Raw genomic sequence first — 125,377 nt, 5'->3', positions numbered from 1 at the left:
GCCAGAAACCTGGGAGTCCTCCTGGACTCCTCCTTCCTTATGCCCCCATCCGACATCCAATCAACATGATGCCCTAAGTCCAAATCTAAACCTCTCTCCACTGCTTCCACTTGTCCCCAGCCCCCAACCCCGTCATCTGTCTCTGGATTATCATAACAACCTCATAATTATTCTCTCCGTCGTCAGTCTTGCTCCCTATAATCTATACTGACTCAGCAGCCAAGAGGGACTTGGGTAAAATGCAAGTCATCTCACCTCATCACCTGGTTCCCTTAGGATAAAGCCTAAACTTCCCAGGGGTTTACCAGGGCTTTGAACATCTGAACCTTACCTTGCCCCAAAACTCATAGCTCCAATAATCTACTTTATTCTCTATCATCTCTGAGCTTTTGTTCTAAACTTTGTTTGCATCCCTCCCTCTATAGCTTCCTCTTCCTATTTCTCCCAAACCCCTCCTATTCATCCTCCAGGTCTCAGCCTAAACAGAGAAGCATTTCCTGATCCCCAAGCCTGCTACCCCTGTGACCCCTCACACAATCCCACATTTCTCCTATTATTGCACTTACCATGCCACGCTAGACTTTAAACCTCCTATGGTAGGCAGAATAATGGCTCCCCAAAGATGTCTCAATCCCTAGAACCTATGAATATGTTTCCTTACAAGGCAAAAGGCATTTTGCTGATGTGATTAAGTTAAGGATTTTTAAATGGGGAGATTATCTTGGATTTTTGAGGTGGACCTTACATATAAATAGGAAAAGAGACGGGAGAGTCTGAATCAGAAAAGGAGATACGATAAAGGAAGCAGAGCTCAGAGCGATGTAGGGCCATGAGCCAAGGGGCAGCCTCTAGAAGCTGCAAATGGCACAGAAACAGATTTTCCCCTAGAGCTCCCAGAAGGAATGCAGCCCTGGTGATGCCTTGATTTTAGCTTAGTGAGGACCATTTTGGACTGCTGATCTTCAGAAGTATACTATAAAAATATTTATGTTGTTTTAAGCCACTAAGTTTGTGGCAATTTCCTGTAACAGCAATAGCAAACAAACACATCCTCTGTGCAGATTTTGTTCCCTCTATATCACTGGCACCTAGAACGGTGACTGGCTCATGGTATGTACTCAATAACATGTGGCAGATGTTATTTTGGGGAATATTATCCTCTTTATTTTTCTCCTAGCTTTCTGCTCTCCCTCTTCCTACTCTAGCAGCTAGTCCCTGGGTTCTTTTCCTCAAGAAATAGGTATGACAAGAAGAAATGGCCAGCTGGTCCTGCTTTTGAATTTTTATGTATTTTTATATTTGTATTTGCCAAAAAGTCATGAAGGGAATGACTCTAAGAAGAAATTACCAAGATTTAAAAGAAGGAGGGATTTCTCTTGAAGACCAGAAAAACATTCCTTGAGGGAGGAGGAGGTGGAAAAAGAAAATGCGGCTTGAGAAGGGAGAAGGCAAGCCCCCAGGAGGGGGTGGCTGAGTGATGTGTCTTAGGTAGTCAGGGTGGAGGAGGACCCTAGGCAGCCCAGCTGAATATCTAGTGCCCTCCCAGCCCGGAGGGGCCAGGCAGACAGGAGAAGCGTCTCAGGGGGTACCTACACACACAGATTCCTGGAACAGCAGAAAGACCATCTTCCATGCTTTGGCAGTGAGTCCCCCTGAAACATAGACTAGAACTTTTAACGTTGACCAAGATTAGCCCTCAGTGATGTGGGAATTTGACGTATAGGAATTAAGTTCCATTCTAAGAAAATAAAGTTATATTGCGTATGCTCTTGAATGGTGGGTTGAAATTCAAACCCACCACATGCATCCATCAAATGAATGAACCACTCCATGGCTTGATGTCTGTGCTTCTTGCTTTCACATATCTGCAAAAGTCAACTCTGTTATGGCTTAAGTAACTATCCTGCCACACTGCAAAACTCTTTCTTAGCTGTCAAAGAAAATATATTTTAATATCCCATACCACAGCAAGTGATTTAAGCCTATTTTTTGATTTTTGAAATGAAAATTTGGATCTCTAAGCCTAATATTTTTCGTGTGTTCATTCATTAGTTCAATGCATTCAGATAGCAAGATTATATAGTATAGTGCTTAAGACCAAACACTCTGCTGGGTGTAAATCGTTGCTCTTTCTCTTGCTAGCTGTGTAACCCTGAGCAAGTCACTTAACCTCTTTACAAGAAGCCTATGAACTAGGCTAACACACGGGCTTCTTGTCAAGATTATTTGAGCTAATATATGTAGAATACTTCTGTTTGCATGAGCTGCCTAATTTACTTGTGTTGAACCTTTTAAAAAAATCTGATATATGCATAATGATTGAACTAATGTCGCGTGCTGTAATTGGAGATAAAGAGAGACGATAGCTCGATATGAAAAGCACTCTGCTGGTGGGTCAGGCTAGTTGTTTTTAGCCTGTGCAGGCTCTGTTCCAGACACCGGGAATGTCAATGAACAAAACAAAAAATTCTGCTCTTATGGCGCTTACATTGCATTGGAGGAAATAGAAAAAACATTAACAACTAACCCAAATGAATATTTACTAGGTCAGGTGAAGAACAGCAAATCAGGGTAAAGGGGATAGGTGTTCCATTTTGAATAGGGTCGTTATTTGGAAAGAGATCTGAGGGAGGTGAGGGAAGAGAGTGTTCCAGGCAAAACAGCCAAGTGCAGAGGCCTGGGATGGGGCATCATCATGTACTTGAGGACCGGTAAGGAGGCCAGTTTGTTGGGGCCAAGTGGGCAAGTAATGGATGAGAAGTTTCAGGAGCTAGATCATGGAGGGAGCTTGCAGGGAATTGTAAAGATTTTTGTTTGCATTCTGGCCGGGAAGCCATTGGAGAGTTTTGAGCAGAAGAGTAACATGATCTGACTTAAAAATTAAAAGGATCGTGACCCAGCAATTCCGATCCAAGGTATATACCAAAAATATTGGAAACAGGTGTTCAAACAAAAACTGGTAGGAGAATGTTCACAGCAGCACTGTTCACGGTAGTCAGAGGGTGGAAACAACCAAATGTCCATCAACTAATCAATGGATAAACAAAATGTGGTCTATCCAGAAAATATAATACTATTCAACTATAAAAAAGAACACATGGTATAACATGGGTGAGACGTGAAAACATGCTAAGTGAAAGAAGTCGGGCAAAAAAGGTCACATATTGTATGAGTCCATTTAAACGAAATGTCCAGCATGGGCAAATACATAGAAAAAGAAAGCAGATTAACAGCTGCCAGGGGCGGGGGAAGGAGAGAATGGGGAGTGCCTGCCTACTAGGTACGGGTTTCCTTTGGGGATGATGAAATGTTTTAGAACTAGATAGAGGTGATGGTTGCACAACGTGGTAAATGCACTAAAAGCCACTGCATTGTGCACTTTTACATGTTTAATTTCATTTTATGTGAATTTTAACTCAATAAAAAAAATTTTTTTTAAAGATCCCTCAGACTTCTGTATGGGGAACAGACCGAAGTGGGGTAAGGATGAAGCTCTGTAAGGAGGCTCCTGCCACAGCCCAAAAGAGGTGCCTTGGACAGGCTGGTAGTGGTGGAGGTGGTGAGAAGTCGGCAGATTTGTATACACAACCTAAAAGGAGAGTTCCTCGGTGTCCCCTCTGAGGCTCGGTTCCCGTGGGACCCCACGGGCTTTGTCTGTGAGAGTTCCGGTATTTACCCTCAACACTGAGCAGAACTAGATCTAGGAAGCCTGGGTATTGCTCATCTCAAGGCAAGTCCTGGGCCCGAGGATGGCCACAGTGATGGGGTGCTGTGGGTCACAGAGACCTTTTGCCTGGGACAATATGCTGGAGTCCCATTACCCGTGATGAAGGATTACACTCCACTTAAGAGTGGATACCGTGTTAAATCTCTGTATAAACGGTTTTCTTCCGACCCATCAATAAACATTGCTTTGAGAGAGAGATTACCAAATGCACTGATGGGTCTTAATTGTCCAGAACAATGACTCAGCGCCACTTGGTCAAGATTTTCTTGACTTAGCAGCTGTCCGGAAAGTGACAAATTTATGATTTGAGAGCAGTTTCATTTTTCTGCCTGAATCACACAATAATTTGTGGGAATTAGCTACCTGATAAGATAAGGGGGTGAGGCTGGGGAGATGTGGAGGGGAGGGGAGAGGGCATTCAATTCCCCTCAGTGTTCCAGGGAGGGCTGTGGAATTTTCGGCGCAGCCCTGGACACACTGCAGGGACCATTAAAGGATTAACTGGCCCTGATGGGGCGGCCGTGCAGCGGTGAGGTTAGTAAATCACGGGAGGCCGGGTCAGTATCCTGGGAATTCATTCAAGTTGTATCCTCAGAGACACCAGCTATCATCCGGAGTCTTCAAGGAGAACACCAAAACCCGAAGCTGAACTCCGGGACTCGAAGGGCTGAGACTTCCAGGTCACAGGCAAAGGCATTGCTTTCTCTTTTTTGGCATAAACCCTCTCCAAAATCTTAAATCCCGCCTTCATTATCAGCACATTTTTGTGGGGGCAATCCATTGCAAGTTTACTTCTCTCCACCAAAATTGTATCAATTTTGCATTTATTTCCTTCAGAAAAAATTTTCTTTTCTGAAACACGAGGGCAAGTGTACTGGACAAAAGGAAGTTTTCTTCCGTGGCATTTGTCAACAGCAGAGGCTTAGGTTGTTGCCTTTCCTCTTTCTTTGTATGTGGTTTTTCTTTTTATCAGGCAGAGGTGGGAGGTGTCTTATTTCACTTAAATATGGAACTATTAAAAAAAAAACCACCCTAATTCATCTGGCGTTATGGAATATGGAGGTTCTTGACAAAGGCAATGAGTGGAAATAAAAAATGTATTTCAATTGCTTGTGTTTCACTCCCCAGATGCCCAGCAAAACGGCAGCAAATCTTTTCCCCTGACCCTTTTCAGGACATTTATTAATTATGCTGCCGAGTGAGACTCTGTTTGAGGAATCTGTCTGTGTGTCCTCATGGACTGATCTGAAAGATCAATTTGGCAGAAAGAGAGGATTTTGTGTTGCTGGTTTAAGGGCCCTAACGCGCCACTGCTGAAGGGGTGTTAACGGATGAGGTGGAAGCATTCTGCTCGATTCAATCAAGTAAACTGCTACCAAGCAAAGGTCCTGAGGGCGTCGGGCCTGGGGTGGGTGGCCTGACAAATGAACTGAGGAACAAGCCCACTGGGAGCAGGAGGCAAGTGTGTGGTTAAGAGTCCCATAGCTTGGATGAAGTCCTGACGCCGCCACTTTTAGTCTGTGACTATGGACAAGTCATCTGATATCTCTGAGCCTCAGTCTCTTCCTTAATAAAGTGAGTAATGGTACTTTCTATTTAGGGTGGTTTTGAGGATCAGGAGAGGTAATATTCATGAAGCGTCTTATACAGAGTAAGAACTATGTAGCTAGCTATTATTATCTTTGTTTGGGGGGCAAAGGATTGCTTCCTTTGCTGTGTCCAGGAAAAACACAGATCATGCCCAGGGATGCTTTCTGGTTCAGTGCTGGACTGTGCTTTGCTTGTGGTGACTTGCCTAATTTCACCTAGTGGAGGGGAAAGAACACTGGACTTGGGGTCAGAAAACTTGGTTTCAAGTGCCCTCTCTTCCACTAATGAGACGAGCGCACTTGGTGAAAATTCCTTAGTCTCTCCAAGCCTCAGTTTCCTAATTTGTCACGTGGGGACACTCACCTGGTGCTCTCTGATATATTGTGAGGTTCAAATTAGATAACTAATTCATGGGGCTGTACTGTGTAGGCTGGAAAGCACTCTAGGGAAGGAAGATGGTGGCAGTAATGAATGAGCCATTGGATAATAGGCTATTGATGCCATGGGCCATCCCAATATCCTCTGATGGCCTTGGTCTCAAGGAGGGACAGGGGATGGAAGATAGGAGGGGTCAGAATGATCTTAACTCCATAAATGCTTTCACTTTCTGGACGTGGGACAGAAGTGTCACCCTCGCCCGAGATGCCAGGTAGACCTTTGCAAGACCTAGGCCTTGTCTTGCAGCAGCTCTGCTGTATCACTAAAATCACATTGATAATAGCTAACTTAATCACCTCATTCTCCTGCCTCCCCTGGAAGAGCCATTCTGAAGTGTGGTGATTAACCCTGTCCGGCTTAAACTGAAGAGGCCTGGGCATGTGCACAGCAGATGGAGTGGCTCCAGTAAATGTAACTGGCCTCCATTCCCCAAGGCCAGGGGAAACGGAGCAGAAGCTGACCCACGCCTGCTCTCAGCAGCTCGTGGTTTTCGCGGTGGGAGGAAAGCAGCAAAGGCAGACCAGGACTTAATTCAGAGGAGGGCCCGGTCTCTCTTCTTTGCACGGCTGAGCTCCCTTTTATATACCGTGTGATATGCTAAGCTGAATGGTTTTGTAAAAACCCACGCTCAGAGCAATAAATGTTCCTGAATGCAAAGTGCCTTTTTCAGTACTTGTTTGTTTGTTTGTTTGGCCGCAGCATGTGGGATCTTATTTCCCCGGCCAGGGATCGACCCTCGCCCCTTGCACTGGAAGCACGGAGCCTTAACCACTGGACCACCAAAGTCCCCTTAATACTTTTATCTGTTCTACTCACCACCTTAGCAAGGAGCAGCTCCGGGTCAGATGGGAGGGAGGTCATGATTTAAAACACGAGATACCCAATTTCTCTGCATCGTCAAATACCCCCTAGATGTAAGCCTTCCCTGCGAATGGTGCCCAGGTTTGGAACTGTGGAAGCTGGGTTCATCGCTCCCTTGCCTGTGTCAGCTCTGCTTCTTTCTGATCAGGACTCATCGTGGGCTGTTACTGGCATCAGTCTCTAAGAACAGAGATCTTTGATCAAAATGCTTTGTGTTGTAGACCTCTGCCATGTAACCGAAAATCATCTGAGGAGACCATTCTGCATGCTTAATTTACTCTTTCCTCAATTTAAACAAATGCATTCAGAAAAGTACTTCCAAGTTATTCCATGGCTTTCCAACTGAACTCTTTTAAATCCAGCAACCTTATATCTAAATTGCCCTGAGAGAGACCTTCCACATGACCTTGTATTCAGCCCCTTCTATTCTGGTCCACACCACAGTCTCCAGTAAGTATTGGTTCTCAGTCAAGATCAGTTGCCCAGAAATGGTAAGTGTGCACTGTCTGATTCAGTCATGGGCATGATTCCTATTTTTGGAGGCTAAATTTTCAAGAAAATTACTATTACAAAAGTAATGTTTGCTATCTGAAATAATTCAAAATGAAGTATATGGAATAAACGGTAAAAGTAATCCTTTCCCTTGATCCCACTCGCCTCAGGTATGGAATGTTCATATATATATAACATTTAAGAGAAAAACGGAATCATGCTGTATATACTGTCTGCAATTTATTTATTTTTTCATTAAAAAATATCTTGGATATCTTTCCATGAGTGTAAATTTTAGAGCAGGAAACAGGGGCCCGTGGATCCCCCGGGGAATCCACGAATGGACTTCAGGAGTTCATGCACCCTGAAATTTTATGTGAATGCACATGCATTTTCCACAGTTCACGGCATCTTACATGTCTCAGAGCGTTCAGTCACCCCCAAATCGTATGAACAAAAACACCCCAATCCCATATTCAAGGCTTTTTTGGTACTGGCTGCTCTAAAATCACAGTTAAAACTTTTAGACATCATTGTTGAATTGCCATTGTGATATATTAGTCTAATGATGACTTTTATGAAATTGCTTTTAAATGCTAAGTATCTTCAAGCACAGAAACTCACTCTAACTCAGTAACTTGCTCAGTAGACCACATTGTACCTCTCTTTGCTCTGTAAATTTTGCAGCAGCCTTGGGCCAAAGGCAATAAAATCTGACCTGGACAAATCTGTGTAGTAACAACTGTGCTATTAATGGGGTCTCTGTGCTGGGAGGCTGCGTGATGTTCCATCCAAACAAAATGGAAAGTGAAAGGCGAGTGAAAGATGGTCCTTAAGTCAGGTAACCATTTCAGAAAAGAAATGGTGAAAGAACTTGAAGTCTAGGTTGCAAATCACTTTCTAATTCTTTGTTTTCTCTGAACGTAGCACAGGTTAATGCTTGTTAAAAATTCTCCTAGCAACTCTCCAACCCTGCTTCATCACAGCTGGAAATTATCTCGTTAATTTATGCTTCCTTGTGTATTATTTGTCTCCACTGGCACCTCCCCAGAATGTGATCTGTCTTGGTAGTTTCTGTTTCCTCAGTTGCCTAGGAAAGTGCCTGGCAAACAGAACTTAATCAAAGTCAGTTGAATGAATAAATAAATCAGTGAATGAATGCTGCCCTGCTACAATCAATGAGAACTGAACGCCTGGAAAGCGAGGTTGGGGTCCTTCACCCTTCCTAATTGTCAAGACACAGGCCCACATTCGCAGAGGAATAATGAAGAGAAAGATGCCCGTTCGCAAGTCACAACTCAGGCCTGCAGCAGCTCAGCCCTCAGCAAGCCATCAACTCCAGCTTTGAGGGGGTATGAAGGACAAACGTCCTTTCCATTCCCTGGCTATGGAATGGGAGAATGCTGCTTTTTTATTTTTAACCTCGTCTTCGTTCTAAGATGACACAATGCACCAGCGTGTACCATGCAATGATTTCTCCCTCCAACACAAGTGGAAGGGGTTGAGTGGAGACGCGAAGCAGCTGCTTTGCTTTTCACCGGCACCCTGACCCTGTTCAGACCCAAAACAGTCAGCAGCCTGTCCTCTGGGCCTGCCAGGCAGCCCAAAGCCAGGTAAGGAGCCAAGGCTCCCGGGGGGAGAAGTGGCTGCCGCCTCGCCCTCCACCACCCCCTCGCTAACACAGCCATGTCGTTTCTTGGACTCATAAATCCCAAGCCAGTATTTGATCCCACAAGGCAAGATTGCAGTTATCTGGGTGGATGGGCCTGTCACGGGGCCTGTAGACAAACCGCAGCCAGGCTGGGCCGCGCTGCATCATTAGTCACCAGGACAGAAGTTCTGCACCGGGTCAACCCCAGGGCCAGTCCAGCTCTGGCCTCGGACGGGGCCCCCAGAGGACAGCTCATTATTGTTCTCAGGAACTCAAAGTCAAGCCTTCCTGTTCTTTGGGAGGTGAGGGGGGAGGCAGGTGAGTAAATAAAACTCTCACATCTGTCGGCAGTGCTTTTCAAACACTAGTGTGCATAGGAATTACCCCAGAGAGTGTGTTATAAATGTAGATTGGCTGACTCCATCTCCAGAGATTCTGATTCAGTGGGTCTTCTTCTAAGATGACCCTTAAAATCTGCCATCACCACCTCAAGGCTGTCTGTGCTGCATCCCAAGCATTGGTTTCATGTTGTCTAGGCATTGCTCCCCTCCCTCCGCCCACCCACCCAAGCCCTGTGTGGGAGGCTGCAGAACAGTGAGAAGGGAGGGTTCTCTGGACTTCTGGCCCAGTGCAGTCCACGCCTCCTGCTGTAGCTCACCTGCTGCATGGGACTGGGACCAAGGAGCAAAGAGGGCCAAGCCCGGAGCCGCCTGGGCCTGACTCTGGGAAGCAGGTCAGCTTCTCAAATGATAACATTATGGACAGTAATAACATTGGTTACCATTAACTGAGCGCTTCTACATGCCAGGTACCGTGCCGAGCGGTTTCTGTGCGTTATCTCATAAGGCAACACCCTACATGAGAGGTGCCATGGTTCTGCCCATTTATCAGATGAGGTACTTTCCAACCTCAGCTCTATGACTACGGAGGCTGTTCTAAACCCTGTCTCTCCAGGTATGGGCCGAGGACCAGCAGCAATGGTATTTGCGATGGCTTTTAAAATATGTCCACAGAGGGGCTTCCCTGGTGGCGCAGTGGTTGAGAATCTGCCTGCTAATGCAGGGGACACGGGTTCGAGCCCTGGTCTGGGAAGATCCCACATGCTGCGGAGCAACTGGGCCCGTGAGCCACAACTACTGAGCCTGCGCGTCTGGAGCCTGTGCTCCGCAACAAAGAGAGGCCGCGATAGTGAGAGGCCCGCGCACCGCGATGAAGAGTGGCCCCTGCTTGCCACAACTAGAGAAAGCCCTCGCACAGAAACGAAGACCCAACACAGCCAAAAATAAATAAATAGATTAAAAAAAAAAAAAACAAATGTTCAGGTACAATTGATGTCTTTAAAAAAAAAAAAATGTCCACAGAGTCTTGAGTCTCTGCCTGTCAAGGGGTGGAGCTTAATTTCTCTCACCTTCAGTGTGGGCTGGAGTTAATGACTCACTTCTGATGAACAGAATACGCAGGAGTGATGGTATGTCACTGCTGGGATTACGTGTAAAGAGACTGTGGCTTCCGTCTTCAGGGAAGCCATGCCGCGAGCTGCCCTACGGAGAGGCCACGTGGTGAGGATCTGAAGGCTCCTGCCATCAGGGACTGACGTGCCTGAGCCTGGAAGCGGGGGATCCAGTCCCTTCAGAGCCTGCAGCCTGCCGCCGTTTCACAAGCTGGCTCTTCACTTCATAAGAAAGCCCAAGCCACAGTCATCCAGCTAAGCTGCTCCCAGATTCCTGACCCTCAGAAATTGTGTGGGATAATAAGTACTTGTTGTTTCACACTGCTCAGTTTCGGGGTAACTTGTTATGCAGCCATAGGTAACTAACATAGTATTGTCTGGGAGCCTTTGAGAAATGCAGACCTCAAGCGTCACCCCAGAGGTGCTGCATCAGAAGCTGCAGTTTAGCGAGACCCCACCCCAGATGATTCACACGCACCTTAAGTTAGAGAAGCACTGTTTTAAGCCACTCCATTCACAGTCAAGAATAGAGAGATGAATACATATCTATCTCCCAAGGCAAGTCTTTTAATCTAGCTCATCTTGTGTCTTTCTTCTTTTGCCCTTTTTCACTCCAGTAAGGAAAGCCAGCATCCTCTGCCCATCGCCCCGCCCGGGCAGCCAAGTCCCTTGCTCCGCGGAGCATCCTTCCCCTCTGCCCCAGACCCGGCATGTGACAAGTGCCTCCTTGCGTGACAATCTCAGTAACGGTTGATGGGAAACCGCCCAAGGGAGTACTTTAGATGGGAACCCCGGGAGAATCATGGAGGCCAGATAACACACGAATTGGGAAAAGTACCCGAGGGACGTGATGCCATAACATAAAAGTGTGAGTTTGATTCATTTCCTTGACACGGGGCCAGCTCGCCTCTAGGGGTCTCCTCCCTTTGGGGAGTTTTTGGTGACTTCAAAGGCCAAGTCAACATATCGGAGAGGGAGTAGGAAGAGGGTGGAAGGGGGTGTTTTGATTTCAAGTTATGAACAGAGGGTCACTGAGAGAACCCGTATTTGGGTGGTTGTTTCTTTCTTGTGTCTGTTGACAATGTGTGCCTGCTCTGGCTGTTGGGCACAGAGACTTCCTGGAGGCCTGAAGGCCAACTCAGGCCTTCAAACTGGGGAGGCAGCCTCCAAACTGGGTTGGGTGTCCCTCCTCTGTGCTTTGATAGCACCCTGGGCTGTCCTCCCTTATGCTGTTTATCCTCTGTCATCGCTGACTTACTTCTCTTCCCTCCTACACTGGAAGCTCTGGGAGGGGCCGTGTCTCCATTTATCAGAGTGTCTGGCACACAGTAAGTGCTCAATATTTATTTGTTGAACAAATACATGAATGAAGAGTCCCTGTGCCTAGAACAGTGCCTGGCCCTTGCTACGTGTTCAGTAAAGGGTTATGGAATGAATCAGCGTGTGCTGATCAGTGTCTGGAGAGGTGAGAAAGTGGTGGAGCTCTTGAAGGAAGACCCCGGAAATCCTGGGAAGCCCCTGGAAAGCTGCAGCTGCTCTGCCTGGGTCCCGCCCTCTCACACTGGAGCTGACTGTAGGCTTAGCTAGAGCCCGGCTTTCATCATGCTTGTTGCTCCTCTCACTTCTCTTGACTTGATAAATAGAACTGAACTTTCTGGTCTAAAAGGTGCTGCCTTATTGATTCAAAAGCTGGCAACAGTGACCCCAGCACAGAAACATTTCCTGGGGATCAAATAACCGGCTCCTCTCGGCACTCATCAATCTGCAGCCTGGCTACACGTCCACTTACTCTAGGACTTACTACCTGAACCCTAACCCTAAGTCCCCCAGGCCAGGGGATGGCCTGAATAATTTACTATCATCTTGATTTCCCAGGGTTGTAATTTAGAAGGGCTTGCTGTCTGAGGCAAAACAAAGCAATACCTTGGTTCACTCAAGGTTCTGAGTGGTGCTACTTTCATGGAATGAAAATAATAACCCCATATCAAAAATGCTTTTTTACACAGGGAACTCTGCTCAATATTATGCAACAATCTAAACGGGAAAATGTATAACTGAATCATTTTGCTGTACACCTGAAACTGTCACAACACTGTCAACCAACTATACTCCAATATAAAATAAAAAGTTAAAAAAAATGCTTTTTACACAAATTTTCTTATCTGGCTTGCATAAAAAGCTAGAGATAACCATTAATATCTCCAGTTCATAAATAAAGAAATAAGCTGATGGAAGTTGAACAGATTGTCCTCTAGTACAGATACAATGCTACTGCAGATGATAATAATAAATAAAATAGTAATGACAGTTATTTCTTTAGTGTTTATCGTGTGTCAGGCACTGTATTTAGTACTTTTTATAGATAATCTGATTAAATGGTCACACCAATCTTATAGATGATGCATGACTATTACTCTCATCTGACGCTTGGCAGTTACTGAACCTTAGAAAAGTTAAATAACTTGCCCAGGATTGTGAAGCAAGTCTGGTTCTCCTAGTTGCTACTCTGTAAACTCCATTAGGACAGGGACCACATCTACCTAACCCTCTACTGAGCCCTCATTGCCAGCACAGAGCTAGCAGGCAGCAGGGAGTAAGTGCCTAGTTCTTCTGTTTCCAAATCTGACGTTCTTTCTGATTTTCTGTTCTGTCTCAACCGTGAAGAAGGCAGGTCAGTGCCATGTGTCAGGAGGCCAGTCAGGCCCATTTCGTATCCATTGCCAAGGCTGTTTATACTCCGAGCCTCAGCTAGCTCACCATCATAGTGGTCCTGGTTACGGCTGCCGTGTATCGAGCAGATTGCACATGCAGCACTGTTTCAGGCGCTCTGTGGGCCTTGACTGGGTTCCCCACACTGCCCTGCAAGGGAGGCATTACTACTTCTGAGACAGGTCAGCTGGATTCAGAAAGTTGAAATAAGTGGCTAAGGTCACGTAGTACCTAAGTGGCAAACCTGAGATGGAAGCCACATGAATGCCAAAAGCAGACTCCACAGTGTCATCTCTCTCTCTTTCTAAAACAGCTCTATTGTGATACAAGAAACCACATAATTTGCCTATTTGACATTTAAGATCCACTGGCTTTTAGTATAGTCACAGAGTTGTGCAACGGTCATCACAATCAATTTTAGAACATTTTCACTACCCCCCAAAAGAAACCCCTTACCCTTTGGCTACTTCCTACGCCAACCCCACCATGCTCTCTCAGCCTTAGGCAATCACCAATCTACTTTCTGTCTCTATAGATTTGCCTATTCTGGACATTTTGTATAAATGGAATCATATAATATATGGTCCATTGTGACTGACTTCTTTCAGTTAGTCTAACGTTGTCAAGGTTCATCTAGGGTGTAGCAATATCAGTACTTCATTCCTTTTTATTGTCCCATAATATTCCATTGTATGGATATACCACATTTTATTTATCCATTCGTCAGTTGGTGGACATGTGGGTTGTTTCTGATGTTACCTCTCTTACCCACCCTATTTGCCTCCCAGGGATGTTCTGAAGACCAGATAAAAATTAGGAAAGCATTTTCTATTCTAAAGTGCTGTACAAGTAGGAGACACAAGTTCTTATTGAGCTGATGGAAACAAATGAGGGCAAGTTGGCTTATGTTTATTTGTTTCCAACGAAGCACAGCATATCCTGCAGCAGTAGTTGGAAGTTTAGTGAAGGACTGAGAACTGTTTGTGTTCTTATCACTGCTAGTGCCTCTTCAGCATGCCATTTTGTGATAATAGTTTCTATCTTGACTTTTATTTTTTGCTATAAAACAAATGATAGCAAGTGACTCTTTAAGGGAATGTTTTTTATTTGGAGTGATTCAAAAGTCTGGCATTTCACTTTTTATGGAAAACAGATCTATCTTCTGTCACTAAACTAGGGAATTGTTGACTGGAAATAATCTTACTAAACCAATTAAAAAAACTATTCGTGGATCTTTCTCATCAGCAGCTCAGCAATTCATATATCTTTCAGATATCAGAAGGGGCTAATCATGTGTGTGTTACTAAGGAATCCACTGTGTATATTTTGTAAACACACTTAGATGAACCCAAGAAGAAAACCAGGACAGTTAGGAAACTTGCATCCTCTTTTCTTCCTTATCCTGGGGTGAAATGAAACAGAAGTGGGAGATTATGTTCTTTTCCTCATCTTAATTGAGCAAACAAGGAATTGTTTCAACTAAGTCCTATAAAGATGGCATATGCCCACAAATATCCCTCGTATATAACACACTTTTGGCTTAGGTTTTTCGGCAGCCAGTCTGAAGGCAGTGTAAAAATGTCCCTGTAAAATCCTTCCTGTTTTCAGCTAGAGGCTGCTTCCACTATTTTCAAAGGGGCCTCTACACAATTCAACAGATTTATTGAGTGCTGACTGTGTCTGGCAAAGGACGTGGAGACAGACATATAGAGAGGTACCAGCCGGAGCATGAGAAAGGTGATCACCAAGACAGGAAGGAAGGACTAGAGTGGGGTGGAGGCGGGGGGGGGGGGGGGGGGAGGGGGAGAGAGAGAGAGAGAGAGAGAGAGAGTGGGAGAGAGGCTGTATTGGGATAGCAAGTAGAAGGGCCGAGATGAGATAGGCAGGAAATACTAACAGCTACTATTTTTGTTTATACATTTACTGTTTGCTAGATACTATGCCAAACACTTTACACATATTTCTTCATCCAACCAGCACAATTGAATAATGGTACCCACCACAAGTGGAACCACAAGTAGGTATCATTATTAACCCCCCTTTTAAGATGGGGACTTACTTGTCCAAGTCATACCCTTAGTGAGTGATGGAATTCAGGCCAGTTCCTAACCACTGCTCGAAACCACCTCTCAGTCAAACAGAAAGCAGCCTACTCAGGATGCTCCATATAAGAGAATACTTTTTTTTTTAAAGGAAAATGAAGTGTAATTTTCTCACTGCAAATTAGGCAATTTAGCTCTGAAATCCAAGTGTTGAATATGAAAAGATCAGAGTTTAACACTTTCACCATTTGAGCATTCTTGGGATGCACATGTTATTTTGGTGGCCCTGGGTAAGGCTGGGAAGAGGGTGACTTTTATCTGTGGTACTTCTAAACACCTCCCTTTCTCCAGTGTTCAGGGCTGCTAGCCTGTTCTCTACCACCTTTCAAATGACCCTGTGGTTGCCCATTACACCCAAGCTGTCCTGTGTCCCAGATCCGATATTTGTTTCCTGAGGTTATAGAGGCAGTAGGATCTAGAGCTGGAAAAGACTGAAAGACATTATCTGCTCTAACCCTCCCATTTGGCAGATGAGGAAAACTGAGGCCCAGAGAAGTGAATCACCCCAACTCACAGCTGGATAATATGTCTTTGATGAATTGTTCCTTCTTATGTATAACTGTTGCTGCTTTTTGGAGAAACATGAAAGGAGCCCACAGAATTCCCTAATGTCTGAGATCAAGACCACTGGTGGTTCTCAAGACGATTTAGGTGATGTTCAACAGCATTTCACTTCCTGTCAATCCTTCTGGTTCAGGTCAAGGAGATAATTTCCATTTGGCCCTGTGTTTAACACCTAACACTTGGTAACCTCTATAACAAAGAAAGAACAAAGCTCAGGCTCAGAGTCTCTGACAGGCAACTAGCCAGCAAGAGTCTAATAACCTTGTTTTGTTTTCACTGTAGTTATTACTATGCCGCTATTTATGGTGAATGATACTGACTTTCTCCTTACAGTACTGATACAACATTTCTCCTAAAATGTATCTATTTATGTTTTTAAAAATTGCTAAACTCTTTTTAAAAAAGATTTATTTATTATTTATTATTAATAAATTAAAAATTATTTATTTTTATTATTTATTTTTGGCTGCTTTGGGTCTTAGCTGCTGGCACAGGGGATCTTTGTTGAGGCATGCGGGATCTTTTGTTGCAGTGTGAGGGCTTCTCTCTAGTTGTGGCGCACAGGCTGCAGGGCACGTGGGCTCTGTAGTTTGTGGCACACAGGCTCTCTAGTTGAGGCACATGAGCTCAGTAGTTGTGGCGTGCGGGCTTAGTTGCCTCATGGCATGTGGGATCTTAGTTCCCTGACCAGGGATTGAACCCGCATCCCCTGCATTGTTAAGGCGGATTCTTTACCACTGGACCACCAGGAAAGTCCCCAAAATTCCTAAAATCTTAAGCAAATAATATTGCAGATGGTTCACAAATACAACAAAAATCTTCATAATGGTAAGCAAATGACTTAAAAGCAGGAGACATTGCTGTAAACCATTTGAGTGGCAAAGAGTCATGATTTGGGCCCCTATACAGGCCCCTGAGGTAGGCATATCTCAGATCACACTGCCTAGCTCCTTGCCTATTATGAGAAGGGGCATCTTTGCATGAGGATTAGGGATAAATTCATGTTGACAAATCACTTAGCCTCATCCATCGCCCGCCCCAGGATTCTAACATTCCCATGGTCTGGCTTCTCCCTGGTGTGCCCATTTGTTCCTCTTCCCCCTCGCTACCCACCTTTCCCTCTAATCCTGCAATGACCTTAAAGTTCCCCTCTCTTCTCACTGTAGACTCAGACACTAAAGATGCCAGATACCGCAAAGGAATTACTTCACACAGAAGAATGGTGACTCACTGTGGCCTCCCGGACCAGACTTCAGTGAATGAAAAAACGCTGTGTGGGGCAGTGGAACGATGCTGGTCTGGGGTCTCCTCACCCTGCCTCTCGGGAACTTGGTGGGCCTCCGTCTCTAGGCCTCAGTTTCCTCAGCTCTACAACAACTGCCCCGCCAACCCGGAGGACTCTGGGAGTTCAAATGGTTCTGTCCTTCATTGATCTCACCTCTTGGCTCACAGGGAAGGTGGGCTAAAGAAAGGAGGAGAGAGGAAACGGTGAGGGAACAGGGGTTTTCCTGATCCGTGAAATGGGAGAGAGACGTGTAGCCAGTTAGAGGTCCAAACTCATAGGGTTGTTGTGAGTATTAATTAATTAAGACAATGTCGGACTTTCCTGTGGGTCCCGTGGTTAAGACTCTGAGCTTCCAATGCAGGGGATGCGAGTTCTATCCCTGGTTGAGGAACTAAGATCCCACAAGCTGCGTGGCATGGCCAAAGAGAACAATAAATAAATAAATAGATTGTCTTAAAAAAAATAAAAGCTCAAATTAAAAAAAAAACAAAAAGACAATGTCTAAAAATGTCATACCACAATGCCCAGCACACAGTAGGTGCTCAAACGTGATGGCTAGTCTCATTGTCGTGGGACTGCTGAAGAGGTGAGCCACCTTCTAGACACAGTGGAGGAAGCTGAGAGGTGGCAGGCTTCTCCCAGGGTCCTTGAGTGGTGGAGTCATCCCTCAACCTGGACTGGCCTTTGTAGAGTCTAGATGGAGAATGGGCCCATCCCCTTCCCCTGGCTCTGACCAGGGACAGAGGGCACAGTCAGAAAATTAACACCAGGAAGAGAGTGAGGGGATTGGAGGCCCCTGTGTAGAGAAAAAAAAAAAAAGACAAGAAACCAGGCAAAGGTCAGGAAATCAATTTTTCTTTTCTCCTTACAGATCTATAAGTTTAGAGGCTTGTAAAGGTCAGTGTTGTTTTTTTAAAGTACCTCCAGGATTTACATCCTGAGTAACACTTGGTTTCCTCCACGGTAAACATGAAGATCCAATTAGTTTTCCCTATAATTCAAAGAGATCCGAGAAACAGGGACCTTTCCGGTTGGAGTCAGTTTGGCTATAAAGTTTCTTGCTACATTATTCTGAGGATGAACTTTAATCCATATCTTATCTCCTGTTTGAAAATGAACATCCCTTTTCTTCTTATCATAATGTTTCTGCTTTCTTTTTCACTTTTTTCCCCCTTTCCTTAGGAGCCTTGGCCATATTCCTTTTTGGCAATTAGAGTGGATTCTTCATACTTAGTTATGTGCTGCACTCAGTTACCTTAAGAATTTTTCTCCCTGACTTGACTCCAGAAGGCATTTTAAGGTCCTGTCAAAGCAGAATGTTGCTGGAACCTGAGCTTTCTGGGCCCCGATTCTAAGTCTTTTACAGTGACATGAAATGGTGATCACTGAATATTTCTCTTTTTTATGGCATCCTTGGTCAGGGATGAAATCACCGATGCAGCCGTTCCATGAACCCTGTTTACAAAGGCTGCTTCTCGGTCTCTGGGTTTCTCCCTTTCCCTCTGGGTTTACTAATCCATCCTGGTCTGTCCCAGGGGACTGCGGGGTGAGGTGGGCAATTGCCAAGTACAAACACCCCTCCCCCCTCCCAGGGTGGGCTTTCTCCTCATGCTGGGCTGGTGTGCTGGTGTGCTGCCATGAACAGGGCTAGTTCTGGATTCCTGGGGTAAGAGGATGGGGGTGTCCTTCACCTCCTTTCATGGAGAGTGAGAATCAGTGCTCCAGGCCCTTCTGAAAGGCAGGACTGAGCTTTGAGTAAGAGAGTCTGTGCGTGAGCTAAGGAGTTGTGCAGTTGGCAATCTGCGGGAATATTATTTTGTTCTCTTTTGACCGAAAGAAGAGGTGTGAGCTCCTCAGCAACAAGACAGTATCTTGTACAGAGATCATTTGGAAGATCTGGCGGGAGGCACTGGTCCTCTCCAGCACAATCCCCAGTCGACTGAGGATCCTGATAATCGTAATAATTAGCATCTACTGCGTGTTTACTATGAACAGGCCCCATCAGAGGCACGTTACATGTATTGTCTCATTTAATCTCAGAGCCTCCCTACAAGGCAGATACTATCATGGTCTCCGTTTTACATATACAGGAACCAAGGCACAAGCAGTTTAAGTAACTTGCTCAAAGCCCAACAGAGTTAAGTGGCAGAGCACATTACGTGTGGCAGTTCAACACATCGTTTTCTTCTCTATCTTTGATGAGAGAAGAAAAGGATGGTGGATGACCACGCACCTACCCAATATGGTTCATTTATGGAGAGGTGTTTTCGCTTTTGCCTCTTAAAAGATTGCCATTTGGCTTTCCTCTTTGCCTGTCGCCTAACAGCCTAGATAGGAAGTATATCAGATCAGAATGCATTCTGAAGTTGCAAAGAACAGAGAATGCAACCCAAACTGACCTTAATAAAGGAGATTTTTGCCCTCACGTAATGGCAAGTCCAAAACTACAGTGATCCAACACCTCAATAATGGTAGCATAGGCTTAGTTTCTTTCTGTATTTCTGTTTTGCCTTCTGAGGCATGTACTTCTTCCAAAGGCTAATTTACTTCATGGTGGCAAAATAGCATTCTTGGCTTCATATGTGAGCAGTTGAGAAGGTAAGAGAGCACTTCTTTTCCAGCATTCCAAGCAAGAATCCAAAGATTCACTCTGGTCGGACAACTTAAGTTGTAGCTAACCCTTGAATGGAATCCTCCATTCAGTTCCAGGGGAGTGGAATGTATTGACTGACTTAAGCCAACCAATGATCATCCCTATAAACAAGGGAAGAATCTGCTTCCACTGGCCACATGGGGTACAGAGAGAGGTTGGATACCCAAATAAACTCTGGGTACAGTCAAGAAGGGGAGAGCATATCAACAGAATGAGCACTGGGTAAATAATTCGTATCTTTGAATCATTCAAAGATGAAAGCATGCCTTTGGCTGAAAGTGATAGAATGCCCAATGGCTGAAACGTAGGAGATGATTGATCTCACTTTGCATGAAATGCGGAAGCAGGCCATTCCAGTGGGTGTAGTGGCTCAGTGATATTCCCAGTGACTTGGGCTTTTTCTCAGTTTCATGCTCAGTGTTTCAGCAATGGTCACAAATGGCTGCTAGAGCTCCTGGCATTACCTTCTCAAATGTGACCCAAACAGGAAGAAGCAGGAAGGATGCAAATAAAAAGGCTGTCTACCCATGCATCTTGTCTGTCACTGAGGTAAGAAAAATCTCTCCCCCAAATATCCCAGCCATCTCTCTCTTCATTCCAACTGGCCTGACCTGGATCATACGGCCATCGCTAGCTGCACAGGAGGCTGGGAAAGTGAATACCTGCCATTTTCAGTCTCTGTCATGGGAAGAGACTGGCAAGGAAAAGATGGACGGAGAATGGCCTTGGGTAATCATCTAGTAATGTCTTGTTTTGGTAATTTTGTGCAAATGAAGTGAAGGCCTGCCCTAAGATTTTACTAGTATCCATTACAGAGAATATTACCCAAATCTGGCTTAAGGTCTTTTCAGCAAAACTCAGACTCACAAGTAGTTAGCATTCATCCATACTATCTTCGAATACAAAGTTCAGTGTAGCATTAGGTATTCAAGTGTTGACATCAATGAGAGGTTTATCGGAAACACATTTAGCCATCAGCCTACTTTACATTGTCAGCAGTCAAGGAACACCTCACACCTAGTTAAAAATCAGACATCTAAAGTAGGCCTATAAAAATTGGAAATTCCAGTATAGACTGTTAATTAATCTGAAGTTTGCTTTTTCGAGATGGTGAAAACATTTCTCTACTAATTAACTGCCTAATCTTCAGGGCTATAAGCTCAGTCTCAAAGTACATTACAAATATCCTATCACTCAGTAAATTGCAGCTAGTATCAGCAAAATATTTTTGGCTTATTTGAGGACTGGCTCAACAAGGCCAAGAAAGTGACTCAATAGATTAGAGAAACGGTAGAGTGAAAGATGCTGAGAACAATCTGATTACACGCACATACATCCATTATGTTTTCAGTTTCGAACTATTCCAACTGTGGACATTTTTTTTCCTCCTAACTTCCTTTGAAAAATGACATGAACAAATTTTTCACTGCAGTTGGAAGCAGATTCTGTTAGAAGAAAGAGGCCAATACGCGGGGAAACTGTGACAAATGAATCTGCTAGAAGGAAAGAAAAACTTAAAACATTCAGAGAGCTGAGGATCCAGGAGTAATTGCAGTTTGGCTGGGTAGGGCCAATGTAGACTTACATTTAGTACTGACTCACAACCAACATTTCATGGTGCTTTAGCATTTATGAGGCATTTTTACTTACGCTGCCAATTGGCCCAGGCTCTAATAAATCTCCACCAGAGCATATTTGGTATGTACAATTATACTGGGATGTAATAGGTATTATTTTTGGCAGCCCAGCAGGTTATTCCTCATCTTCCCTTTCTGGCAGCTGACTCAGGCCTGGCCAATCATAGTATCCATTCACCTGAACCCATGGAGGACAAATCAGGGTCTTCCCCTGGGATTTTGACGTACAGCCAATAGAGTTACCTATCCACCTCATTAGCACCCCGTGCTGCAAAGCTGGGAAGTAAGACTGGAGCTGCAGAGGTGAATAATGGAGATGAAGAGAGCTTAGCAACTCTTTTGGACCTAGGATCAATCTTTGCCTGATGCCAGACCCCTTGGGATGTCCTAGTTAGGTGAGCCAAAAAATTCCATTTCTGGCTTAGCTAGTTTGGGTTGAGTGTCTGTCACTTTCATAGAAAGTCCTGATTGATGCCACCATTTAAACAATCTACAATCCATCTTTGCACGTTCAGCTTGAACTGAGGCTCTTTGACACAGTCTCCCCTGATGACTCTCCTCCTACCCTTCTTCTTTCCAGTAGCCACATCACTCACTGATTGTACCAGCTGGCACAGTGTCAAATGCAATCATAAAATTCTGTGATTTTTCAAATGTCTTTTTAGCTGTATTGTATGTAAAGTCTTATGGGAATGGATAATACAGTCCCCAATTAATAAACAAGAGAAGTTCTGAAAGGATTTTTGGAAGTTGTTTGGTTAGAACTTGAAATACATGTCTCCAGAGAAGTAATATAAGCAATGGTTAAATTCCCAGGCTAGCTCACAAAAGCCTATTTTATGAAAATGTGTGTACAATGGCAGAGAATCACAGAAGAATTGTGCAGAAAACTACTGCTTGGAAAAAAGTAGGTTTGATTTGAGAAAACAAGGAGGTAGAAACAGGCTTTTCTGGACTTTCTGGAGAAGCTTTAGAGTTGTGTTGGTCTTCTTTTTTGAAAATTAGTTTCGATTTTTACCAAACTTATATATTCACAGGGTTTAAAGAGTCAAACAGTTCTCCAAGATTTACCACAAAAAAATAGCAGTTTCCAAACCACTCCATCTCCTCGATTTTCTGTTTTATTTTGGAGGCAACTGCTTTTAAATCTTATAGTTGTTTATAGTTGTTTATTTTGGTATTTAACACATATGTCTAAGTCACTTCTTGAGTTTTCTTTTTTAGGCATTATCTGTCGATTTCCATTAAGGCATATAAGAGTTCAGTTTCCATCCTCACCTGCCCACCCTGGTACACAGCACTCATACCCTCATCTTCTTGATGCAGATCTAGCATAAACCTTTGGTTAGATCGATATTTAGTGTTCACATTATCACGACTAGATAACACGCAATTCACTGCTGAGTCATGTAGTACAAAAAAGTATGAAGATTACTTTTCTTTTGTATCACAACACTAAGTTTTCCTGGGATTAATAATTATCTTATTTTTTGTTTGTTTGCTTAAGTTGTTTTAAAATTTAAAAAAAATTTTAAATTAAAAAATTTTTAATTAAAGATTTAAAAAATTTTTTAAATTAAAAAAATTTTTTAACATTTTTAATTTTAAAAAGTTAAAAAAATTTTTAATTAAAAAAATTTTTCTTTTTTGGCTGCGTTGGGTCTTCATTGCTGTGTGCGAGCTTTCTCTCGTTGCGGCGAGGGGCGCTACTCCTCGTTGCGGTGAGCAGGCTTCTCATTTCAGTGGCTTCTTTTGTTGTGGAGCACAGGCTCTAGGCACACGGGCTGCAGTAGTTGTGGTGCACTGGCTCAGCAATTGTGGTTCATGGGCTTAGTTGCTCCGCGGCATGTGGGATCTTCCCGGACCAGGGCCCAAACCCGTGTCCGCTGCATTGGCAGGTGGATTCTTAACCACTGCGCCTCCAGGGAAGTCCCTGCTTAAGTTTTTATGTAATTATTAATTTAGCTTCAAATTCTCTCCCAGTTAGCTGTATATCTTCTCAGTAAGTTCAGAAAAATATCATGTCTTCTATCAATTTCATCTTTTTGGAAATATCACTCCCTGTACCTTCTGAAGTGGTTGTTTGCTGAGCCTAATGCACAGCCGCTATCCCAGGATCTCCCTTCTTCATTATCCGGGGGATTCCTTTTGCCTTACTCTTGAGTCGGATTTCTTGCTTCCTGAATCCTAACTTTCCTCTTTCTTGCTTCACTCCCTCACTTGGGTGGCGTACTTTTTCCTATAGGAGCTTTTTCTTCCTTTTGGTAAACATAACATAAAATTTACCATTTCAACCATTTTTAAGTGGCATTAACTATACTTACATTATTGTGCAACCATAACCACTATCCATCTCCACTTCATCATCCCAGACTGAAACTCTGTACACATTAAACAAGAACTCCTCATTCTTACCTCCCCATAGCCCCTGGTAACCAATGTTCTACTTTTTGTTTCTATGTATTAGACTGTTCTAGGCACCTTATATAAGTGAAATTGTACAATAATTGTCCTTAAGAGTTATGAGAGGTATAATTTTTGAGAATATGCATATCCAAAAATTATCTACTTTATCACTTAATGATAATTTGGCCAGATATATAATTCTGAGTTGCATATACTTTTCCCTTTTAATTTTGAAGGCACTGCTTCAGTATGATATACCAATTAGGATCATGGGCTCTAGAGCCAGTCTGCCTGATTCAAATCCTAGCATTTATTACCTCTGTCATTTGGGCAAGTTTGTCAGCTCCTTTGTACCTAAGATTTCTCACCTGTAAAATGAAGGTAATAATAGCACCTATGTCATAGGGTTGTTGTGAGGATGAATTGTAAAGTACTTAATACAGTACAATATAGTTAGAGTCTACATGAACTATTAGCTACTATTGCCTTGCAACTTCTAGTGCTGCTGTTGAGAAGTCTGAAGCTGTTTTGATTCTTGATGCTTTCTAGGTCACTCATTTCTTTATCTTTAGAAGTGGCTAAAATCTATTTGTACAAATATTCTGAAATTTTATAAGGATGTTCCTTCATGTAGGTTTATTTTCACCCATTCTGGGCACTTAAGAGGTCCTTTCAATCAGGAGACTCATGTCCTTCAATTTGGGGAAATCCTATTGATTAATTAACTTATTTATTTAATGACAGCCTCCCCTCTATTTTTTTCTGTCCTCTCTTTCTGGAACTCCTATCATTTAGTTGATCTGGACTGTCCTTTATTTTCACCTATATCGTTTATCCCTAGTCATTTTTTTCGTATAGGTAACGTCCAAGAGCTCTGCCTTGTTCTCATTTCCTTTATTTTTTTTTTAAACAGCTTGTTCTTGTTTCATGGGTGCATATACTCTTTTATCTCTCTGAGAATTTTCATGAAAAAAAAAAACGGGTTTTCTTTTCCGTTAATAGCCTTGGTTTTTGCTGTCTGCTCTTACCATCTCTTTAATGTTAGAATCTTTCTTCTAACAGCAAGTAATTCTTGGTATCTGCCAAGTGGGGCAAAAAACCCCCCAGCTAATTGGAAGTTGTGCGTGTGTGGATGGGGTTTGTCAGCTATGGGCTTGGATCTGATCAGGAGCCTGTCATGTCAGTATCTTTTCTCTTTTCTCTTTGGCGGGCCAGATTCACCAGAGAAGAATTCTGCAATCTCCTCTCTGGAAGACGTATGTCAGGCTTCCAGCCTGCTGGAGAAGAGGGCTTGGGCAGTATTTAAATTATCATTTAATCCTCTTGTTTTTAATGCACGTAGCCTCTCTGGGAAATAAGCCTCCAGTGTTTTGCTGGGGTGGAGGACAGTCACCCAGCTGTAATGACTTGGAGAGGACATTGAATTGCTTCTTCAATAGCCTTCCAACTACAGCTCTGTGTTCTGCGGTTTTCCAGTTCTGCAGTTCAAATTAGGATTCTTTTCAGTGCTCACTATCATCAGCTTAGGAGTCTGCTTTCTTGGGTCTTCTGTCAGTTACCACTAGGCTTTTTTTTTTTTTTAACAAGAAGAGAGCAATTGTTCATGTTGCACTTTTCACTTTACTCATCAAGAACATCTTTCCAAGTCAATAAATATTCTCTAAACTATGTTAATAGTTGCCTTGTATTCCTTCATATAAATGCACCATCATTTATTTAACCCACTTTCTACTGCTGGATAAATTTGGGTTATTTCCAAATTCTTTATATTATAAGCAACTGTGTGTTGAACATTTTTGTTGCAAATATTGTTTATGCCATTAATTATTTCCTCAAATTCAATTCAGTGCTACTTCTGTCAGCACTGTCAATACTTTAGACAGCTCATTAGTCCCATGAGATGCTTTGTGAAATAGGTTCTGCAAACAAATATGTTTGGGACTGCTGAGATTCTGTGTGGGTCAGTAGTTTAAAAAGCTCCATAGATGCTTTTGTTGTGCAGTTCAGTTTGGAAACCATCTTGATCACAGACTCTGCTTCTATTTTACCCAAGAAAAGCTGTGCTGTTTGAGGCCTGAGTGAAGCAGTAGAAAAAAAATTGGCAGGTGTCTTAGTCCCTTTGGGCTGCTATAATAGAACTCCATAGACTGGGTGGCTTATAAACAACAGAAATTCATGTCTCACAGTTCTGGGGGCTTGGAAGTCCAAGATTAAGGCACAGGCAGATTCGGTGTCTTGTGAGAGCCCACTTCCTGGCTCATAGGCACTATCTACTAGCTGCGTCCTCACATAGCGGGATGGGTGCAGAAGCTTTCTGGGGCCTCTTTTACAAAGACACCAATCCCACTGGCCTCTGCTTTCATGACCTATCATCTCCCAAAGGTCCTACCTCCAAATACCACCACCCTGGGGATTAGGTCTCAACAAGTGAATCTGGCAGGCAGTGCAGGGGGAGCGGGTAGGGGGCATAAAACATTCAGCCTCCTGTAGCATGGCAGGAATATGTGTGGCTCAGAATGACAAACAGGGGCTTCCCTGGTGGTGCAGTGGTTAAGAATACGCCTGCCAATGCAGGGGACACAGGTTCAAGCCCTGGTCCAGGAAGATCCCACATGCCGTGGAGCAACTAAGCCCGTACGCCACAACTACTGAGCCTGTGCTCTAGAGCCCACGAGCCACAACTACTGAGCCCGAGTGCCACAACTACTGAAGCCTGCGTGCCTAGAGCCCGTGCTCCACAACAAGAGAAGCCACCGCAATGAGAAGCCCGCGCACCGCAACGAAGAGTAGCCCCCGCTCGCCGCAACTAAAAGAAAGACCGCGTGCAACAACGAGGACCCAACGCAGCTAAAAATAAATTAAAAAAAAAAGACAAACAGCCCAAACAGCTCTTTGTGCCTTGGCAGAAGGCACAAAGTATAGCCCACCTACTTATCCTCAGGATGTGCTCAGAGCTCTATACAGTGGGAAGTAATGCTTTTGGCATAATTTTGTTTAAAAAAGTTCATGAAATAAGGCACAGTTTGTTTGGAAGTCAAACTTCATAGTCTACACTTGGAAAAAAAAACAGAAAAAAAGAACGTTTAATACCGTTGAGAATTTTGAGAGAGGGCTCAAGATAGAAAAACAAGCACCATTTCAGCAATGTCAAATAAAGGGCCAAGTCTAGTAATTCTCAAATTATAGTGAGCAGACATTTCACAAGGCAAGCTTGTTAAAAATGCAGATTTCTGGGCTCATTGCTCTTAATCTAACTCATCATCTATAGTGTAGGCCCTAAATCCTGAACCTACAACAAGGATTCCCCCAGGAATCTGCTGTAGGTGTTTCATGGACCAAAATTTGAGAAACTGGCATCGGCAGTATTTTGCCAGAAATCACTAGGGTTGCTTGAATCTGGAAACTTCTCTGGAGTTTCCTTGTTAGTTGTCACAGGATCTTGGGGTTAAGGCTGAGAACACTTTTTCCCATCAAACAGGGCACCAAGCCCAGAAGATGTGCTGGAGTGACCCACTTTGGAGTGGTTTTTACAGAGCCCAGTGTGTCAGGCAAACGTTTGCGATGGTAGGGCTTTCTAACCTTCTTGTCTGGCTGGCTGTCTATTTCCTGGGGTCACTTAAAATTCATGCAACCCCCTCAGAAAACATGGCTGTCAGGCTGAAAGGCTATACAGACCCTGGCAAAGGACTTTAAAATTTTAAACAGCAATTAGAGAAAATGAGAAAACAGGTCGGCCTGATGTTTGGTCCAAAGAATAGGAAATGGCTACTCAAAATTCGTAAGCACATTTTTTGGGGTCTTTGTTCCTCTCTGCACCTTAACTTTTTGTGCCCTAACATGTTCCTCTTTCATCTGAGGCCTGTCTCCTACTCTAGAGTGTGATCAAAGCGCCAGCACTCCAATCCTTGACCCTAATAAGTAGCCAACGCCCTCACAGACGCTGGGCCGGATTTGGGGTTCAGGCTGCGGGGTGAGGCTCTCAAGCGCTCGCTCGAATTTTACTGCGAGCTCGAAAAGGGGGTGCCGCCTTCGCGGCCCAACTGTCCTCCCCATCCCCAACTGTTGCCCCATCCGGCCACCGGCTGCAGCCTTGCTCGGCTCCTAGGCTCTCGGGTCAACGGTCGCGGGCAGAGAAACCCACGGGGACCTCGCGTCGGGCAGCCCCGCGTCCCCGGAAGCTCAGGCTCTCGGGCGCCGGGCTGCGGCGTTCTGGGAGGTCGCTCTGAGAGCTCCGCGGCCCGGGCCACCGCACCACTCACGACCGGTCCCCGCCGGGCCGCCCCGGTCCCTGGACGACACCGAGGGTAAGCACTGCGCATCCCGTGGACGTTGTGGAAGCCGGCGCGGGGCCGCGGGAGAGCCCCGGCAGCGAGTCGGGGTCTCCGGCGGCTCCTCCGCGCGCCCCGGGCGCAGGCCGCCGTCTGGCCGGAGCCCGCCCGGGTTTCAAATTCAGATACGCGGCGGCTGTGCGGCTTCCCTGTGCTCCTCCCCGCCCTACAGAGCGCGGTGGACCTGGGGGCCTTTCATCGCGCGCGGACAACGCTCCTGCGTGGCACTGGGCGGAAATGTCCCTGGGCACCGGCTGTTTACCCCCAGCCCAACCTCACTTTCTGCCCTTGTACACATTGCCTTCGCCCGGCCAGGCCGCGTGCCCGTCTCGACAAGTTCACCCCCGCTTGCCAGCCAGCACCAGCTGCCTGCTCTCTCTTTGCTCAGCTCATGAATCCCCTCTAGAAAACACACCGGAAGGGGGAGCTTTGGGCCTAGAGAAGGCTTTTCTGTCCGAAAAGGCCCGCCTCCCGCGCACCTGGTTTTAATAAGAGCTTAGGGAGAAATACGGCCGGGGGCCTGAAGGATCCCCAAGAAATTCTGTCTAGAGAGAGAAAGAAGGGCGCACACGGTTTGTACTTGAGCAGGCGCACTCACTGTTCAAGATTGTAAAGACCTCGTGCACTTTTCAACTTTCTTTGGCTTGGAGAGGATGTATGATGGTTGTGATGTTAGAAATGGGATATAAACAGCAGTTAAAAACACATCTATTCACATCAGAGGACAAGGAGATTGCACAGTTGTGCACAATGTATTCTTTTCTACCCAATTTTAGTAACAAAAAAGGAATATTGAAAACAACCTTGCCCCTGTCCTATATTCCCCACGGCCTAGTCCGTGTGCACACAGATGTTTACATAGTTGCATTTAGAGGTACACTGCATTCTTATTTCAAATTCTGGAACAAGGGAGGTGAATTACCTCCTAACAGAACGGAAGTCTTCATTAGTTCTGAGCAAAAGATCTCTCAGTACATGAGCTGGAAGTTAACAGATTGTATCATGCTTTCAACCTATGTTATAAAAGTTTAAAGAATAAAGGACATGAAAGGCTTTTTTAAAAGACCCTTGTGAGACATATAAATATATATTCACACACATTTTTTTTGCTCTTCAGTTAAAGCCAAGAACAAATTTTCCAATATAGCACTTTGATCTTTGCACTCTTAAGAGCTCAACTCTACCTTGTACTAGAATTTTGAGAACATTAATTTTTCAGCAAACATTTCTTAAACCCCGAATCAGCGTTAAACCAGAGAACTCATGGTTGTACTGATGTCCCCTCTGCTTGGAATGATTATCTCTTGCCTTTGCTTCGCTTGCTCGTCCTTACTCAGATCTCTGCTCCAATATCCATTTCCCTGCCCACCGTCATGCACCAAAGATATTTTATTTCTTTAAGGCACTTACCACGATCTGAAATTATTAATTTGATCATTGCCTAGCTCCACCGCAATAATTTAAGGGACCTTGCTGTTAATGTCCTAGAACCATACCGGCCAACTCCCGGGGTCTACCAGGACTCGTATTTAGTAAATACTAAAAAAAAAGAAAAGTTTGCAGTTTAGAGTGTAGCCTTGGGAGCATTTGCTAAGTGATTGTGACCCTCAAGGAAACGTCTCCTGCCCCCCCCACCCCCCCTTTTTCCCCTGGGTAGCTTGGGTGCAGCTGCTGTGTGACTCACTGGCCCTTCTAAGGACCCACGCGTGGTGACCCACCAGCCCCAGGAAGTAGGCCATGGAGGCAGCTCAGGCAGTTTTTCTGGGTCCAGATCTTGGACTAGAGAGTGAGTGGGATTCTCCCCCAGAGGCCTGGGACTGCTGGCCACACAAACCCCCTGACCCTTTAGCACTTCCTAGTGCTTGGCTGCATGCACAAGGTTCCAAGGTTCATGGTGGGAGCCGCTTATGAAAGATGCACTGTTATTGTTGGACACCCAGCACAGGAACAATTAGGGGAGTGACATGCGCTAAAGTCGAGGTCTTTCCTTGTGGGCTGGGTCATTCACGAAGCCGTGACTGGCCTGTTGCTGGCAAAGGCTGTGGATTCCTACGTGGTTCACTTTTCGGAGGCATCCTGGATGAGGAAGAGGCTGGGAGTGGGGGCAGAAAAGTTTGGAATTTCCCGTGGTTCCTCAGGGATTGATTGTGGTTGAGAACCACCTTGGGCAACACCGAGGTAGAGTGTCTGGGTCCACCTGCCTTTCCTCAAGGCCACTCTGGGCTCCCAGGGCCTTACAGGCTGCTCTGCACGTCCTGGGGGCGGAGTTAGAGACCGCAGCAGGGGGAGGAACCCCGAGGTTCTGGAAACTGCCAGTTGCCAGCAAGGAAGAAGCTTTTCCTTAAGCTCTGCAGTGCCCAGCGTGGTGTTTGGCACATGGCGTGTGTTTAATAAATGTTCATTCAAGTATGAAGCGTTGAGAGTGCGCTTTGAACTGTGTTTCAAGCCTGGCTGTGTCGGTGGTCAGGGACTCTCGAGGTCCACTGCCTGGGCTCAGATCCTGGTGGCTCCGCTTGCAAACTGTCCCTCAGCATCCCCATGGCCCACACTCCTCACTGTAAGATGCGAAGAATGTTATCCACGTCATGGGGTGCTTATGAGGGTTAGATGGAGTAAATACTAGAGAGTAGTATACTCAGAGCCTGGCACATACTAATAGAGTAGGTGCTAACACATTTTAAAAAAATACAACATGGGAAAGGTAGCAGTTACCTCATGGAGGAGCAACGGGAATGGAGTCAGGAAGGGGCACACTGCGGACTTCAAAAGTAACCGTCGTTTTCTTTCTTAAACTGGGTGGGTATGTGGGTTTTGTGATATTGCTATTCTTTATACTTTACGTCTTATAAATGTTTTAGTAACTGCTCCATATATGATAAAACATTAAGACTGCACACTCTGATGTCTCCTATTTATGTGACCTGTCTTCTTGCACAGGCTTATGAGGGAGGAATTATTATTATTTCCAGTTTACAGATGTGGGAACTTAGGCTAAATAACTTGCTTAAGTTATGCACAGGTAAATAAGAGATCCCGGATTTAAATCAGTATGTATTCTTGACTGCTCTGTATGGCTTTCTTATGTGTTGCTGATATAGCAGGTTGTATCTACGCTTTAGAAATAACAAAATTCATTACCCTACCAATGGTCCACTGACATAAAATTGCACATTATGACTTATCTGTGTGAATCAGTATATTCTCAATTGTGTGAAACTAAGACAAAATATAGAAATAAGCTGGATCCAGAAATGGCTGACTGCAAATTGCCACTTCTAACCCTCTACTTGAAATTTTATATTCATCAAAACTGCCTACTATTCTCAGTAGTTCACTTAATAATGAAAAAAGCTAAAATGCTATATATTTTAATTTAAAATAAATGCATATAAAATGGGATGCCACTTATATGTGTTTTATTTACTTTTTATCTAAAACATATATGAAATCTCTCTATAAAATATGTATTGGGATTCCATCTAAGAGTTCAACAGAAGAAAGGTCCAGGATGCAAGAAAAAGAAAATTGACTATTGCTGGTTTAAGAATATAATTGAGGGGACTTCCCTGGTGGTCCAGTGGTTAAGATTTGGGCTTCCAATGCAGGGGGTGTGGGTTCGATCCCTGGTCATGGAGCTAAGATCCCCCATGCCTCGCAGCCAAAAAACCAAAACATAAAACAGAAGCAATATTGTAACAAATTCAATAAAGAAAGACTTTAAAAATGGTCCACATCAAAAAAATCTTAAAAAAAAAAAAGAATATAATTGAGGTTTAAAAATTTGATAGTATGAAACAGCTAAACGTCATTCAACAGACATTTATTAAATGTTTTTTTGTATAAAGCATCGTGTTAGGCACTTAGGGAGAATACAGAGATGAATAGGATAGTTTGATATTCAAAGTTGTTTGTAGTCCTTCAATGTGTAACATTAATATACTATTGATTGTTTTGAAACGTGATACTAATCAAAACTGATTGTATTATGAATTATGAGATTCCAACAATTGAAGTGTTTGGGAGAATGCAAAGAAAAGATCAATGATTTCACAGCAATTCCAGTATTTGAGCTGGACTTCAAAGTTGGATAAAGACAAGGGGAAAATGAGAAGGTTCATTGAGGAGAGCAAATGCGGGGAGGGATTAGGAAATCTTGAGGCCTGTAAATAGTTCAGTTGAGTAGAATGTTAGGTGGGAGATGAGGCCAGGAGGGCAGGTTGGAGTGGGAACCACGAAGAACGTCACTTGCCAGACTGAGGTCTCTGGCCATCCTTATCCAGTTGGCAGTGGGGAGCCACTGAAGGTTCCTAAGCGTAGCTGTGACATGCTCAGCACTTCAGCCTAGAAACATTCTTCTTTCTTTATTTTTTTTATCCTTTTTTTTTTTTAAATAAATTTATTTATTTATTTTTGGCTGTGTTGGGTCTTTGTTTCTGTGCGAGGGCTTTCTCTAGTTGCGGCGAGCGGGGGCCACTCTTCATCGCGGTACACGGGCCTCTCACTATATCGCGGCCTCTCTTGTTGCGGAGCACAGGCTCCAGACGTGCAGGCCCAGTAGTTGTGGCTCACGGGCCTAGTTCCTCTGCGGCATGTGGGATCTTCCCAGACCAGGGCTCGAACCCGTGTCCCCTGCATTGGCAGGCAGATTCTCAACCACTGCACCACCAGGGAAGCCCTAGAAGCATTCTTCTGATGGTGGTTGTTAAGAGGGAAGAGAACAATATGTGGAGACCAGTGAGGAGGTTTGGGGGATAGTTAAGAGGGACGATCATAAGGACTTCAACTAGCATGATGGCAGGGGACACAGAAAAAAATAGTTTTGACGGAAGAGGTATGGCTGGAGCTGAATTTATAGTTTGATGACTGATGGAATGTGTTGACAAAAGGAGAAATTAAAAAAGACTCTAAAGATTTGAGATTGGATGCCATTGACAAAGCAGAGAAGTCAAGAGGAGGAGCTAGGGATATTTTTAAATAATTAGTGCATGAGGACGTGAGAAAGCTAGAGTTGAAATTTCTATCCTGCAGGACTTCTCTGAGCCTTTAGAGAAAGTATCATACACCATTTCCCCAGCTGACCACAGAAAGCCCCTTTCCTCCTCCCCAAACATTTTTCAGAACGCTGTTTGGAAATGTATCAGCAGACCAGGCCTGCAAGGAAAGAGCAAGCCGAGTACTTTGGACCTTTAACAACATCAGTACCACAGTACTGCCAGGACACATCTCATAGGACACCTCACGCCCAGGACGCTGGGTTCTGGGACCCAGGTCAGTTAGTATTTGCCCCTCTCTTCAGGCTGCTGTTCTAGGTACCACTTCATCATGTCTTGGATTCATAGCAAAGGGAAAGTGCAGTATCAACTTTGAATGGAAGATGAGTGAGAATTTCACACTCTTTCCTGAAGGGTTGGGAAATTTGGGGGAGATTTTGAATTTTCTTAGGAATACTTTACTCTTCCTTCCGAAGGGCTAGAAGACATGGAAGCCCTGTTTCTATTATTGGTGTGCTGCTACTGTTCTTGTTTAGACATCATTTCCTTTAGAACAGGGTCCTTGGGTTTTGAAACCTCATGTATGTATTTAAAACGAAATCATCCAAATGGACTCATCTCTAGGTTTGCTGCAAGCTCTCCAAGTGACATTTAGGGACATGATTCCAGTTAAATCAAAGGCTCCCCTTACCACAAAGTCATCTCCATGATTTTTAAAAAACTATTTTAAACACAAATTTATTTTAACTACTTTAAAATGTATAATTCAGTGGCATTAAGTACATTCACATTGTTGTACAACCATCACCATTATACATCTCCAGAACTTTTTCATCTTCCCAAAGTGAAACTCCATGCCCACTCATTTCCCATTCCCAACCCCCAGCCCCTGGCAACCACCATTCTATTTTCTATGAATTAGATCTCAAGGGACATCATATAAGTGGAATCATACAGTATTTGTCCTTTTGTGTTTAGCTTATTTCACTTAGCAATCCATGTTGTAGCATGGGTCAGAATTTCCTTCCTTTTTAGACTGAATAGTACTCCATCATATGTATATGCCACATTTGTTGATATCTGTGGACATTTGGGTTGTTTCCACCTACCTGTGATCTTGATTAAGTTTTTTAAGTGGTCCCTGCATGGAGCTACCTTCCACACAAGTTGGTGATGACTTTTGGGTTTGTTTTAATTATATTTGAGTTGATAATAGAAAATCACAAATCATCTCATTAAATCAAGATGTGAAATTGGATTCATTAAACTTTAGAGAAAAAAATGCTTCTTAATCCCTATTTCAAGTGGATTTGGATAGCAGTTCTGGACTTGATTGGAGGGCTTGGTCCCAGGAGCCAACTGGTGATTCCTGGCAGGAGAAAATCCCTCTTGATTTGGGAAGGGACTAGGGCTAGCTCACTGGTAGCAGTTCAGTGTTAGGGCCTGCTGTGCTTTCCTACCTCTTTGCATGGCCTCAAAACAGTTGGGTAGAAAGGTGGAAAAGTCAGTACGATGTTTGGAGATCCAGGCTCAGACACCATGGAGAAGAATTTGGGAGTTTCCCGGGGACATGCTGCTTTGGAGGCTGCTGTTGGTGCTTAGTTTTGAGCTGGAGAGAACGGATTAGAAGAGGACTTTGGTGGAACGGGGGGACGTGGAAACTATGAGTCCAGCGGTCAGCTGAGCTTCCCACACCATCCTTTTCTCCTTCCCAGAAAACTTTTGTTCGGAGAAAACAAAATAATTTTGACTGAGCTATTAGGTTGGAATAATTTCAGGGAAATTTAATGAGGTTTTTTCCCCCTTTGCCAGCCTCACAGAGAACAACCAGCTTTATCATGTGAATCTACCGATTCTCAAATTGTGCCCTGTGGTGCCTGGGGGTGCTGCAGTAAACTCACAGGGTGCTGTGAGATAGTTTAAATTTTTAAGGAAAACAGAGCTATACTCAACATCTGTGGGATGCTCAAGAACCACTAGCTCGAAGTGTTCATAGTTTCAACATTAGATCGTGCTACATTCCTTTAATGATGTCACATCTTTGCGGAGTTGGGTTTTTGGTGGCTGCTGTGATAAAATCGAGTATGGGGATGGAACCAGTGTGGAGTAGGAAATGAGGGGAGCAGTGTCCCATCTGATTCCAAAGTTTAAGGAGTTGTACAGTGCCCAATAGGTGTACACAGTACATGAATAAGTCACTGTGATCATTTAAGAATAAAATTAAAATGTTTTTTCAGTTTATCTGTATTATTCTTTTAAATGGCTACTAAATTACTAGGACATAAATAGTAAGTTGTTTGGACTTAACTACTTAACAAGTGGAACTGGTAGGTATTTCTTTCATCCCAGGGGTGCCATAAAAAATTACTGACACACCACCGGCACAGTGTACCAAGAGATTTTGAAAATCTTTGCTTCAGTCTATCAGAAGATTCTCAAAATTGTGTATTTACTTTTAAATACCTCAAATATGGGACTGGAGATGAGATGACAAGAGAAATAAACACTCTGCTTTGAGATTTTTCTGAATTAAATAGCTTTATTTTTCTATTATAAAATTATTATGTATTGATTATTTTAAAAATCCAGAAAGGAACAAAATAGAAAATAAAAACCTCCATGTTACCACCCTCTTTTTCCCTCTCCCCCACTAGAGATAACAGCTGCTAACATTTTGGTGGATATTCTTCCAGACTTTGATTTTTCCTGTGTATATTTAAGAATAGATGTTTATAAAAATTGGACCATATAAATTCTATTTTGCTTATTCCTTTTTAAAATTCACTATATTGCGGCTATCTTTCCATGTTAACATGAGTAGAGTTGTAATCACACATAATGTATATATATTTACTTTAAACAGATTTACAAATATACTTTCAAGGGAGAAAAGCCTGTCAATTCTAAAGGCCTTATTACTGACTGTAGGATGATTCCACTGTTAGAGTAGCTCAACCATGCCCCCTTGTGGCTTAGGGCAATATTTAACATTTTTCTTCAAATCTGTGTGTAAGGCCTGGTAGTCTGACATGGAGGATACAAAAGTGAATGAAATAAGATCTTTTTAAGGAGCTTACAGTCTGTAAGAGGAGATGAAATATATAGTTAAATAACTATGAAAGGGAATAACATGTAATTAGGCATATCTGAAGAGAGCTTCCCATACGAGGAAGGGGTTAGTTCATCTTTGAAGATTAAAGACTTCATGGCAGCAACAGCAGTGATAACAGATAAGGTTTACTGAGTGCTTATGAACCAGAAACTGCTCTTTGCACTTTTTTATAGAAAAGATGGAATTTCCCTCCTCTAGACCTTTAAACATGGGTAGAATCTTGTCTTAGAGGGGTGAAGAGGAGATGGAATGAGGGCAGGGGACAGTACTCCAGGTGGGGGAACTGCAAGAGCAGACGCTGGGAGTTTGTACAGAGAGGAGTGGCCCTTGCAGATTACTTGGAGTGACGTGGAAAACGACATTAGAAAGAGGCAAGTGCCTTGAATCCCAGCCTAAGGGATGTGATCTTAATTCTGTTGACAGGCAATGGGAAGCAATGATTCAAGTTTTTTGATCAGGGGAGTAATTTTATCAGAGCTGGACTTGGGAAGATTAACTTTTCAGCAGTGTGAAAAATGAGAGACTCAGGGCAGAGGGGCCAGTTAGGAGGCTACTGCAATGGTCCAGGCAAGATATAATGCCACTCTGAAGAGGTGCAGCAGAAAATGGAGAGGAGGGAATGAATCTGAGCTTGGTTAGAAAGCCAGCAATGACAGGATCTCTTTCTTGAGTTTTACATTTTTATTGTTAATGTAAAACACTACAGTAACATTTTGTGAACTTTGAATGGAGGTCTTCATACCCAGTGGGTTTATTCTACACGAACTAAATAGAATGATTTGCCAGTGTTCACATTGCTGATTTCCTCCCTCTCCTCCAAGAAACTAGTTCTCTTAAGGACACCAGCTAGACCACATTAGCTGACCACATGATCTGGTCATTTTGGCAGGGCCCAGGTCCTCTGGTAGGGCACATGATTCCTAGCCATCCTCCAAATTTGCGATGGTGGCATAGTATTTGGAGAATGGTGTCACAAGATGTCTCTTTTTCCAATGAATATAAAACCAGAGGGAATTTGCTGATCCTAAGCAAATGGGATTTGGATTAGACCTGAGGAGCTGATTCTAAGGATGGGAGCTACCTAGAATTGCACGATCAAGGGGGCTGCAGCACACTATTTTGTGGCCACTTAAAAAGATGAGACAATTAATTGAGATGATTGGAATTTAGTGTGTCTTCCAAAATAATTCATTTAAATTACATTTATGAACACTTATAAAAGAAATCCTACCTTTAATATTATAAGCAGAGGATCACTAGAGCAGTGATTCTCAGAGCGAGGTCACCAATTCATTGGCAAGCCATCAGGATCTTCTCGATGGGCTCAAGCCTATCCCATAAATGTAAAGGGTGTTATTTTATAATAAAGAGTAAGACACATCAGCTCACATTTATCTCTTATGAAGCTAATAATAAGTGGATCAGACATCTTCCTCCCAGGTCTTCCTTATCACTGGCTCTCCTGTGCCCGTGTAGGCATGTCCCTATGGGGTATGAGGGTCCCTGATGTGGAGAGAAGTGATTATTTTGATCACTCTTTGTGCATTTCCCCAGGAACCAGTGAACGTTTCTGCACGTCATGGGCCCTCTTACATATTGTTTCTTGAGCAACTATCTTGAGTTATATCACATTTTAAAGATAAGTAAGTTGAATAGGGATACTAAGTCAGGGGTTTCTAGGGCATCCAGGACCTAGAATTTTGAAAGATTCACATGGCCTTTTTATCTGAATGTTAAAGAATATGCTTCTGTTCATGGGCAAAGAGGTGTGACTGAACATAATATATAACATAATATAATGCAGTTCTTGAATTTGTGGATCACTAATTATCATGCTTGAGCTATTTCAAACTTTGCTGGAGTCATAATTCAAAACTGATCTGTCATTGGTATACAGCAGTATCATATTCGAAACCCTATCAGATTATAGTTTTGTACTTTATCACTTTTTAACCATTTAAATTACATTCCTGTTAATAGGATCTGTGTTTTAACGTCAGCGGGCGAATTGGTGGATTGCATGTTTCATGTCTAGTTGAGTTTTTATGGCTAATTGGCCACATATGTACTAAGCTAACCCCTCTATTTAGAAGTGAAGGATTTTACTAAAAATGAGCATATTTTTATTACAGGCCGCTTAGTTTCATCTGCTTAAGTAGTTTTTTAAACATGAACCATTTTTCAGTACAATTGTATCTTAATGTGTTAACTGTATTTTTCAAATGCAGATTTTTTTCACTAGCTTAATGGGAATTCACAGCCTTTTAATTAAAGCCAGTATGTTTCAGTGCCAGACATTCTGAAGGATTCCAATGAACCAAAAAAGAACACAATTTCTGCACTGGAAGTGTGCATATGGGACCCTTCAGAAGCCTGACAGAAATGCCTGATGGAAGGATTTGAAACAGGAAAAAGATTAATAAAAAGAACGTCAGACTAGGTTTCAGAACAGTTTAAATAATGTGTGTAGCAAAACAGTTTTCTACACCAAAGGATGGTTTGATTGAAAAACTGTGACTCTTGCCTAGTCTTAATATTATAAAGGCTAAGTCTAACTTCAGTCCATTTGAACTAAAAAAGCTGCATTTTTCAAACCTAAAGCTGGTACAAATGACTATATTTTCAGAACTAGTTCAAGTGATCTGACAAGCAAAATTTGGAAGATTGGAAGACAAGGGAACAGAACATTTGAAATTGAAAAGATCCTTGAAAGTCCGGAGTATACAGTCATTGTAATGGCAGCTGTAAGGAAATCACAGGATACGTTTGGTTACAGTTTGATCAAACAGAAAGAGCCTGGGACCAGAAGTCAGATGACTTAAATTTTAATCCCTGCCATGCACTTAACTATCTGTGGGACTAGACAAGTCATTTAACCTTCCCATGTGTCTGTTTTTTTGGTCGTAAAATAATGGTTATATCTACCGTAACCATCTTATGGTTGTGAGGATCCTAATGAACTATTGTGTATAAAACCTTCTTGAAAAGTAATGCTCAAGTGTTATACAAATGGAATTATTTATGTGGTTTTGAATAACCATGGCCAGACAGAGAACATGCTTTATTTGTCATTGCCTCGCTCAAGTGCCTGGTGTTAAGGAAAGATTCCACAGACAGTGCTGAATGCATGGAAGCATGAATGAATGGTTCCTTTCGCTCTAGTTTTATTTTTCTCTGTCAGAGACTCGGGTCAAAAAAATAAAACTAAATGTGTGATTTGGAATTCTTTAGAGTTTTACACAGGTGCACGTGCTGGTACCCATCCAAGTCTGAGCCACATGTGTAAACACAAACATAGTCTGGTAGACATCCTCGTATTACATGTGTACAGGATGTTTGGTGGGATGTTTTTTTTTTTCCTGCAGTACTGGATTTGGCAACTAGAGCCCTGGTAGAAAATGCAACATTTTAAAGAAAGCCAATGACAGTTGTGGCCCCTCCCTTTCCCTTCTCCATCCCCTGCCTCCCCTTCACCCCCTACTTTGGGGCAGCCTGCTTGGTCCTCTACCTCCACTCATTGACCCAGTCTCCCCTCTCATCCTGAAGGCCTTTTATGGAGGTTTTGGAGGAATGGAGAGAGGGAGAGAGTCTTTTTGGCCACAGCCTTTTGGAAGGGCAGTGTTGATGATTTTCTCCTCTTTCAGCGAGGGAGAGACAGAAGCTAGGGGGTAATTCCTTCAACAAATTAAATGGTGGAAATTCCTTCTTGCTTGCAAGAAGGGAAAATTGGCTTTAGGTTTCCCTACTGCTTGTGCTTGCAGATCTGTCCCCTGGCCTGCTGGAGCAGAGAAGAGGTCTGGAGAGGGATGGCAGGATGCTGAGGGGGGCTGGCTGAGGTGGCGAGGATGCCTGAGTTTATCTTGGTCAGGCGTGCACTGTGATGAGGGCTGTAGCGTTTGACTCTCTTGCTGGTTTTCCCACCTGTGAGGGCGGCCCACTTGGTGAGGAAGCATTCTGAAGAATCACATGTCCAGCCCCAGCCTGCCCTGCAGGAGAGGGAGGTGATGAGATTTCAATCGAGTTAGTTTGACATTTCAAACGGAACTAACTAGCACTCAGTGACAGGAACCCAGGGGTAATGGAACTTGCTTGAGATCCACTACTCCAAATGGGAAGGGAGATTTGACAGCAGTGATTAAAAGACAGAAGACAAAGCAAAACCCAAACTGTTTCGTGTTTGTCTGGCACTGAGCAGAGACTCTTCCATAAAGTTCTTACCCTAATTAGAAACTGTCCTCATGTGGTTTGACTCCAGTTACTTAATCACAGAATCCAGAGCCTGAGCAGAAAAGACCTTAAAGATAATTCCTCCTAGGCCAGTAGGTTTCAGATGATGTTCCAGGAAGTCCTGAGTGGTGGTGGCAGCCCACAGAGGTTGCTCAGGACCCCCTGGGGGAGGGGGGAGGATGGGTTTAGGTGGGGGGGTGGGTATGGAGGAGGGTAAAGATGCCGAGAAGGTAGGTCTTCTGATCTCTCTCCTCACCTGTAGCTAGAAAACTTTTGCTTTTATCTGCTTTATACATGTTTTCATTGTAAGATTACTTTTGTCCAAAGAATTACCCGGTTAGAAGAAAAAAAGCCTCCCTTCAAATCCATCCCCCTCATTTCTGAGATAAAGAAACTGAAGCTCAGACTGGGGAAATGACAAGCTACAGGCCACAGAGCCTTGAGTGGCAAAGTCAAGACGCAGGTCATATAGTCTGACACCCTGTCCCAAACTGAAGGGTAGAGTTAGTCTCGTGAATTCAAGGTGCATTTATTAAGCAGCTACTAGATAGAGTCATGCTGTATGGTTTTCTTCGTCTTCTTCCTAAAAGATTAATGCAGTTATTGCATCCATTTGGTGCCTTTACTGCCGGAAAAATAACAGCCAGCAGGAGCTTTCTTGGGTTACCACGGTAAGAGATCTCTGCAAGTCAAACACTATTAACTTTAATGAAGCGGCTTTGATGGTGGGGAAGAGACAGCTGACACCACATTTCCCTAACAATAAACCACTCTGACAGATAAAAACAAACAGGCTCAAGATAACATATAACGTTTTGAGAACAGGGCCAATAATGAATGCAGACGGATGTGAGTTGGGGTTTCCTCTAAAGCTGTGTCCCTCCATCTGTTGTGGAAACTTCTAAAAGGCAGGGCAGGACGATCTAATCTGGCTTTTACAGAAACCACTGCCTGGGTTATTATAAGAATAGCTCTGGGAGGAAATTTTAAATAAACCTAGCATCACCCTGGGCTCTTTCTGAAGACCCTCTTTGCTCTGATTTAGCCATCGGATCTGAGTGCTGATGGTTTGTTTATCCAGTTCTAGCAACCTGGGTCATATACTCCTCCACCTTCCCTGCCATGGGGTGACCCAGCCTGCTGCTGTCCTCTCCCTGGGGCGTGCGCTCAGCCTCCAGAACCGAGCCTGTGACTGGCGAGCATGACACACGGAGCTGCCGCGGCTTACTCCCTCTTAGCAGAGCCCCCTGGAGAACTAGGCCTAAAACAAAAGCAATTAACAACAACAACACCTAAAACAGTCAAGGTTAGACTAGGTCTGGTGCTAAAGCCTGTTGGAAGCAGCAAAGAGGAAACTGGTGTGTAATTTTGAGCTCTGACATGATTTGGTCGTTAGTCATTAAATCTAGATTTCATTTAAACTATGGTGACACATATTAGTTTTAAAAAAAAGTTTATTTCAGTTCCCTCACCAGGATGTGTCACTTAACAAAACACCCTATATGACGTCCTTTCATGGGGGGCTGCTTTTATATGTGCAGTGGGGGAGGGTTCATTATAATTATACTTTTGAATTTTTAGGTCATTTTCTACATGCATTTCATGTATTTTCTAACTGGATCTTTACAACTTCTCTACTGAAGTAGATTTTCGATAGTTTCACTGATTTGCCCAGGTTCCTCCAGGTAGCATCAGACCCAGCCCTGGATGGATTTCAAGTTTTATTCCAGTCTGATGGAAAGCTCTTACAGTTTTCTGTGTGTGCGTGTGCATGTGTGTGTGCGTCTTGGGGGGTGGGGTATGGGGGATAGTGGCTAGAAAGAAGAGTCTGCCTGAATTACTTACTGAAATCCACGGAACCCTAGTGTAGCCTTACACACGAGGCTATTTTCTCTGAAGTATCTTTCCTCTACTGAGACAATTAACAAGTTGCCCAAGTACCTGCTTTTATAATGGTAATAACGATTACATAGCAAGTGCCCATTGTACTAGGCACTTATGCAAACACGTAATCATACCTTTACCTTTCACACCAGTTCTAGAGGTGCTCTTAGTACTCTCATGTTCTACATGAGGAAACTAAGGCTGAGAGGCATTAAGTAACTTGCCCAAGGTCATGAAGCTTCTGAACCTGTGCTTGTCCCACTGCACCACACCATGTTTGGGTTTGGGTGTGAACACGTGGTCAAAGCTGAACAACAGGAGAAAAAGAGGCCCTAAATTGACCAAACTACACATTAATAATAATAAAAACAATAATAACAATAGTTACCATATGTGCTAGCCCTTATGCTAATATTTCACCCACATTGTCTCATTCACTTTGACAGTGCACCCTGCAGGTAGAGACTCCCATCGCATATCAATGCCCTCTACCACTTCATCCCTTGGTACTTAGCTTTAGATCTTAAAATCCCTCTCTTGTTCTGTGATTTGACCATGAAAAAAATCATATGTTAAATGCATACAGTTTGCCCTTGACACGCCGCCTCCCCCTGCAAGCTAGAGACGACTTAAAGCTGGGAGAGAATCCCACTGGAGATTCAGAATGATCTTAACAGGCTGAAACATGCACTGAAACCTGCAAGAATAAAAATATGCAATTCTATATTAAGGGCAAATGTTGAGTTGGAGGCGATGGAGGCCTGCTTTAGGGGTAGCCCATGTGAAAAAGATATGGGGCTAAGTGTCCACAAGCTTAAGATGAACCAGCTATGTATGGGGCATGGCTACTGAAGCAGCAGATGCAATCCTAGAAATAGTTTTGAACTGTGGATTGTCCTGGGATCCCTAAGGAAACTAAGAGAAAATTATGTATTATTTTACAGGTGAAGAAACCAGGCATCTATTTATGAGATCACAAGGTGAATTTGGAGTCATTTCCAGGTGATGCGCAGAAATAGACTTGCTTAGCTTAAGGTCACCCGCCTTCACCTCACAGTTTCTGGTGGAAAAGCAGACCATCCCATGAGGTGGTGGGCAGACGGAGGTCTGCGAATAGAGGCTGACCAAAAAGTAACCGGCACTCACGGCTTTGCACGGATTACCTCATTACCACATTCCGGCCTCTTGGTGATCCCATGACATAGTTAATCTTATTCTTACTTTTTAACAGGTTAGGAAACTGAGGCTTGGAGCAGTTCGGCAGAGGCTGCCTGTATGAAAATTTTAATTATACCTGGTGTGGGACTCTAACGCCAAGTTTGAAAGAAAGAGAAAATTCCCATTGCCCCTTCCCACACTCTTAGCTGAGATCGGATTTCTCTCAGATAGACACGCTAGGAGGACATGGGTTAATGAGGACCCTTACTGCAGGGGTGGGTGATGATGGCTGGGAATTAGCTCTAACCCCTGAGTTCAGGTCCCCGAGCAGTGAAGGGACTCGGGGCCCCAGGAACATACTTCCTTGTCTTCCAACATGAGAATGCCTCTTAGAGGCCAGAGTGACCTCTGGGTTTTGTGGGGTTTTGTAGGAGCCATCCGTGGCAGCCTAGGAGTGATTCAGAGCTGCCCACTCAGATTTCTCCCAGGCACTGTTTTCTCTGCATCACAGCGGCCCTCAGGACACTGTCTCCAACTTTGGCCGCTCCAGGCTAACAGCACAACAGAGGCCAGTGAGAGCTTTCAATGAGGGCTGAAAGTAAGAGCTGCGTTAGGCCCGGAGTGTATTTTCCTGATATCCTGGCTTTTCTCACCCAATATTTTTTTTTTTTTTTTTATAAAGTCTCTTTATTCTTTTTTTTTTTAATTAATTAATTAATTTATGGTTGTGTTGGGTCTTCGCCTCCGTGCGAGGGCTTCCCCCAGCTGCGGCAAGTGGGGTCCACTCCTCATCGCGGTGCGCGGGCCTCCCACCATTGCGGCCTCTCTTGTTGGGGAGCACAGGCTCCAGACGCGCAGGCTCAGCAATTGTGGCTCACGGGCCTAGTCGCTCCACGGCATGTGGGATCCTCCCAGACCAGGGCTTGAACCCGTGTCCCCTGCATTGGCAGGAAGATTCTCAACCACTGCGCCACCAGGGAAGCCCTCACCCAATATTTTTATATGCAGATGAAATGACAGTAAAATGAACATCAAGGCCTTGCTCTAGGGGGGAAGGACTGCAGTGAAAAGTAGTCTCAGGCACGTGAGTGGAGTGCTGGGTGGGGGAAGCCCCTGCCCACCCGCCTTTGTTTTCCAGGCAGTGAAGGATGCTGGTGTGCCCTGGATGTCTGAGCCTTGGCTGTGTCTTGACCCCTATGGCATGGAGTGCCCCCTTCTGGGCGGCCCTGCATTAGGCAGTAGCTGAGCCCCTCACAGCCACAGCCCTGGTTTCCTTTTACCAGGAGGGATACAGGGCCCTTCAAGGGTCTTGCCTTGTTTTGTTTTGTTTGATTGGGACTGTTTTGTTTTATGTGGACTTTGGACCAGGGGAGACAGTCACAAGCTTTCCAGGATTGCGGTCTCAGCCATTCTTGTGATTACCCCATGTAGTAGCCAGGAAGCTGGGCTGGTTGAGCAATTACTAATTTCAGAACATCACAAAGCTCTGCCCTCTAGTGGGTCTTTGGGAAACATTCATATTCTCTGGGGAAAAAGAAAGGAAGAAAGACAACATTTAATGCTAACATGCTAATGGTATTTTCAATAGAATGGCCAGAGAGCGGAGCGCCTGGAACTTCACTTTGTTGAACACCTCTTTCTGCTTCAGTCACTCTTTCCTGGCCCTTGACAAGTTTGGGAACTGTCCAAACCAATTTAGACTATTTTAATAAAAAATGAAATGACACATCCCTAAAAACGAAACTCGGTTTGGATTCCTTGTTCTTGCTCAGGAGGGTGCCTCTACAGCCTGTTAACTTGTAACTGTGGTTCGTTTACATGACTGACTGATAACACAGTTGATTCTTGGATTGCATCAACCTCCTCTCTGTTTTCTTTATGAAATATCCCTTTGGCATGTCTCACCCTATAACAAATTTTCTATTTTCTTGTGTGTAGAGAAGAAAATCCCTTTAGTAACATGTGTACCTTAATATTTAATTTTTTCCATTTCTTTTTCAAAGTGAGGACAGATCTTAATTTATATGGCAAGCTGAACTGTGTGCTCCCTTCCTAAAGTTTTTAACTTTACCCTTAAGTTGACTCTTGCCTACCCGGTGACCTCACACCCTAATTTTTCCATTTACTTCCTGTACTGCATTTGAAGTGCCTATAAATCACATCGTAGGTCAACCCTTTCCTTAACATGAATAATATTTGTATTCTCGCTGTGCAACACAATTTTACAACAATGCCAATTTATTTTTTGGCAGTCTAGACTTTCATTCTTTTCTTTTTCAAAGCCCTATTAAATTTCAAGCCTCTCTTTTAGCACTTGCAGTGATTACTGCTTTAATGCACTAACTTTTCTCTGCTCAAGGTGTATCTGGAAAATGTCACATGTGAGGATCTAGGTGGGCTGACCCAGTTTGATGTGAGTTCAAAGCAAAACTGGGCCCAATCAGCCTGTGATGTGGAGGCAGAACCAGAAGAAGGGATTGGTGAGCCCAACCATGTCGAGTGGATTCTCACCTGATACTTGGGTTGCTGCTAACAGGCTTACTGCCCCTCCCCCCGCTCCATGTAGGACCCTCCTTTAATTAAAATAACATACTTTAATGATCCTGTAATCATTGGTTTGTTTCCAGAAGTTATCAGATTGCATGTGGAAAAGTCAGTGGAGCAGAAACAAGATCCACTGACCTCATCTCCCCAGTCACGGAGGAGGGAAATTCAGCGTTTGGTAGAGGGAGGATAAAAGCAGATAGAACTTTTATTTCAATCGTATCTTCTAAGAGCTTAGCTTTTTATGATAAACTCTGGCCAATTCCTTTCGTACTACTCCTCCCCCTTGTGAAAAAATCATTCAGTTGTCCCCGTTTTTGCCTGTGTCCTTATGAGCTGTGTGTGTGTGTTGAATGTTCTCTGTTGGAGGACTTAGAATTCTAATTATTTGTGCCCTTACACAGTGTGAAATCAGTGTGCGCCTCCTCAGGCAGTGAGCAGTATTTACAAATCTATGGGAACTCAGGACTTCAGAGTATTGTACCTCTCATAAAATCATGAATGTGGCCCAACGTTTTAAAAATTGAAGTATAGTGTATTTACATTATTGTATTACGATTGTGGCCCAATTTGCCTTTCAGAGAGGTGTAGCAGAGTGTTAAGAGGAAGGGCCCTTCAGTCAGATGAACTTTCTCTGTGACCCTGGGCATGTCACTTATCCTTTCTAAGCCTTATTTTTTTAATCTGTAAAATGGGAATAAGGACAACATTGGGTGAGGATTAAACGGGGTGCATATAGAGCTCCTGGTACATAGTGCTCAATAAATATTAGTTATTACATTTGAAGATGGAAGATCCATTATAGGATCAGCTTGTGTGGGATGAACCTGGACTGGGGTATCCGAAAGGCCTGAATCTGGACTCCTACCTCATCCATGTCAGCTCAGTGACTCTGGACACCTCTTATAGCCACCTGAACCTTTGTGTTCTCATCCGTAAGTTAATGACCACATCCCTCAACCCCAGGGGTGTTGTGAGGCTTCTGTGAGATGCAGGATGTACCAGGCTTGGCAGATAGAATTTAGCAAATGTTAGCTTATCTCCAAATCCCCAAGTCTCCTAAGGTCATATGTACTGTTTGCAATAGGCATTTCAACTTCATTTTACTTGATATAAGTCAGAGAGAAAGAAAAGGCAACCCCTTAGAATGATACCCCCCTCTAAGTTAAAAACAACTATTTAACACTTCCTTTCTGACATCTTCAAAAACCCAGGAGCCTTTGGCTCCACAGTTTAAAATACTAACTTAACTGAAACAAATATTGCTGTTCTGTTAAAATTCAGTGAATGCATATCTTGGTACAAAACGATGGATTGAAAGTTCTAATCATTCTGCTGTAGAACGAAGCTCCCTGATTGGGAAGTGGTACACAAGTCTTTTGGGCATCAAGCGCTTTGGGCATTAACAGTCTGGCTGGAAAGATGCCATCACCGCATACCTCCCACGAGCCTTAGTCTCCTGGCTCGTACCTGCTAGCGCACCTCTGGGCAGAATTTTTGCTTGAGTGCCCAAAAAGACTTTTTTTCTTTTGTAAATAAAGAATTCAGCCGATAATCAGTGCTTTCTGAGGGTTGAAGCAGTGAGAGAAGGGGTTCAATGACACGGGAACTATATAAAAGCTTCTTTCTGCTCTGCTGAAACGTGGGCCCCGTCTGCTCTGCGGGCAGGTCTGTGAGAAACGGACCTGCCAGAACCCCCGCTCTTGGTGTGAGCGGTCTGTTTTCTGCTTACATACACAGACTTGATTTATAATCCCAGTCCGGACAGCATCTGAGTCTAATTACCTGGGTATATGAAAGTTCAGGAGATCTCAACTAAGTTAGCAATTCAGGGATGCGCTTTACCAGAAGCAGATGGAAAAAATAAAACACTTTAGTTTATGACTATTTTTCTATTTGGGGGGAAGGAGAAAGAACAAAAAGAGTTGCCAAATTGATCCTTGTCAAGCACTAATTAAATATTATTCATGATTAATTCTGATGTTGATGTATTCAGCGTTTTAGCGGTGTCATAAATATCTGAAAGAATGAAATAACTCACTTTGTGTAGCTATAATAAATCACGCATACCACAGTCCCCACGTGGCCTCCTGAGCCATCCCCTTATTATTATTTTTTTAAATACATACACTTGTAGTGACTTTTTATGGTGTGTTATTAGAGGTGTGAGAAAATAATTTCCTAATTATGCCTTGCTGCCATTTCATTTAATTAAAAACAAATATTTTTTAAATTACAAAGAATGAATCTTTTCTATTATTTAGAGATAGATACTGAAATATTTACAGATGAAATGGTATGAAACCTGGGATCTGCTTTAAAAGAAGATCCAGGTTGTCTGGAAGAGGGAGGGGTGAGTGTTTGGGGAAATAAATGAAACAGGAGTAGCCATGAATTGATAATTCTTGAAGCCCAGTGATGGGTCCATGGAAGTTCATTATAATATCCTCTATTTTTGTATATTTTGTAATATTCTATAATAAAAAATCTAAATTATATTTCCTTGGGAAGGGGCTCGAGTTTATTCCCCAAGAATGATGGTATAGTCAGTTTTCATTGTAAGCATGTGTTTTTTTTTTTTGTTTTTGTTTTTGTTTTTTTTTAAGCATGTGTTCTTTAAGTTACAAACCATGGCTCAGTAAATTTTGTAAATCCATTTTGGGGTTGATAGACTAATAATGATGATGGTGATGAAAATACCAATGATAGCTTCTACTTAATTGAACATTAGCACTGTGCCAGGCACCGTGCTACTTGCTTTACACATTTATTTAATCCTTAAGACTACTGTACAGGTTAAATATTTTTATCCTTACTTTGTAGATGAAGAAACTGAGTCTTAAAGAGATTCAACTGCTTGTCAAAGGCTACATACTCTATGACAGAAATGAGGTATCCAAGGTTCCAAAGCTAATTCTTACACTGTTTCTCTTTTTTAATTTATAAAGAGACTACACTTAGTGAGGCAGGTCTGCTGGAACCATGCATTCAAGTAATTTGAGCAGGAAGGGACCTTAGATATGACGAACAGGTGACACGCCTACTCCCTGCTCCCATGCCCATGGTGGCAGCCATGGCTAATGGATTGGGGAACGGAATCCCACTCCAACATTGTGCCCCGGACAGCTCGATGGGCTCAGGGTTGGCATTCAGATAGAAGCCTGTTCATCCTCTCATTCTCTCACCGTCTTACCAGTTGAGAAAACTGAGGCCCAGGGAGAGGCAGGACTCACTCAAGATCTCACACCTAATAGGGGGCAAGGTACTCGTCTCCTGATGTAGGTCCAGGGTGCCTTCTACCACAATAGCTGAGGCTCCTTCCAGGTCCAGCTTTCAGTAATGCTACATGTGTTCGTACCTGCAGCTGCTTGGAACAGTGCCGGGTACATGCTAAGTACTGGATCAATATTAGCTATTATTATTATGATTACTATAAGGAGGGAAAATGTAAAATATACCAACTCTAAGATGTAAGGGCTATGAATAAAACCAGATCAGGGTGCAAAAGCATCTGCCGGTTTCCTAAAATGGTAACAGACCCCAGGGCTGAAGCTGGTCCCACAGCTGCAGCCTCAGGCCCCACGGCCCCCGGCAACACAGGCTCCTCGGCCTTCGGTCCCCGGACATGGCTCCTCAGGAATGTGCCTGAAAGGCACCTCTCTGAGGACTCTGTCCAGTCTAGATTGATGATGTAAAGCAGCCGACCTTTTAGCATTGCCTTTGTATGGCGTCAGTGGCGCCCCGCCAGCCTAACTGGCTCAGGCTTGGCTGACCCATCAACCACTGAGTCCCTTGCTCTGACCTGGCATCCAGGTTTGGGCTTCTCTCATAATCTCAGGCCTCCCTCTTCTCCTCTGAACACTTCGGAATCCTTGGACAACTCTGACTAACCCTGCCATCCACACACAGCAGAATTTCGTACATGCAGAAAATGTTCTTCCCGCAGCCTTTATTCTTCAGTGGCTTTGTAGGTTGGTTCTGCCTTCCCCAGGAGATCCAGGGTTGATGCAGGTATTGTGAAAGGAGTTCGTTGTTTTTGTTTTTAAATCTGTGAATTTAACAGCTAATAGAAGCCCATGTAATTTGTGTGACAAGTGACAGCTTGTGTGAAAATAACTTACCCATATCGTGTTACACATTTGCATCCATTATGCTGGTAAAAGCCGTATGTCACTGGTAGACCATTAAGTCATAGTCACCAGTGTTTTCCTAGGTGAAAGGGTAATTATTTTTGCTGTTTGTTCGTAATATATTAATAGTCAGTGAAGAACATTAGGGTAAAGGATTATTTCAAACAAAGTGACAGATCAAATGTGTGGAAGGCATAGTGATCCAGAGGTTGATAAGTAAAGCTATTAGTGCAGAGATAAGCTTTAGTTTGGGTTCTGCACGGGCTACCACTGATTGGCATTTCAGATAAAATAGGTGCATACAGAAGACTGACTAGAAACTATGGAGAACAGTTTCGCTTTGGATGGAATCAGCTGTGCTCTAGAGTAAAAGCACAACTTCCTATAATGTTACATGCGTACCACTGGAAGTATGCAGGGTGATTTTAAGGGACACATAAATATTTTTTGTCTTAATAGTTGTGTATTCATCTTAAATGTGCTAGGAAGACATGAAAGCATACCAAACCTGTGATTTCTTGGATTATTTAGTATTTATTTTGCTTAGGCTGAGGTTAAACTAGATATTTATGTTTTGAAAAGTGAGTTAAAGTAAATACGTAAATAAATAATAGTAAAGGTGGTATTCAAATATGACAAAAATTGAGGTAAGGATATGCGAAGCACTGATGTTTAAGGAACATTGGACTAAAGACTGGTTGCCTTGGAACCTCGGGATTTGCCTTTGTTCACTGGGGGTGACCCTGTGTCTTGAAATAATTTGTCTTATATGATGAGTCCATCTGGAGCTCTTACAACTTTCCACCTTTGCTTTAAATTTTCAGCATTGTAGTATTATTCTGTAACTTGTGAAGCAAAAAACAAACAAGTAAAAAACCCAAAAACTTGTGAATGTGATTCAAAGCAGGTATTGGGGGAAATTTACTGGATTTTTATCCTGAGTATGGGATGAAAAGATTAAGGTCTTGAATGTGTGATTGGCTTAAAGGTGAGCTGACGTCTTGTCTGAACGCTGCCAACAACTTCCTACTTGAGCTCTGGGATGACCTCAACCTGACCTCAGCTTCCACATCTGTAAACTTGGCGGGGGTTGAGATGATCTCCAAGTTAACTTCCAGCCCTGCCTTTTTGCTTCAGTCAGAATTCTGGGAGACAAGAAGAGTGATGCCACCCTTAGTGGTGTGATGTTCCGGGAAGTTTAATGTATTTCTTAGCCTTCTAAGAGGGTTACTAACACCGTAAACCCAGATCTCTTAAAATGGACTAATGACTTCTTTAAAGGGGACACCACTCATTTGGAATGTAACTTCAGATGTGCTCGTTAAAGCAAAACCAGGTCCCATTTCTTCTCCATCACACCCAGGATCTTCGTGGTTATTGGTGTCCCTCACCCAGCTCAGAGAGAGGGTCAAAGATGATTTCCCAAGTGAGGAGAACTCTAAAGCTGATTCTTTTATTTTATTTTATTTTTAAAATTTATTTATTTATTTATTTTTGGCTGTGTTGGGTCTTCATTTCTGTGCGAGGGCTTTCTCTAGTTGCGGCGAGCGGGGGCCACTCTTCATCGCGGTGCGCGGGCCTCTCACTTTCGCGGCCTCTCTTGTTGCGGAGCACAAGCTCCAGATGCGCAGGCTCAGTAGTTGTGGCTCACGGGCCCAGTTGCTCCGCGGCATGTGGGATCTTCCCAGACCAGGGCTCGAACCAGTGTCCCCTGCATTGGCAGGCAGATTCTCAACCACTGCGCCACCAGGGAAGCCCAAAAGCTGATTCTTTTAAACAGAGAGGGAGTTAGTTAGAGGAATAGGAAAGACAGTTGAATCAGAGAAGTTAGCTTGAACCAAGACCTGTAGATAAAAAAAAGAACATGGCTCATTTAGGGAGATGCAGGTATTCACCAATACAGCAAATGATGGTTGCATTGTGCCCCTGTGTGCCAGGCACTGTGGCTTAGAGCGGGAGTCACGCTAGACAGTGGTTTGGTCAGGCTGCAGTACGGGCGGTGGGGAGGGAGAAGACGTGTGAGGGGGCTGGCTCGTGAAGGAGCCTCACGAAGGGGCCTCAGAGGCCTTGCTGAGCGTTGGGACTTCCAGCAGGCCCCTGTCCCATGAGGAGGCAGTGGGTGAGAAAGCTTTGTGATCAGGAGAACCGTGGGGGAGATGGAGGCTTTGGGATGTGCTTGCCCTTGTTTAAAGGATGGGTGTCTAGATCTCCTCCAACAGCTCAGTGCCTGTGAGGGCCTTTCCTGTGAGGGAATCTTTCTGGCTCCGGTGATTGGAAGGCCCACTTGAGCCTCAAATGATAAACACCCTTGTCCCCCTGGCTGGGGGCAGCAGGGAAGAGTAATGCCTCTGTTTCCATTGTGGCCTCAGATGCTGATTCACAAATCACTTAAAAAACAATTTTTTTTTTTTTTTTTGGTGAAAGCTGACTCTTTTCTTTGAGCTTCTCTGCTTAGAGATATTTCTGTGGATTAAAAAACATGGGCTTGTTTCCTCTTGCAAAATTCTTCACCTTGTAGCTAATTTGCCCAGACCATGTAAGGTATTGCTCTAGTGACAAGCGGCTTGTTCCTTCTGATGATTTTAGACACAAGCAGCCCGTTCCTTCCCATCAAGCAGATCTGGATAAGCCCTTGCCAATTTGATGAAAGTGCAACATTGGAGCGCGTGATAGAACTGCTGAGCCAGGCGGCCAGAGGTGGGCAGGGCTTTTCAGAAAGAGTAGCTACGTTATGGAGAGAGGGTAAGAGAACCTGGGAACACAGCCCCGTGCCATGATGCACACAGCTATTTAAAACTGCAGTAAAAAGGAGCGCCCCTCCGACCTTAAGCCCAAAATCATAAAAAAAAAAGAGTTCTGCCACTGCTACTCATTTTAAGCTTTGCATCTGCTATCCATCATTAGAAGAGTCACAAAAGAAAGGATGACTGCTTGTCTGGTAACTTGATGGACGCCTAAGTTCAAAATCAAGCTCTGCTGCTTCCTCGCTGTGGGGCTTTGTGCAAGTGGTCGAATGTTGCTTTGTTTCCTTTCCCCTCTGAAGAGGGAATGATAATATAGCTTCCTTATAGGATTTTAGGGAGGAGTAAATTGAAAGAACTTGCCAAAGGTCTTGGTAAGTGTTCAATGAATACTAGCTCTTGTTATTATCTAGTGGACTTTTTTTTGATAACTATCACCCTTCTCCTAGCCCTACACAGTGTAGTAACAATAACAATTTACATGCGTAGACTACAGAGTTTGGCAAAGGTCATATCTATATATATATATTTTTAACAAATGTGAACTCAACTGAAACTGGGAGGTAAGACATCTTAACTGTCCCTTCCATTTTACAGAAGAGTAAACGGGAATCAGAGCCCTTAACTAATGTGACCGAGTTCGCAGGGTGGATAGAGGAGAATTGTCACCCAGACTTCAGTCATTTGATGGGAACCTTGTGCTTCCATTGCACCAGTGTCACTCTTACACCAATGATGTCTTTTAGTGACATTTCCATATAAACTCCACCCACTTCCTGTAGGTGAACTGTCTTCATTCCTATGAATCAAAACACCACCAGCCACCTGTGTCCTGATGCGAGCAATCACTGGGACACATCTGGTCTCCTAGTTTCAGGGCCAGTTAGGCAGGCAGAGGAGTTGCTGGGGACCCAGCCAGGGGGAAACTGGCAGGGCTTGTTACTGATCATGCCTGGGACAGACCTCAAAAATCACAAACCCAATATTCCATTCCATTTGAGTTCAGGGCAAATCTCCTTGAGGTTGCCAGGTGGCCTTGGAAAGGTGACAGGCGAGTACAGCCTGGAGAGTGAGGGTGGCCGCATGTTTGCAGGGGCAGCAGCAGCTGCCGCCTGCGTAATTCACAAGGCGTGGGAGGTTGGGGCCTGGGAGGGTTAATAAGTCATCTCTCTCAGAAGACTTCCGTTCAAGCCCTTATCCTCCAGTATCATTTTTTGTTGGTTCGCTATGGTTTATGGAACTGGGTCACCTGTTCTTTGTAGATTTTGGTCTTGCAACCTGTAGATTCCTTCTTGTTAGACTGGGCCTAACATTCTGTAGTTTGAGGTATAGCTTAAATGCCATTTCTTTGTATCCGCAGAGATTGAGGTTACTGCAACTGCAGACCCAGTGTAGGCTGTTCTTGCAGAATGTCCTAGGATGTAGCAGAGCGAGGCCTGGGCTCCGAGCACACACACCAGGTTCTGATCCGGGTCGGCTCCCTGGCTGAGCACCACACTTCGTCTCTGTGGCTGACATTACTTCTTTTTTTTAAACATTTTTTTTTTTTTAACTTTTTGGGTTTATTTATTTATTTATGGCTGTGTTGGGTCTTCGTTTCTGTGCAAGGGCTTTCTCTAGTTGCGGCAAGTGGGGGCCACTCTTCATCGCAGTGCGCGGGCCTCTCACTATCGCGGCCTCTCTTGTTGCGGAGCACAGGCTCCAGACGCACAGGCTCAGTAGTTGTGGCTCATGGGCCCAGCTGCTCCGCGGCATGTGGGATCTTCCCAGACCAGGGCTCGAACCTGTGTCCCCTGCATTGGCAGGCAGATTCTCAACCACTGCGCCACCAGGGAAGCCCTGACGTTGCTTCTTGTCTACCACGAGATTGCTGAAGGAGTATCCAAGGCTCTTCAGCTTTTAAGTTCTATGATATTTAAGCACTGGTTTAGGAACAGTTTAGAAGAATTGGTTGTGATACCTGGGTAAAACTGAGAATTGGTAAGTTGTGGAGACATGAATATTTTTATTCTTCTACAAGTTAGTTTTGCAGCTTTACCAGGGATCACAAAAACATATCATTAAGCAGTTTCTATATATTCTCTTTGTATGAAAGCTAAAGATTTTCTTTAAATTAAAAAATGTGTTTATTCTTCTTTCCTTTAAAAAATATTTTAAGAGGGGTTGTCATTCATTTCAGAAGTTCCTATGCCTGGTTTATGGTCAGAAACATGGAGGAAACATCTAAAGGGTAGAGGATTCCTGGCTATCTCCCAGACCTGTGGAATCAGAATATCTGGGTTGTGGAGCCCAACAGTCTACATTTCAAAACAAGCAGAGAGTCCAACAAACCCTCTGGGCGATTCTGAGGGACAGCCAGCTTTGGGAAATCACTGCTGAGTTAGCCTGAGTTGTGTGATTTTGGTGGAGTCAGTGTCTGATTCCTGGCTCTGCCTTTCTCTTTCCAGTAGTTTCCTAGTGCCTAAGGTGAGCCATGGGGAGTAATGTTGATTCATTAACTGTAAAATGCTTGGACGTGTGTAGGAGAAGCAGCCCAGGCCTGTGCCAAGGACCAGGGACGACTTTTCCAGTCTGTGCAGGTTGATCCTTTGGCTGCAGATCACACCCTGTCTTTGGTGCCCTGCAGTCTCTTTGCCGTGCTCTTCCTCTCCAGGGACTTCTGATCTCCTACAATGTGCTCCCGACCCAAAGTCGCTCCCTCCTCATACAAGTCAGCAGTCCCACCCTACTCAGATTGCTTTCTTCCCTTTTTGGGGGGAACAGCTTTATTGAGATATAATTGACATACCATATGATTTACCATTTAACGTGAATGATTCAGAGGTTTTTAGTATGTTCACAAATAAGTACAGTCATCTATCTCCACAGTCAATCTGAGGACATTTTCATCACCCCACAGAGAAACCTGTACCCTTATGCTGCCATTCCCCCATCTCCCCATTCCCCAGCACTAGGCAACCGCTGATCTACTTTCTGTCCCTATAGATCTGCCTATTCTAGACATCTCATATAAATGGAATCATGTAACATGTGTTTTTTGGTGACTGCTTCTTTCACTTAGCATAATGTTGCCAAGGTTTACACATGTAGTAGGGTGTAACAGTACTTCATTTTTTTTTATGGTCAAATAACATTCCATTATATAGATATCCCACATCTTATTTATGTTTGTCCATTGATGGACATTTGGGTTGTTTCTACTCTTTGGCTATTCTGAATGATGCCACGTACACACTCGTGTACACATTTTGCATGGCTATATGTTTTCATTTCTCTTAAATATATACCTAGATGGGGAGTTGTGGGTGATATGGTACCTTAAGTCAAGCTTTTTGAGGAGCTGCCAGGCTGCTTTCCACCATTTTACATTCCCACCAGCAGTGCAGAAGGGTTCCAGTTTCTCCATGTCCTTGTCAACACTCATTATTTTTCGTTAAAAAAAAAAAAAAAAAGATAGTCATCCTAATAAGTGTGGAGTGATATCTCATTGTGATTTGCTTTCTGCCATTTTTAAGGTAATTCCTACCAAATGTAATGTATTTAATCCTTCCAGGAAAGGCCTTTTCAAAATCAAAATTAACTTTTAGTTTTTCACTGTAAAAAGACTAGAAAATACAGGCAAACAAAAATGTAGAAACCCCAAATCACCCACAGTCCTACGACCTAGAGAAAACCAGTTTCAAACTGTGGAGCATCTCTTTAGAATCCTTTACTATGTAATATTTGCTTTTAAAAGGAGAACTCTGTAGACTCAGTGAAACCAATTGGTGGGATTGTGAGGGAGCTATTTTTGAGCAAGAAGAATCCTGACCTTTCTCCTTCCCACCTAAGACAAGACCAGGGTTGGGCCTCCCGGCTTTACCCCTGCGTAGGTTCTGACCTGGGTAGTGGGTGGAAGGAATACTCTTCTCTCTGACCCCAACAGTCCATTGAAAAATGTTTTTAACTTTCAGTCATGTAGCTGTTAGCTGTCACTGAATGAAGATCCCTGATGCCACTTAGACTTTAAAGATGGCCCTGGGGTGAGGGTTGAGGGTGGCTAGGTTCTCTCACACCCTGAACCTAAGAAACTTTTGACATGATGCTACGAGAGGCATACATTAAAAAAAAAAAAAATTTGATTACACTCGACTCATTGGATGAAGAAAAGGATACTGCTTGTTGCAACACCATCTTTGGTAATCAATCCCACATTTTTGCATTGATTTTGAACAGGCAGTCTTTTTCTAATATAGCTAACTGCTTAAAAGTTGAACGGTAACTTCTTTGTTTTCATAACAACTCAAATTGTCAGAAGTTCGTTGTAAACCTGTGATCTGCATCTTCGAATGTTTTCTTCCTTATCAACGGTGGCATTCTAACTGGCAGCCAGATTCTGAGGCTAGCACAAGATTATTTTAGCTCCGATAATAAAAACTAAATATTATGGAGCACTTACTATATGCCACGCTTTCACATGGATTATTTCATGCAGGCCTCACAACCACCTTACGAGGTACGATTTATCACTATCCCAGTATTATGGGTGAGAAAACTGAGGTCCCACAACGCGATCTGGCTGTGGAGTCTGGAGTGCTAGCAGTCTCGAAAATGGTACTCGTCCGAAACTTGTAACTAAACACAACAGTACGATTGAAGAAGAAAGAAATTGCGAATCTGGACTGCCTGTGCCAGCGCCCCACTCTGTGTGGATGTCACCCTCTGGGCTACCTCAGGTGCGGCCTCCCTCTGTCCTCCTGCCCTTATTATGTGGGAAAGAGGTTTAGAATTAAGTGAGGGCACCCTCTCCTGCAGGGCACATCACTACAACAGTAGCCTTTGTCCCGTTAAGCACTTGTCCTGTGCACGCACTTGAGGAGCGAGAGGGAAGCCAGGGTAGTTTCAGCTCCTTTTTCTTGATCTTCCTCCCCGCCGTCCCAAGGTCACGAAAGGAATGAGGAGCTGGGAGGAGGAGGCACAGCGATGCAGTGGGAGGCTTACTCGAGTGGGGGGGTGGGTGGCGCTGGGCGGGAGCCCTTGGGAGGGCATTGCGGGAGGGCTGGGAGGATCGTGAGTGGTCCAGGGCAAGAGGCAGGGACATATTTACTGCCAGCCCACTGTGAGCCAGGCTCCGTGCTGGGCTCTTTATGGAGACTCTCTCAAAACAAGTGCTGTTGTCATAAACAGGTAGTAAAATCATGTTTTATTCTGACCACCTCCCAGTGAAGTAGGTGTTATTAGCTGCCTGAAATCCTTTTGGAACAAGGCTGGGTGTGAACAGTTAAGGCTGTCATCCCTGTTTGATGGACGAGTTTGCAGGCTCAGACAGATGAGATAACTTGTTTAGTGTAACACAATCCCCAAATGACAGAGGCAGGACTGCAGTTCTGCCTTGATTCCGGAGGCGGTGAGAGTATATATTTAGTTTATTTTCTGGAGCTTAGGATTCTGGGTCCCGTGCTACCTTGTGGGGCCTTGGCATGGGGTCAGAGTGAGCAGCCTTCTGGCCTGGTAGGAAGGGGGCCAGGAGTCCAGCCAGGGTCCTTGGCCCCAGGGGCACGTGAAGGCCGCGATTGCTGACCTCATGTCCCATCTTTTGCCAAAAAATAACTGGCGTGAATTAAGAGTTTTAAGCAGTGTTTCTGAAGCTTTTATCAAGCCTTTAGTGCAGGGACTTGGGTTTAGGGTCAGACCTAGGTTGGAATTCAGGTCTTGGGCTGCTTATATAAATTCTGTTAGCCTTCATTTGTGAGGAGGGGATAATACTGCCCATTTGGTAGGTTTGCTGGGAAGATAATGATTGGTACATGGTAAATGCTCAAGAAATGTTAGCTATCACTCTTATCACCACCCATGCCCTGTTCTCCTCCCCCCACTTTCTTTTACACCCCTGGAAGGACCTTCATGTCACCCTTCTACCATCCACCCCCACTGAGACCCATTAGATTTAACCGTTTTATGGAAGGTTATTCATTGATGCTGCCCTTGTTTGGAGTTTGCTGGTGGATGGGGGCCTTCCCTATCTAACTGGGAGACTCATTTGCTGCACGGGGTCTCCCAAGACTGTGAGTAGCTTCCCCATTGACACCCATCTGGGGCCAGAGCTGCTCTATCAATTCTTTATTAAGACCAGTTATTTTTTATTTATGATGCTTGCGGGTTCATTAAAAATGGCACTCCCTGTAGGGGATACCGCAAGGCTTTTAGCCAGTTTTTATCAGGTTGTTAGAGTAGATATGAATATTTTAATAGAGAGAAAGAGCAAAGCCTTCAACAAACTTAATTTGTTCTGGAATCTAAGTGACAGGTTTAACAGGGGTGCCAAGAAATTCAGTATAATCACCCCAGCTAGTGGAGTAAGGAACACAACTGAATGGACAGGGAGCTTTTCCAGAGGAGCCACAGGGAGATTTTCCACCCCTGAGTGGCTGTAAATCACTGTATCCCTGGATCCTTTGAGTCCAGGTAAGATCAAGAGTAGCCACAGGCAGCTTCTAGGCTGAGTTAAGTTCCCAGGAAGCCAGGGGGAGTGTTTTTGCAGATGCTCTTTAACATTTATAGAATTCTTTCCCCAAGATGCAGATCTTATTAAATTATGTACGAAATAATGGATAAGCCAGGTCACTGCTGCTCATCAAAAGCCTATATGGGGCCTCAGAGTTGATCACAATCCTAGATACAGTGGCTGGTTTCTTGATGTAGTTAAAAAAGTATCCACTTGGGGGAGCTTTATGATTGACTTTTAAAATCTATATCAGCTTTTATCTGCGATGTGAAATCCAGATGACTACCCGCCCCACACACACACCCACTACAGTGACAAGCTACTGAAGCAAGCAATGGTTGCAGAAATACAATGGTAAATCAACGGGAATGGTTTTACTTTATGGGCAATTCCTCCCTCTGGATTTTGAAGTTATTCTTGATTTTTAAAAAGCTTCCCCTTCAAACTCAAATAGTTTAAAGATAAAGTAAAGGATAGCAGTACTTTCTGCTGTTTCTTGGATGAGTGTTTTGCATCTGTATGCAGACATCAATGCATACTTAAACAAATGCATGTCCCAGTTAATTTTAAATAGCCAAAGCACCAGAAAAATCTCCTTTGAAGTTTCATGAACATAGTCACTTACAAGGAAGATAAAATCATAAAACCAAATGTTTGAGCAGGGAATGCTGTTTTTCAGTGTGTTCACCATCGCTCTGTCTCTCTCTCAGAGAGGTGGGGCATGGAGAGGTCTAATGAAGGACAATCCCTCGCTTCCCCGGGCAGAAGTCCAGGTTCCAGATGGTCTTTGGGGTCTACCCAGATTTGGACAGTTTTGAAATAATGGGAAGCTAGTTAGGGTTCCTAATTAGGACATTTGCTAGAGAATGTTGTCACAATATGGATGTACCATTAACCCACTTTACTGTGGAATAAAATGAAACCAATTATAAACCCACGTATACAAATGTGACTCTACGTGTCCACCTGTCCCCACAGAGGGAGCTGGATTGTTTCTTAGTGGGGGGGGAGGGGGGAGGGGATGGCTTGGTTATTGTCTGAATCTCAGTCTTATTCTGCTCTCTTCTCCTTCGTCCTCTTCTTTTGAGTTGTCAGGGCATTATGAACTCTCTTCTCATTTACTTAGTGTCCAATTATTGTATTAATAAGGCTTTGCTATTTTGACAAAGCCTCTTTCTTATTTTTCCTGCTGTCTTTCCAGAAGAGGAAAGGAAGAGTTCCAGAGGGTCACTTTTCAGCCTTTTGTCCCTTTGGTGAGGGGTGTCCCTGTACCTGAGCAGCTCTGCCTCTCTCTGCATTTGCTTCCCTCAGTGCCATTCCCTCCCCTGCCAGTGGGCTCCCCTCACCTTGCCCCACCTCTCTCTCACCTGACAGCCCGGCCTGTCAACACACGAGCATCACACTGCATTGTCATTGTCCTATGAGGACAAGTCTTAGGTACCTGCTCCAGTAAGGACCAGTCTTCCCCTCCCCCAGTCACTTCTTCACCATCTTCATTGGCCACATCGATATGAATTCCACTGTCTGCTCAGTGAAGGAGAAATCTTGCCTTCCTCAGGAACCCTGTTGCTCCTGCCAGGAAGACTTTTCTTCAGGAGAAAAAAAAATGCTCCTCACTCCTATTTTCATAGTATTTTCTGGCCTTTTTGCTCTAATGGAGTGGTTTGTAACCATGGACTTTTTTGTCTTAGGAAACAAATCATAGGCAGAAGCCCAGCCCAGTCCATGCCTGACTTCCAAGGGCCCGGTAGCAGGTGGTTTCTTGAGATGCCTCCCACAGTCCCCGCAGACCCCTCTGCAAGAGGACTTTGCTGCTTCTCCAGAGCATCAAGGGGTGGAATCTGCTTCTCCTCCCCTTGTGTCTGGTGGCCTTTTGACTTGCTTTGACCAACAGCATGTGTGGCAGTGACACTGCAAGCCCAGCCCCAGCTTCTAGATGCCTTGCAGCTCCCACTCCTCCTCTTGGGTCCTTGCCCTGAGACTGCCAAGACCACCAGGTGAAGAAGCTGCTCTAGTCACCAGAGGATGGGAGGAGACACGGAGGAGACGTGGAGACGTGAGGCCCCCCAGCCAACACCCGGCCCTGAGTGCCAGGAGGCATCTTGGACCCTCCAGCTCAGGTGCCCGCCAGCTGATTGCAGCAGGATGTGCAAGCCCTCCAGTAAAGCAGAGGAATCACCCAGCAAAGTGCACAGTCAGGACAGCTGGTCAGTCCTTGTTATTTTCAGCTACTAAATTCTGGAGTGGTTTGTTATGTAGACATAGAACGGAAAGAGGTGCCCTTCAGGGAGACCTTATGTTAAGTCTGGTGTGTGTGTGTGTGTGTGTGTGTGTGTGTGCGCGCGCAAGCCGGCTTATTTTAAGTTGTGAAAGTGGTTTCTGCATGATGCCGGTGTAAACGGGGAAGAGATGGCTTCCAGCTGCCCCGTGTTGCTGCTCCCTCCTGCCCACTCCCCGCCCCCTTCTCTCTGTGCACCATACACGTCACGGCTGAGCTTGCTGTGTATGTTTATGCACCGTGAACATTTTATAGATGCTTTGTGGAAAGTGTTACATAGAATCGGATTTATGTTTGTTCAGTCTTACATCGCTCACATCAGCCAAGAGATGCCTGCATCTAAGGGCACAGAAAGCCCCATTTGCTCTGATGACAGCAGGGGGAGGATCTGGGCCCTCAACAGCCCACCCTAACCCTACTCCCTTGAACTTGAGGCGCTCCAGTGAACCCCAGAACTGTGGATTGGGAGGCCGCTGCTTTAACACACTCCAGTGCCTGCTGGAAAACTTACAGTCACCAAGATCCCGAACTGACTAGGTATGCCGTTAGGTGCATATGTTACTTTCCTACTGAAAGTGGATGACTTTTTTAAATCCTAAGGAGACAGCTCCTAGGGCTGCTGTTGCACATTAACCTATTCTTGAACACTAGACTTAGTGTCCGTTCTCCTAGTACCACCTGGATAATATAATGGTTACCATGTTCTCACTCCTTACCATGTGCTGCATTCTGTGCTAAGCACTTCACATGCATTGTCTCATTAGTCTTCCTAAAGGCCCTGTGAGGCAGGTATGATTGGACTTATTTTACAGATAAAGAAAGGAGGACTCAGAGAGGTAATGACATTTATCCATCAGGGCTGGGGCATCGCACAACTCCAGGGGGCGCCATTCACCTTGTCGTCTATGGAGATGGTGCCCTTTGGTGCTGTGCAGTTCACACGGTGGCCCTGTCCCAGGCAGCAGTCTAAGGGTTGGCAGAGCTGGGATTTCAGTTCCGAAGCCTGAGCACTTCATTTTATACAACTTTATTAAAACTTTTCACTTCACTAAGCTACTTTATTTCTTCTGTCTCTGTATATTTATATATTTGAATGTCAGTCAATCCAGCCACCTATTCATCTGTCTGTCCATCCATCCATCTATCCATGCCTCCGTCTGCCCATTCCCTCACGCAGTCATCCATTTAGTGGAATCAGTGAAGGTATGGAGTATCTATTAAAGGTCTGAATATTCAGTTTCTTGAAATATACCTAGAAACACTAATTTTATAATACCTTTTCTTATAAGTTCACTTGGCATAAAATTTTTAATTATTGAATATCTAAAACAATTAGAAAAGCAAATAATTGTCTAGAAACGCATGTACCCACAATTTAGATTTCATATTGTGCTATATTTACTTCAAATTTCCTTTGCCTCTCTTTTTTAAAGAAAGAAAATAGAACAATGAAAGTCAAAACCTACCCCCTCTCTTTCACCTCTTTCTCTAGCCTAAAGATGGCATGTCATATCCATGTCACATTCCCATGCATGGTTTTTTTACATTTACTACATCTGTACGTATTCTTAAATAACCTTTAGTGTTGTTTTGAGTTTTACAGTTTGCATTTACTATCAATATGATTTTGTACCTTGCTTTTGTCCTTCAACACTATATTTTTGAGATTTATTCATTTTGACATATACGCATCTAACTGATGGGCAGTTAAGTTGCTTTTACTTCTTTTGCTATTACAACCAATGCTGTAGTGAACATCTTGGAACGTGTCTCCTTGTTCACATGCGCACGAGCTTCTGGAAGGTAGACACCCAGAAGTGGAATTGCACATCTTCAATTTTCCTTTTTAAAATACTCTCCAAAGTGGTTGTGCCTATTTACCCACACCAGCCGTATACAAGAGTTTCTATTTTTCCATTTCCTCAGCAACACGTGGCATTATCTAGCGGCTATCAAATGGTACCTCTAGTTCCCTGAGAATCATTGCATAGTTATATAGGTCATTCAGGTTTCTTCTGCTGTGAAGTGCTTATTTATAATTAATACCCTTTGCCTATTTTTCTACTAGATAGTCTCGGATTTTCTTATTGATTCATAGGAGGGTGTTTGTTTCTTCTTCTCTGAAAATCTTTTCTGGAAACAGATCCTTTGTTAGTTAATTGCATTGCAAGTACCTTCTCCTAGTACTTGCTTTTCTTTTAATTTGGTTCTGCTTGTTTCTGTAGGTCTTTGCCACTTTTATCCTTGAACATTTTAAAAGAGATAAGTCATTTAATTATAGTACCCTTTCGCAATATAATGGAGGTGTACACAGGTAAGTTTTCCCTACCTTACTACAGGAGAAATTTTTAGAAAACCATTTATTGAGCTCTTACTATGAGCAATGCATTATCCTAAGCACTTTACATGTATTGAGCAATCCTTTTAATAACACAGGGAGATGGGCACCGTTGTTATCCCCATTTTAAAGATGAGCAAACTGAGGCCCAGAGAGATTAAGTTATTGCCCCAAATTATGCAGTGATTAAGAGATAGACCTGGGATTAGAATCCAGGGAGTTAGTTCCAGGGCTTGTGTAACCACTAAAAGGAACTGCTTCTCAATGCCAAGTTCCTGCTCTCCAGAGCTCACTGGAAGAGAGACACACGTAAACAGGCTCCATTTTGCAGTGAGACAAACTTGGGGCAGCACAAGTTACTATAGGAGAGGAGAGGACTTCCTGGAAGGAATGGCCTTTGAGCTGAGTGAATGAGATTGAGATATTTGTGCTGGAAGTTGATGAAAGCAATGGTGAATGTGTGTGTGTATGTGTGTGTGTGTACACTCCCTATGGAGGGTGGGGAAGGACATTCCAGGCAGGGGGAACAGCATGTGTAGAGCCCTGGAGAGAGCAGAGCATATTCTGGGCATTGTGAGCAACCCAGTGTATTTGGAAGGTGGAATTTAGGGATGTGTGATTAGAAAAGAGGCCAGGCACAGTGCCTGATATTTGGCTGCCATTATTATTTAATATATGAATGAATAAAAGGTTTTATTGTTACAAGTGCAATCATGAGGCAATCTCTTAATAACTGGAATGCTCAAGGCATTGTCCTTAATAATTAGGAGGACTGTTCTCCAAACCACTTTGGTTTCAAACTTTGTTCCTGTATATATGAGGAAATAGGTCATTACCGATTACTGGTCATTACCTATTACTAGGTCATTACCTATAGGTCATTATTGGAGCTGTTGATGCGGCTGGTTGAGAAATTTGAGTTAAATAAATGTATTCCCTTGAAGACACATGTGGTGTAATGTGGGTTATTTATGCTTGGGATTGGTTTGTTTTCAGGTATGAATTAATTTTTTTTTCATTGATTCAACTCATTAGTTAGCACCAGGAACAGACAGGACTTTTGGCTCCTGTGCCGACTCAGCAGTCACTAGAGTGTGGTTTTGTTAGGCAGAGGTTAAGGAGAGGAGAAACACAAGTCTGGCAAATGAAGTAGTAAGCAATGCCTTAATTCTTACCACGGTGGGTTTTTGGCCTTGCCTGGTTGGGATATTGTAGTCATGAGGCTAGGAACAAGGTCACCACGTGGATCTGCTTTCATCTATGTCCAGGGCTAACTCCACAAACGTTGTTCTTCCCCAGGGAGCACGTGGATGAGTCATAGCTAGATCCTCAAGGCAATTCAAAGCACGAACTCTAACATACTGCAATGGCAGTGGGTCAGTAGCTTCCTCTTTGCCTGTAAAATATTTATTGGGGCACTTACTGGCATAGCCAGGGGTCTGGTGCGGGGAGTTTCCTGAGCCCCAGGGAATCAATGTGCCTGGTGTCTCTTTCCAAGGACGACCACCAGTCCTTGTGGCCACTGCAGGGGGTGGTTAAGGGGAGACGGGAGGGACTAGGGATTCCCTTCTGGCTTCAGGGAGAGTTTCCTTTAGTCCAAGCTAGGGGTCACTTTAGTCTTGGGGATGGGGTTGGGGGTATTCACGGAGGCAACAACAAATCCCATCTTGCTGCTCAGTCAGTGGGAAGTTGCTGGTGGTGAGGGAGATGTGTTTTTGCCATCTTGAATTCAGATTCATATTTTCCCACAGGATCCATGTTACAGATGATACTTAAATTTTTCAGGGTAGCCCAAAATAGAAAAAAATTCTATTTGCCTAAAATGTAACTGAAGAAGAAATGTGTTTTGGTTATGTTATGGTTCTATAAAAGGCAATATTTTTCAAACATTTTTCCCCCTGCAATGGAACCTTTCCTTCAGACGAATGTACAAGGAAGTGCAGTATATATAACAGATAAATACAGAACTACTGCGGTTGAAGCAGGATTCAGCCTCACTGTCGCTAAGTCTTGGTCCCTGAAATTCACTTTCCTTTTGGGTTGACGTAACTAGTTAATCACTGCTGCCATCACCCATTCTCTCTTGAGGGGGCGCTGTCCACCTTTACTGCTGTATTGCAAGGGGAAGGGGTGGATACACAACTCTGGTCAAGTCCCTAAGACCAGAAGGGATAACAAGTTATTCCCAGAAGGGAATAAACGCAGCAACGGGGGGGGGGGGGGGGGGAAGGAAAACTAGTGGTTCTGAAAACTATTCTGTGGATCAGTGCGGTCTGGTTGCATAAGAATCACCTGGGAGATATAAAACAGATGAATTAAAACAAAACAAAACAATCTGGGAGCATTCCTCAGAATTCCAATTCAGTTGCCCTTGAGCAGGTCATGGAATCTGTATATTAAAAAGCTGCTCAGAGGATTAGGAAATTTGCAAAGCTGAACACCACTCTGCCTTCAGCTCCTGACTGGTCTCCTCCTGTGGCAGAGGGTGTCCCTCCCAAACACGGGGAAGGAAGCACATCCAGGTATGGGAAGAGGGTCCCAGGGAGGGACAGGAGTTTCTTCCCTGCCTAAGGCTTGCCCCTACAGGCTGACTTCTTATGGAAAATCTGTCTCACTCCCATTAATTGCCATTAGGAGTCTTCACAACCTTCTCCACACAGGGCTGTGGCCTCACCCTCTGGCTTTAATGGAAGAAGCACAACAGAACACAATTCATTTAACCTCCCCCAAAGTTCACTAATCTGGGAACTGTTTCCCTGAGGTCTAAGATTTTTTTTTTTTCTTTAGAGATGCGCTCTAAGTCTCATGACCCATTTAAAGGAACAATCATAGCCACTAAACCTCTTGGAAAGAACCCTTAAGGCTTTGCGTGACTCTGCGTTTTGTTGTTGTTATCAAGATGATCCTCCCGATCCTGGCTTGTTCCAGAGCCAGGCAACAGGGAGCCCAAGGGTGGGTCTGAAGGAGAACATGAATGTCCTTGATGCCTGCAAGAGCTGTGGGACTTTCTGGAGTGATTGTTAGGACATGCATGGACCAGCAATTTTCTGTGCTGCCTAAACTAAGAAAGCATTGTGTTGAAAATTTTTTTAAACGTTTCATGTAAACAAAGTGACAGGATCATTCTAATCCTTGACTACTTTAGTTTTCCAAGGAACACAGGAGCCTCCAAAGAGTTGGCCAGTTTTTATGGGAAAGCACTTCTGGCCTTTCCTTCCTGTACATGATGTTTCCAGAAGGGCTGATGAGTGCCTGCACCCTTTCCATGTTCTACTCAGACAGTCTTGTGATAATAGAGCCTGGCATGGACTATAGAATAGACTCCTTCTTGGGGTGGCATTAACTCTCAGCCTAAACCCATGACCTTGCTTGCATAATCAGTCAGGAACTGGCCCCCAGATAGATGATGATATCCTAGTTTCCTGGCTTACTTGGCTTTCTTTTTGTTCTCCTTTATCCTATTCTCTATCTTTCTCTCTGAATTCTTTCCATATTCTCATGTGGAGAGAGCTTGTGTTCAAATCCTATCACTTCCTGGCTGTTTGACTTTAGGTAGGTCCTTTAACATCTTCAAGCCTCAGCTTTCTTATCTTTAAATTGGAATTATAATAGTGCCAATCTCATAAGGTGGAGTCAGGGCTGGTTACATGATTTGTGGGGCCCCTTGTTTAAAAATTATTAAGAATTTAAAAATGGTGATAGCAGGGTATTAAACCAAGTGCGGGGCGCTTCTCAGCACAAGACGCTGTGTGACTGCACAGATCACACACCCGTGACGCCATGGAATCAATGAGATCAGAAGTATTACCATTGCTCTTATTATTTCATGCCTTCCACTTCCTCTTTGTACTCTAGATTTGCCAATAACAGCCAAACATGCCTCCATCAAAACACATACACACACACACACACACACACACACACACACACACACACGTATTAGTTGTTCTTAGGGTCTCTTAGGTGGAGTCTCTGTGGAGTTTGCATTTTTTAAAAAAGAATTTCTTGCTTGAACCTAATGACAGAAATCCCTAAGTATAAGTGATTTACTAGACTGTGTCTCCATTTATACATTCTACTTTTCCTTTGATCCTTTTCCATGTTTATATCTGGGTGTAATTTTACCAGTTAATTTTGTATTCTCTTGGTTTCCATGTTGTTCCATAGCTTTCCTAATTTAGTTTTTAAAAAGAAAATCGCTTTAAAAATTAATGAAATGTTAGTTCATTGTTAACAATTAAAGCAAAGGCTCTATATCCTGAAGAAGGAAATGGGCTAGGGAGGGAGGGAATAAGAAGGAGCCAAGACCTGGAGAGAAAGACAGAGGAGAGATTTCAAGGGATTAAGTGTTTTTGGTGAGTGGGGTTTGGGGTCCTAGACGAGTGAAGAGCATACTGGTTAATATGATAATAATAGCTAACATGTCGTGCTGAGTTCTTTACGGAGCTCATCTCATATGATCTTCACAATAACCTAAGAAAAGAGACGTGATTGGTATCACTAGTAAACAGAAGAGGAACCCAAGGCATTGGGAAGTTAAGTTACTTGCCTTAGGTCATATAACTAGTACGTGTTGGATCCAAATTGGAACTACTCAGGCAGGCTACTGCAGAACTTGTACTCTTGTGTGTTTTGTGTTTTGTTGTTATGGCTGTTATTGTGACTGAAGTATTTTCAAGCAAGTTCCAGTCCTTATGTCTTTTCACTCCTACATCATTATGCATTTCTAGAAAATATTTTCTAGATATTTTCTTATGCAACTATAGTACCATTATGATACCTAACAAAATTAGCAGTAATTCCTTGATACTACATATAATCCAGTCATATTCAAATTTCCCTCTTTATTTCAAAAATGTCTTTCTTTAATCTTGATTCATACACATCAGGATGCAAATAATGATCTATACATTGCAATGGTTGTTACATCTCAACATTATTTTAATCTACAGCAGACTCACTTTTTAAAAAATGCCATTAACTTGTTGAAAAACCTGGTCAACTGTCCTGTAAAAGTACCCAATTTGAATTTGTCTGTTTGCTTCTCCATGATATCATTTAACTTGCAGAATCTGTAATCCCTACACTGTATGTTGCCTCCTTTGGACATGTTGTTCTGGATCATCCAAAGCAAATATTTGTTATCTCTTTGAAAGATAACAGGAAAGGTTTGATTTATTTCTCAGTACCTTTGCTTTGGATTTTTGGATTTGTTTTTAAATATCATCCTTGTATTTCCCCTAGGGATGAACCATCATTTATTTAACTCTTTTTTCAATGCTGTTTTATATTTTGTTTACAGTTTTCTCTCCTTTTTAAAATATGCTTCAGTGAACATCTTCACAAATATAATACTTTTTATCATTTCTTTAAAACAAGCACCCAGATGTGGAGTTAAAAGTTATGATCATTTTAGTGGATCTTTAAATATATGAAAACTACTTTCCACAGGAATGCTTTTGTTTTACTTAGAAAAATTAAAACTTAAGGTTTCTCAGATTCAGTTGGAAGATCCCATGGGTTCTTTGGGTAACCATAGACTCAGGGGTGGGTGTATAATTGAAGATTGGCCCCTACAATATTTCCCAATATCTTTCAAAGAGATGACAAAGGAGATTGCATTGTATGACCCAGAACAACACATCCAAGAGAGGCAACACACAGTGTAGAGATGAAATGAAGATAATTGAAGTGATGTCCAGATATACTGAGTATATGATTGGGGCTTTGTATTATGATTTGGGCTCATTTCAGTGCACCTGTTTTAAAGGGGATTTTGTTTTCTTATGTTCTAATGGATTCTAGCTTGGTTGTTCTAATGAATTCTACAGAGAGCCAATTTAGATATCATTTCAAAAAGATTCCTAGTCAGCTGAAGTGTCATAAAGCAATGTAAAAACGAGAAATGAAAATCTTACCACTTTCCCAGTACTTGCTGTTACATTCCAGGTGGTTGTTTTTGTCTCGTTTCGCTTTTTTCATTAGATGATGTTTTATAGGTATCTTTTGTTCAGAATACTTTTTTGTCGTTAGGAATGAAGAATATATTACAATGGAGATTTCATAGAAAGGATAAGTAATTAGAATATTAGTCTCACTGATTCCCTCCCACCCTCATGCCTGCCTTCTTATCTAAGTCTGTAGCATCTTTTCCTTGCTCATGTGATAGTACTTGTTGGCTATATTAGAGTTCAGCTAAGCTGCTGTAACAAGACACTCTAAAAGTACAGTGGTTTAGCAACGTAGAAATTTGTTTCTCTCTCATATAACGGTTCCAAGGTGGTCCAGATATATGGGGCAGCTCTGCTTTATACAGTCATTCAGGAACTTGGGCTCCTCCAACTTTTTTTTTTTCTGAAAGTCTTTTTTTTTTTTTTTTTAATGTGGACCACTTTTTTTTTTTTAACCACAAATTATTAATCCATTTTATTTTATTTTATTTTAACTTTTTATTTTATATTGGAGTATATCTGATTAACAATGTTGTGATAGTTTCAGGTGCATAGCAAAGCGACTCAGCCATACATATACATATACCCTTTCTCCCCCGGACTCCCCTCCCATCCAGGCTGCCACGTAACATTGAGCAGAGTTCCCTGTGCTATACAGTAGGTCCTTGTTGGTTATCCTTTTTAATTATAGCAGTGTGTACATGTCAATCCCAGACTCCCTAACTATCCCTTCCCTCCAGCCTCCCTGTGCACCCACCCCCCGCCCCCCCGCCGGTAACCATAAGTTCATCCTCTAAGTCTGTGAGTCTGTTTCTGTTTTGTAAATATGTTCATTTGTATCATTTCTTTTTAGATTCTGCTATAAGCGATATCATACGATATTTCTCTCTCTCTGTCTGACTTACTTCACTCAGTAAGACACTCTCTAGGTGTGGACCACTTTTAAAGTCTTTTATTGAGTTTGTTACAATATTGCTTCTGTTTTATGTTTTGGTTTTTTGGCCTTGAGGCATGTGGGATCTTAGCTCCCCGACCAGGGATCCAACCCGCACCCCCTGCATTGGAAGGCGAAGTCTTAACCACTGGACTGCCAGGGAAGTCCCTCCTCCAACTTTTGAACTTTGTCATCCCTTAGGATATAGTCCTTGTCTGTATGATTGAAGCTTTGCCCCTGCTATTCTGAGGTCCAGTTCATGAGAAAGAGAAAGAGGAGGTCTGTGACCATGGAGTTCCTTTTGACTCAGAAGTTGCACACGTCCCTTCCACTCATGTTCCTTTGGTAAGAACTTAGTCAAATGGTCATACATAACTGCAGAGGAAGCGTAGAAGTGTAGTTTTTGGCTAAGCAGACTCGTACCCAGGAAGAAGAGGAGAATAGATTTTGATGGGCAAGTAGCAGCCTGTGACATATTATCTATGAAAGTGGGCTCTAGAGTCAGACAGACATGAGTTCCAGTCTTGGCTCTGCCACTGGCCAGCCGTGTGACCTAGAACAAATGATTTATCTTCTTGATTTTCTCATTAGAAAAATGGAAATAATAATTTCTACTTTATTGGGATTGTTATGAGACTCGAATGCGTGAGTTCATGCGAAGTGCTTAAGAAAAAAGCACTGGTGGTTGAAAGCACAGAATTGGGAATCAGACTGGCAGAGTTAAAATCCTGGCTCTGCCTTTGCTAGTTGTGTGATCTTAAAGAAATTACACAAAATTCTCAGAGATCCACTTTCTTCTTCTATAAAATGGAGATGCTATTAGTGCCTACCTATAGAAAGAATTCAATGAGGTCCCCCAATGCTGGATTTTTAAAATGATTTATTCATGCTCAATAAATCATGATGGCCTTTTTGTAGTTATTATTATGTCTGTTCATTTTATAAACTACTGAGTTTATCTCCAAAAAAGAAGTAGTAAATTTAATTGTGTAAGCATGCACCTGTCATGAGTTGCTGCATTCTCTCAAACCTCTTGTTACTGCTTTGCTCCTTCATCCTGTTGACATGTTTCGTATGCAGCCTATATACTAGTTCCTGTTTGATTTCTTGGGTAAGCATCTACTGGTGACTTTATATTCTAAGTCACATAGACTAGGCTATTTAGTGTGAATTCTACGGCTTGTCTCAGAAGTTGAGCACAGTTTTTTCATAATGGTCTCAGTCTCATGCAGCCATTTTGAATGGATTAAGCTTGCCCAAAGAAAACTCTGTGGATAGCTAAGCAATGTAATAAAAATGGAAAACTCAGGGATGATACACGGCTGCTTTAACCTCAGGATATCTCTCTCTTGTATCATTGCAATGACCCTGAATTACATTTTTCAGGTCTAATTTTGGGATTTATTTGCAGAATTCTACTTCTCTGATTTTATGCATATAACTTATGGACCCATGATTGCTCCTCTTTCCTTCCATTGACCCTTTCATGATTCCCATGTGACTATAGGGACACTTTCCTGTTCCCCATCTTGCCACCCACTACTTACAGAGCTGACATGCTGCTATGTTGTATCCTGAATACTGTGGCATTCAGCCTGGCTCCAATGATATAAAATGAGGGGGTACGGATGCCTTTTTCAAACCTGAGACTAGCAAAAGACAAAACCCCCTTTTGTTTGAAACCATTGGAAGTGTAGTCTTGAGTTCTTGTTCTTTTAGAGAAACTGTGGGGTGGGTCCTTTTCTTTCCCACACACGCACTCACTGGCTGCTGCAGTTTTGCATGGAGTAATTGAGCAAATGAAATACCAAACCTATAAAAGGTAGCATTATCAAAGTGAATGAACGAACACTTACCTAGCAGGACCGTAAGACATGGAAAAATAGGAAGACAAGTTAATGATCTAGAAATTGTATAGCTTTGCTGTCTTAGAATCATGGCAAATGGAACATATGGCATTGGGTCATTTTTTGCATTGATATGAAAAGAAAATGAGTTTATTTTACAAATAAATGGAGTTTGTGTTTCTGTTTGCTATTCATGACTATAATGTCTACTTCACTTGAAATAGAAATATGTCATCTAAATATTAAATATAGAGAAAGATTTTTTCAGCTATTAATGAATAATTTTTCTTTACATGCCATGACTTCATCCACTTCAATAAACATTTTATGCTTTTCTCTTCATTTGCTATTACTTTGTCTGATGAAGCTGTCTGTGAACAGAGGCATCTTAAGAAAAAAAGAGGGAATTGGTGAAAAGACAGACATGTTAAAATTATTATTTGCCTGAGTATTAGAATTTTAGATTAAGGCGTAGAATCAAATTCACTTCATATTCTCATGGTTTTTTAGATAAAACAGTGTTTCTATTTCCTATTTTAAGGTTCAGAATAGGCCCCGAATTCCACTGAAGTTGCCATTAAAAAAATCTACCACATTCATCGTTGTCATTGTAGTGGACATTTATTATTTTTAACTTCACAGCATCCTTACATCAGAAGCTTCTTTTCCTTGTGGAAACCACCCCTGCCCTATTCTCAGTTCATGTGACCCAAGCCTAGCCAGTCAAAGCCCACAGTAATTGGGTAAACAATGGGCTGTGTTTGAAGCCAGGTTAGTCCAAGTCAGCTGTAAGACTTTTGAGTAAAAGGAGTTCTCTGTCCATTGAAATTTCTATAGGGAATGAAGTATGAAGCTGACAGAGGTGGTCTGGGCTTCTACATGGTAAGAGTCTGCCTGAGATTGAAGCCAGCTTGGAGAAAATTGATCCAAGAGATGGAGAAAGATTCTGACCATATTGTTTGAGACTGAAATGAGATTTACCCCTGCCATTGAATTTCTTATTTTACCCCCAGACTATTCTGAGCTTGTTTCATCCACTTACAGGTGGAAGAGTTCTGGCCACTACAATCATTATCATTTTCCTCAGGAAACATTTGTTCAACACCTGAATCATTGCATATTAACTAATTCACATGTAACAGGAAAATACTAATTATTAATAGCACAGTAAGAATAGAAGGGGCACCTGGTCCAGTTTCCCATCCAATGCAGAGCTCCCTTCCTCTTTATTCTTCATTGATAGTCACCTTAGAATCAAAATCACTTCATTTTTTCAAGGATTTCAAGATACAACAGTGTTTTATCTCTTATCCTGAGTTTCAGAAGAAGTCCTGAATTCCATTATCGTCCCTACTTTTTAAAAAATCCACTACCGTGTCAAATAACTCACTACCTTACAAAGTAGTGCATTCCAGTTTTCGAAAGTTCTAATTCTCAGAAGGTTTTTTCTTTTATTGAGTTGAAATATGTTTTATTTTTATTTCACTCATTGGTTCTAATGCTTGAAACCATGCAGATTAAAGCAAAGTCCTCCTCTACAAGATAGCACTTCACGTATTTGAAACACCAATCATATCTCTTCTCTGTCTTCTTTGCCCCCAGGTGCATAACTGCAGTTCCTTCTCCCATCCTTCACAAAATGGGGAAACCAGACACCTTGGTTGCTGTCACCTCAATTTACTTTTGTTTGTTAAATGTCCCTTTTAACGTGAGACCAGCACTGAGCTAGGACCTCCTTTGTTTTCCTCTAGACACTCATATGAGGGCAGCCTTATACCGAATTATATTTGGGGGCTTCTAGTTCCCATCCACACTTTCTGATTCATAACAAGCTTGCTGTGAGCTAGTACTTTCCCTCCCTCTCATCCCTCCCCCTCATCCCTCCCCCACCTTTTTTTGGTCCAAACAGTTCTTAAGCCAGGTCTGTGTTTGAGTTTTGATTATTTGAATCTGTTTTAGGACTTTACAAAACAACCATAAGCTTTTGTTCCCCTAAATATCCAACACCATGTGGAGTGTACTGTCTTGCCTATGTGTTTCTGACTCATTTGGGACCTTTGTTGTGTAAAAGTCAGTCACTGTTGCTTGGGTCACGGACATAGCCCATTGACTAGATAAGAGTATTCGTTTTATCAGTTAGGAACTGTATTCAGATGTGGGTAAGAAAGAGTGGCTTAAATACACATAAAGTCGTGTGGAGAGAGGCAGCCCAGAGCTGGGTATGATGTTTGCATAAAACCACGTAGGACTCAGGCTCCGTCGGTATTTATATTCCACCATCCCAACGCCTGGCTTCCATTCTCAACATTGCCTCATAGTCTAACATGACTTTCTAATATCTTGTCCACATTCTAGACAGTAGGAAGGACAAAAGGTTGCTTCTCCTAATAGAACAAGCTCCTTTTAAGGAATTCCCCCCAATCCCCTCAATCCTTTCACTTACACTTCACTGGGCAGTATTAAATCATGTGGACACAACTAGCTGCAAGGGAAGCTGGGAAATATTCTGGGTAGCAGCATAACCAGCCAAAAATTGGCATTCTGTTACTAAGAAAGAAAAGAAGGTGGATATTGGGAGACTACCAGCCACATTCCTGGAAAGCTGTATGGAAACATTTTCCTTCTGGCCTTGGAAGTAAAGAGTAGTAAAAAGAGCTACTTAATTTGGACAATATCTTTCCTCACTTTTGTATGACCTTTGGGTTTGGTGTGCTCTATTTTCCTCTAGGCCTATGTGGAAAGGTTAAAACGCAGTTGTTTCTTCAGTCCTCCCTCCTCCCCTCTTGTTTGCTTGCATTTAGTACTAATCTGCTGACCTTGCAGTGGCAAAGATGAAAATTGTTGGAGCCTAATAGTGTTTGAGTTAAATTGAACTCCTTCTTTAATACAGTACGAACGAGGTCTGTCTTTCTTTTTAATTAATTAATTTATTTTTATAAATTTATTTGTTTATTTTTTGGCTGTGTTGGGTCTTCGTTGCTGCACGCGGGCTTTCTCTAGTTGTGGCGAGCAGGGGCTACTCTTCGTTGTGGTGCACTGGCTTCTCATTGTGGTGGCTTCTCTTGTTGCGGAGCACAGGCTCTAGGCGAGCAGGCTTAAGTAGTTGTGGCACATGGGCTCAGTCGTTGTGGCTCGCAGGCTCTAGAGCGCAGGCTCAGTAGTTGTGGCGCACGGGCTTAGTTGCTCCGCGGCACGTGGGATCTTCCCGGATCAGGGCTTGAACCTGTGTCCCCTGCACTGGCAGGTGGATTCTTAACCACTGCGCCACAGGGAAGCCTCCGAGGTCTGTCTTTCTATCTTTAATAACAACTGTGACAATAATTAAACTCAACATAATCTTTAATAAGGTCTCACTCTGCATAGTTCTGATATGCACAAATTTCAGTTACTGCAATTTAAATAACGCCAGTCTGCCAACAACACAGTTCAAATTTTAGCTACCAATGTATTCACTGAGAAGTTGCATAAAGTACAAACTTTGCTGCTAGCTCTTTAGTCCACAAGCCACTACATAAGTGACAGATGCACATCATGATCAGTGACCAATCTTGTCACTTCTTTCAGTGATTGGTACTATGCACTGTTACTGAGTTCACAAACAGACAGCAAAGTGTATACTTGTGTTGCATCCTGGTTTCCCAGTGATAAACTCATGTGACATTTTACAAATATGGAAAATTAAAAGAGAATTATCCAACAAAAATGAAAGTGCAACAAAGAAACAAAAGTAATAATGCTGAAAGTGAAGTTAGAATCAAACATAAATGGAGAGTAGAAGAAATAGCTGATTGTGGGAATGTTGATACTACTGCCTTTTGAAAGACATGCATCCGAAGGAACTTAGTGCAGGCAAATTTTTTGACATAAATGAGGAAGGTGGTTGTATGAAAGGATAAAAATGTCCTAGAGGGAGTGACACCAGCAAAAAATTCACATAAAAGGAACTCTTGGAGATATTTCATGACATTAAAAATACAAGGGATAAAATGTTAGAAGCAGATGCTTCCAAGGCAGAAATAGAGACACAGATGTAGAGAACAAACGTATGGACACCAAGGGGGGAAAGTGGGGGTGGGGTTGGGGGGGGATGAATTGGGGGATTGGGATTGACATGTATACACTGATATGTATAAAATAGATAACTGATAAGAACCTGCTGTATAAAAAAATAAATAAAATTTAAAAAAAAAAAGAAGCAGATGCTTCCAACTTAAAAAGCAGTGTGACGATTTGCCAAGGCATAGAAAAGGTGCTGGCTTGTCAGTTATATGATGACAAGAAGGCAAGCACCACCCAAGCTAACCTTGATAATTTTTGTACAAATAAATGACACTTTATTTTTAGTGTTTTTAGTATAATACTTTAAATAATAGTGTACTAAGCAAACATCAGTTTTATTCTTTTTTATCATTTCCTTATACATTTATAAGCAATAGTGAGAGAGTTTTTAATGTTTTGACAAAAATTTTTAAAGGTCACGAAACAATTGTAATGTTTCCCGTTAAGACAGTTTTGCACTGTCTCAACTTGCATGATCATTTTATGGTCCTGTACTACAGTGCAAAGTGAGGATTGCCTGTGGTTCACAGAGTTACACTGTTTCATATCCCCAACAATATTTGCAACTCAGGCAAATCTTATCACCCCCATTTCATTCATTTATTCATTCATATATGTCAATGAAGTCACAGAGATTATGTAGGTTCAAAATTACACAGCTAAATAACTGGCAGGACTTGAACCATGATAATTTCACTTTAAATTCATTCTTCTTATAGCCCCACTACCATGACACCACATTCTTTCCAAATAATCTCATTAATATGTGATGTAGAATCAGGGAAAATATCCTAAAGGTTGAAGTCCCCCAAATCTAATGTGTTCCATGTCACATTCCACTGATTGGGGGATTAGTTATCATTGTTAGGTTGCAAGCCACAGAAACTAACTCTAACATGGTAGATTCATACAGTAATGGTTCCCAGTGAATCATGTCTCCCTGTAGCCCGTTTACTTGGGAAGGTTTCTTGGTCACTCCTCCCATTAACAGATGAAGTCTCTTCTCCCACCCCTTAAATCTAGGCTGGTTTTAAACTATCTGATGGGGGAGCACGGATGGGATGAATCGGGAGGTTGGGATTGACGTATATACACTATTGATACTATATATAAAATAGTAACTAATGACAGCCTATTGCATAGCTCAGGGAACTCTACTCAGTGCTCTGTGGTGACCTAAATGGGAAGGAAATGCAAAAAAGAGGGGCTATATGTATACGTATAGCTGATTCACTTTGCTGTACAGTAGAAACTAACACAACATTGCAAAGCAACTATACTCCAATAAAAACTAAAAAAAAAAAAGTATCTGACCAATAGAATGTGATGTAAGGGAAGTTGCAGCTTCTGCTTTTGTTCTCTCTGAACATTTCTCCAGTTTAGCCTGCTGGAAGGTGAGATGCCACATGGAGAACTGAGGTGATCTAGTTGATAACTGCAGCCAGCTTCCGAACAAGTGAGTGATTGAGGCAATCCAGGGTCAGTCAGCCCCCAGCAGATCTACCCACTGACTGCACATGTTTAAATGAATCCAGCTGGTACCACATGGAGCACAGATACACCATCCCAGCTGAGCCCTACCCAAATGGCCAATCTATAGAATTGTGAGTAAATAAATTGTTCCTATTTTAAGCCATTAAGTTTTGGAGTGGATTGTTATGCAGCAAACCACCAACTTAAATAGAAAAAAGAATTTATTGGGAGGATACAGGGTCGTTTGTAGAATTGAAGGGAAAACTTCAGAATGAAACAATGGAAAGCCTTGTAGCAGGAATGACTCAACAGTCTTGCCTGGGTATCAATTCTGGAGTGAATGAACTCCAGCTGTTTCTCTTGTTCTTGTGTTGTTCTAAAGATTCAGAGTCCTGAGGGAGAAAATTTGATGGGTCACATGTCCATCCTGTGGATGTATTGATTTATGAGAGGAGAATCTGGCAGAAGGAACTTCCAGTTTCCTCTTAAGCTTTTGTACTGGGGGAGGCGATAGACACTTGGACTTATCTCCCCCCAGTTGTACACAAATACTTCCCCCTAAAGAAACCTAGGTGCTGCCAAGGAGGGGGAATGGATGATGAACATCTTCAAAGTGACAGCTCTCCACTACTGTCACTTCTTTTCCCTGATGAGGATTTTAAAATATTTATGCAAAATTTGTCGTTTCATGGCAAATAAATTTGTGGGAAATAAAGAAAAAATTATGCCCATATAACAGGCATATAAGTCAATATATGGAGAGAAATTGCATCTTGGATTGAGAAGGTTAAAGGTAAAAAGGGCTTCAGAGCTCATCACGGCCAAGGTCCTCATTTTATAAATGAGGAGACTGGATTGAAGGTGATTAGGCCAAGGGTACATTGAATTCATGACAAAACCAGAACTAGAACATAGGTCTTTTTTTTTTTCCTCCCTAACTATCCGTAGCCCCAGTTGGATTTGGGAAGGAAAAAAAATTGACCTAGAGTGTTTGAAATGTGCATGTTCCCTTCCTTTTGGGAATTCTCATAGCAAGGACCCTTTGGAAGGCCTCTCCGACTGTGGGTGGCACCCTGCTTAGCTTCCCTCCCAGCCTCCATCATCTCTTTCCCACTTCTAAACACTCAGGCCAATACAGGTTTCCCCCGCTATCAGAAAGTAGAGCGTTCCTATGAAACCTTTCGTGAGCCGAAATGGCTGAACGTGAAGGAGTAATTAACTTAGGATACGTGTTGCTAATGGATGCACAAAATAGACACAGATAAAGCACAGGCACAGTTCAAAGCTGTGGCAGCTTGGTGCTGAGATGCCCAGTGTATTTCCTGGGGAAGGAGCTTGGAGGTGCCACTCTCCCTGCTTAGGGTTCGAGCTGCCTCTGTAACAGCTGCCTGCAGAACGAATGCTGAACGCTGTTTTCTCTTTTTCATAAAAACGAAAATCCTCTTCAGATTTCTTTTGATTAGCGCAAACGGGTACAAATGTAGGTCTTTTGTAAAAGCAAAGTGGTATAAAGCGAACTTTTGAAAAGCAGAACTGTATCGCTCTGGACCAATCTAAACCTGAAAAATCAGAAGCGGTTGATGTTTCAACATCCAAGCCAGCTGGCGCTTGAATCAGGATAATACTGTCCTGTCAAAACTTAAACCCGCTTAGAACTTTGGTTTGGTGGCTGCTCCACATTGTATTTTCTATTTGTTTTAAATCTCTTGGTTTTTTGAAGGATATTTGCAGAAAAATAACATCTTTGCATTCTTGTCGGATCCTGATGCATACTGGTTTTCTAAAGTCCTAATCCTGTTAGTGAGACATGTTGATTAAACTATATCATGGGGGATTGTGGCATCTGAGAAGAAACAGCCAATTGGAGAATCTCACACTGTATAAACATAGACCTATCAAGGAGAAAAGACCCTGATTATTATTAATGAAAAACTGTTGCAAGAGATAAAAACAAGGTAGTAAATAGGCAAGAACGTATTGAAGGAAAATTATTATAAAATAGAGTATAAAAAATATTTAGATCTCTGGTCTGGAAGGAAACAAGAAACAGTGGTTGCCTCTGGGAAGAGGGATGGATGGCTGGAGATCAGGGTCTGCAATGGATCTCCAAAACTGAGATCAGACTTCTCAATTGTGAACCATGTCTTCGAAGCCTTACCTCATCACATTTCTCGTATCCTCTTCAAATGTGGTCATTATATTTAATGGACCAATTTTGCTCACCCTAAAGGTAGATTAATGTTGCCAGTTGTTGGCTGTTTCAGTGTGTAATGCACTAAATCAGGGTTTGTGACTAAAGGTTTCACATTGGCATCTATGGAGACAGCAGTTCTCAGCAGCAGCTTAATGGAAATCTTTCCATTTTGAAAGACATGATTTTTGATGTTTCTGCCATGGTTTTGCCTTCTCTGGAAATAATACCAGGGTTGCCATTATTTGTGATAGGAGAGAGCCTGTAGAAAGAAAGGATGTTGGCTTCAAGGTAAAGGTTTTGGCAGATCCAGTGCCATCTCACTGGTTACAAAGCCTTTCTGGAAAGCGTGCAATTATTCAGCTTGCACAGCACAATTAAGTAAACAATTCATTTAGTCTCTCTATTGATACTCCATCGCAGAAGGACTGGGGTGGCTCGGGAGATTGGAAATGGGAGCTGTAGCCTTTTCCCTGGACGTTGGTGCTTTGGATCTTTTTGTTAGGGTAGTGACCACATAGTGCCTCCCATCTGATGGCTGCGCAGCGACCCAGGTGAAACAGATTGGTGGTTTCAGGCCCATGGAGAGGCGGTCACATCTCAACATCCAGGATCCCAGCTGGCAGAAATATGTGAGGATTATACCAACGCGATTCTATTCCATTTGTGCTTTAGTGAAATTCGTATCTTGAAAATCCTACGTGCAATAAAGTGAACTTTAGAATATCTTCATAAAGCTCTGAGTGGAGGTATCAGCCTTCTACATTTGTCTGATGATTAGCACATTTGGCCTGCTTACTTTGGCTTAGAGACTTTAAGACTCTTTAGGGTCATAAGATTTCTCCCAGCTCTCGCCCACATTTGTGAATGTCGGGGGATAAAGATCTACTCACAGTACAAACTGCCAGAAGAAACACGGTACTTGGGTATAGGATTCTGTTTACAACTTGTACTAAACCACGGCACATCTTGGTAGTTTTAGGCAAAATGAGGCTTCTTGTGAAGAAACAGATATGCTTATAAACTATAAAGATGTGCTTATAAGCACCATTCAGACCTAAGATATTTGTTAACCTAGGCCTAGGGGGCTATGTTGATTGAACCACTAGTCTTTCCCAGAATTTTCATTTTCCATTCCTAATATTTAACAGCCTTCTCCTACACATATACACACACATGCGTGCACACACACACACACAAATTTACTAGTTCTATTACTTTTTCTAGTTGGAGGGAGGAATCCAGATCTGGACCTCAGATAGGTAAGCTTTTCAAAATTGAATGTAATACTTATAAAAGGAATATATATGTGCAAAATCCTAGGGTGCCACAGTTACCAGTGACATCTGCATAACCCTGTGATATTATGGAAAGTTACCATTTGCCTAAGGATTTTTTTGAAGACAACATGTGTTGCAGTGTTGGGTGTGTAAATAAATATTAATACAAAATGGATAATAAAATCCTCTTTAGAGCTTTGAAGGATGGAGTGGGCCCAAGCAGGGGAAAGTCTAGGCCCTTCTTTTCCACCAACTCATTCACCCCTAATATTTTGCTGTGATCTGAGGATGTTTCTAAAAAATTGGGTGCTTCTTGGTGTGGACACCAACTGGGCCTGAGATTCCTGGAATTTGATTTGTCAACGTCAGGCACCGTCTTTCAGGTGAAACATGCGCCACCCCCCATCCACGTGTGTGACAGGTGGAACTGATGGGAGAGCCCACAGGTGAATTTAGCGTGGTGTCAGTTGGCACATGCCTGAGCCACGTGCCCCTACCACTTACCCCAAGTTGTGGTCTTCGGAGGAACTGTCGAGGCATCGCTAGAGGGCGGCCCGTGATTGGCCACCTGATGCAGTACTTTCCTGGAGCCACGTTACAAGTCAGATCAGTGCGTGCTGCCTTCTGTCCTGGCAGTGGACTGGGTGATGCGAATGGGGGTTGGGATGGAGGTAGGGGTGGGTGTGGGGATAGCCCTTGAGTGGAAAACTAAGTAAATAATAAATGCTGGACTTCCCTGGTGGTGCAGTGGTTAAGAATCCGCCTGCCAATGCAGGGGACACGGGTTCGAGCCCTGGTCCGGGAAGATCCCACATGCCGCGGAGCAGCTAAGCCCGTGTATCACAACTACTGAGCCTGCGCTCTAGAACCGCGAGCCACAACTGCTGAGCCTGCATGCCACAACTACTGAAGCCCGTGCGCCTAGAGCCCCTGCTTCACAACAAGAAAAGCCACTGCAATGAGAAGTAGCCCCCGCTCGCTGCAACTAGAGGAAGCGCGTGGGCAACAACGAAGACCCAACACAGCCAAAAATAAATAAATAAATAAGTTCATATTAAAAAAATGAGCAACTTAGCAAAAATAAATAAATAAATAAATAAATAAATGCTTACCTCTATGGAAGAGGCACTCACCTAGCAGTAGCTAGTGGTAGTATTTATTTCTCTCTATTAAGAAGAATCATGGACTCTTACTTTCGGGTCCCTGTGAATAGATTACTATCATGAAAATATTTTAAAAACTCCTTTGCTTTCTTGGCAGAAAACACTGGAGAAAGGCATGGGAAAAAGAGTAGGCTTGGACCTTTCATTGTCTCTCTTCGTCTTTTCTCCTCAGCCTGACGGGATTAAAGGCCCACGAATCCCTTGGCTGTGGACTGAGTCTTTATACATTGGTCCTGAGACAGTCTGGGGATGTGGTGGGGTTGAATTTGTTTATGACATAGTAAAATGCCAGGGGTTGCCTTATTTCATTACTTGATTAAGGTTTATTATTTAAAATGCAAGGTATCACTTACATACAAAACTGAATTGGAAAAGAGTGAAGTTGGATCTTTCTGTTGACAAGAAAATTATCAACTCTCATAAATTCATCAGTGAATTACAGAAACACAGTGGGATGTTTTTTCAACTCCTTTGGTGAAGGCTGTGCTAATTCTTTTGCAAATTATTTGAGAAGAATCTTGTGGGAGGATATAGAACTGATTCATTGGCTTGCAGGAAGACTGATTTGACTTTCCTCTCCTGTGGTTGGCAGTAAATGCTTTTATTTAGTTTAGAGGAGAAAGGCTTTATAACCTCCTCTTTTACATGACTCATAACTTTCTGAGCAGTCACACTGTGCTTTACAATGAGGGGTGTTTGGAGGAAAGTGTTATCTAAATTGAGCCAGCCATTTTGAGTGTGAGAGCATGAAATACAGAAAGAGAAGCAATTGATCTATCCAAAGTTCAAATTTGCAATGTGCCCAGATCCAAAGAACTAACTTTCCTGTTAAGAGGAAAGATACTTGGTGGCTATCTTAAAGCAAACAAAATTAATTCTGGCTTTAAAGCTTTCAAACAGACATTTTCAACTTGCATAGGGTGCCCATAATTTTAGGAAAAGTAGGTTGCTCTAGGCTAGATTGTTTTCTCTGTTGCTGGGTGTAAATGTGCATGAAAGCTATTTGTTTCTCATGTAAAATTGGATCTGTTGACAGAAGCTTTTTTTTTTTTTTTTTTGAAAGCTTGGAGATGTAAGTTTGCATGAAAGACTTCACTCAGTGTTGTCTTTTCCTGAGAACTTGAATTTAGTCAAACATGTTACTGTGAGATGAATAACAATTTGAAATCTTTTACATAGATTTTCCTCTAAATTTGTATCACACTGGGTTTGTAAAGGAGAGTTAAAAGTAAATGTCAGTGGATTGGGGAGTGGGTTGAGAAGCCTCTAGGGTTGAAATATCATTTGGGAAGGGAATACTAGAGCTAAAATCATAATAGCTTGCATTTATCATCTCTCTTTTCATTGGTTACCTATTTCTGAACTCATAATCCATTTCTTTCTTGATATTAGAAAATTACTAGAATTGGAAGACTAGAAAAATGTAGAAAAGATTATAAAATTAGATTCTTAGACTTAGGAATTGAAATATTAAAAGTTTTCACACAAATTTCATATCATTTATAACCTAGTAAAGCAAAGGAGGCATCACATTAAGGTTCATATAGGGTCCAAATTTGTTCATTTCCAACAACATAATTTGAGGTTAAAAATTTCAGCTTTTTCTCTCTCTCTTTCTCTCTCCCCCCCTGTCCTTCTGTCCTTCTCTCCTTCCCTTGCATCCTTCCTTCCTTTTCTTCAATAACATTTAGACCTTTACAGTTTAGTGTCCCACAGAGTATGTTTAGCAGGCTCTCTTCAAAAATTGATGCAAAATATGACCTGCCCACACCCCCCGCAATTTGCATTCAAATGCCATACCTCTTTCACCAAGGATTGGAGGAGGGAGGAAAGGAAATTATGGATACATGGCTACTAAGTACATGTAATCATTGTACTCATTTGTCATATTGCTTCATTTGTATTTGGTCCAATCAGAAGAACTGGATTCTAGCCTTCATTCTGCCTTTAACTGGCTATTAACTTGTCCTGCTCCTTAACTTCTCTGAGTCAAGCTTTTCTCATCTGTTAAAACAAAATGGTTGGAATACATGGTCAGTGAAGACCCTTTCTGGATTCTGTGCATACTCTTAACTTCTCAGCCCTCTTTCTGGAGGCATTTTATTTTGTTTCCTGTCTGATTTCCCAATGAATGGAAGATTTCGCCTGTGGCTGACAGGATAAAAGAAGTAAGGATTGGGTTCTTCAGAACTTTTCTTGAGGCACATGGGAAGCTGTTTTCTCAAAGCCAAGAGGTGGTCACGTTGAAGCATACCGCTCGCCACGTTATTAATCCAGACACATGGGAATCGTCCACATAGAAGTCATCCTTCTTCCTCTCTCTCTCGCTTTCTCATTTTCTCTCTCCACCTCTTTCTCACCCTCCTATCCAGTCTCACTGCTTATTTTTACTTCCTAAATATTTCTTGCCTCTAACTTCTGTTTCCACTAACAATGCTCCAGATTGAGCCACCATCATCTCTTAACCTAAATTCCAGCAGCAGCCTCATAATTGATTTCTCCACTGCCAGTCATGCCCTATCCATTTCCCTCACAGTAGCTGGTGTGATCTCATTTTATTCCATTCTCTGCCTCATCCAGAGATGGCCTTCTTTTGATTCCTGCAGCATGCCAGCCTCTTCCTCTTATCAGGAAACATGCTATCCTCTTGATGCCAAATCAGATCTCCGAGACAGAGTTTTGGGTAAAGTAGAAAAGGATAGCTTTATTGCTTTGCCAGGCAAAGGGGGACACAATGGGCTCCTGCCCTGAAAAACTATGTGTCCCAACCTGGGAGGATTTGATGAGGAGTTTTATAGCAACGGTTTAAGAGTGGGGTTGCTGATAAGATTAGGGTGTGTGCAGGGTCTGCATGCCTTTACTCTCGTCTCAGGTGGTCTCCTAATCTTGATGAGCTTCTCTGGTCCTTTTAATCTTGCCTCAGGTGGTTTCTTGGCTGCTTCTCCCTTGATTAGCAACTGTTCGAATCTGCCCTTTGGAACTCAGGGAAGGTCATGGAGGCTGGAGTATTGCCTACAAGAAACGGGGGACAGAGAGGCTTCCATGCCTGGGAGCCCCACAGGGTCTTGCTCGGTTTCACTCTCAACCTGGAAAACTCCTTGTCCTACTTTTTACATGTCTGGAAACTTCTCTCCTCCATCATGTCTCAGCTTAAATATCACCTCTCTAGAGGGATCTTTCTCAACAAAGCAATTCTCTATCACTCTCCCTCTATCATTTTCCCTTCTTTCCTTTTTGGCACTTATTACAGGTTGTAAAGTATTTATTTGCTTGTGTAATAGGTCTTTTTCAAAAACTTAGGTGTGCAAAATGGAATATATTTCTCTATAGTTGAACCTAAGCCATCTCGTGAGTCCCCGTTTTGATTGCTGGCAGTGGGGGTGTGAGGGGGGGGTCTTGCCAACTCAAGGTAAATTCAGGTAATTATGTATTTTCTCAGTTTCTTTTTAAAAAATTTTTAATTTTATATTGGAGTGTATTTGATTTACAATGTTGTGTTAGTTTCAGGTGTACAGCAAGGTGATTCAGTTATACAGATAGTATATCCATTCTTTTTCAGATTATTTTCCCATATAGGTTATTTCTCAGTTTCTTTTTGGTAAATGCCCTTTCAGTTAAGAATGTGTTCCTGGGAATTCCTGGCAGTCCAGTGGCTAGGACTCTGCCCTTCCACTGCAGGGGGCGTGGCCAAAAAAAATAGATAAATAAATACACACCTTAAAAAAAATGTGTTCCTCTCACCCTTCTCATTTTATTCTCCCTTGAGGCACTTAAAATTCTGGAGACGCTTAAGTGTTTTCTTAGCATCAGGGACAAGGTGTCTAGTTTGTACTATTTACTGTGGATGGTCCCTACCTAATGTATCAATATATTGAATTTTGAAGGGAATCAGTAAATAATACCCCTCTTCCTTATAGCTCAGTTCTGATCAATTGAGCTATAAGACAGAAGAGGAAGGCATATGGGGATCAAAACAGCACTGCTATCATTATTAAAGCTGGTGTTAGAGAAAGTGTTTTATATCTGTGGGCAAGTGGATTTGCTTGTCACTGCTCTAGCTTCAGAAGACATTCTTAAAATAGTCTATAACAGTAAATGCTGAGGTGGTTTTAATTAGAAAAGAACAATGGTTGTCTTAATCTTTATTCTCCTATGTCTCTGCCTGGGGGGAAAGAAGTGGTCCTGGTGAATTTTTACAACACCATTTTAGTTATTTCTTTTAGAAAACGTTCTATAACAGTGTCTGGTCCTGTTAGCCACTCTAAATACTTGTCGAATGACGTTTCCTAAATGTGTTCATTTCGTTTTGAAACAGAAGTATTGGGAAATAAGAAGTATTTTATAGATTTTCGTGTGTGTGTGTGTGTGTGTGTGTGTGTGTGTGTGTTTGTCCTTTTAGGGGCACAAAAATGCAACATTGGAAGTAGGTAGGCAACCTTTAAGATGGCCCCCACTGGTCCCTGACTCCTGGTTTTTAAACCCTATGTAATCCCTTATCATTGAATGTAGGCTGGACCTACATTCACTTATAACAAATAGAATATGGCAAAAGTGGTGTGATGTCACTTCGGAGATTAAGTGACATAAATACCATGGTTTCTATCTTGACCTCTCTCTCCCTCTCTTTCTCTCTCTCTCTGAGGGAAGCCAACTGCTACAGTGGGAGCTGCCCTACAGAGAGGAGCCATGTGGCAAGGAACCGAGGGTGGGCTTTGGCTAACAGCCAAAAAGGAACTGATGCCTTCAATCTAATTCCTTTTGAGGAAATAGATCTTGCTGACAACCATGTGAATGAGCTTGAAAGTACATCCTTCCCCACTTGGCTAGAGCTTTCAGGTGAGGTTGCAGCCCCACCTGACAGTTTGGCTGCAATTTCATGAGAGACCTTGAGCCAGAGACACCCAACTAAGCTGTGCCCAAATTCCTTACCCACCGAAACGGTGAGATAATAAATGTTTATTGTTTTAAGCTGCAAAGTTTGGGGGTCATTTGTTATACCACAATAAATAACTAATACAGTATCTATGTGAATTAAGGATAACAGAATGTACCCAATCTGGCACGTAGTAGCAGAGAGAGGGCACTCAGATGGTGCCCAATGTATGCTTATTAGTATTTATTTTGTCTACCAACCAAAATATTTGTTAAATTTTTCTGGGATTAACATATACCCACTACTATATATAAAATAGATAACTAATAGGAACCTACTGTATAGCACAGAGAGCTCTACTCAATACTCTGTAATGGCCTATATGGGAAAAGAATCTAAAAAAAGAGTGGATATATGATATATGTATAACTGATTCACTTTGCTGTACACCTGAAACTAATACAACATTGTAAATCACCTATACTCCAATTAAAAAAAAAAAAAAATAGGGACTTCCCTGGTGGTGCAGTGGTAAAGAATCTGCCTGCCAATGCAGGGGACACGGGTTTGATCCCTGGTCCGGGAAGATCCCACATGCCGTGGAGCACCTAAGCCCGTGTGTCACAACTACTGAGCCTGAGCTCTAGTGCCCACGAGCCACAACTACTGAGCCCACGTGCCACAACCACTGAAGCCGACATGCCTAGAGCCCGTGCTCCACAACAAGAGAAGCCACCACGATGAGAAGCCTGCGCACCGCAACAAAGAGTAGCCCCCGCTCGCCACAACTAGAGAAAGCCCGCGCGCAGCAACAAAGATCTAACACAGCCAAAAATAAATAAATAAATTTATAAAACACACACACACACACACACACACACATACAAAACAAAAGATTTCATGTTGCCTTAAAGGAAAATGAGGTCTTTTGGGCAGAAGGCAGACAACTGTAGAGAGGTACTTACTTGTCTTTCGTCTGAGTTTATTGTTGAATAGAGGCGCCTGTATTGATTGCTGCTCCTAAAATGAGGAGGGGGTTGGGGGGGATATAATCAATTACAGCACATCACATTAGATAGACTATTAAAAATGATACCTGCAAGAGAAAATCACATTTAAATATAGGCTAGAAAATCTGGTAGAGGAAAAGACAGCTAAGTCAGTGCAGAGGGACCTCGGCTTTTGATAAAGTTAACAAATTTTAGTTCAGGGATTGTCTTTATAAATATCAGTTATAACAAATTTCTGCCATTACCATATATTTGGAGTATTAATGCAAAATATTTTCATCATGTCTTTTTCCATTCTGGAGGGGCCGAGAGGATCGGATATTGTTGTATATAGCCTCTGAGATAAGGTAATACATGCAAGAGGTGGGAACACATAGTGGTTGGGAGCATAAGCCCTGGAGTCAGATTGGCCGGGTTCAAATCTGGGCTCCCGCACTCCACTTACTAGTCGTATGACCTGTGGCACATTGCTTAGCATCTCTGAGCCCCAGTTTCCTCAACTTAAAATCATAATAATAGTACCTATGGGCAGGAATAGATTTCCATATAAAGATTTATCACAGTATCTGTCACATAACTAAATGTTAGCTCTCACTGATTATTTTTATTACAAGTACTGTACCCTGTGGCTGGCATGTAAGTAGGCATCCAATTAATATCAAGTTTCCTGCCCCTTCTTTCCCCCCTACTTCCTAAAATCTAGCCCATAATATTTTCTGAATTCTATCTATTGATTATTTATTCTCCCGATTCAAGAAATATTTTGATGCAGGAAATTTTAAAAATTTATGCGTATTTAAGGCTTCATTTCTCCTTTTAATTCTAAAGGTTTTAATGTTAGCGAAGCCTTCTGAGATCTTTCAGTGTAAAACTGCAATCAGCAGCTTGAAATCGCTAGGTAACAGAAGGTTTTTTTCTTTAAGTTTAAAAATTAGTAGCCAGCAGAATTAGAGGAGAGATTTCTATCATCTAGTTATTCTGGACATGTAGGATCCAGTGCCAGTTCTTTGCATTCTCTATGAGTATATCTAATTAGCAGGAAGGGCTGTAGTTGTCTGAAATTGGAGAAAGATGAGTGAATTCAGTGCTGTATCAACAGGATGGAATATTGTAGGAAAATTATGGAAGGAAAATGAGCAATAGGGGATTGTTTTAGACAAAATGCAAGAAGGGGTAACCTACATTAAAATAATTGTTATTTTTTCCTATTAAATAAAACTTTAATTTCAATTTGACAAGTTCAACATTGAGATTATCAATAAAGTCTCAAAATAATTCTGCCTTTGTTAGCTTTTGCATTTAAAATAATTCTGTTGAAAGGAGTAATTTTTTATCTTTATCACCAGCTCAATGCCTGCGATTGAACTGAATTCATTATTCATTTCCTAGGAAGAGATTATGCATATCAAACACAAGTAAATTAGGGTACTGCCAAGGAGTTGAGAAGTTTACAAAATTCTACAAGATCAGGTTTTCTTGATATGAACAGTGGAGAAGAGTTTAAATGCAGAATAAACCTAATATAAGAAAATAGCACCTTGAAAGTGAAACCCTCCAAATTCAATATTTGATTGAAGTTCCTTCATTTCTTCCTTAGGATGGAGGTGATTTTGTTCATTTGTTCTTTAATAAAATCTTATCAGTGGTCAGGTTCAGGTGCCCAAGGGTTATCCCTAAGCAAAACCACTGGGGGAACTACTTCTTTGTTCATTCATTTGTTCCTTTGATTCATTCATTCAACAAATACTAATGCGTACCTACTATTTGCTAAGCCCTATATTAAGCCCTGGGATATAGTGATGAACCAAACAGGCCTGGGTTTTGGGAAATGCTGCCTTTTATATTGAACCCCACCCTCCTCTACAGGAATATTCACAATACCTGTTAGCACATTAAAGGCTCTGAGAAGTCCTGCAGTGAAGAAGCCTGTTTAACCTTCTTTGACATAATGTTTCCTAGACTTTTTCATCCTCAAGGGTCTATTCTTTCTTGGAACATACTCTGGGAAATCTAGATTAAGATGAAATATGCTGCCAAGAAAGACAGGATGACATTGAATAACAAGGCAAGTAAAACACTTTTAATTCATACTTGTTGATTTCAGGGACTCTGTCACCAAGAAGCTTGGCACTGCAGTTAGTGACGAGGGAGCGCGCTACTGCCTTGATTTTGTTAAGACCTTTTCTATTCTCCATTTTGCAATGGCCACATTTTTCAGTTTAGGAAATCATACAAGTTCAACATGACCAGGGAGATTCTTCAGTTTGTTAACAACGGTCGTGGAGCTAGCTGTTTGCCAAAGGGAACCTCCTTAACATTCATGACCCACCGTTTGGGGGGAAATAGATAAAAATGTTAAATATGTGGTTGAATTGGATTCTTTAAAAAACATTCCAACAAATGTAACTGATCTGAAAAAAGTGATAATCTGCCTTTTTTAGAACTGTGTACTTTCATGAAGTTAAAATACCCATCAAAACTATATTATTGCATAGCAAAAAATTAATACATGTAAAGAAACATAAGCACACAGTACTTTTAATTTTTCAGTGTGCCCTGGGGCACCGTTATCTGCTCTTTTCCGGGAAATCACTCATCATGTAGCTATTGGGAAAGGGAGCACTTCGGCCTCCTTTCTGGGAGAAATCCAATGCAGTATAGATATTAATTAAATTTATTAAACAAATAACACAGCGACTCAGGGAAGCAGGGGTCCATCTGCCAGTTCTGCAGACAGATCTCTGCAGAGACGCGAGCTGAATGGTAGTTAAAGCGAAGTTGCCGAGCTCAGCAGATGGGCTCTTGTCTCCAGTGGGAGAGATTTGGTGGCGGTCCAACAACTCTTTTCCCCCTCCAGGTTTTTGTTCCTTGCAACTGTGATTGAAGAAGCCCTTCTCTGTCTTTTCCCAGCCTTGTGCCTCTCTCCCCCACCCCACCCCCTTTGTTTATGTGAGCAATGTTTAAATCGGAGTGATTTGTTAGAGAGGCAAGTCCCGGCTGATCTCATTTTGTGTGTGTGCTGTAAAGCTCAAGCAGAAAATAATTAGGAAAATGTAATCCCATTGACTTTACACCCCACTTGTGTACATGACAGCAGCTCAGCCTCGTGCCCTGGAATAAAGTCTCTGAACAGATTTGAATTTAGTCAGCATCCCCATTCTCTGCATGTGGAAGTTCACATTATTCTGAGGTTTAGATGCTTATTATTCTTGAACTTGTTCCTTAGATTAATTTTAGACCTCTTTGCCTTTTAAACAATGCAATTTAAGGATTCTTGTTTAGTTTTTTTTTTTTTTTTTTTTTTCCGCTAATGTCTTCATATTCTGTTGGCAAGTGTCTAGGTGCCTTAAATCCCAGTATCTCCTTCACTTGCCATCTGGGATGAGATGTCATTGATAGTGTTAGATCAGCACATTTGTGATCTGCAGTGTCTTTCAGAAACCCACTTCCCTATCTCCAGATCCTCCTCTCCTATTACAAAGATGGTGAATTTGAAACCTTTCTGTAAGGAACGACCACTTTGCTTTCAGTTGATTATCATTTCCCAGCATTTGGTATGATTTTTGACAAAAGCCCACTTGGACTGAATTTAATGCTAGGATGTTAGATTAATGCAAATCATCCCCTCCCCATTCCTTATCACTACCTGAACCTTTGCAAAAATTATTTTGTGAAGGCTCTCTCTCTCGACTCTGGCTATTTCCCCTCACCTGGGATTAGTGCCTTTCACCGGGGAAGGGTTGGGGCTGGGGGGGAACCACACAGGCCCTGCTAGGCAGATTGTGGGCTCTATTGATGGCAAACTTTTGGACTAAATAGATGCCACCTTAGGCTGAGTCCTGAAATGCCCTTGCCTTGGAGAGATAGATCTGGTTCCAGCAAACCTGCCAGTGGGACACATTTGCAGAGATAAAGGCACCTCTGTGTAATAGAAACTCCTCCAATCAGAACGTGCTCCCTCCCTCCCCACTAAACCCTGGATTCTCTGCCAGCAAGGATCTCAGCTGGTTACAGAACTCAAAGAGAAGAGTGGGTGAATCTGGGATTATGATTATCCCCAGGTGTGCTGACTTTTATGGGAATGTGGAGGTGAAACCCTTACTCCAGTTTGTAAGAAGAACCAACAAACGGATCCACTTACCCACCCGTAGCACAAAGAAGTCTTAGCTGGCCCAGCCCCTATCCAACCAGGATGATCAGTTCATTTCTGTTGCACATGAAGCTGTTTGGCTAAGTCCATCCTTGATATTGATATCGGTCCGAATTTGTGCTTTTTGAACCCAACTTGGAACTCGAATTTCGTTGGGTTTAGCCAGGAGATGCAATATTTTAGCTGCTGTTGTCAGTCCCTGCCCCTCACTGAGGTTCTAACTCTTCCTCAGGCCATGCTAATATTAATAATATGAAGGCTTCCGTTACTATGGCAAATTGTTGGAATTAGGTGGAGATTTTTGTTTTTCATTAGAGCCCTGCCAGGGGTTATTGTGCACTCCAACAGTTATTGTTACAGCCCAGTCCTTTACGGAATTTAAAAAGGCTCAGCTCAAAAGACGGTCACGAAGTAGCTGGTGAAATATGTTTGTTTACCAGTGAATCGTAGGTGAACTGCCAATATATTTCTCTAATTTGTTGGAAGTCAAAATCGGCTGGGGCCAGGAGGAAAGCTCTACATTTTGAATTCATAGGCTATCTACCAGTGTCTGTTCTGCCTCTCCTTCCACCCTAGTGTACCTGGGCTAATTTTGTTCTCTGATTTAAATCGCAATCTAGTTGCTCTGGCACCTCAATTTAAGGGAAGATTGGACGTTGTTTTTCAAGCAGAATTGCAAGTGTTTTACTCTTGTCTGAAAACAGATTGTGGCTTCTTTCCCAAGGATGAGCTTAGAAATTACATATAAATCTCAGGGGTTCACTCTTAGCAAAATGTTTTCAACCCCCTTGTCCACACATTAGTATAAATGAATAAAACAGAGACAAAGCTAGAAAACACCCTGACAGACAGTGTGTGAATATTTCTGATCTGCTTCCTGAGCCTGCCATCCTACTGAACACATTTTGTTTACTCTATGGCTTCTAATTGCTTTATTGCAAATATTGTAGGCAGCATGACAATTTGGGACCAAATGCATAAAAAAGCTTTTGATTGGGAACAAAGTTAACATTCATCTGTAAGGAACTGGAAAGTAGCTTTTAAAAATAACAATTTATTTTAAAATTATCTGGTAAGGACAAGTATTTTTCAGATTTTTAAATTTCTTTGATTTGATGTATTTTTCCTCCAGGCACTCAGGTGCAAACTTTAAAAATATTCAGGCCAGAGACTCTTCTGTTACTCCTTACCTTCACTCTTCTGATTAATATTTTGCAAGGGAACCATATTTTGGGAATGTCATCACCAGCCTTACAGTAACTGTCTCCAGAATTAAATGCTGTGGCTCTTCAAAGCATGTGCTTCACTGTCTAGGAGAGGAACTGAAGAATGGTATCTCTGAGCAAATTTGAGTGAGACCTAGGTCTGGCAGCTTACAACTGAAAGCACCACCGTTGACCTGTGCCTCAGAGGACACAGCCCAGATCCTGAGATAAAAAGGCAGGTTCATGGTCACTGTCATCCTTAATGACCTCATATTCTGTTTCTGGGACCATGTCTGGAGCTTTTCATAATCCTGGATATGATACGTATTGATTGATTATTGGTTAGATTTGCATTTGGTTTCCAGGAACCAACGAAAATAATTCAGCACTTTTTGTTCTGGCCTCTGGCCAGATGACTCTTCCCAGGTCCAGGAATCCCTTATCTTTGCAGTGCTTCAGAAAACTGCCTTCAATTTTTCTTTTTCTTTTTTTTTTTTTCTGATTTGTTTATTTTTTATACATCAGGTTCTTATTAGTTACCTATTTTATACATGTTAGTGTGTATATGTCAATCCCAATCTCCCAATTCATCCCACCACCATCACCTCCCCGCTCCCCGCTTTCCCCACTTGGTGTCCGTATGTGTGTTCTCTACATCTGTGTCTCTATTTCAGCCTTGCAAACCAGTTCATCTGTACCATTTTTCTGGATTCCACATATATGCGTTAATATACGATATCTGTTTTTCTCTTTCTGATTTACTTCACTGTATGACAGTCTCTAGGTCCATCCACGTCTCTACAAAAGACCCAATTTCGTTCCTTTTTATGGCTGAATAATATTCCATTGTATATATGTACCACAACTTCTTTATCCATTCGTCTGTCAATGGGCATTTAGGTTGCTTCCATGACCTGGCTATTGTAAATAGTGCTGCAGTGAACATTGGGGTGCATGTGTCTTTTTGAATTATGGTTTTCTCTGGGTATATGCCCAGTAGTGGGATTGCTAGGTGTTATGGTAATTCTATTTTTAGTTTTTTAAGGAACCTCCATACTGTTCTCCATAGTGGCTGTACCAATTTACATTCCCACAAACAGTGCAAGAGGGCTCCCTTTCCTCCACACCCTCTCCAGCATTTGTTGTTTGTAGATTTTCTGATGATGCCCATTCTAGCCAGTGTGAGGTGATACTCATTGTAGTTTTGATTTGCATTTCTCTAATAATTAGTGATGTTGAGCAGGTTTTCATGTGCTTCTTGGCCATCTGTATGTCTTCTTTGGAGAAATGTCTATTAGTTCTTCTGCCCATTTTTTGATTGGATTGTTTGTTTTTTTTAATATTGAGCTGCATGAGCTATTTATACATTTTGGAGATTAATCCTTTGTCTGTTGATTCGTTTGCAAATATTTTCTCCCATTCTAAGGGTTGTCTTTTTGTCTTATTTATAGTTTCCTTTGTTGTGCAAAAGCTTTTAAGTTTCATTAGGTCCCATTTGTTTATTTTTGTTTTTATTTCCATTACTCTAGGAGGTGGGTCAAAAAAGATCTTGCTTTTTTTGTAGTATCTTTGTCTGGTTTGGTATGAGGGTGATGGTGGCCTCATAGAATGAGTTTGGAAGTGTTCCTTCCGCTGCAATTTTTTGGAAGAGTTTGAGAAAGATGGGTGTTAGCTCTTCTCTAAATGTCTGATAGAATTGACCTGTGAAGCCATCTGGTCCTGGACTTTTGTTTGTTAGAAGATTTTTAATCACAGTTTCAATTTCATTACTTGTGATTGGTCTGTTCATATTTTCTATTTCTTCCTGGTTCAGTCTTGGAAGGTTATACCTTTCTAAGAATTTGTCCATTTCTTCCAGGTCATCCATTTTAATGGCATAGAGTTGCTTGTAGTAGTCTATTATGATGCTTTATATTCCTGCGGTGTCCATTGTAACTTCTCCTTTTTCATTTCTAATTTTATTGATTTGAGTCCTCTCCCTCTTTTTCTTGATGAGTCTGGCTAAAGGCTCCTCAATTTTGTTTATCTTCTCAAAGAACCAGCTTTTAGTTTTATTGATATTTGCTGTTGTTTTCTTTGTTTCTATTTCATTTATTTCTGCTCTGATCTTTATCATTTCTTTCCTTCTACTAATTTTGGGTTTTGTTTGTTCTTCTTTCTCTGGTTCCTTTAGGTGTAAGGTTAGATTGTTTATTTGAGATTTTTCTTGTTTCTTGAGGTAGGATTGTATTGTTATAAACTTCCCTCTTAGAACTGCTTTTGCTGCATCCCATAGGTTTTGGATCGTCGTGTTTTCATTGTCATTTGTCTTTAAGTATTTTTTGACTTCTTCTTTGATTTCTTCAGTGATGTCTTGGTTATTTAGTAACACACTGTTTAGCCACCATGTGTTTGTGTTTTTACGTTTTTTTCCCCTGTAATTGATTTCTAATCTCATAGTATTGTGGTCGGAAAAGATGCTTGATATGATTTCAATTTTGTTAAATTTACCAAGCCTTCATCTGTGACCCAAGATGTGATCTCTCCTGGAGAATGTTCCGTGTGCACTTGAGAAGAAAGCGTAATCTGCTGTTTTCGGATGGAATGTCCAATAAATAGCAATTAAATCTACCTGGTCTATTGTGTCATTTAAAGCTTGTGTTTCCTTATTAATTTTCTGTCTGGATGATCTGTCCATTGGTGTAAGTGAGGTGTTAAAGTCCCCTACAATTGCTGTATTACTGTCAATTTCCTCTTTTATAGCTGTTAGCATCTGCCTTATGTATTGAGGTGCTCCTATGTTGGGTGCATATATATTTATAATTGTTATATCTTCTTCTTGGATTGCTCCCTTGATCATTATGTAGTGTCCTTCCTTGTCTCTTGTAACGTTCTTTATTTTAAAGTCTATTTTATCTGGTATGAGTGTTGCTACTCCAGCTTTCTTTTGATTTCCATTTGCGTGGAATATCTTTTTCCATCCCCTAACTTTTAGTCTGTATATGTCCCTAGGTCTGAAGTGGGTCTCTTGTAGACAGTATATATACAGTTCTTGTTTTTGTATCCATTCAGTGAGGCTGTAACTTTTGGTTGGAACATTTAATCCATTCACATTTAAGGTAATTATAGGTATGTATGTTCCTATTACTGTTTTCTTAATTGTTTTGGGTCTGTTTTTGTAGGTCCTTTTCTTCTCTTGTTTCTCACTCAGAGAAGTTCCCTTAGCATTTGTTGTAGAGCTGGTTTGGTGGTGTTGAATTCTCTTAGCTTTTGCTTGTCCGAAAAGCTTTTGATTTCTCCATTGAATCTGAATGAGATCCTTGCCGGGTAGAGTAATCTTGGTTGTAGGTTCTTCCCTTTCATCACTTTAAATATATTGTGCCACTCCCTTCTGGCTTGTAGAGTTTCTGCTGAGAAATCAGCTGTTAACCTTATGGGAGTTCCTTTGTATGCTATTTGTCATTTTTCTCCTGCTGCTTTTAATAATTTTTCTTTTTTTTTTTTTTTTTTAATTTATTTATTTATTTATTTATTTTTGGCTGTGTTGGGTCTTCGTTTCTGTGCGAGGGCTTTCTCCAGTTGCGGCGAGCGGGGGCCACTCTTCATCGCGGTGCGTGGGCCTCTCACTGTCGCAGCCTGTCCCGTTGCGGAGCACAGGCTCCAGAAGCGAAGGCTCAGTAGTTGTGGCTCACGGGCCTAGTTGCTCCGTGGCATGTGGGATCCTCCCGGACAGGGGCACGAACCCGTGTCCCCTGCATTGGCAGGCGGATTCTCAACCACTGAGCCACCAGAGAAGCCCTTTTTCTTTGTTTTTAATTTCTGTCAATTCAATTACTGTGTGTCTCAGCATATTTCTCCTTGGGTTTATCCTCCCTGGGACTCTCTGTGGCTTCCTGGACTTGGGTGGCTATTTCCTTTCCCATGATAAGGAAGTTTTCGAGTATAATCTCTTCAAATATTTTCTTGGGTCCTTACTCTCTCTCTTCTCCTTCTGGGACCCCTATAATGTGAATGTTGGTGCATTTAATGTTGTCCCAGAGGTCTCTTAGGCTGTCTTCATTTCTTTTCATTCTTTTTTCTTTATTCTGTTCCATGGCAGTGAATTCTACCATTCTGTCTTCCAGGTCACTTCTCTGTTCTTCTGGCTCAGTTATTCTGCTATTGATTCCTTCTAGTGTATTTTTCATTTCAGTTATTGTATTGTTCATCTCTGTTTGTTTGTTCTTTAATTCTTCTAGGTGTTCATTCTTTAATTCTGCCAGGTCTTTGTTAAACATTTCTTGCATCTTCTCGATCTTTGCCTCCATTCTTTTTCTGAGGTCCTGGATCATCTTCACTATCATTATTCTGAATTCTTTTTCTGGAAGGTTGCCTGTCTCCACTTCATTTAGTTGTTTTTCTGGGGTTTTATCTTGTCCCTTCATCTGGTCCATAGTCCTCTGCCTTTTCATTTTGTCTATCTTTCTGTGAATGTGGTTTTTGTTCCACAGGCTGCAGGATTGTAGTTCTTCTTGCTTCTGCTGTCTGCCCTCTGGTGGATGAGGCCATCTAAGAGGCTTGTGCAGGCTTCCTGATGGGAGGGACTGGTGGTGGGTAGAGCTGGGTGTTGCTCTGGCAGGCAGAGCTCAGCAAAACCTTAATCTGCTTGTCTGCTGATGGGTGGGGCTGAGTTCCCTCCCTGTTGGTTGTTTGGCCTGAGGCGACCCAGCACCAGAGCCCACAGGCTCCTTGGTGGGGCTAATGGTGGACTCCGGGAGGGCTCATGCCAAGGAGTACTTCCCAGAACTTCTGCTTCCAGTGTCCTTCCCCCCCACCGTGGTGAGCCACAGCTGCCCCCAGCCTCTGCAGGAGACCTTCCAACACTAGCAGGTAGGTCTGGTTCAGTCTCCTATGGGGTCACTGCTCCTTCCCCTTGGGTCCTGATGCATACACACTGCTTTGTGTGTGCCCTCCAAGAGTGGAGTCTCTGTTTCCCCCAGTCCTGTCAAAGTCCTGCAATCAAATCCCTCTAGCCTTCAAAGTCTGATTCTCTAGGAATTCCTCCTCCCGTTGCCAGACCGCCAGGTTGGGAAGCCTGATGTGGGGTTCAGAACCTTCACTCCAATGGATGGACTCTGTGGCATAATTGTTCTCCAGTTTGTGAGTCACCCACCCAGTGGTTATGGGATTTGATTTTATTGTGATTGCGCCCCTCCTACCATCTCATTGCGGCTTCTCCTTTGTATTTGGATGTGGGGTATCTTTTTTGGTGAGCTCCAGTGTCTTCCTGTAGATGGTTGTTCTGCAGTTAGTTGTGATTCTGGTGCTCTTGCAGGAGGGAGTGAGCGCACTTCCTTCTACTCCGCCATCTTGAACCAATCTCCTCTGACATGTTGACCTCCAAATGGAAAAATCTTCTTTGTGTGAATAAAGGTGGCCTTCGAGGTCCAAGTTTCAGGGAACTGGCTCATGGTCCCCAGGACGGTCGCGGCTTTGGCTGGTGGGGCCCCTCCAGAGCCGGCAGCCTCAGTGAGGCCGCCCTCCCTTTGGGCTCCAGGGCAGCTCAATGACAGCAGAGGGAAGAGACCCTGAGCCAGGAGTTCCAGCTCTGCGGAAACGCAGGCTCCATTCTCCAGTTTTTCTAATCTCATCTTCTGAGGTCAAGCTAGCATGATTCTTTTGTTCTCACTCTAGAGTAGATTTAATTCAAGTTCAGGGTCTTACAGTAGGAAAGAAATTTATAAGACACGGAGCCCAGCTCCCTTCCAATGACAGTCATGATGGAGGGGATCTTGCTGTTTGTCCACTTGTAACAACAGAGAGTTTACCCCCACGTTGTTGCAGTTCTTCAAATGTTTTGGCAGTTAGAAACTTATTCCATATACTAATAAGTAAAAATATCAATTTCAGGAAACCCAGAATTTGTTTCTAGAGCTGATGATAATAAAGTCACAATTCATGGGCTTCCCTGGTGGTGCAGTGGTTGAGAATCTGCTTGCCAATGCAGGGGACACGGGTTCGAGCCCTGGTCTGGGAAGATCCCACATGCCGCGGAGCAACTAGGCCCGTGAGCCACAACTACTGAGACTGCGCATCTGGAGCCTGTGCTGTGCAACAAGAGAGGCCGCGACAGTGAGAGGCCCGCGCACCGCGATGAAGAGTGGCCCCCGCTTGCTGCAACTAGAGAAAGCCCTCGCACAGAAACGAAGACCCAACACAGCCAAAAAAAAAACACAAATAAATAAATTAAAAAAAAAAAAGTCACAATTCAGCTCACTGGTATCAAGATTTCCCTTTCTCCATAATATGTCTTCAAATACGCTTACATTTAATGATAACTATCTACCAGTGCTTGGGCACTTACTATGTGCCAGCTCCTGCTCGAAGTGCTTCACATATTGTGTTGGCCAAAAAGTTCATTTGGAAAAACCTGAACAAACTTTTTGGCCAACCCAATACATCATGCCATTTAATCTTCACAATGTATTGATAGTCTCATCTTAAAGATGAGGAAATTGATGCTAAGGGATGTTAAATACTTGCCCAAAGTCTAATCTTAGTTATCTAAATGAATCTAGTCTAAAATCATAGCTAATAGCCAGGCCTGCCTGGATTTGAAACCAAAATAGCTGACTCTAAAACCTCTGCACTTAACTGCTCTGCTCTATTGCTGCCCTATATTTACTCATTTCTAATTTATAACTTACTTAGATCCAAAAGGAAGTTAAGGTCTCTTCAAATAAAAGTGCACATAAAATAGCATAGTTAAAAACTGAAAGAAAAGGTAAACCATGTTGGAGCCCTTCAAATTTTGGAAGCAGCAATCCAGTCTCCCTAAATTTGCACTATCTAAACAACATGGCCAGTTTCTTAAACTTCCTATCTATTGGGAAGAAGGTGGGCTGCTGGACTGTGAAATCTTTGTGGGCAGTGGCCTCGTCTTGTCACTGTTATGTTTCTGGTTCCTAAACAACTGTGTTAAGTAGGGATTGAAGGAGTGTGCTAGAGAAGATGACGCTGAATACACAGATGTGACTCAGGCTGCTGTTGCTGAAGCAGGCTTACTGGGAGTAGATGTTGGGTCAAATTGGATGGCAGTTGTGACTCGGGAACCCAAGGTAAAATGGGCGTGGGGGAGGAGAAGAGGTAGAATAAGAGAGTATTTGTCTTTCTTATCTATACTCCACTGTATGCTATTTTGCATTTTATGTATATATCACTGTAAACCACCTTGAATCCCTTTTATAGAACGAGGCAGGATATAATCAAATGCTTATATATTTAAACAGACACACATACATACGCAAAAAATGTTAGATCAGATTGACCTGTTTAGTGAAATCCTTTGTTGTCCGCGGGTGGTTTCATACTCAGGAAGAGGCTAACAATGGCTAGATTCGCATAAAAAGTGGTGAGGCAAGAGCAAGGTGGTCAGCAGGGTTGGGTTTCTGTGTGCTTACTGTGGGAGCCATCCCTGCTGGTCTCACCATGATCATCCCAGGTACTGTGATTTCTAGGCCTTTGCTATGCTGGTCATTTTACCCTGGAACTTAAGAGAGTTCCTCTTGAGACTGAATGCTCTACCTCAAAGCCATGCAGAAAGAAGAGAAATGTTCTTGCCTTATTTATTGCAAACAGTTTTACTTCTATTCATGCAACTGGAAACTATTTTTTTTTAACTTTCGCATGCATCACACTGTCATACTGACCTTGTAGTCAACTAAAATCCCTGGTTCTTATCAGAGATTCTCCTCCCTATATTTGTGCAGGTGTCAACTTATACCTAGTTTCAGGACTTTACAATCATTATTCCCATTTTATAGATGGAGAGTGGTTCTGGGAAGCTAGGTAAGTCTTTCCTCTCTTCATCTCCTACCTTTTCTCTGTCTCCCTGGTGCCCTCTTCAGTTTTTATTCATTTGTTCCCAATCCTCAGAGTTTTACCTCTTTCTATGCTGGTTGATTCCCTTGTGTTCTTGACCAGATGGCACCAGGGTACTGAATGATGGGGTTAAAGGGGATTTTCACAGTGTCTTTTCTGGGTGGGGAGTTATTTGCAAAGTATGAGAAACAACTCATTGGGTGTCTCCTATACTATCATTGTGCTGAAATGATTGCCTTCCTCTGTCATCTTCATGTACTAGGTCTCCAACCCCGGGAGGAGGGGAGAAGGACGAAGAAAGTCTACACAGTTTGATCAGAACCCAGTAGCCCAGTTGTCACTGAGTACCCTTGGTACACCCTTGCTTTGTTGTTCCCAGGGAAGGTTTGAGGGAGAGCTTGTTGGGCCTGTACCACAAGACTGCATTGGCTAACCATTTCTAATTACCAGCCCTGTCTGGCCATGTCCCGGATACAAAAGTCAAAGGTTTACTACCGGAGGTCATAGTGCACACCACTTATTTTCCATCAAGACAGAGGCTGGATGAGTCCTACTCAACATGAGAGTCTCTCAGGTATCAGAGTCTAGTTTATAAAAAAGGGAATGTTGGGAGGTAAGGAAAAGCCTGATGAAAAAGCTTCTTCCTTTCGACAAGTCACAGCACAAGGAAGAAATCCTTTTTCTACTCCCAAGAGAACTCTCCAATAAACCCTTAATAGACCAGGGCTGCTGCTCCTCGGCTGAGGTGACTGAGGTAACAGGAAAGTCTTGACCTGAATAATGGGTGTAGCCCTTTTTGCCTCTGACATCTGTGTTCTTCCCGGCCCTTACCAGGGGTCACTGAGGTGCAAAGACAAGTTTTGGTTCAGTTCTCCAGAACTTTCACTATTTGTTATATTCATTCATTTATTCATCAAATATTTGTTGAGGGCTTGCTAGGATGAGGGTATAATGTAAAAAACCAAAAACAATGACAGCAATGGGCCCTATCCAAGTGGGGGTGTCATTATTATTATTATTTTTTTTTGGATGTCATTCTTGAGTGAAGCTTTCCTTCCCTTTGGGCATTTCAGGGCCCACTGTGAGTGAGGGTATCAGCATCAACCCATATATTATATTTCAGTAGTGCTTATTTTCTCTTAGTTTTGATATTAAAAAATCGCATGAATAGAAGTTCTAGTGTTTCCTTCCTGCTTCTCCAGGCCTCTCATCATTGGATGATCCTGGAAACCCCTTGCTGCACATCCCATACTTTGGAGATCACTGGTGAAGAAGACAGGAAGGTTATTGGGGATGCTGAAAGCAAACAAAGTAAAGCACCATTTAAAAAATGTAGGGGTAGGAGAAGTGACCAATTCTCTGACTGTGGAGCATTTATTTCTTTCATTTGTTCATTGAACAAACAATAAATTGAGCAATTCCTGCCAGGTGCTGAACTGTACACTGGGGAGGAAAAAGATAATTCACTTAGTCCCTGCCCCTGGAGAACTCCCAGCTTAATGAGGAAGACTGAAATGCAAATGAGAGATGCGAAATGTATGTGGGGAGAAGTAGTGCAAAATGTTCAGAGGCCCTCACCTTCTGCATGTCTTTCTCACTTCCTTAATTGGCTCTACTTTGACCACTGCTTTTAATTGCAACTCCTCCCATGTGCAGTCCTCCCCACAACCCTCAGCCCCACTCTCCTTACCCTACCCATCTCTTTCCATGCCACGTATCAGCTTATAACATTCCGTATAATTTGCCTATTTCTTACATTTATTTTCTCTCCCACCACAAGAATGTCAGCTTCCCAAGGGCAGGGATATTGGTCTGTTTGTTCACTAATCTGTTTCAACTGCAGGAATAGTTTGTTGAAAGAATGAAAGAGGTGACCATCAAACTCTGTCTGATTATTCAAGGTTGTAGACAGACTGTGGGGGATGATCAGGAAGGATGTCATAAAGAAGGTGATGTTTGAGCTGGCTCGTACATGGTGAATTGAAATATTAAGAGGAATAGGCATGCTGTGCAGAAGCAAGAGCATATGTAAAAGTATGGAGGGTGAGAAGGAGCCCCATGTGTTCGGAAGATATGAGCGGCTCAGCATGGTTGGAACTTAGGGCACATGGTGGAGAACAATGGAAGAAGAGTCTGGTGAGTTCAGGAAGATTGTGAAGCCCCTCATATATTTTGTTTAAGGCTGGGGTATGGCAGACAGCAACAGTACCTGAAGAACTGGAAAAGAGAACTTGATTAACTTGTATAACGTATAGAAAATCTTACTTCCTCTATTTTCAAGTCCATTGTTTTTGTCCAAAGCATGGCAGTTGAGGAAAGGACTCCTAGTGGATGTCCCTGTACTTTTGGATGAGGCCTGGGAGAAGTAACTGAAAATCCAGGTTAGGAAATATGTTGTTTTCATTTTTCTCACCTGGCACAGTGCCCAACACATAGTGGTTGTTCAGTAAATACATACAGAAATAAATGACAGAATGAACTTGCTAAGCAGTGTCCAGATGACCCCAACGTAAAAAGAATAACACTTAATTGGTGTCGAATTCTGACCTCATTGCAATTAATTTTTACTGATGTGAATGCCCCTGGATGTGTTTGCTGATAATCTCTGTGACTTCTTTCTGGTGTTACAGTTTTGTGATAAAGATCGTGAACTTTGGAGTCAGACCAACTTGAATTTGAATCCTGGTTCCGTCACTTACTAGCTGCATGGCCTTAAATAAGTGGCTTAACCTCTCTGAGTCTCACTTTCCTAATGTAAGGATGTCAGTACCTACTGTCTAGGATTGTTTGAGAATTAAATGAGATAGTCCATGAAAGGGTTTCATACAGTTCTTGGAATTTAGTAAGCATTCAGTAACAGTTGACTATTAACTTTTTATATTAATGGGGAGGAATGAGGTACTCGAGTCAGCCTTGATAAGCATGTATAGGGTTGAGAAACACTGATGGTTTTATTTGCTTTAGATAACGTCAGAGTAAAGTGAATATGGCCCATTCCATGACTTAATAAGTTGGTAAACTTTTCCTTTGTGCCAAATAGTATGAATGGAAATATAAATCCAGAAGTAGAATTACGGAAAAGGTGTGGTGACCCATAATGACCACATGCGCCATGTACTGCATTTCTCTTACATGCTGACACCTTGAAGTGAGGTCTAATAAAGAGAGCTGGTTCTGCTGGGGTGATAATAACAAGGTCAAGGTTGTAGGTTTTTTTTTTTTTAATTATTTATTTATTTATTTATTTATGGCTGTGTTGGGTCTTCGTTTCTGTGCGAGGGCTTTCTCTAGTTGCGGCAAGCGGGGACCACTCTTCATCGCGGTGCGCGGGCCTCTCACTATCGCGGCCTCTCTTGTTGCGGAGCACGGGCTCCAGACGCGCAGGCTCAGTAATTGTGGCACACGGGCCTAGTTGCTCCGCGGCATGTGGGATCTTCCCAGACCAGGGCTCGAACCCGTGTCCCCTGCATTGGCAGGCAGATTCTCAACCACTGCGCCACCAGGGAAGCCCAAGGTTGTAGGTTTGATGCCTGAAATCAACCAGGTAGTGTGATATAGGGAAATGGTCTGCCTTTTCATTCCAGACCACGCTGGAGTATTGAAAATGACACAGGATGAAAGGGAAGAAAGGTGGCTCCTCACTCCTAGAAAGGTCCCTGAGACTCAAGTCCTACTGGTGGTTCATTAATCTCAGCTAAATTTTGAGTCCTGATGATGTGTCAGGCCCTGTGCTAAGTGCTTTCCACCTGCCATCTTATTGAATGTAATGTTCATAACAGCAATGTGGGTGTTCTTTCCCCCAACATCTACTCATTTATGAATCTTAGAGAAGTGAAGAATCTTGTCCAGGTTCCCTTGAAGAGCAAGTGGTGGAGTTGGGACTTGAATCTTGGTTTTTCCACCCTGAATTCTTGACCTCCAAGCTATGCATTTTTGCTTCAAGATGGTTATACTGTGTTTACAGCTTTGTTAATGAGGGATAGCCATTTTCTTAACAAAGATTAGAGCAATTTGACTTCCTGCTGGACACAAGATGTGTGTTTTTTCTTAGTACCCAATGTCTAAAGACTATAAAATGCCAGCAAAATCATTCATGCAGGTGGCTCTGACAACCATCCACTGAATGAGTTCAGTGCTAGACTGTTCTCTTGCTTTGCTTGTTCATTCAAATGAGCCTTTAAAAAGTTGCATATATTCGTTTAAATACTGACTTCATAGAGAGGGTAGGAAGAAGTAACATATTTAAGTAATTCATTTTACTTACTGCTCTTTGTGATGTTTTGCCTGGGAATTTGCATACAATATGCATAATTAATGTGTCATAGAGCTAAAATAATTTCTAAAGTTTCTAGTTTCAGGTTAATATATTTTATAATAAAAAATATATTATAAAAAATCAATGAAATGATTATTTGAGTCATAGCCAGCTATAAGATACCCAAAGTGTCGGATTAGTTAAAATACTTCCTGGAGCATAAATTAAGCATTTTAGGAAATGGCATTAATTCTGTTAGACTCATTCAAGATAATATTTCAGCAGATTAGTACTCTATGATTCCAAAAAGCCCAAAACATCTGATATTTCTAAAAGTCCTGGGCATAAGCCTGAGCTGTAAATAGGCTTGATTCTTATATGATCACTTAGCTTCATGCTATTCCCTGGCCCTTGACTGGCTCCAACCCTGACCAGGTATTATCTACACGTTGGCTTTTGGTCTCCAAGGGACCGGATGAATGAAACAGAATGAATTGCTTATGCAAATTTATCACCACTTCCAAAACAGAGAGCACCCCGCCCCAACACATACCCCTTTGTTGGTAAATTCAGCAACTGTTCTTAGAGAGCAATTGACAGAAAATATTAAAATTTATATAATGTGCTAAAACTTAGCCTTTGTTTACTTAAACGTTATTCAACCTAAGTATAAAACACACTGCTAGGGCCCTTTAAAATTTTTTTGGTTAGATTTTTAATTCAACTATAAAGACAGTTCAAGTGAGAAACTTCAGCGCGTTGATTTTGTTCTTTGAGTCATTGCACTGTAATTAGTTGAGTTGTGTTTTAAATGCAGCACAAGAACATCATTCTTGTCTGTTTATGTCAGAAAAAAATGACTAATGAGCACTTATCAAAAAGATGAACATTTTTTTCATTAGATTAAGTACAATCAAAACAGATTTATAATGTACTATTATGTTTCAGCTTGGAATAAATTGAGTAAAATAGCTAATATCTTCACAGCTTCCTGAGAATTTCTTTTCATGGCAGGCTTCTCCTCCCCCACACATTTAGACTTCAGGAAAGTGCCCATTTGTGGCAACTTTCTCTGTGGAGTCAAGACACATTTCCAAAGGATTTAGAATGCCCTTAATATTATTTGTAAAGTCTGAATATTTGTGAAGCAGTTGTCAAAATTGATTTCCTTTGGATTATGCCAGTGTGCTTTGCTGCTTAATGACATAGTTCTTTAAAGTTGTTTTAAGAAATGACTTCCCTCTGCTTTCTCTTAGTGGTCAGTCAAAGTGCCAGCTGGTACTCAGTACCATGCAGAGCACTCTTCTATTTTGAGATTTTTGTATTTGCTCAAGTGGATGAATTTTAGCCTGTGTGTTACCAAGAGATGCAGACGATGAAGGCTGATTCCTTGGGAAAGTTTCAAGTAAAGATGTATAAGTTAAGAAACGTCTCTTTTTAAATGTCACTTGGATGGCAGTTTATTTTCAGGTCATCAAAGATTCTAAGTAATTACTTGCTCTTCTACTACGTGAGAATTAAAGTCCATCTTTGTCAGTGCCTGCTTGGGGCTGTATAATTATGTACATATCCACAAAGCAACCAATATAACAAGGCCTTTTGTGGATAAAGAAGAACCTTGACTCCCTCAAGTTTTCTGAGTTTGCATGAGGGTGAATGGACAAGAGATAAATTCCTTGTATGTATATGAAGGAAAAATAAATTGTTGTGGACACTAGAGACTTAACTTAGTGTAATCATAATTTTTGTTTACATTGCACACTTTTTGGGAAAAAATATTAATTGAAGTATAACACATTTATAGATGAAAGAAGTTTGACGAATTTCTACAAAGTAATATACCCATGTAAATACCACCCAGACCAAGGTATAGGACATTACTAACCCTACAGAAGCCTTCTTTATGTCCCTTCCCTGTCGTTATGCCCCACCCAGAAGTGAACATCATTCTGATTTCTATTATCATAGATTACTTCTGATGTTTTGGAACTTTATATACATGGAATCATACAGCAGCTACTCTTTTGGCTTCTTTCCCTAAAAATTATGTCTGTGAGATTTATTAATGTGATTGTGTGTAGCAGAAAGTCTTTTTTCAAGGTTGTATAGTATTCCGTTATAGGAATATCCACTTTTTAAAAGTACATTTATTTATTTACTTATATTTTTATTTTTTTGGCTGTGTTGGGTCTTCGTTGCTGCACGTGGGCTTTCTCTAGTTGCGGTGAGCGGGGGCTACACTTTGTTGAGGTGCATGGGCTTCTCATTGCTGTGGCTGGCTTCTCTTGTTGTGGAGCATGGGCTCTAGGCACACGGGCTTCAGTAGTTGTGGCACGTGGGCTCAGTAGTTGTGGCACACGGGCTCAGTAGTTGTGGCACATGGGCTTAGTTGCTCCATGGCATGTGGGATCTTCCTAGAACAGGGCTCGAACCCTTGTTCCCTGCATTGGCAGGCAGATTCATAACCACTGCACCACCAGGGAAGTCCGAATATCCACTTTTTCTTTATCCATTCTACTATTGATGAATACTTGTGCTGTTTTCAGTTTGGGGCTATTATGAGCAATGCTGCTATGGATGTTCCTGTATGTGTTTTTTGGGGGACATATGTATGCATTTTTATGGACTATATACCAAGGAGTGGAATTGCTGGGTCATAGCACATGCAGTTGTACAATTTTAGTAGATATTGTGAAATAGATTGCTAAATTCTATCTACCAATTTACACTTCCCAGCAGGGTAATAAAGTTCTAGTTGCTCCACATCCTCATCAACAAAATAAAATTTTAGCCATTATGAGGGTTTAAATGGGAAATAATTAGGGTTTTAATTTACATTTCCTTGATGGCTAATGATATTTAGTACCTTTTATTACACTTATTGGCCAGTTGGATATTGTCTTTCATTATGTCCCTATTCAAATCTTTAACTTAATTATTTTTTTTTAAATTTGGGTTGTGTATTTTTTTTTCTCATTGATTTGTAGGGGTTCTCTATATATTGTGGATATTAGTTCTTTTTGGATATATGTATTGCATACTTTACTGGTGTCCTTTGATAAACATAAGTTCTTAATTTTAAAGAAGTTAAATTTATTAATCTTTTATAATAAGAGATTTTTGTATCCCATATTAAGGGATTATTTTGCTTATCCCAATGTTAAAAATATAGTCTGTGTTACTTTCTAGAAACTTTATTGTTTTTCCTTTTACATTTAGGTCTGTAATTCATATAGAATTGAATTGTGTGCATGTTTTGAGGTGGGATAAAGTTTCATTAAAAAATGTAAATTATTAAAAATATTATCCTTTCCCCCATTGCATTCCAGTGGCACATTTTTCATAAATTGCGTGGTCTTATATGAGTGGCCTGTTTCCTAGACCCTGTTTCATCAATATATTTGTCTATCCTGTGCCAATACCACTGTTTTAATTACCCTATACTTTATAATAAATCTTAATATTTGGTAATGTAAATTCTTCAACTTCATTCTTTTTCATGTTTGTTTTGACTATTCTGTCTTTTACAGTTACATGTAAAATGTATGATCAATTTACTGGTTTTCATAGAAAAGCCAGATGGGGTTTTTATTGCCTTGAACTTAGATCAATTGGGAAGAACTGATATCCTCACAGTACTTAGTCTTCCAGTACACAGATATGGTATATCCCTCCATTTATGTCATTCTTAATGTCTCTTAGCAGTGTTTTGTAGTTTTCAGTGTACAGGTCTTGCACATTTTTGACTAGTTTTGTTCCTAGGTATCTGGTGTTTTTGATGCTAGATATTCTTAGGTAGCTTATGTTTTACTAATGTAAATGGTATTGTTTTAAAATTTCATTTTCCAATTATTTAGTGTTAGTATCTACAAATACAATTGATTTTTAAGTATGATTTTTAAGGGACTTCTCTAAATTCACTTTTTAATCCTTAATAATTTATTTGTAGATTATTTTGAATATTTTAGGCATATACTCATAGCATTTGTGAACAATGGTGATTTTTTTTCTTAAAATTAAAAACAATAAATTTATTTCCCTTGGGCCACAGTACAGTGTTTAATAGAAGTGATTGCAGACATCCTGGTTTCATTCCTAATTTCAGTGGAAAAGCTTTCACTATTTTACCATTAATATATTTATTGTAGATTTAAAAAAAAGATATTCTTTATTAGTTAAGGCAGTTCCTTTTATTCCTACTTTGTTAAGATTTTTAAACACCACAAATGGGCATTGAATTTTATCAAATGCTTTTTTTCATATATTTAATGACTATATAACTTTTATTTATTTAGTTAATGGGGGTAAATTATATTGATGGACTTTCAAGTTTTAAACCAACTTAGTATTAGTGTTATAAATTAAGTTGGTTGAGGCCTATTCTTTTTACATACCACTGGCTTTGATCTGCCAATATTTAATTTGATTTTGCCAAATTATTGCATCTATGTTCATAAGAGAGATTGGCTTTATACTCTTCCTTTCTTGTAATACTTTTTCTTTAATGATAAGTTTTGGTATCAAGGTTGTACAGGTCTCATAAAATGTGTTCAGAAATGACTTCGCTTTATTTGTTCTTCGGAATAATTTGTATAAGATTGGTGATAGTTCATGAAATGTTTAAAGAATTTACTGATGAAGCCATTTGATCCTGAAGTTTTCTCTGTGGACAGGTTTTAATTACAGATTCACATTTTAATGGGTATAGGACTATTTGAATTTTCTGTTTCTTCTTTTGTCAGTTTTGGTAAGTTAGTATTTTTAAATATGAATTTGTCCATTTCATCTAAATTATCAAATTTATTGGTCTAAAGTTATTTATAACATCGTATCTTTTTAATACCTGTGATATCTGTAGTGATGTCCCTTTTTCATTTCTTATATTGATAATTTGTCCCCTCTTTTCTTTCTACAGTCTTACTGGGGTTTTTACGAATTTTATTTGTTTTGTTTTATTTTCTCAAAGAACAAACTTTTGGCTTTATTGTATTTTCTACTGTAGGGATTGACAAACTATGGCTCATGGGTCAAATCTAACCCATTACCTGTTTTTGTAAATATAGTTTTATTGTAACACAGCTATTTCCATTCATTTATGTATTGTCTATGACTGTTTTTGCATTACAGTGGCAGAGTTGAGTAGTTGTGACATATCTTATTACCCACAAAATTTAAAATACTTACCATTTGTCCCTTTATAGAAAAAATTTACTGACTTCTTCTCTATTATTTTTTTGTCTGTTTTATTGATTTTTGTCCTGATCTTCATTATTGCTCTCATATCCTTTCTTTTAGTTTAATTTGCTGCTCTTTTTCAAGTTTATTGAGATGGATCCTTAGATCATTCATTTTCATCCTTAGGTTTTCATTTAACTATTGTATTTTCTCTAACTGCAAGTTAGGTATATCCCACAAGTTTTTATATGTCATATTTTTATTACTGTTCTATTGAAAATGTTTTCTTATTTTCCACTGTGATTTCTTATTTAACTTTATTAATTGATTTTCAGGCTTTTGGGGAGTTTTAAAATTGTGTTTTTGTTGTAGTTATTGTTATTGATTTTTAGATTAATTCCACTGTGGTCAGAGAATATACTCTGATTTTAATTCTTTAAAATTTGTTGAGATTTGTTTTATGACCCAGTATATGCTTTATTTTGGTAACTTCTATATGTACCTAAAAATAATGTGTATTTGGGCTTCTCTGGTGGTGCAGTGGTTGAGAATCCGCCTGCCAATGCAGGGGACACAGGCTTGAGCCCTGGTCCGGGAAGATCCCACGTGCTGCAGAGCAACTAAGCCCGTGTGCCATGACTGCTGAGCCTGCGCTCTAGAGCCCATGAGCCACAACTGCTGAAGGCCGTGTGCCTGGAGCCTGTGCTCCACAACAGGAGAAGCCACCGCAATGAGAGGCCCATGCACTGCAACAAAGAGTAGGCCCTGGTCGCCACAACTAGAGAAAGCCCGTGCGCAGCAACGAAGACCCAACACAGCCAAAAATAAATAAATAAAATAAATAAATTTATTAAAAAAACCCCAATAATGTGTATTCTACAATCAGTGGGTCCTGTGTTAAGTTTTTAATCATGTTGTTCTAATTTTCTATAGATTATTTTCTGCCTCCTCTTTGAGCTATTGAGAGAGGTGTGTTAGAGCTGTGCATTGCAATTGGGAATTGGGTTATTACTCCTTTGGTTTTGTTAGTTTTTACTATATTTGAGGCTGTGTTATGAAATCTTTGTTGAATTGACCTTTTTATCTTTACCGAAAGTTTCTCTTTTATATGTAGTAATACTTCTTGCCTTAAAATCTGTTTTGTCTGTCATTAGTATATCTACACCAGCCTTTTTTCTTGTTTATGTTTGTATGTTTTCCATCATTTTACTACCAACTTTCCTGTTTCCTTATATTTAAGGTGTGTCTATTATAAATAACATGTGGTTGGGTTTTTAAAAAATCCATTCTGACAGTCTATACCTATTATTTGGAGTAGTTTGTTACAATTCATGTAATTATTGCTAATTTTTATTCAAATCCACTATACTACTGTTTGTTTTTTGTTTGTTTCATCTGTTTTTTGGTCCTTTCACCTGACATATTGCCTTCTTTTGGATTTGAAAAGTATCTTTATTGTTTAGTTTTCCCTTTGTTAATTAAATATTCTTTTTCTGATTATCCTAGAGGTTACATCATGCTTCCTTGACTTATACTCAACCCTAAATTAGGATTGTTATCACTTACTAAAAAAAAAAAAAAGATCTTATAACACTATAACTGAATTTACCCTCCTATCTCTTTTGCTACTGTTCTGGGATATTTTAATTCTCTATATATTTTAAACGCCACAAGATATTATTAATATTGTTTTAAGCAGTCATTATTAATTTAAATTTACCCATCTATCTACTCTTTCCATTGCTCTTTATTCTTTTCTGCATTATTATGCTTTTATTGAGGGTCATTTTCCTCCTGTCTGAAGAGTGCCCTTCAGCATTTCCTAGTGTAGGTCTGTTTGGGATAAATTCTTTCAGTTTTTGTTAAAATGACTATTTATTTTGCTTTCATTTTTGAAGGATGTTTTCTCTGGGTGTAGAATTCTAGCTCTGCAATCATTTACTTTAAGAATTTTAAAGGTGCCACTCTTTTGTCTTTTTTATTGTTTCCATTGAATAAGTCGTCTTATTGTTGTTGCTTTGAAGGTAAAGTGTCTTTTTTTTTTTCCTGTATTTAAGATTGTTTTTGTCTTTGTCTTTGTTTTCAGCAGTTTTGTTATGTTTGGTTTTCTTTAATTTATCCAGCTTGTGTTCATAATGATTCTTGAATCTGTGGCTTCATTTCTTTCAGTTTGGGGAAAATTTCTGCCAATATTTCTTCAAATATTGCTTCTTACCCATTATCTCTCTCCTTCCTACTTTTTAAAAAAGTAGTGTCCTATCTGTTGCTTATATTTGTTTTGTATTTTAAAACCTTCTGTTTGTGCTTCAATCTAAATATTTAGACTGATTTATCTTCCAGTTAATTAGTTCTCCCTTCTGTGACTAGTCTGTTGTTTAACTGATCTATTGAATTCATAATATAATGATTGTATTTCATAGATTCCAATGCTCTGGTAAAATTATCAAATTTTTTAATCTGTTTTTTGAACATATTAGTGATAGCTTTTTGGGGTAACTTTTGATTTTTTTATAACTTCAAATTTACAGAAAACTTGTAGGAATAGTGGAAAGCATTACTGTATATCTTCTAACTAGATTCACCAGTTTTTTACATTTTTGTCCTCATTTACTTTATCATCTTCCCCTCCATGCACATGTATTATCCCCCCACCCACCCAACGCACACACATTTCTTTCTGAACCATTTGGCAAGATGTTGCAGATGTCATCCTTCTTTATTCCTAAACTCTTCAGTTTGTATCTACTAAGAACAAGGAATTTCTCTTATACAACTAAAGTACAACTTCAAAATTAGAAAGTTTAATATTGATACAATACTGTTACCTGATCTACAGTCTAAATTACAATTTTATCAATTATTCCAATAATGTCCCTTCTAGCAACATCTTTTTCCCAGTCTAGAGTGTAATCTAGGATCATACATTGCATTTAGTTGTCATGTTTGTTTAGTCTCCTTTAATTGAAACAATTCTTCTTTGTCTGTCATGATCTTGATATTTTTGAAGAGTACAGAACAGTTACTTTGTAAAATGTTCTTTAATTTTGGTTTCTCTGGTGTTTCATCATGATTAGATTCAGATATTGCATTGTTGGCAGAAATAACACAAAAGTGATACTGTGTCCTTCACAGTCCATCATATCAGGAGGCATTTGATGTTCATTTGCTTCATTATTAGTGATATAAACTTTGATAACTTGGATAAGGAGCTATCTTACCAGTATGAGCCAACATAAACGTACCATTATTAATTTGTAGTGAGTAAATAATTTGTGAGGAAATACTTTGAGACAGTGCAAATAATCTGCTCCTCACCAAACTTGTACCCAGTATATTTTAGCATCCATCAATGATTGTTGACTGAATCAATTATTACTATGATATTTGCAAAATGATGATTTTCTAACTCCATTATCCTTTCTACATTTATTACTGAGCATACTTATGTAAGGGATAACTTTCCTTCAGCCCCATTTATTAAATTGGTAGACTTAATAATTCTTATTTAATTCAAAAGGTTATAATGCATTGATCTCATTTTGAAATTTGATGCTCAAATGTTTCAGATTTGGCCATTGGGAACTCACTCAAGCAGGCTCCATGAACTTTAAAAAAATTTTTTAATTAATTAATTTATTTTTGGCCGCGTTGGGTCTTCGTTGCTGTGTGTGGTCTTTCTCTAGCTGTGGTGAGCAGGGGCTACTCTTCGTTGCGGTGCACGGGCTTCTCTTTGCGGTGGCTTCTCTTGCTGTGGAGCACGGGCTCTAGGCGCGCGGGCTTCAGTAGTTGTGGCTCGCGGGCTTAGTTGCTCCACGGCATGTGGGATCTTCCCAGACCAGGGCTCAAACCCATGTGCCTTGCATTGGCAGGTGGATTCTTAAATACTGCACCACCAGGGAAGTCCCTCCCATGAACTTTTAACATGCCCATCATTCTTTGAACATTTCTTTACTTTCTGGCACAGTGAGATATTCCAGAATCATCTTTTACTTTATCTGTCCCATCATTAGAATCAGTTGTTTTCTTTAAGGAGCCCTGGTTCCTTTTTGTGGAGATGGGTATTTACAAACTAAGATCTGGGCACTAAGTGTACTGATTTTCTACTGGAGTGCCATTATGTCTAGGCTCAGCTGGGCTAGGAAATCTCTATCTCTGCCTCTAATCGAGGAGTTCATATTGATGCTCCCAGATCTAATCTAACATCAGAAGGTTCATTTTAGTCTTTTTCCTTTCCATATTTGTAGGTCCTTTTTCCAAGTGACAAACCTGGTTCACATTATCCTCAGTATATTTACTCACTTGCCCGGGCTTAGATTCACAGAAAGTGTTTCAGAATTGCTAACCCTACCACTATAAAAAATCATACCGACTAACCAGTGTTCAATACTTGTTAAAAGATTTTTGTTTCCAAACTGAGGGTATATATTGAAAACTCTGTATTCAAAAGTAATTATTTTTCCCTTCAGTGTTATTCATTTGAATTATAGGCTTATTTGTTTTTGTTTATATTCCATTTTTGGTTTCTTTCCCCTCCATCACTGTTAATTTAACTTCATCATCTTCATCATCATCATTATTTTATGTATGTAAAGCATTAACATGCTTCCAAAACTCAAAATTACACAAAAATCTATATTGAGAGGAGTGTCACTTCCCCTTTCTCACCCCATGCACCTTAATGCACCCTTAGTTTCTGGCTCATCCTTCCTGAGTTTCTTTTTTTTAAATACAAATAAGTGCATTTATATTATCTTATTTCCTCTTCTTTCTTACACAACGTATCATACTATATATACCCTTTTGCACTTTGCTTTTATTGATTGACAACAAATATATCCTGGAAATCACTCTATATCACATCTATAGTTTTTATTTACAGTTGCATAATATACCATTGTGTGAATATACCATAGCTCATTCAACCAATCTCCTATGTGTGTTTTTTCCCAGTATTTTTCAATCACAAATAGTGATGTACTTTGTTCGTATGTTTTTTGTTTGTTTGTTTTGTTTGTTTTTACATTTTTTAAGGTGTATCTTCAAGGTAAATGCTTAGATGCAATTCAAAAGGTAAACTAACTTGTGGTTTTGTTAGATTTTGTCAAATTCTCTTCCCATAAAGGTGGGGGGACATTCCCACCATCAATGTATAAAACTCTCTTTCCTCATGGCTATGTCAAGAGAATGTGCTATCAAGCTTTGTAATTTTTACCAAATATAATCATTGAGAAATGGTATCTCAGCATAGTTATAATTTGCAGTTATAATTTCTATTATAACTGAAGTTGTCCATCTTTTCATATATTTAAAGGTCATTTAAAATCTTTATTTGTGAATTGTCTGTCTGTGACTTTTGCTTATTTTTCTATTGGGTTTTTGATCTTTTTCCCCCTTCAGTTTTAGAGTTCTTTATGTGTTGGGCCTTTTATCTGTGATGTATGTTATTCATAGTTATTTTTAAATCTGTGTGAGTCTGTGGGACTATTTTTATTTTATTTTATTAAAAAAAATTCCTCTGTCCCTCTTTCCTGGTTGGCCTGGTATTTTGAAACTGAAAGTCTGGGGTCTTTGCCCTCCTCCTTGGCAGCTCTGACAGCTCATTTTTGGGTTCTCAGTGGAATGAGACTTCTGTTTCCTCCTGAGATTTTAGTCGTGTACAGTTGCTTCTGCTGGTTTCTTTGTTTTCTCTGAGCATGTGCAGCTTGTGAGTCAGCAAAGGCCTTGAGGGGAATTTGCCCTATTAGGCTTACTTCTCTGCAGCTCACTTTCTCCAGGATGTTGGCCTTTCAGTTTTTGTCAACTCTTCCAACACAGCAAGACCACTGCAAGCTCTAGGTTGCTGTTACCTCTTCAGCCTTTATTCCCCGTGTGGTGAATTGGCAAGTGCCCTGATGAGAAACAGCAGAGGCCAGTGTGTTACCCTGTCCCTGGGGGTACAGACTGTAGAGTCCTGCTGCTGTGATTTTTTTCCTCAAATGTTCAAACAGCTCTTCTTTTATGTTTCATCTAGCTCCTGCAGTTGTTCTCAGACAGAGAGGTTATTCTGATACCGGTTATTCCATCATAGCTGGTATTCCATTCCAGTCATCTTTCCACTTAGCACATTTCATTAAATTTGTATGGAAATGAGAGAACACAGTCAAATTGACAAAGCATTTTAAAATTGACAAGGAAATTGGCCTGCTTGTACACTGTAGTGGAGGGTATGAATTGGTACCACCTTTCTGGAGGGCATTAATTTGTATCAAAATCCTTAACAGCTCACTTACCCTTTGACCCAGCAATTCTGCTTCTAAGTATTTATCCTAAGAAGATGATCATAGATGTGTGCGAAGGTTTATTTACAAAGATTCCAATGCCATTTAACAAACTTGGAATCAAAATTCTCAATATGCAGCAAAAGAATATTTGATAAATTTTGGTGCTTCAATACAATGGAATATAACAGAATCCAGCACTGCAAGTGATATAAGAGAATATTTAAGCATATTTAGACACTCTCTCTATTTAACATTAGAGAGTATTGTTAAGCACAGGAGATTACAAAACAACATGAGCAGTACGGTCCTATTTAAGAATGTGTATATAGATATATAAATATAAGACTGGAATAATGCACACAGAAGTGTTAATAGCTGGTATTGTTGGGTTGTTGGGGTTTTTTTCTCCTTTGTGCCTAATCTAAACATTTTCCATAGGACATTACTTTTGTTCTAAAAGAAAACTAATGCACTTAAAAGAAAAAAACCTTATAGTTGATAGGCCCAATTGATAATATTTTCTGGTAAACATTTTACTTTATACTGGTTGCCCAAACTCTATCTTTATGCCCTTGGTGATGTTACAGATTTTGTTAGAAACAGTACCCTCCTTGAAATACTTTGTGGAATAGAGCACCTCCATACAAATATACTTTAAATTCCTACTAGTCAAATTCAAACAAAGGCTTCACTTGTTTCTGTCAGTGTGTGCCAAAGCCTTTTAAATAAGGAGTCCTTTTAAAAAGTAAGGGACTTCCCTGGTGGCACAGTGGTTAAGAAACCGCCTGCCAGTGCAGGGGACACGGGTTCGATTCCTGGTCTGGGAAGATCCCACATGCCACGGAGCAGCTAAACCTGTGCACCACAACTACTGAGTCTGCTCTCTAGAGCCCGCGAGCCACAACTACTGAGCCCACATGCCACAACTACTGAAGCTCACATGCCTACAGCCCGTGCTCCACAACAAGAGAAGCCACTGCAATGAGAAGCCTGCGCACCACAAGGAAGAGTAGCCCCCACTCGCCACAGCTAGAGAAAGCCCGTGCGCAGCAACAAAGACCCAACGCAGCCAAAAATAAATAAATAAATAGGTTTGTGGCGAGGACCTGGATTATCAGGGAAGATTTATTTCCTAGCAAAAAAAAAAAAAATCTAATTTTCTTCTTTTTTTTAAAATTTAATTAATTTATTTTTGGCTGCATTGGGTCTTGGTTGCTGCGCGTGGGCTTTCTCTAGTTGCGGCGAGCGGGGGCTGTTCTTCGTTGCGGTGCCCGGGCTTTTCATTGCGGTGGCTTCTCTTGTTGCGGAGCACAGCTCTAGGCGCGTGGGCTTCAGTAGTTGTGGCTTGCGGGCTCAGTAGTTGTGGCGCACGGGCTTAGTTGCTCCGTGGCATGTGGGATCTTCCCAGACCAGGGCTCGAACCCATGTCCCATGCATTGGCGGGCAGATTCCTAACCACTGCACCACCAGGGAAGTCCCCTCTAATTTCCTTTTGAAACCAATGGCCAAAATTTAATGCAATTACTTTTGTAAAACTAAAATCAAGATTTCTGGAGACCATTCTTATCCTCTATTGCTTTTTTTCTTAAAGGTACTCTCCAAGGCAGCAATTACCAACTACGACCTTTTGGGTTTTGAGGCTGCTTCCTAGGAATGTCCGTTCCTTGGCTACATCATCAGAGAATCAGAGAGTTGAGGATTGCCACCAGCACCACGAGGCCTATGGGTACTTCTTGCTCATCCAGACGAGGTGGCAGGACAATGACCAGTACGGCCATGGGAACGATGCTGTGTACTACAGCTACTTAGACACGATTATCAACCAGTACCTGAGGAGGTAGGTGTGGGTTTTGCAGCCCCCATCCTCATGTCACCCCTCTGGCATGCTCTCCGGTGGGAGTTCATGCAGGGCATTCCTCTAGTGTTTCTGCTAGTATACCTCCTTTGTTGAGCCAACCGAAAGTCAGATTATTCTGGAGAACAGCAGGACTGATAGGTTAGTGAGGATAGTGTCTTGCTGCTCCTGCAGTTGCAGGTGTTTGTCTGTCTTGGTCCTTTGCACTAAATTGTCAGCAAATGTGCAAGCTTTGAGTCTCAATTGAACAACTACACAACAAGCTACATATTATTCAAACCCTGGAGTTTGAGCAGACAGTAACTTCAGCCCTCAAGGCCTTTTTGTGAGAAAAGCAGCTGCTTCCCCCACCAAGGGCACATAAGGGGGAGGGGAGAGAGTAAAGATGTTTATTATAGCCTCTGAATGCCATGATGACACAATTGCCATCAGAGGTGTGTTTGCAAGATTGGTTACTGTATGTTTGGTTAATATAATTGTCTGTATGAAAGACTGAGCTGCACAGAGAGATCTGTGTAAATCCCAGCTCCACCTTGCATTAACTATGCAGTTTGGATCAAATTATTTAACCTATTGCATCTTTTGTAAAAATGACTTGCATTTATTGAGGGCTCTCTCTTTGTTTGGCACCGTAAAGCCTTTACACAGCCTTTCTTGTTTAATCCTAAAACAACTTGATGAGAGAGTAGCAGATTGTTGGTCCACTGCCCAAACCTCCTTGCCTGTAACTTTCAGGGCACGCTGGTCTGACCGTCCACTGTCAGCACTAGCATTTCTTTGCCTAAGGTCTTTCTCTGGCCACCAGAGCCCCTTTGGCCGGCAGGCCAGAAGTGCAAGGAATCAATGTTCCCCAAAAGCAACCTCCAGTCACTGACTGATGGGAGTTAGTGTATGAATACCCCAGCTTCCTTACCTCTTGGATGAGATAACTCTGAGCTGCACATGGTATACAGGCTCCCAGGCTTTCCTAGTGGGATTAGGCTCCAGTTCCCAGAGTGGTAGCTTTAAAAAAATTGAGATAAAATTTACATAACACAAAACCTACTATTTTAACCATTTTAAGTGTGCAATTTGGTGGTTTTTAGTATATTCACAATGTTGTGTAGCCATCACCACTACCTAATTCCAGAACATTTCCATCACCCCCCAAAAGAAGCCCCCTACCTGTTCATAGTCACTCTCAGTTCCCCTCTCCTCCCATCCTCTGGCAACCTTTCTGTCGCTATAGATTTGTCAATTCTGGACATTTCGTATAAATGGAATCATAGTATATATAATCTTTTGTGTCTGGCTTCTTTCACTCAGCGTGATGTTTTCAGGGTTGGTCCACGTTGCAGCTTGCATCAAGCTTGTTGTTTTTTATGGCCAAATACTATTCTGCTGTATGGATAAGCCATGTTTTGTTTATTCATTTGTCATTTGATGGGCATTTGGGTTGTTCCCACTTTTTGGCTATTATGAGTAATGCTGCTATGAATATTTGTATACAAGTTTTTGTGTGGACATATTTTCAGTTCTTTTGGGTATGTACCTAGAATGGAATTGCTTGAGTCATATGGTAACTTTATATTTAACTTTTTGAGTAACCATCAAACTGTTTTCCACAGTGATTGTGCCATTTATATTCCCACCAGCCACGTATGAGGATTTCAATTTCTCCACATCCTTGCTAGCACTTGTAATTATCTATCTTTTTGCTTATAGTCACCCTGGTGTGTATGAAGTGGTATCTCATTGTGATTTTGATTTGCATTTCCCTGATGACTAATGATGTTGAGCATCTTTTCACATGCTTATTGGTCTTTGGTACATCTTCTTTGGAAACATAACTATTCAAATACTTTCTGCATTTTTCAATTGGGTTAATTGGGTTATTTGTATTTTTATTGTTAGGTTGTATATTCTGGATACTAGACCCTTATCATATAATATGATTTACAAATACTTTCCCCTGGAGATCAAGATGGTGGAGTAGAGGGATGTGGAGCTCACCCCCTCCCACAAATAAATCAAAAATACATCTACATGTGGAACAATTCTCACAGAATACCTACTGAAAGCTGGCAGAAGATTTCATGCAAGCAAAGGTGCAAGAAAAGATCCTCACATCACTGGGTAGGATGAAGGGAAAAGGGAGAAGAAGACAAATACTTTCTCTCATTCTGTAGGTTTTTTCACTTTCTTGCTAGTGTCCTTTGACACACACAAGCTTTTAATTTTGATGACAGTGGTAACTTTTTGAATAGCAAATGCTTTATTGGCTACTTTCCCTTCCTGTCCCTTCCTCATTTCTGCAGGAGCCCTTCACCTAAAAGAAGTACCTCACTCACATTGCAGATTTACTATGTGAGGGAAATTAAATTTTTTTTTTCTCCGAAAGGATATGCTTTCACTTGAAGAGTGCCTCGTTCTCTTGGATGCTATGTGGTCCTGAATTGTCACACTAATTTTACTTTTTGTGCACCTGTCAGTGATTCCTCTAGAAGTAGCTTGTACTTGCTTACTTATGAATAATAAACCGTCTTTTTCAGCACTCATGATAGCTTTTAGGAGAATGTGTGCTTTATACTTTGAAATCCACAGCAGGAGGTAAAAACAGTATTTGAGGCTATTTGTAATTTCACGTCATTTGTCATAGGGAAACTTGACAATGAATCTTCCCAATTCGCTCCAGGGGTACTTACTCTTTTCTAAGGAAGGATCAGCCTTGTAATTTCTTTGGATTGACTCTCAATTGTATTGCAGTTGAGACCTAGTGGTGTGTCTTAGTCAGTTTGGGCTGCTATAATAGAAATTTAAACTGTAAACTGTAAACCACTGTAAACTGGTGGTTTAAACAATAGAAATTTACTTCTCACCATTCTGGAAGCTGGGAAGCCCAGATCAGGGTACCAGCATGGTTGAGTTCTGGGGAGGGCCCTCTTCTTGGCTTGCAGACAGCCGCCTTCTTGCTGTATCCTTACATGACCGAGGGAAGAGAGATCGAGCCACCCTCATGACCTCTTCTAAATCTGATTACCTCCCAAAGACTCTACCTCCTAATACCATTCCATCAAAGGGTAGTGTTTCAATATATGATCTGGGGGGAACACAGACATGCATGCAGTCCACAACATGGCTTTTGTGACTTTTGAAGTCTTCCATTTGTAAATGGGGCTTCTAGAAAGACAATGTGCAGATAATGATTGAGTCCTTTATCCAGTGGAGGTTGTGTCTGTGTGGTCTCAGTTTGTTGTAAACCGTTTCATCCGAGGTCTGCTTCTGCCAATCTTGGGGGTAGGGATGGGGGTTGGCAGCATGTAAAGAAGAATTTCTGCCAGAATAGTGTCCTGTTTCATGTAGAAGCCTCCAGGTATTACACATTGACTCCAAAACTGTGAAAATACCCTGACCGTTGTGGTCAGGGACTTCCTGATCATGACAAAAAATGGGTTTACCTTTATACGTTTTCTAAGAGATCTGAGGATTGTTTAATAGGTTGCTCACTGACTGTCAAAAGGCAAGCCAGCACCGCATAGAGGTGTGAGGACATTGGGAAAACCAGCCAGGGAGAGGCAGCCTCATTTCACCAGTGTGAGCCAATGTGAGGAGGGCAGCTGGTCAGGTGGAAGCAATGCATCCCAGCCTGGCTTGCACACTCGCCTCCTTCCACTTGGCTTTCTAAGGATAGGCGGCACTGTACAGGTGCCAAACACCATGGGATAATCAATGAGCAACATCCTTGTCTAGAAGATTCCCTCTTTGGTGGGGGTGGGGGGGTTCTCCGGGAGAGGGAACCAGGGAGTAATGGAAGGCATGGCAGGGGAGGGAGAGAAAGACAGCAGAAGAGGCCACGGACTGCCCAAAGTTCCCATCACTTTGACACGCGGAAGGGGTTAAGTCATTCTTGAACAGTTTATCGCTCATCAATTGTAATTAAATATGTTTATATTAAATTATGTTCTGTAATTAATGTAAAATCCTTTAGCCTATGCTGTTATTAGAACCAGATGCTGAAGTACCAACAATATTTCAACATAACTGTGCTGCCTCGCCAGCTGTCTAACTGTAATTACTTTAATCTCAGCTTGTTATCTAATTATCACCTTTGTAAAGGGAAAAGTACTCTCTAATGCTTACTGATTGTTTCAGATGATGATGAAGAGCGGGGAACAGCTGTCAGAGATCGTGGGCCCTGCTTATCACAAAGAAGGAACTTATCCTGAGATCTGTTCTGGGCCAAATTGCTGAAAAAAGATGTCCCAGGCAGGAACTGGGGACTAGTCAGTAAGGGGAGACAGTTGGTGTGGTAGTTAAGGGTCTGGCCCCTGTGGATAAACTGTCAGGTGACATCTGCCTCCTCCAGTGATGGCTGGGGGACAAGTTACTTAGTCTGTTTAAGACTCAGTTGCCTCATCTGTAACATGGAGACAGTAATAATACTAAAATCTACCTCAAGGATTCCTGGGGAGATTAAATGAGATAAAACATGTGAAGCCATCGGCAGTGCCTGACAAAATGTCCATACTTAGTAAATGTTAACTATTTTTTCTTTTTGAAAAAAATCAGTGTTGGTTTTCAACATTTTCATCTAAGCCAAATCTGAAACAACTGAAATGGGTATCTAAATGCCAGCGGCTTGGCATTACCAGTTTGTTTTCCAAATTATCTTGAAGTCTGTCCTTTTGGGACTGAAATTTACCTTTGCATTGCTTATTCAAAAATGGTTCACCCAACCAGTATAGATAAGTATTGTCAGGAAAATCTCTTGAGGGGGAATAAACCATTTTGGAGTATCCTTCAGTACTTTATGCATGTACTTTCAGGTCAGCAGTTGATGTGGTAACTGTAGTTCATTCCAAAATAATCATTAAAGCAGATTCTCTTAGGATGTTTATTGAGCTTCTAATATCCTCCAAGCTTTACCTCTCAGGGCTGCACTCCCATCAGAGGGGAGCTGGCAGCCTCTCCCTGCTGTGGAATAGCACGTCCATCTCCCCAGTTAGACTGTGAGCCCCTTGAGGGCAGGACAGGGCCTTCATCATTCTTTCGTATCCTGAGTAGATTGCCCTGCCTGGCATGTATTTTGTCCTCCCTCAAAACATATTCCTGAAAGAAATGAACAAAATAACGCATCCTCAGACCATCCTGATCAGCCAGGGTTTTTCCTTTCCCAGTGACACGAAGAAGCACTACCTCTCGGAGCCGTGGGGCAGGTCTCAGTGCCCCATGACTGTTCCTGCCGCCTGTTACTGCATCCTCGTTCCAGGAAGCCAAAAGGCAGGCCTGCAGGGAGACAGGTCAGCGCACTCAGCTGGGGCTGACCGTCATGGTGACATGTCAGCTCTGTGTGGTTTAGCAGTGAGAGGAGCAGGAGGCCTGAGCTGGCACATCCTGAGGCATGCCACCTGAGGAGGGCAGAGCAGTGGGCCTTTAACGTCAGGGATGCCCAGGTGCAAAGAGGGCTGCTTTGCGAGAAGGGCTCCCACTGTTCATCAAAAGAACGGAATTGTCCCGAACTCCTCATAAACTCCGTTCAGTAGAAGGCACACACCCAGCTCTGGAGTTACTCTTTGTTATAATGTATTTGGCTTTTGAAGGAAATATCCTAAAATGAGAGAAATAACCGAGCAGCAGAGACCTTAAATCTCTGCCTGAGCCTCATGTGCCATCACTCCTCTCATGGTTCCTTTCTCTCCTGCGGTGGTAAAGCACCCGTGGTTCCTCGCCAGCCGCGTGCTGACGCTGTGCCTTTGGTTCAGCTGTTGCCTCTACCTGGAATGCCCCTGCTCCTGTCCTTCAACAGTCCAGCCCTCCCAGCCACCCTCAGAAATAGGATGTGTGCCCATTCTCTGTAGCCCCATGGGATCCTGGCTGTTCTGTATCAGAGGTCCACACACTTTTCAGTAAATGGCCAGATATGAAATATTTTTGGCTTGGTGGGCCGTGGGTCTCTGTAGCAACTACAAGGCTCTGCTGTTGCGGTAGGAAAGCAGCCATAGACAACATGTAAGTGAGCGTGTGTCTGCGCTCCAAGAAAACTTTATTGTAGTTCCCTGCTGATTTCACTTCTCCTTGCTCTTGTACTTTTACAGTTC

At 41.8% G+C, this 125,377-nt stretch overlaps 1 long non-coding RNA gene across 1 annotated transcript; it reads left to right on the top strand.

Annotated features, from left to right (window-relative positions):
* The first annotated feature begins 14,765 nt into the window (after nt 1-14,765).
* On the top strand, nt 14,766-88,429 carry LOC309668276. Its single transcript, XR_014268180.1, has 2 exons — nt 14,766-26,351; nt 88,324-88,429. It is a non-coding gene; the product is annotated as an uncharacterized lncRNA (long non-coding RNA).
* The last annotated feature ends 36,948 nt before the right edge of the window (nt 88,430-125,377 follow it).

This window comes from Balaenoptera physalus, assembly GCF_965194825.1.
Source record: "Balaenoptera physalus genome assembly, chromosome: 10".
NCBI lineage: Eukaryota > Metazoa > Chordata > Mammalia > Artiodactyla > Balaenopteridae > Balaenoptera > Balaenoptera physalus.
This window is presented reverse-complemented; position numbering and strand designations above follow the sequence as displayed.